Source organism: Miniopterus natalensis, chromosome 16 (assembly GCF_054644295.1).
Source record: "Miniopterus natalensis isolate mMinNat1 chromosome 16, mMinNat1.hap1, whole genome shotgun sequence".
Lineage (NCBI taxonomy): Eukaryota > Metazoa > Chordata > Mammalia > Chiroptera > Miniopteridae > Miniopterus > Miniopterus natalensis.
Genome location: NC_142096.1, coordinates 43,621,004 through 43,756,435, shown reverse-complemented (window position 1 = coordinate 43,756,435; position 135,432 = coordinate 43,621,004). Strand labels below are relative to the sequence as shown.

The 135,432-nt window shown below is 58.0% G+C and overlaps 7 protein-coding genes across 13 annotated transcripts; 5 read left to right on the top strand and 2 right to left on the bottom strand.

Annotated features, from left to right (window-relative positions):
• Positions 1 to 36,054: 36,054 nt before the first annotated feature.
• EPPK1 (epiplakin 1) lies at positions 36,055 to 53,049 on the top strand. Its single transcript, XM_087825538.1, has one exon. It carries the CDS (start codon positions 36,210 to 36,212, stop codon positions 52,689 to 52,691), a length of 16,482 nt encoding a protein of 5,493 aa, XP_087681664.1. The 5' UTR covers positions 36,055 to 36,209; the 3' UTR covers positions 52,692 to 53,049.
• Positions 53,050 to 54,832: 1,783 nt separating this feature from the next.
• Positions 54,833 to 62,184, top strand: NRBP2 (nuclear receptor binding protein 2). Its single transcript, XM_087825537.1, has 18 exons — positions 54,833 to 54,976; positions 55,353 to 55,475; positions 55,551 to 55,652; positions 55,750 to 55,839; positions 56,036 to 56,076; positions 56,157 to 56,251; positions 56,361 to 56,384; positions 56,455 to 56,538; positions 56,607 to 56,662; positions 56,758 to 56,853; positions 58,073 to 58,205; positions 58,319 to 58,421; positions 58,540 to 58,590; positions 58,665 to 58,800; positions 59,715 to 59,768; positions 59,863 to 59,926; positions 60,034 to 60,089; positions 60,172 to 62,184. Exons 1-18 carry the CDS (start codon positions 54,848 to 54,850, stop codon positions 60,235 to 60,237), a joined length of 1,503 nt encoding a protein of 500 aa, XP_087681663.1. The 5' UTR covers positions 54,833 to 54,847; the 3' UTR covers positions 60,238 to 62,184.
• Positions 62,185 to 64,841: 2,657 nt separating this feature from the next.
• PUF60 (poly(U) binding splicing factor 60) lies at positions 64,842 to 77,309 on the top strand. Of its 4 annotated transcripts, XM_016222035.2 has the most exons (12): positions 64,842 to 65,025; positions 69,721 to 69,804; positions 71,993 to 72,088; positions 72,194 to 72,283; positions 73,100 to 73,150; positions 75,150 to 75,311; positions 75,384 to 75,476; positions 75,619 to 75,832; positions 75,918 to 76,108; positions 76,247 to 76,382; positions 76,561 to 76,796; positions 76,882 to 77,309. In XM_016222035.2, exons 1-12 carry the CDS (start codon positions 65,002 to 65,004, stop codon positions 77,179 to 77,181), a joined length of 1,677 nt encoding a protein of 558 aa, XP_016077521.1. In that variant the 5' UTR covers positions 64,842 to 65,001; the 3' UTR covers positions 77,182 to 77,309. The 4 variants fall into 4 exon arrangements, with proteins under 4 accessions (XP_016077521.1, XP_016077522.1, XP_016077523.1 ...); XM_016222036.2 differs by lacking the exon at positions 73,100 to 73,150 and having other exon boundaries at positions 64,843 to 65,025; XM_016222037.2 differs by lacking the exon at positions 69,721 to 69,804 and having other exon boundaries at positions 64,908 to 65,025.
• A 681-nt stretch (positions 77,310 to 77,990) lies between these two features.
• Positions 77,991 to 96,456, top strand: SCRIB (scribble planar cell polarity protein). The gene is made up of 37 exons (XM_087825536.1): positions 77,991 to 78,190; positions 79,359 to 79,476; positions 79,583 to 79,661; positions 79,753 to 79,842; positions 79,943 to 79,999; positions 80,097 to 80,160; positions 80,256 to 80,330; positions 80,403 to 80,547; positions 80,829 to 80,947; positions 81,221 to 81,420; positions 81,513 to 81,679; positions 81,763 to 81,893; positions 81,986 to 82,108; positions 82,915 to 83,082; positions 83,468 to 83,830; positions 84,540 to 84,602; positions 85,047 to 85,136; positions 85,587 to 85,664; positions 86,326 to 86,643; positions 86,732 to 86,812; positions 86,896 to 87,150; positions 87,440 to 87,550; positions 87,641 to 87,934; positions 88,020 to 88,208; positions 91,684 to 91,794; positions 91,867 to 91,914; positions 93,627 to 93,689; positions 94,064 to 94,147; positions 94,281 to 94,388; positions 94,489 to 94,648; positions 94,726 to 94,858; positions 94,968 to 95,153; positions 95,245 to 95,387; positions 95,465 to 95,502; positions 95,637 to 95,711; positions 95,940 to 95,991; positions 96,076 to 96,456. The coding sequence occupies exons 1-37, from the start codon at positions 78,032 to 78,034 to the stop codon at positions 96,219 to 96,221; spliced, it is 4,884 nt and encodes a 1,627-aa protein (XP_087681662.1). The 5' UTR covers positions 77,991 to 78,031; the 3' UTR covers positions 96,222 to 96,456.
• Positions 96,457 to 96,765: 309 nt separating this feature from the next.
• IQANK1 (IQ motif and ankyrin repeat containing 1) lies at positions 96,766 to 115,155 on the bottom strand. Of its 3 annotated transcripts, XM_087825535.1 has the most exons (13): positions 115,071 to 115,155; positions 111,604 to 111,693; positions 109,290 to 109,423; positions 109,011 to 109,175; positions 108,734 to 108,925; positions 108,328 to 108,453; positions 98,184 to 98,326; positions 98,058 to 98,118; positions 97,791 to 97,883; positions 97,539 to 97,647; positions 97,350 to 97,443; positions 97,142 to 97,276; positions 96,766 to 97,069 (listed from the first exon to the last, which is right to left on the bottom strand). In XM_087825535.1, exons 1-13 carry the CDS (start codon positions 115,153 to 115,155, stop codon positions 96,766 to 96,768), a joined length of 1,731 nt encoding a protein of 576 aa, XP_087681661.1. The 3 variants fall into 3 exon arrangements, 1 of the variants encoding a protein (XP_087681661.1); XR_015715807.1 differs by lacking the exons at positions 96,766 to 97,069; positions 97,142 to 97,276; positions 97,350 to 97,443; ... (7 more) ...; positions 111,604 to 111,693; positions 115,071 to 115,155 and adding exons at positions 107,059 to 107,245; positions 108,526 to 108,553; XR_015715806.1 differs by lacking the exons at positions 96,766 to 97,069; positions 97,142 to 97,276; positions 97,350 to 97,443; ... (7 more) ...; positions 111,604 to 111,693; positions 115,071 to 115,155 and adding exons at positions 107,059 to 107,245; positions 107,317 to 107,395 and having other exon boundaries at positions 108,328 to 108,486.
• Positions 113,170 to 126,921, top strand: SACK1H (scaffolding CK1 anchoring protein H). 2 transcript variants are annotated; one of them, XM_087825534.1, is made up of 5 exons: positions 113,170 to 113,763; positions 120,625 to 121,086; positions 121,858 to 122,022; positions 122,095 to 122,219; positions 122,401 to 126,921. In XM_087825534.1, exons 1-5 carry the CDS (start codon positions 113,170 to 113,172, stop codon positions 125,189 to 125,191), a joined length of 4,137 nt encoding a protein of 1,378 aa, XP_087681660.1. In that variant the 3' UTR covers positions 125,192 to 126,921. The 2 variants fall into 2 exon arrangements, with proteins under 2 accessions (XP_087681660.1, XP_087681659.1); XM_087825533.1 differs by lacking the exon at positions 113,170 to 113,763 and adding an exon at positions 117,401 to 117,453.
• A 1,414-nt stretch (positions 126,922 to 128,335) lies between these two features.
• Positions 128,336 to 133,912, bottom strand: MAPK15 (mitogen-activated protein kinase 15). The gene is made up of 14 exons (XM_087825201.1): positions 133,829 to 133,912; positions 132,524 to 132,622; positions 132,286 to 132,315; positions 132,091 to 132,181; positions 131,416 to 131,546; positions 131,162 to 131,325; positions 130,857 to 130,996; positions 130,084 to 130,141; positions 129,588 to 129,725; positions 129,390 to 129,495; positions 129,060 to 129,261; positions 128,829 to 128,962; positions 128,583 to 128,720; positions 128,336 to 128,479 (listed from the first exon to the last, which is right to left on the bottom strand). The coding sequence occupies exons 1-14, from the start codon at positions 133,895 to 133,897 to the stop codon at positions 128,336 to 128,338; spliced, it is 1,644 nt and encodes a 547-aa protein (XP_087681327.1). The 5' UTR covers positions 133,898 to 133,912.
• Between the last annotated feature and the right edge of the window lie 1,520 nt (positions 133,913 to 135,432).

The following is a 135,432-nucleotide window of genomic DNA, read 5'->3' as shown; positions in this document are numbered from 1 at the left end:
GAATGGTCATCAGTTTGAAAACAAGTGTTTTGACACACACAAAAAATTATTCATTTCTGTAGATACTTTTATTTTATTTTTTTAATTAAATTTATTGGGGTTACAATGGTTAATATGAACATAGAGGTTTCAGGTGTGGGTTTTCGTGTTACAAGATCTGTATATTGCTCTGTGTGCCCTCCACCCAAAGCCATATCTTCTCCCATCACCATATATTAAGACCCCTTCACCCCCCACCCCCTTCCCTCTGGCAGCCACCACACTGCTCTTTGTGTCCACCATTTTCAGTTTTATATCCCACATATGAGTGCAATCGTATGGTTCTTAGCTTTTTCTGTCCGACGTATTTCCCTGAGCATAATATTCTCGAGGTCCATCCATGTTGTGGCAAATGGCAGCATCTCACCCTTTCCACGGCTGAGTAGTGTCCATCGTGTGCATGCCCCACATCTTCTTTGTCCCGTCCTCTATGGCAGGACACTTTGGTTGTCTCCACGTCTTGGCCACCATGAATAATACTGCAGTGAAAGTGGGGGTGCATATATCTTCGCGAAACCGTGTTTTCGTTTTTCCAGTATACACCCAGGAGAGGGATGGCTGGGTCGTATGGTGGCTCTATTCTTAACTTGTTGAGGAATCGCCAGGCTGCTGTCCACAGAGGCTGTGCCAGTCTGCATTCCCACGAGCAGTGAGGGAGGGCTCCCTTCTCTCCACAACCCCTCCAGCACGTGATTGCTCGTCTTGTTGATAACAGCAACTCTAACAGTGCGAGGTGGTATCTCACGGCAGTTTTTGTATTTCCCTAATAGCTAGTGAGGTTGCACATCTTTTCATATCTGTTGGCTGTTCGTATGTCTTCCTGGGAGAGGTGTCTGCTCAGGTCCTCTGCCCACTGTTTGGGTTGTTTGGTGTTGAGTTTTATGAGTTCTTTATGTATTTTAGAAAGTAAACCTTTGTGGGAGCTACTGTTTGAAAACACCATCTCCCATCTGGTTGGCTGCCTCTCTGTTTTGTTGTTGGTTTCTTTTGCTGGCCGCTTTTTAGTTTGCCACAGTCCCACTCACTTACTTTTGCCTTTACTTCCCTCGCCTTTGGGGTCAAGTTCATAAAATGTTCTCTATGACGAAGGTCCGTAAGTTTTGTACCTATGTTTTCTTCTATGTAACTTATTGTTTCAGGCCTCACATTTAGGTCTTTGATCCTTTTTGAGTTAATTCTTGTACACGTGGACAAACTAATCCAGTCTCATTCTTTTGCATGGGGCTTTCCAGTTTCCCAGCACCATTTATTGAAGAGACCATCTTTACTCCATTGTGTTTCTGGCTCCTTTGTCGAAAATTACCTGCCCATGTACATGTGGTTTTATACCTGGCCTCTCTATTCTGTCCCACTGATCCTCGTGTCTGTTTCTGTGCTGATACCATGCTGTTTTGATTACCGTAGCTCTGTAGTGTAATTTGAAGTCAGGTAGTGTGATTCTTCTAGCTTCCTTCTTTTTTCTCAGGGTTGCTTTGGCTATTTGGGATTTTTTGTGGTTCCACACAAATCTGATGACTTCTAGTTCTATTTCTTTAAAAAGTGACATTAGCATTTGATGGGGATGCGTTAAATCTGTGTATTGCTTTGGGTAATATGGTCATTTTAGCCATGTTGATTCTTCCAATCCATGAGTACAGGATATTTTCCCATTTTGCTGTGTCTGTTTCAATTTCTTTCAATAATGCTTTGTGATTTTCAGCATATAGCTCTTTCACATTCTTCGCTAAGTTTATTCCTAGGTAATTTTTGTTGTTGTTGCAATTGGAAAAGGAATTATTTTTTTCACTTATTTTTCTGAAGTTTTGTTGTTAGTATACAGGAAGGCAATGGGTTTTTGTACATTGATTTTGTATCCTCAACTTCACTGTATTTGTTTATTGTTTCTAAAGCCTTTTGGTGGAGTCTTTAGGGTTTTCCATATACAGAATCATGTCATCTGCAAAAAGTGACAGTTTTAGTTCTTCCTTCCCTATTGGGTGCCTTTTATTTCTTTCTCTTGCCTGATTGCTCTGGCTGGGACTTCCAGAACTATGTTGGATAAGTGGCGGAGTGGGCATCCTTGTCTTGTTTCTGATCTTAGAGGAAAAGCTGTCAGTTTTTCACCATTGAGTATGATATTGGCTGAGGGTTCATCATATATGGCCTTTACTTTGTTAAGATACTTTCCTTCTATTCCTATTTTATTGAGTGTGTTCATCATAAATGGATGTTGTGTCTTATCAAATGCTTTTTCTGCATGTATTGATAAGATCATAGGATTTTTACCCTTTCTTTTGTTAGTGTGATATATTACATTGGCCGATTTATATATGCTGAACCATCCTTGTGCACCGGGGATGACCCCCACTTGATCATGATGTATTATTTTTGATGTACTGCTGCATTCGATTTGCTAGTATTTTGTTTAGGATTTTTGCATCTGGATTCATCAGAGATATTGGTCTGTAGTTTTGTTTTTTTGTGGTGTCCTTGTCAGGTTTTGGTATCAGGGTTATATTGGCCTCATAAAATGTGTTAGGAAGTATCTATCGCCTCTTCAATCTTTTGGAAGAATTTGAGATGGATAGGTATCAAATCTTCTTTGAACCTTTGGTAGAATTCACTGGTGAAGCCATGTGGTCCTAGACTTTTCTTTTTTGGGAGGTTTTTGATGGTTTCAATTTCCTCGCTGCTGATCAGTCTATTTAGATTTTCCAATTCTTCATGATTTAGTCTAGGAAGGTAAATATTTCTAGGAACTTATCCATTTCTTCTAGGTTATTGAAGTTGGTAGCATATAGTCTTTCATGATATTCTAGTATGATCCTTTGTGTATTTGTGACTTCCGTGGTGACTTCTCTCTCATTTCTGATTTTGTTTATATGAGTCTTTCCCCCTTTCCCCTTAGTGAGTCTAGCCAGGGGGTTGTCAATGTTGTTCATCTTTTCAAAGAACCAGCTCTTTGTTTTATTAATTTTTGTATAGTCGTTTTGTTCTCTGTTTCATTCAATGCTACTCTAATTTTTATGACTTCCTTTCTTCCACTGACTTTGGGCTGCTTTTGTTCTTCCTTTTCTAGTTAAGATGTGATGTTAGGTTGTTTACTTGGGATTTCTCTCATTTTTTGAGATAGGCCTGTGATGATATAAACTTCCCTCTTAGTACTGCTTTTGCTGCCTCCCAGAAGTTTCAATATGTTGCACTGTCATTCTCATTTGTCTCTATATATCTTTTGATCTCTTCTTTTATTTCTTCTTTGACCCAGACATTTTTTAGGAGTATGTTGTTTAATCTCCATGTATGTGTGGGTTTCTTTACTTCCTTTTTGCAGTTGATTTCTAATTTCAAGGCATCGTGGTCAGAGAATATGCTCGGTACAATTTCAATCTTGAATTTGTTGACACTAGTTCTGTGACCTAGCATATAGCCTGTCCTTGAGAAGGTTCCATGTGCCCTGGGGAAGAGTGTATAACCTGATGTTCTGGGATGAAAGGCTCTGTGAATGTCAGTTATGTCCATTTGGTCTAGTGTTTCATTTAAGGCCTATATTTCTTCATTGATTTTCTGTTTGGTTGATCTGTGTAGAGCCATCAATGGAGTATTAAGGTCCCCAACTATGATTGTGTTTTGATCTGTTTCTCCCTTTAGTTCTTTAAGTTGTTTTTTATATATTTCAGTGCTCCCTGATTGGGTGCATATATATTGAGAAGTGTTATGTCTTCTTGATGTACTGTCCCCTTTATAAAGTGTCCATCTTTGTCTCTTCTTATCTTTGTTGTCTTGAAATCTATTGTGTCAGATATAAGTGTGGCTACACCTGCTTTTTGGTGGATGCTATTTGCTTGGAGATTAATTTTCCACCCTTTTACTTTGAATCTATCTTTGTCTTTGCAGCTTAGATGTGTCTCTTGTGGGCAGCATATGGTTGGGTTTTGTTTTTTGATCCACTTTACTACTCTGTGCCTCTCTATTGGTGAATTCAGACCATTTTCATTTGGGGTAATTAGTGATGCATGAGGATTTCCTGTAGCCATTTTATCTCTTGTTTTCTGGTAGCTCTGTGCCTCCACTGGTTCTTTTCCTTTGTCTTCTGTCTGCTGTTTTTGTTTGGTGGTGTTTCACACTTCTTTCCTCTGTGTCCTCTTGTTTTAAGCTATGTGTCCTGATTTGGGGATTTTTGTGTGTGATTACCATTAGGTTTATAAAAAATAAAGTTGCATGTATACAATATTTTTTTTTGTTTCTGATGTTCACCCTTCTTTGCCAGTTCAGACCTTCACCCCTCCCCTTTTATGATTTGTTGTCACAAATTATCCCTGCTTATGCTGTATGTCTGTTGGTGATCTTATGTGTAGTGTTGTGACCTTATGTTCTTTGTTTCAGATAGAACAACTCTCTTGAGTGTTTCCTGCAATGGAGGTCTTCTGGTGATAAAATCTCTCAGCTGCTGTATGTCTGGGAACCTCTTTATTTCTCCTTCATATTTAAAGGATAATTTTGTTGGATATATTATTCATGGCTGGTAATTTCTCTCTTTCAGATGTTTGAATATTTGGTTCTACTCTCTCTGGCTTGTAAAGTTTCTGCTGAGAAGTCGGATGAAATTCTGATAGGTATTCCTTTGTAGGTCACTTCCTTCTTTTCCCTGGCTGCTTTAAGAATTTTTTCTGTCATTGATTTTTGACAGTTTTAATACAGTGTGCCTTGGAGAGGGCCTCTTTGGATTGAGGCAACTAGGTGTTCTGTTTGCTTCTTGGATTCAAGGATCTAGTTCTTTCCATAGGTTTAGGAAGTTCTCATCCACTATCTGTTGGAATAGACTCTCTGTTCCATTCTCCCTCTCTTCTTCTTCTGGAATGCCTATTATTCTAATATTGCCTTTTTGATGAAGTCAGATATTCTTATAGAGCTCTTCCATTTTTTTTATGCTGAAGTCTCTCTCTTATTCCCTCTGTGGCATTTCTAGATTCTTATTTTCAATATCACTAATCCTTTCCTCCATCTGGTTGGCTCTGTTTTCTATGCTTCATAGCTCATTCAGAATCTCCTTAATTTCATGCTTCATTTCTAGGATTTCTGATTGATTCTCTTTTAAAGTTTCAATCTCTTTGGTAAAGTCTTCATTTTGTTCATTGATTTTTTTTTCTGAGTGCACTGAATTGCCTGTCTGTATTTCTCACATCTTGTTAAGTATTTTCAGAACTGCAATCTTGAAATCTCTGTCATTTATACCACATTTCTGGGGATTTTTTATTTTCTTTCTGCTCATCCACATTACAGTGGTTATTCATGGCATTTGCTCCTTTCCTTCATCTAGGCATAAATTTCTTCTATAGCAGCGTTCTCTGAAGAGGTCTTTCTACCAGTTTCCAGTAGATGGCCCTGAATTGCAAGATTTTTTTTACTCTGTGATCTCCCAGACTTGACCGCCCATGGGCTTCCTTAAGACAGTACAGCTGCCCAGCCGGGCATGGCTCAGCGCTTGAGCATCGACTTAGGATCCAGGTGATCGGGGTTCGATTCCCAGTCAGGGCACATGCCCGGGTTGTGGGCTCGATCAGTGACTCTCTCATCATTGATGTTTCTAGCTCTCTCTCTCCCTCTCCTTTGCTCTCCCTGAAATCAATAAAGATATATTAAAAAAAAAAAAAAGACAGTACAGCCATGCTGCATGAGGGTGGGGTTTGTTTTGCCCTCACCATAATGAAAACCTCAGACCCTGGACCTCCATGAGGTCCAACCCCAAATACCAAACCTGGGGATCAGTCACAGAGGGAAACAGTGGCTCCACTGCAATAGCTCTTGGTTTACAGATAGATTGATCCTCAACCCAACACCGAGGGCAACAGGAGGCAAGTTATGGGAGCCCAAGGAGCGGCAGGGCTCTGTGGTTCCATTTCTTTGTCAGAAATATCCCCTTCCTAGAGTGGACAGCCATGTGGAAGAACACAGTGCTCTGTCAGGAGTCTCCTGGCTCAGTCACTGTTCTCTCTGCTTGCCCTGCTGGGCTGCCTCCTGCAGCACTCTGTTCCTCCCGGCCAGCTGAAGGAAGCACCTGCTGCCACAGGCTTCCTCCTCTCTCCAGGCTGTGCCATGCTGAGAGCTCCAGTTGTAGGGCTGCATCTGAGGGCCGTCTGAGCTTTCCTCCCTTCTCATCTCCCCATTTATTCTGTTGCCCACCTTTAGATGTTTCAATGCTTGGATCTCTCAGGTGTGTCTCTGTATTGAATAGAGAATTCTTTGTTGAATTATAGTTAGTTAATATGTTGAAATTTCAGGGGGAGAGGCCAAGGGTATCTCTCATGTCAGCATTGCTCTGATGTTACTCCTTTGTAGATTCTTTTAAATTTCGAAAATTTAAAAGAATGTTGATAATCATTCAAAGTGTGTGTATATTTTTGGGACACCCTGTATAAACATATATGTACCTAACAAAGAGCCTCAAAATGCACAAAGTGAAAACTGACAGAATTAAAGGGTGGGAGGAACACTTTAGCAGCAATAGTTGGAAATCACAACAACCCAGTCTCAGTAATGGAAAAACAGCCACAGAGATTGGCAAGGAAAGTGAGGGCTTGGAACATTCCACCACCACCAAATAATACAGTCTTCTCAGACACAAGAAACATTCTCCAGGACTGACCATCTGTCAAGCCATAAAACAAATCTCAACACATTTAAAAGCATTGAAATCATGTGAGGATGTTGCCTGAGCACAATAGAATGAAATTACACAACCCTGAAAATCAGAGAATTTGGAAAATTCACAAATATGTAGAAATTAAACAACAGACCTTTGAATTGCCAATGGGTCAAAGAGGAAAATTAGAAAATACTTTGAAATGAACAAAAATAAAAACACAACAAACCAGAATGTATAGAATGCAGTGAAGCAGTGCTCAGAGGAATTTATAACTGTAAACACTGAACTGAAAAGAAGAAAGATCTCAAATCAGTGACCTTACCTTTCACCTTGAGAAACTAGAAGAGTAAACTAAACCCCAAACAAGCAGAACACAGAGATAATGAAGATGTGAGCAGAAACAGAAACAGGGAAACAGTGGGGAAAATCAATGAATCCAAAAGTAGGTTCTTTGGAAAGATTAAAAAACAAAACAAAACACCTTTAGCTAGACTGACCAAGGGAAAAAGAGAGAAGACTAAAATTATTAAAATCCTGTATGAAACAGGGGACATGACTACTGACCTTACGGAAATTAAAATGATCATAGCTGAATACTGTGAACAAACGCACTCCAACAAATTAGGTAACATACTTGAGATGGAGTAACTACTACAGAGATGCTAAACTAACTCAAGAAGAGACAGAAGTGGGGTGGAGGGGTCAATGGGAGAAAAAAGGGGACACCTGTAAAACACTCAACAATAAAGATAAATTTTAAAAAACAAGACAGAAGATCTGAGTAAACCTATAACAAGCAAAGAGATACAGTAATCGCAACTCCCTTGAAATGAAGCCCAGGCAGATGGCTTCCCTGCTGAATTCTACCAAAAGGTTAAAGAAGAGCCCAGCCGGTGTGGCTCAGTGGCTGAGTGTCAACCATGCACCAGGAGGTCACAGTTCAGTTCCCAGGCAAGGCATATGTCTGGGTTGTGGGCTCAGTCCCCAGTGGGGGGCATGCAGGAGGCAGCTGATCAATGTTGATGTTTCTTTCTCATTGGTGTTTCTATCTCTCTATTTCCCTTCCTCTCTCTCTAAAATCAATAAAAATATATTTAAAAAAATATATATTAAAAGTTTAAAGAAGTATAACACCAATTTGTCATAAACCCTTCCAAAAGGGGGAGACTTCCTACCTCATTTGAAGAGAGTATCACCCAAATCAGATACAGATATCACAAGGAAACTACAGGCAATATCCTTTATGAACACAGATGCAAAAAGTCCTCAACCAAATATTAGCTGAGTGTATCTACCAGCAAAGTGACTGGGATTTATCCAGGGAGTGTAAGCTTAGTTCAACATATGAAACTTAATCAACGTAACACAACACATTTAGTAAATAAAGGGAGGAAAGAAAGCCATGTGATTATCAGTAGATGCAGCCAACACAATCGACAACATCCAACACCATTTGTGACAAAAACACTTAGGAAGAGAAGGGACTTTTCTCAGCCTGAAAATGGGCATCTAAGAAAAAAACCACAGCCAACATCTTACTTAGTGGTGAAGGGGTGGTGGCTTCCCCTTAAGATCAGAGCAAGACAAAAGCTGCAGCTTTCACTTCTATCCCTGATCGTATGGGGGTTCCAGCTGGGTAACCAGGCAGGAAAATAAACACTAAGTACCCTGATGGGAAAGAAAGAGGTAAAACTGTCTCTATTTGCAGATGATATGATTTTATATACAAAAAGGCCTAGAAAATGCACTGAAAAACTATCAGAGCTGATAAGTGAGTTCAGCAAGATTGCTGAATATAATAAGATCAGTACACAAAAGTCAGTGATATTTCATACCAACAATGAGCAATCCAAAAATGAAATTAAAAAAATCATTCCATAAACATAACATTAAAAAGAATAAACTACTGCCCTGGCCTCTGTGGTTCAGTTGGTGGGAGTGTCGTCCAGTGCACTGAGGGTCACAGGTTTGATTCCCAGTGAGGCACATAACCAAGTTGAGGGTTCAATCCCCTGTCAGGGTGTGTGCAGGAGGCAGCTAATCGGTATATCACTCTCACACTGATGTTTCTCTCTCTCCCTTCCTTCCTCTCTAAAATCAATTTTTAAAAATTACATTGAGCCCGGCTGGGCGTGGCTCAGTGGTTGAGCGTCGGCCGAGGATCCAGGAGATCGCGGTTCGATTCCTGGTCAGGGCACAGGCTTAGGGGGCAGCCGATCAATGACTCTCTCATCATTGATGTTTCTATCTCTCTCTCCCTCTCCTTTCCTCTCTTTGAAATCAATAAAGACATATTTTTTTAAAAATTACATTGAGAATTAGAAAGAGAGTTGCTTAGATGAGAGTGGGCTGGTTTGCAAGCAGGATGCAGGATGAAGGGAAAGGGAGACAGCCCATAATTTCAGAGACTTATAAAGTTAGAAGAGATGACTGTTTCTCAACCCTGCACAGGAATACTTTGAATGACGGGGGCTTGGTATGTCTCAGCCTTAAATCAAGGATTAAGCCAAGGATGGTAAATCCCCAATGAATTAAGCAGGCACCTGGTAGACCCTTGAAGTAACAACATGGCTCAAGGAAAAGACTAAAGGTTCTGGATGGGACTGAAATGTTCCAGTTCCATCAAGAAAAGGAGAACTGGCCCTGATGGTGTCGTTCAGTGGTTGAGCATCAATCCAGGAGCCAAGAGGTCACAGGTTCGATTCATGGTAAGGTCACATGCCTGAGTTGCTGACTTGACCTTCAGTGGGGGGCGTGCAGGAGGCAGCAGATCAATGTTGATGTTTCTCTCTCATCTATGTTTCTATCACTCTCTCTCTCTGAAATCAATAAAAACATATTTAAAAAAAAAAAAAAAGAGAAGAAAAGGATATCTGTATTTGAGAAGAGAAGTATCTCAAACCTTCCCAGTCTTATCTAGAAAACATCCAAGGGCACAATGAGGTAACTGGGATCAGGTAGACAAAAAACCAGTTCGGCCCTGGCTGGTTTGGCTCAGTGGTTAGAGCCTCGGCCCGCAGACTGAAGGGTCCTGGGTTCCATTCCGACCAAGGACACATACCTTGGTTGCAGGCTCCTTCCCCAGCCCCAGGTCAGGACACGTGTAGGAGGCAACAGTCAGTGTCTCTCTCGCATCCCTGTCTCTCTCTCTCTCTCTCTCGCTCTCGCTCGTTCTCCCCCTTTCCCTTCCACATTCTGAAAAACAGTGGAAAAAATATGCTTTGGTGAGGATTTAAAAAAAATACAAATGAAGCCAATTAGTTTTATTTTAAACAGTTTTTTTTAAAAAACATATCTTTATTGATTTCAGAGAGAGGAAGGGAGAGGGAGAGATAGAAACATCAATGATGAATCATTGATCAGCTGCCTCTTGCATGCTCCAAACTAGGGATCCAGACCACACCCCGGGCATGTGCCCTGACTGGGAATGGAACCGCCATCTCCTAGATCCTAGTTCAATGCTCAACAGCTGAGCCATGCCCAGCTGGGCGATTTTAAACAATTTTTATAGAGGAGAATTCAAAAACATACTAAAGTAAAAAAGTAGAATAAAGAGGTCCCACTTAGTCTGGCTGGCATGGCTCAGCAGTTGAGCTTCAACCCATGACCCAGGAAGTCACAGTTAGATTCCCATTCAGGGCACATGCCAGGGTTTTGGGCTCGATCCCTAGTAGGGGGAGTGCAGAAGGCAGCCGATCAACGACCCTCTCATCATTGATGTTTCTGTCTCTCTCCTTTCCTCTCTCTGAAATCAATAAAAACAAAACAAATTTAAAAACAACAACAACAAAAAATCCCTCCCACTTACCTACTTCACAGTTCAGAACTCAGGTCCAACCTTTGGTCTCTAGACGGCCCATCTTTCTCCCACACCCATCATCAGTGCACATCTATCAAAAACAAGGGCTCTTACAAAATACTCGTCACAACACCTCACTGTGCCTAAATAGCAATCGTTTTCAATATCATCAAATAATCATTACCCTTACATTTTAAGTACCCTACCCTGCAAGCAATACACAAATGGAAGCCCCAGACCATATATGAAAATATGACACGCTATGAAGCAAACCAAGCTCATGGCCCTGGACTGCCCCCATGTCAGTCCTGCCTGTGCAAACTGGATTAAAGGTGCTAGGACAGGGGTGCAGACCCCAGGCAGGGACCCAGAGCAGGTGAGCTCCCCTCCCCAACACGGGCTTCTGACACAGGATTCTCAGGGTTTCCGAGCATCTCCCCAAATTGCCACCAGCTGAAGGCAGGAAGGGGGACAGTCTCTGAGGAATCTAGAGATCTGGGGAAGATCCCACAAGTTGGAGGATACCCGCCAACTTGAATCCTAGGGTGGGGTGAATGGGGCCCGTGTTCAGCTAGGATAGCCCTCTCTTTCTCAGTATTAGAGAGTAGAGCCATTTGTTTCTAAGAGTTTGTTGCTTTTTTTAAAGGTACAAATAATATCATTTGCCAATATAGACAATTTTTTATTTTTTCTCCCAATCCTTTTACCCCTTCATTCCTTTTATTTCCTTGTAGAATTGGCCAAGATCTTCAATACTGTACAAACTGTGGGTGGTTATGAACATCCCTGTCCTTTCCCATTCTCCAAGGGTGAGTTTTTCTATTAGGCAAAATCAAAAGGACACTTAAAAAGTTATGCTTTCAGTGCTAATTTGCTAAAGGCTTTTGTTTTTGTTTCATACATAATCATAAATAGGTATTGAACTTTATCAAATTCTGTCCTGTATCTATTGAGATCATCATTTTCCCCTAAAGTTGACAAATGAAGTGAATAGAATTGAGTTTCTGAGGTTGAGCCTTCTTTGCATTCCAGATCCTCATGTGCTGTTACTTTCTGAAATATGGTTCATTCACAGGTAACACTTATTGTTTTTTAATCCTCACCTGAGGATATTTTTTCCATTGCTTTTCAGAGAGAGTGGGGGAGAGAGTGAGAGAAACATGGATGTGAGAGAGACACATTGATTGGTTGCCTCCTGCACGAGCCCTGACTGGGGCCAGGGAAGCGTCCTGCAACCCAGGTACATGCCCTTTGGCCAGAATTGAACCCAGGGCCCTTCAGTCCACAGGCTGATGCTCTAACCACTGAGCTACATGGGCTAGGGCCACAGGTAACATTTTATTTAGCATGTTTGCATCTGTGCGCACAGTTGGATGAGCCAGGACTTTTGTGTCCTGCGTTGTCCTTTTCTGGTTTTGGAAACAGCAATACACTAGCCTTACAAAATGAGCTTGGTAGATTTTCTTTTTCTCAATCTCTCTCTCTCTCTCTCTCTCAACAACTGGCATGAGTTGGTAAAACTTTTTTTTTTTTTTTTTTTTGGCAAGTTTGGTACAATTTACCAGTAAAGTCCTGGAGTTTCTACAGTGGCAATTGCTTTAACCACCATTTTATTTTCTGGTTACTGAATGTATCTAGCTCTTATGTCCATTCTTGGTATTTTGTGTCTCTCTAGGAATGTGTCCATTGTGATAGGCACTCAAATGCCTTGATTTCTCAGACATATTATTTCCCTTTTTATTGTTATTATTTTAATTTTTATATCTTTCCTCTCTCTTTTTTTTTTTTCTCATTTTCATCAGTCTTGTTAAAAGTTTGTTTATCTTATTAATCTTAAAAAAACCCCACAACTTTTGGGTTTGTTACATGCTACTTATTTGAACTTTTGTTTCATTAATTCCCTCTCTTATTAATTTTTTTTATTTTGTGTTTCTTAGATTTGCTCCCTTCTTCATTTTGCCAAATTTTGGGGCTTAACTCTTAACTGTTTTGAAATTTTTAAAAATATGTTTTTATTTATTTCAGAGAGAGGAAGGGAGAGGGAGAGGGAGAGAGAGAGAAACATCAGTGATGAGGGAGTCATTGAATGGCTGCCTCCTGCAAGCCCCCTGCTGGGGATCAGGCCGGCAACCTGGGCATATGCCCTGAGTGGGAATCGAACCCTGACCTCCTGTTTCGTGGGTCGACACTCAACCACTGAGCCTTGCCGGCCGAGCTTCACTCTTTTGATTTTAACCTTTAATATTTCCTGATAAAGGTATTTAAAACAGGTACATTTCCTGGTAAAGACTGCTTTATTTGTACCCCACAAAATGTAGGTGATTTTTAAAATTTGTTTTATTGATTTGAGAGAGAGACAGAGACAGAGAGACAGAGATTTGTTGTTCCACTTATTTATGCATTCACTGGTTGATTATTGTATGTGCCCTGCCCGGGAATCAAATCTGTCACCTTGGACGACGCTCTAACCAACTGAACCACCCGGCCAGGGCCTGTAGGTGATATTTTCATAATCATTTGTTTCTTGGTATTTTTTAATTTGCTTTACAATTTCCATTTTAACTCAAGGGTTACCTGGTCACATACCGTTTAGTTTCTGACCATGCGGTATGTATTTGTTAGGCCATGAACCAGGCTGATGTGGTCCAAACAGACCCAAGGAGACAGTGGCTTAAATAAGATAGAAGCTTATTTCCCCATCACAGAGAAAGTCCAGCAGGGGGTATGCATGCTGGTAGAGGCTCCTGTGGGGCTCCTGAGGACCCAGCTGCCTTCCTTACCTGCTCCTGGCTTTGGGGAAGGGAAAGAGGACCTGTCACATGGCCACAGCTTGCCACCCGGTCACTGGGTGATGCTGTTCACCATGGGGCTGCTGCGTCCCATCGTAAACTCAGGCTGGGAAGTCCTGTTAGTAAAAGGAAGAGAGGACAAATGGTGCAACCATTGCCTCATGGGATATTTATTTGTTTGGTTAGAGATTGGTTAATTAATTAGTTTATTTAAAATGAATTAATATTAATCCTTTTTGGTCAGAAGACCACCCATGGGCTAGTATAGTGGTCCTTGGGATGTTCCAAGATTCGTTTGTGATTAATGGTCAGAAACATCCCCTGTGGACTCAAAACACCACATGTGCCCTAAGCGAGGATCTAGTGTCTAGCAAGCAAAATTCACAGTCTTCTCGCTGGATCTTCATTCTTGTCCATCTGACTTCCGGTGTGTGTGGTGGGGTGCTATGGGTGGACCTATGTGGCCTGCATTTCCTTAGACGGTGAGCAGCTGGGTGCTCTGTCCTGTCGCCCCTCTGTCAGCATATGTGATGCCCCCCTCTCCTGCGTGGTCATAGATTGCGGTGGCTTTCTTCTGGTTCCTGTGGCTTTTTGTTCTAAGGTTGTCCCTTTCAGAGGAGGGGAAGCAGAGTTTGCCACCCGAAAATACGGGATATTGATTATTTTAAGCTACTTTTTTTAACCTCACCAGAGGATATTTTTTTTAGAGAGAATGGAAGGGGGTGGGGAGAGAGAGAGAGAAATATCGATGTGAGAGAGACACATCAATTGGTTGCCTCCTGCACGCACCCCAATCAGGACCAGGGATCAAACCTGCAACCTAGGTACCTGCCCTTGACCTGGAATCCAACCCTTGACCCTTCAGGGCATGGGCCGATGCTCTAACCACTGAGGAACACCGGCCAGGGCCTGAGCTTCTTATTTTTAAGAAACAAGAGAGTCAGAAAGAACCTTTGAACCTCCCCCTTTACCTGCCTAAAGGAGTTTAGATAGAAGGACCTGCTTCAGGCCGCCCCCCCCCCCCCCCCCCGGCGGCTCAGGGGTTGAGCACAGGAGGTTATAGTTCGATTCCCGTGCAGGTTGCAGACTCAATCCCAATGAATGGCTCTCTCATCATTGATGTTTCTCTCTCTCTCTCCCTCTCCTTTCCTCTCTCTCAAATCAATAAAAATATTTTAAAAACAAAAGAAAAACCTACTTCAGGAAGGGAACCTTACTCACCTTAGCAGAGAGAGGGTCCCCGTTTGAGAAGGGGGGTTCAGCACAGGTCTCCCCAGGATGCAAATTATTTTGAGCTGAAGGCAATTGAAACCCTTGTGGGCTCACCTTCATCTCTCCTTTGGAGAATTTAAATTAGGGACCTTGCCCATAGCAACAGTTATCATCAGAGATAACTTTTATGACCTATCCCTAGGGCAGGGCAAACTCCTAATTGCAGAGGTTTGCTATCATTGCCCCCCACCCTGGTGTCTGGGCCCCTCACTTACGAATCCCTCAGTTCTCTGTCTCGGACTCTGTCCCATGTGTGGGGCTCCTGTGTGTACATAAGTAATTTAACTTGGTCATTTTCTCCTCTTTGGCTGTCTCGTGTCTGTTGACTGTCCATTTGGAGAGGAAGAGGGAAAGTTATGTTCTGCCCACACAGCCAACATGATGCTGGATCTGTGCTTTTTCAAATCCAATCTGAGGATCCCTTTCACAAGCTCACACCACATAGCTGCTGTTAGATTTGCACAGTTTTCTGCCATCTTATTGCATAGAGTCTATTGGCTGTGCTTTATTTTTATCTTTTGCTTTTCTGCTTCCTATTGCATAAATGAAATTTTCTTTGGCCTATTTATTTATTTTTTATTTATTTATTTATTGTTAATCCTCACTCAAGGATATTTTTACCATTGCTTTTCAGAGAGAATGGAAGGGAGGGGGGAAGGAGGGGGGGGAGAGAAGCATTGATGTGAGAGAGACATATCGACTGGTTGCCTCCTGCACACACCCTGACAGAGGCTGGGGATTGAACCTGCAACACAGGTATGTGCCCATGACTGGGAATTGAATCTGCGACCCTTCTGTGCGAGGGACTGATGCTCTAACCACAGAGCCACACCGGCCAGGACTCTTTTGCTGATTTTAAGAGGAAGGCACATTTTTGTCTTGTTTTGGCTGTTCTTATGGCTGATCCTCGTGCTGAGTCCCCCTCACTTATCTCAGTGTCTGTATCTGTGACCACGTGTGTCTTTGGCCCCTCCCTCCCACCTGTGTCTGCACCTGTGGCTTTATGGATGCTTGTTGCCAGTTCTCCTGGCTGCACCTTCTCCTGTAGTCCTGTGGCTGGGACACCTGCTCCATGCGCATCTCTGACAGCATCTCTCTGACCTATCTCTTGTCTCGTCTCATTTTCTCCTTCCTGTTATCTCCAAAATGCTCTCAGTACAGAGACTTAGAGGTCTGAGGACACTGTTATTAGTATGACCTCATTTGAAGGTATTTGAATAGGTATGAAAATCTAAGGTCCAAAATTCTGTCCTTCAGGGAGTGAGAACAACACACCATTGTCTCGTGTCCAGCATGGCTGCTGAGAAATCTGACACTGCCACTGTGTCCCCTTGTCCTTGAGCCTGTTCAGTGTCACCACTTTGTGTCAGGGCTGGGCTTCCTTATGTCTCTCCTAGAACCCTCCCGACCCTTCATTCAAGGTCTCTCCTTTCCCCTGATTCTGGGGAATCAAGTCCCAGTGTTTCTCCAAAGGCCCTGGTCGGTCTGTTCGCGGGCCTGGCGCTCTCCAGCTCAAGCAGCAGGTCAGGCCCTGCCTCCCCTGCTGTGGCCGCCGCGGCCTGGGCCTCCCCATCCCGGATGCAGAGCGCTTGCTTTCGGTTCTTTTCCTAAAATGAATTCTCCTTCTCACTTTATTACTGGTAACCCCCCTGACTTTCCCAAGTATATTTAATTTATTGGCACATCTGTCTTGGTGATTCTGCTTTAGGTTCAATGGGACTGCGGTTCGACTTCTCAGGTGGTGGTCGTCTTGCCTGCGGGCGGGTCTCCGGGAGGTGTGGTGGGAAGCATGCAGGCCAGGCCTGAGCACGCCTGCCTGGGCACGGATGGGGCCTGCCCCAGGAAGGGGACCACCACCCACCACTCCTGTGTGGGTGAACTCTTATTTGTGGAAGAAGCACATTTGGGGAGGCGGCCCCTCCCAGGTTGGAGGGAAAGGGATGGCGGAAGGAAGGTGAGGGGCTGTTGGCCAGCCCTCACATGCTGTCACATCTCAGTATGGGTGGGGTTAGGACTTGAGTCAAAGCCACCCCTGCCCTTGGTGGCAGCTGCTGTCACAGAGGCAGAGGGGCCAGGCCAGGGAGTGGGAGAACAGAGCCTGGAGGAGCCCGTGATCCTCTCGTGGGCCCTCCTGCTCAAGCTGCGGCTGCCCCCACAGCCTCCAGGTCTCATAGGTGGTTCCTGGAGTCCACACTTGCCTTCTTGCTCTGGGAGTTTCCCAGGGCTGATTGTGAGGAATGGTCAGCAGCCCCTTGGCTAACAGGTGTGAGCACCCCGAATGTGAGGGTGCACAGGAAATTTGGGCAGCTGGAAGGGTCCAGAGCGCTCAGCGGGGTCTTGTGGATGGAGAGGTGCAAAGATCAGTCGGGACCTGGGGTGGGTTCACCACTGGGGCCCCGCCATGCTTCACGGCCGCCTGCCTCATCGTCTTTGCTGTGTATATGATGGGACCCTACCTGTCGGAAACAGAGGTGTCAGAGGCCACAGGGCCCACCAGGGTCCCTATGGTTGGCTCAGCAGCCATAAGCCCCAGAACCAAAATAGATGGGCAGTCCTGGGGTCTCTCTACCTTGATTTGCACAAGAACTAAAGACTGCCTCCAAATCCAGTCACTCAGAGCCTGGCCCATCGAGTTCAGGGGTCCTAGATCTCCCCAAGGAGGTCTTCTAAGTCCTCTGCTCACCCTCTCAGAGGTCTGGGACAGGCAGATGCCCACACCTCGGGCAGGGGTTGTGCACTGGTTTGAACTAACACTGATTCCTGGGACTGGGTGCTGTGGTCACTGGGGTGGAAGGCCAACAGGATCGGGTGGTGCAGTCGTGTCTCAGGGCTGTCAAAATGCCACAGATTGGGAGCTTATAACATCAGAAACTCATGCTTTCACAGTCTGGAGACCACAAGTTCAAGATAAGGGGCCAACTGGGCTGGTTCATTCTGGAGGCCGTGAGGGACACTATCCCACGTGCAGACAACTGGCTTGTAAACACATCGCTCCAACCCCTGCCTCCCTGGTCTCCGTCTTCTTATAAGGACACCAGTCCTACCAGATGAGGGCCCACCCTGCTCCAGGTTATTTCACCTTAAGTAATTATATCCGCAAAAGCCCTATTTGTAAATAAGATCACATCCTGAGGTCTTGGGGGTTAGGACTTCAACACATCTCTTTTGGGGACACAATTCAACCCATTGTCACAAACATGTATTTCCTCCTTATAGCAGCTACATTGTGGTCCCCAAGTGATGTGTCCCCACCCTCACCCCATTACCTGTGAGTGTGGCCTTATTTGGGAAAAGGGTCTTGGCGGGTGTAAGTAGATAAGGGTCTGGAGGTGAGACCATCCTGGGTTATCCCAGTGGGCCCTAAATCCAATGGTGAGAAGGGAAGTCACATGAAGGGGCCGAGACAGTGATGCAGTCACAAGTCAAGGAGTGTCTGGAGCCACCAGAAGCTGAAGAAGCAGGGGCATCCTGCCGAGAACCTCCGAGGGAGCCCTGCCACCACACTGACTTTGGACCTCTGCTGCAGGACTGTGAGAGGAGAGGCTCTGATGCTTGGGTCACATGTTCCAGCAGCCCCGGGAGTGTGCTGTCAGACTGCTCTGCCCCCTCCCTGTGGCTCCCACAGCCCAGAGCTCCCTGCTCAGCGTCCTGGAGGGCGGCGTCCCCCCTCTTCCACAGCTGCCTGCACTTGGTGGTGAGGGTAAACTGCGGTCAGCAAGGGCTGGCATCTGAAACATGTCCAATCTCCTGCCGCTGCCCTCTGGGCAGCCCTGAATAACCTGTATATGGTCTCGGGTTAAGAGTGCAGGTGTGTGCAGGGAAATCCCCAGAATCCGCAGGATCACAGCGGGAAGGACTCAGGACTTCAGTCAATACTGCAGAGTTGTCCCTCATGGGGTTACTTCAGTTCACACCTTGGAAGAGACATAGCAGGAGAGAGGTCTCCTTTTGCGCCAGGCCATTCCCTGCTTCTAGCCAGTGTGCAGATGTCAGCCAGAGCCCTGACAGCATTCTTCTGAGCATGAGGGTTGAAGCTGAGGCTAAGAATGGTCAGAAACAGACAGAGCCTGGGTCTCAGGCGACTTTGAGGAGCTGCATGCCAGCCTCAAATGGCCCCCTGTTGACTCGTTTTAGGGGAGAGGATGGACCCTACTGTATATACAGTAGCCAAGCCTAGGAGGCCCGAGCCTGGTGACTTTCTCTGAGGTCTCTCAGGCAGGCCCCCTTAGCACAGGTGGTCACCAGGAGTCGCGTGCGCAGGGTAATGAGGGGACTGGGGCTGTGGAGGGATGTTGACAGCAGCTGCTACAGTCCACCCTGCGCCACTCAGACCCACCTATTCTTCACGTTAGGTCCCCCATGTTAGGTCCACCCACTGACTCCACAAACGTGGTTGCTGTGACTTCTAGAAAAATAACAGACTTACCAGAGGAGGGTTAGTGGGATGTGGCCCCTCCCCCACTGCTGCAATTGGTCCCAAAGCCTCCACTGAGCACCCTCCTTCGTTCCAGAGCCTGCCTTCTCATCCAGGCCTGGTGGCCTGCCTGGCGGGTGACCTAGCCCCTGAGGAGTCTGAGCCGCAGGCTGCACACTGGGGCCAGGCCTGGTAGTATGCTCTGACAGCTGCATTGGCTGCGTGAGCTCGGAACACCCTCCTTGTCCCCCCCCTTCGCCCCCCACCAGCAGCTGTGACTCTCAGTCCGCCTGAGGGTCAGGGTCAGCTCCTCCTGACACAATGCTAACTCCTCTCCGTGCCTGCTGGTGGGTCAGCACATGGACCCCAAAACAACCAGGTGGCACCTGTAGCTTTAGGCCAGCGGGCCCCTGACTGTGTCCCCTGGTGGAAGTGAGCTGTCCCTGGAGCCAGGACCTCTGCATATGCAGAGCCTCAAGTGTAGTGTAAAGAGCAGATCTCCAGTGGGGCCACTGGGAGTGGCAGTGTGGGGCCACCCCTCACGCCCAGACCCAGTGGCCTCCCTACGTACACAGCATTTCTGAGCTCAAGATCCATTCTCGCCTCTAAGGGCAGTGGGGACGGCCAAGCTACACCTCAGCTGTGCCTCAGAGGCGGCAGCGTGTGGAGCAGGACGTGTGGGTCCTGTGTCGAGTGCCTGTCACGTTGCCTCCTTTGCCATGAAGGGGCCCTCAGTGTGCGGTGACCAATGCAGCGTCCCGTGGAGGCGATTCTCTCTCTGAACCAGGAATGCACCCTTTTCTGTCCCATTGAGAAAGGGCCACAAGCAATTTGCATTTTCTCAGGAAGAATCACGGTGCACATTACGTCCTGACACAGGACAATTTACTGTCCTGCCTCTGTCCTCATGTGACCCACAGGACGCCTGTGGTCTGGGGGTCCACAGAGCATCACACCAGTCCTCTCGTGGGCACCTTGTGCTCAGGGGCCAGCTGGTGCTGTGGCTGGGCGATCAGACACCTCCAGTGCAGAGGTGGATGCAGGCCAGCCGTGGTGAATGAGGGAGGCACAGAAATGAAGGCCCGTGGCAACGGCGTTCGGAGAGCATAGCAAGAGAGGTCTGCAGGCCCAGAAAAGCACAGGGAAGACATTGGTCTCAATCCAGGGCAACGAGAAGCCCGGGGGCTCTGACCATGCTGGGGCTGGGGCATCGTTACATCGGCTGTGTTCGTTGTCAGCTTTCACCCACTTGGATTAGGAACGCGGAGAAGTCTGCCCAGTGTTGCCCTCTGCTTTCTGCAGCCTCACAAAGTCTCTTAGATTCTGTAACTTCAGTCAGATAACTAAGACCACAGGCACAGGTGTGCAAGAGGTATAGCTGCTGGTTTTGTAAGGCAGGCTATTTCTATTGGAGCCCTCACTCCCCAGACTCGGGCTCAGGCAGCTGGCTCAGGCGTGCTGGGGGTGGGAGCCGGGAGCCAGCCCAAACTCCCTCTCCTGGTATTGGTGGAGGTTTGGTCACCCCTTCCCAGGGACCAACCCTTGAGGGCACTGCTTACCTCCTCCAACTCTCAGCACACTCGGCCCAGGCCCAGCTGTCAGCTATCTGCCCTTCAGCCCATTGGCATCCATGCCCCCTTTTCCTCAGCAGCTGTCCAGACATTTCCTCGAATCCACCCTCCCCACCTTCAGGCTACGTGCTAACCATCCTCACTCCAAGGATGCAGGGACTTCAATGAGGCCACTTTGATCTGTCCCAAATGTTCAGGTGCATCATCTCCTGGGGCCACAGTGGGTGGCCTGGCATCACAGGGAGTCAGCCTCTCTCAGTTCTGGGGCCAGAAATTGAGATCAAGGTGTCGCAGGGCTGTGCTCCCTCTGAACCCCGAGGTCAAGTCCATCTCACCTAGTCCAGCACCTGTGGTGCCCCTTGGCCCCCCGCTGGCACTTGGTGAGTTCACATAGTTATCTTATAAGGACATCAGTCACAGTGGCTTAGAGCCCAACCCAGTGACCTCATCTTGACTTGATTATATCATCTGCAAAAACTCCATTTCCAGACAAGTTCAAATTTACGTGTACAGGGCTAGGATTTCAACACAGCTTTTGGGGTAGGGAGCACAATTCCACCCATAACAGCAAGTGCCCCAATGAGAGCTAGAGTGATTTTTCTAGAACTTATGGGAGTGAGGCAAGTGAGTTCCTTTTTCCTTCTGTGATGATGTTTCTAGGCTGCCCCATTGCCACCTCTAACCTGAGACTGTGGCCAAACAGCAGAAAATAAACCCAAGAGAGCGAGAAAAAATAAGTAATGTGACTGACCTGCTGGATCAACCCATTCCTGAAGGTGTCCTGCCCATGGGCTTCTCACATGTGAGTGCTAACCAATCCTGTTTCCGCCTAAACCATCTCTTATGAAGTTCTCTGTCATCAATGCAGGTCCTCGCAACTGATGAGAAATTGGTTCAAAGAATGGGTTTTTACTAGCTGTGGCCTGAGAGACCAACCAGACGGAGGGCACGAAGGCCTTGCTCTGCTCAGGGAAGATGGTGATAGACTTGGCCAGGCCAAGGGATCAACGCCTGGGCCTCTCAGCCCTGCTTGTGTTTCAAGTCGTTCCTCAGCTGGGCCGGTGAGGGCTGGGTTGACGGTCAGAGGTTCTAACTCTGCTTGTCGCCCTGGAGTGACAGGTTACAAGCAGACCCGTGTCCACAGATCTCAAAGGTGTTGCACTGGCAATGAGGCCTGCAGCAGGCAGAGATTCTGGATGCTGTTCCAGCCCTGGGTACTGCCAGGACACTTGCTGAAGACCTTTCCAGGTCTGCTGGGAGACAAACACCTGGTTTTCCTTTTCTCCTGGTTTCCCCTGCAGCTGCCGGAGCAGGCAGGTTGAGTCTGAGAGTGGAGCCAACGCACACAGCAGCCAGCCCAGGGACGGCGTCCAAGCCCCCGTCAGCCAGGCCTCCCTCACAGTTTCCCTGTGTTTTGAGCCAACAATGTCTCTCTCTTTTTTAAAAAAAAGCCAGTTTGACTTGGGTTCTGGTGATTGAGAGTAGCCGAGAGTCTGCCTGGACCTGCCTCCTGGCCATGTCTCCTCCACCTGGGACAGGGGCGCGGGTCCCTGGGATTTCAGGTCTCCCAGACTCTCTGGGCTTCTCAGTCGCACAGACAAACACACCAGTGACTTACAAACTATTACTCTTGCTGTATCTTCTGCCTGGTAAATCTCTATCTTGTAAAGAAAAGCCTCTTCTTACCTCCATGTGCATCTCCTGCCAATCTAGAAAGCGACAATTCTCTGCCTGAATCAGAGTCCCCAGCCCCTTCTTCCAGGGCTTGGAGCCTCCACATGTGTGAAAAGCTCAGGCATGAGAACTGCTGTGCCCTCGGTTCTGATGTCTTCAGCCCAGGCCTGGTGACAGCAGGTTCTATCCCGGCTCCCTCCTGACCCTCCTGGGCCATCTCAGCTTTCTCCCCCACAGGATCGCCCCACCCAAACCTTGGCTCTGCTCCTGGTTCTAGGCCACATCGGGCTGCCCTGCCAAAGCCATCTCGTCCACACCAGCTCAAGCCAGCCCGACCATGGCCACCCAGGTCCCACTTGGGCCCATTGCCACGGTTAGACATGCCGCAGCTTGTTCACCGGTTAGATTCACCCCTAAGAGGGCTGGGGAGTCACTGCTGTTGGGGGTGAGTGGGACTGATTTGGACTTCATCTGCAGACCTGGTTCTGACTGCATTCTGTCTGGCTCAGCCCCTGCCATGCATGTTAGTGGTGCCTGCAGCACTTGCCACCTGAAGGGTGAGAGTGGTGCGGGAAGAGCTGGGCCTGTGCTTAGCCCAGATGGGGGTGAGAGAGAGGATGGGGGGAGGGGGCACTAGGTCATGCGGGGCCTTGGGAAAAAATGCCCAGGTGGCACCAGCTTGATGTGCAAGGGGAGGGCACCGTGAAGGAAGATCCTGGCCAGGGACATGACCTGTGCAAAGGCCCAGGACCGAGGACAGGCCCTCGGAGTTACAGTGCACAGGGCCATGGGCTGCAGCAAACCAGCTTCAGCTGTGTGAGTGAGCAGGAGTATGAGGCAGCTGGGGTCAGGGCCTCTGCTTTCTCCTCTCCTCCCTCATGGGCCACATCAGTCAGTTGCTGCGATATGAGAGCCCCAGGGTGGAAAGTGGGCCACGTGGCCAGCCTGAGCTGCCAAGGAAAGCAAGGCCATCTCAGGATCCTATTGGGTGGGTGTTGCCGTCCCTGTCCAGGAGGACCCTGGCTCAGCCTAGGACCCTGGTCCCAGGTGCCTGATGGGAAAGGCCAGAGGCAGCTCCAAGTCAGCCCTGTGGCCTTCCAGGGCCCCCTGGCCTCCTGCTTCTCAGTCACAGGCCCTCGCCAGTCTTGTCCAGCCCTGTCTTGGGTGGGGAGTTGAACACGTGGACCGAGTGTCAGGAGCCTGGGGGGCGGGGCACATGTATGCCCCTCCCCCGTGGGAGGCCTGAGGAAGAATGGGGAGCGTGGGGGAGGGGCACGCAGCCCCAGGGCAGAGGCTCTGAGGCCAGATGGGGTGGCTGCTCCAGGAAACTGCCTGGCACTGTGAGGACAAGCTGGCAGGTAGGTGGGCACGAGGCAGTCTGTGTGCTAGGTGGGGAAGGCCTATGTTGGAATGCACCTCTTCTAGCCCAATGAGGCTCCATAAGGGCCCACACGCTAGGTGTTCCCTGGGCCAGGAGGTGGGGGCTGAGAACACAGTGGGAAGGGCAGGGTGGGCCCTGCTAAAGTGTGAGCCCCTCCCAAGAGAGGCACCGCCCACCTATCCACCCACAGAGTCTGCCTGCCTGCCTGCCCTGGCCTGCCCGCCCACCGCACCCAACATTTTCCAATGAAACATTCCCAAGGCAACAGCATCACAAACCTGGGGAGAAATACGAGCCTAGGCAGGAGCAGGCCTGAGTGGTCACAGGCTGGGGGAGGGGGAGGCAAAGGGAGAGGGAGAGGCTCAGAGCCTCCCAGGACACTCTACTGTCAGGCACGGAGGGGCCAGTCCATGCCTCTGGCTCCCTCAAAGGCAGGGCACCCCCTCCTTAAGCAGGGTAGGCTCCTGGGAGGGTCTGGGACCCAGCGTGGCTTGTCTGCTGCACACAGCATCCACTATGAAGGAATCAACAGATGAATGAATGAACTTATAAATGGGTCCACATGGGTGCCCACCTGGCCACAAAAACACATTAGAAAACCATGATTCTGCAGGGACCTGGGAGCCCTCCACCTGCAGGGCCTCACCGCATAGTCCAGCAGGCCTGGGAGGAGGGGCTTCTGGCTGGAGGAGGGGGTTCATCCTAAGCAGGGTGGGGAAGGGTGTGGACAAAGTATGCTGACAAGTCTGGGGTGCCAGGAAGCCTTGGGTGGGGTGTCTAGGCCCCAAGGGTGGAGGAGGGAGAGGCCAGTGAGCGCCACGTGGAGGTGTGGGCTGCAGCCCAGGGTCTCAGGGTCTGGCTGAGCAGGGGTTTATGTGGCTGCAGAGAAGGAGGTGGGTGAACCCAGGGGTGGTTCTGCAACCCCTAGCTCAGCCTTCCAGGCACAAGGGCCCCCCCAAATGTGTGCACTGCTTCCCATTCCTCCGACCCCAGGTCTGCATCAAGGCAGGCTTGGAACCCATCGCCAGCAGCCACCACTCTGAGCCCCAAAGCAGTGTGGATGGGCTGGATGGGGCCTGGGTGGGAGTGAGAGCACCGTGCCCTCCTTCACTGTGCTGGGAACTGAGGAGAAGGGGTCAGGAGCTCCAACCCTGCAGCCCTTGACCCACCCTCATGGCTGAGGCTGCTGGGAGACAAGGCCAAGAAGAGAGTGCTGGGACTGGCAGCTAGACCATTGTCAGTCCCAAGAGGGAAGGCCAGGGGCAGAGGTGGCCTGGCTCCAGGGGCTCCTGGCTCCTCCCTGCTGTGGGTTCCCTGGCCCAGCCACTGCAGACCACCCTGTGTCCCTGTCATCGCAGGTTGCACGGTGTCCTGCACAGGGGAAACCAGGCCTCAGCGCTGGGCTGCCTGGGAAGGTGCTGCACCAGGGTCAGCCCGAGGGCCCAAGGGGGCCCCTCCTCACCAACAACTCCTCAAGGCCCACTCCCATCAGGGGTCTCCTGGGACGGGTGGGGCCCCAGGCGTTGAAGTGACTGAGGTGACAGAGGTGACAGTGGTGACAAAAGCTGTGCAGGAGGGGCCTGGCCGGCCAGTGCTGGTGAGGCAGGGCAGCTCCGAGGTGGGATGCAGGTCAGGCTCAGCCCAGGGGGACTTCAGTGAACCCCTCTGCAGGTGTCCCCAGGGCCCCTGGATACCCTTAACAGCTGGCTGGATGTCAGAGAGTAGCTGCAGGCCTTGCAGGCACCCTTGGCCCCTGATGTCACGGTGGCTGCTGCCCAGTTGCTGGAGCAGGAGGTACATGGTGGAGAGGACAGGGCCAGGTGGGGACACTTTGGGACCCCAAGTCCTCACTGAGCCACAGGCCAAAGCAGCTCCTGGTGGACTGCAGGCTCTGGGCCCCAGACACTACCAGAGGAGCAGTGATGAAAGGGCTGGGCAGAGGTGTCACCCTTACCCAGCCCTGTCCCATGTCCCATGCCCTTTCCCTGTGTCTCCTGTCCTGTGCTGCAGCTGCTCTGGTGCCTGCTGTGGGAGCGGGCGCTGTAGGTGAAGCTCGGGCTGCAGGAGGTTCAGAGCCCTGTGGAGCTGCCGGCCCACCGGTGCAGTGGGCAGAGGCCAGGTGAGGCCCTGGGGGACCTGGGCAGAGAGTGCTGGCTCAGGGAGGGTACCATTGACCACCTTGTCTTGGTCCCCAGGTGGGGGCTCCTGGAGCAGCTTGTGCCAGTAGCTCAGAGCTTCAAGAAGGCCCATGGTGCTTTCCTGGCATTGCTGACCCCGGGCAAGCGGCTCCTGACTCAGCTGGGGCAGGGCCAGCTGGGGCCTGAGGGCTGAGAGGGGGCCATAAGGCACCTGCAGTTGCAGCCCAGGGTCCGGGGTGGGGCAAAGGGAGCTAGCACCAGACTCAGTGGGGGTGTGTTCACAGGGTGTCTCCGAGGGGTCTGTGGACCCCAGGCTGAGGGCATGGAGAGGGCCCTAGAGGCTGTCTGGATGCTGCTGGAGCTGCTCACAGGTAAGTGGTGAGTGGGACAGGCCAGGGAGGCCAGCCAAGGTGTTCTCAGTGCTCATATTTGGGGATCCAGTCCCTCCTCCCCTGCCTCAGAGCATGGTCCAGGTGCTAGAGTCCAAGAACTCTCCCAGTGCCCCGGTCTCTGACCCCAGCCCTTCCCTCTGGCTTGGTTACAGAGGACAAAGCGAGGCTGGTGCGGGAGCAGCTGCAGCAGCACCAGGAGTGGGCACAGCTGAACGGGGATGCTGTCTGCACTCAGCGGAAACTGCTGTGTGACCTGGGCCTGGTTCCACTGAGCCCTCACCTCCAGCAAGCCCAAGGGCTCAGCTGGAACTGGCTGTGGCAGCCTAGGGATATCAAGAGCTCAAGAACCAAGAGCAGATGTTTGCACCACGTTGGCTGCCCCAGGGTGGGCCAGGAGGGCTAGGGGCTGGCAGCTGAAGGAGGGGTCTCCACCTGCCCCATTTCCTCAGGCTGTGGGCAGGGATGGCTGGGAGAGGTGCAGAGGGCTTTCCGACCCCAGGCAGGATTGCCTGGGACAACGCTGCTCTCCTCCTCCAGCTGAGGGCCCAGCTGGTCCAGCTGGCAGAGAGGCTAGAGCAGCTGGTTGAGTGGGCAAAGGCCCCCAGTCAGGTGGTGGCACATATAGCATCTGTCCAGTAACTGTACCAACCACTGGTACCCCAGGGACCAGAGGGCTCGCAGTAGACAGGATTCACGGCCAGGCCCAGACGGTGGGCTCAGGGTCTCCAGGTTCACAGGAAGCTGGGCCAGGTGGGTTGGGGGCAGGATACTGTGCCCAAGACTGAGCTCCAAGGTAGTCCTTTCTCCCCCAGTTGTGTTCTGGGCAGAAATAGAGCCTCTGGAGGGTCACTGAAGGAGGGGGACATGGGGCTGAGGGCCACATGGGGGCCGGCAGTGCTGATCTGGTGGGGTCTAGGGGCTGGTGAGAAGGGACTGCAGCCTGAGAGCAGCTGAGCCCAAGCCCTACAGGTGCTCTGGAAGACTGGGGGGCTTGGGAAGAGTTCTGTGGGAGAAGAGGGGTGACCATAGGGAAGCTGGGCAACTTGAGGGCTCTGGGGCTGGCCCTTGTCTGCCAGTGGGAGGGGCCTACAGGGGAGACCTGCCCTCTAGGGAGGAGAGCTGGGCAGACAGGATGGACCAGAGGACTTCTGTGGCACTTTCCAGACTTGCCTCCCATCCCTTGAACAACCTCAGGTCCCCACAACAAGACTGGCCTGCTCTCCCAGCAGGGTCAGGGTCAGAGGTAGGTCTGGCCAGCCAAGGATAGTATCTGTGGGGACAGCACTGCCCAGCCTCTGAACTGTCTTAGGGTGGGACAGAGAGGGCCAAAGTACTTGGGCTCACCTTCTACCTTTTCTGTTGAGTAGAGTCCCTGACTAAGGTCACAGTTATGCTACTTATGACTTCCATTGATGAACTGGAAAAGAAATATATATTTGGAGCAAACTATTAAAAAAAAATTTAATTCTGAAGTAAAGATTGGGCATCTCTCCTGGGTTGATGCAAACTTGTGGCCCAGTCTGGAATCCCTAGAATGGGTTCCACCCTGGTTCTGCTCCTCTCCCCGTCCCTCCCCCTTCCCTTCTCCCTGCTGTAACAGGGGGAAACCGGGGCTCTCTTGAGGCAGCTTCCAGGTTTTCCTCCTGCCCTGAAGTCCCACATCCCTTTCCTCACTCTGCCCACCAGGTTTAGCTCTCAGATTTGGGACTGAGTTCACACGGGCTTTTCGAGCAACATGAGCTGGACAGCTCAAACAACAGAAACCATTGACTCTGGAGGCACGCAGGGCTGGTTCCTTAGGAGGGCTGTGAGGGAGAGTCGGCCCCAGGCCTCTGTCCTCTGCTGATAGACAGTGTGCCTGTGTCCTAATCCTCCCCCACCTTTTCTGTTAGTGCTCACCCGAGGCTATTTTTTTTCATTGATTTTTAGAGAGAGTGGAAGGGATGGGGGTGGAGAGGGAGAGAGAGAGAAAAACATCAATTGGTTGCCTCCCACATGCACCCTGACCAGGACCAGGGATAGAAGCTGCAATCCAGGTATGTGCCCTTGGCTGAAATCAAACCCACCATCCTCTGGTGCTGAGGCTGATGCTCTAACCACTGAGCCACCTTGGCCAGGGCCTAATCTCCCCTTTTTATAAGGACACTTAGGACCACATACTCTCATACTTTAGTAGGACTTCACCTTAACTGATTTTATCTCAAATGACCTTATTTCCAAATAATGGCACATTTCAAGGGGATTGGGAGTTAGGATTTCAACATGTGAATATAGGGGGACACAGGTCAACCCATAACAGAGAGTAACGCTGTTGGCTCTGCTGGCCTTTCTCGCCCCAACTCTGAGGGCCCAGCACAGTGGTGCCAGCTGGACAGAGGCTGTGGTCCCCCTGTGCTGAGTGGGTCAACCTGTGTTATGTCCCCCTTGCTGATGGAGGAAGTAGGCCTCTCAGAGGCAGGCAAGTTGTGAGGCTTCTCTGATGGCAGGGTTCTTGTGGGAGCTGTGGGGAGCACAGGGGTCTTTGACGTGGAGCACTGCTCTGAGAAGAATAACCCCTTGCAAGGGCACCCAACATTTGGGCCTGCTGCAGAAGCCACTGGGCTGCTGGGCTGTAGCGTCCAGGCCCTTGACAGAGATGCTCTGCTCTGTGCCCACCCCTCTTCCACTCAGCCCTGCATCCTGCCAACTTCTGCCACACTGCCACTCTAGGTTGTGTGTCCTGGAGAAGATGGTGATGCTCAATGAGGGCCACTTTGTGGAGAAGCTGTTTGCACTACCCCATAGGCTGAGCCAGGCCAAGCCTTGTGGGACCAAGAAGGGACCTATGGCTGGGGGCCAAAGCCCACACAGCAACCTCCTGGACCAGGTTGGGCTCAGCACAGTAACACTGCTCTCGGGTGCCCTGAGACCATGCCTTCTGAGTGACCCCTGATCCTCAGATGCCCTGGGGGAAGTGGGTGGCCTGCAGAGCTGTGCACAGCTCCTGGGGTGGGGGTGGGGGTGGGGAGGTCTGGGTGCCCAGTGGCCAGCTCTGATCAGGGCACCAGCTTCAGGAGGCGGCAGTGGCAGGGAGAGCAGAAGGCAGGATTGGGCATGGGGCTCACCTTGCTAGCCTCCTGACACTCCTCCCTGCTGTGTGGGTGGCTCAAGCCCAGAGTTCCAGGGAAGGTTGTGGCTCTGAGGGACCCCAACTAGGGACAGCCCATGGGCCTGGGGAGTAAGACAATGGCCAGGTCCGAGAGTTGGGGGCATCTTGGAAGAGCTGAGTTGGAGGCCAAGGGAGCTGGAGTCACAGGGAGAAGAGTCATAGGAACAAAGACCAGTGGAAAAGGTTGGGGCAGGGCCAGCCACCAACAGCCTGCTCAACCCTGGACACACGACAGAGACCCAGGACTGGTCAGCCTCACACCTCCTTCCACAGCAAGGGGCTGGCACACACCTGGATTTTGCACCCAGGCAGCACCGCCTGCAATGGTTTGGCCACAATAAGAAGTGGCTCAGAGGTGCACTCCAGGCCACGAGCCATGCTTCCCCGCAGGACATCGTGGACAATATCCTGACATCTGGTGAGCAGGGCTGGGGATGGATGAGGTTGGCCCACACACCTTGGGGGCATGTGGGCTCACTCCAGAGCTCACTGTTCTGTCCAGGTCAGGTCTCTCCAGAGGCCAGCAGCAGCCACACAGCATGGCCAGTGCGGGGGACATGGACAGAGAGGAGCACACAGGTGGCCAGAGGCCGGCCCAGGGTCCTAGGAGCCTCCGTGAGCAGGTGTGAACATGGGCCTGGCGGGTGGAGGTGAGGGCAGAGCCATGGGAATTGACCCCAGCACTCTTTCCCGGAAGCCCGGACCCCCAGCCCCTGTGCCTGTGCTGGCGTCTCAAGGTACCCTCATGGTGTGCGGTGGAGGTGGCTGGGTAGCCCTGGATAAATACCTGGTTAAAAATGACCTGGGCAGAGGTGAGGGTTGGGGGAGGGCAGCCTGGACCCTCAGGGCCAGACAGAGGAGAGGCCTTGGGTCCTGCCCTGGGGTTTGAAGGACACCTGCTCTGCCTCTGTCCATCTGGCATCTCTAGGCAACAAAGAGGAGGACCAGCCAGAAGATCCATGAGAGGTTCCTGTCCTGGGCCGTGGTCCCCAGCAGGCCAGCCCCCAAGGTCCTGTCCTCAAGGCTTTGGGCCTCCATCCCTAGTGCCTCCAGCAGCCCCCTGCCCAGGAAGGTGGGTCCTGGAATGGGCATCTGAGAGGGAGCCTAGGGACTCCAGGGTGGACAGGGGATCTCTTCTGAGCCCAGGTCCAGGGGCTAGACGCTTTGGGTGAGGCCTAGACATCCCTTCCAGACAGGACTGGGACCCTACTGAGAGTACAGAGACTCCAGATCTTCAAAGTCAAGGCTAAGGAGGAACACACGAAGGGGAACCGCTGAGGCCACCCTGGCTCAGGGGGCTCAGCATTAAGCAGCAGCTGGGGAGGCCAGCCTCCAGGGAGTGAGCAGGGCCACTCTGAGTACAGCCACCGGCGGGGGAGTGGGGTGGGCGACACTGGCACCTGCACCCGCCTTCCAGCCCTGCTTGGGCAATAAAGCCGCATTTTGGAAAGTACACCCGGGCGCCCTGGCGGGCCGCACTTCCCATGCAAACTCCATTCAAATGCGTCCGGCCGTGCGTGGAACGCACCCGCCTCCCTGCCTCTGCGCGCTCCGCATTCCTCCGCGGCGACTCCGGGAGGGGTGGGGGTGGGGGCGCTGATCCTCCGCCCCAGAGTCGGCCCGGAAATCAGACTGCAAACGCCCCCACACCGTCCCCTGCCCTGCGAGGGGGAGCGAGGAGGAACCCGACCTCCACCGCCGCGCCGCCTCGGGGGCCCCTCTTCGCCTCGGGGTGGTCACAGGCGGACGGCCAAAGGTCGCGTGTGGGGCGTCGGTCCGGCCCGCTCGGGGTTCCCAGTACCTGCCCGCCCCACCCGGCTTCGGGGCGCCCCCACCCGGCCCCCGCCCTCAGACGGGGCAGGGCCGCCGAGGGGAGGGGCCCCGGCAGGTTTAAATCCTTGTGGGGCAGGGCGCGGGCTGCGGAGCGAGCGGAGGGCTGCGTGCGGAGCCGGGGCGCGCAGGTGGGACGTCCGAGCCGGAGGGGGGAGGCGCGCGGAGCCGGGTCGGGCAGGTGGGACGTCCGAGCCGGAGGGGGGAGGCGCGCGGAGCCGGGTCGGGCAGGTGGGACGTCCGAGCCGGAGGGGGGAGGCGCGCGGCCGGGGCGCGCAGGTGGGACGTCCGAGCCGGAGGGGGGAGGCGCGCGGCCGGGGCGCGCAGGTCGGGGCGGCGGGGCTGCGGGCTGGGGCTCGGTTGCTGTCCCCCCGGCCGGTCTCACTCCGGGCCGACTCGGGGCAGGGGCAGAGCGGGGCGCTGCGGCCCGGTCCCTGCCCTTCCAGCTGCCGTGGGCGCGGCCGCTGGCAGTAGCCCCGAGCCGGGGTGTGGGTGGAAAGCCCCAGGGTCCGCGTGTGGACTCGGGAGACGCGGCGGCTGGGGCGGGGGTCTAGCCCCCGCGGCTTCCCAGCAGGATGGGTGCGCCTCCCTAGGCGGGCCCCGCAGGTCGCGCTCCGCCCCGTCCCCCGTCGGGCGGGGGGCGGGGAGGGAGCGTTCGCGACTGGAGCCTGCCGGGGCCCCTAGGGGCGGGCACGCGGGCTGACGGCTGAGGGCGGCGTGGCTCCTGCGCGAGGGGCTGTGCTGACCCACTGCGGGACCTGCCTCCTGTCCAGGTTGGCGGGGCAGGGACACCTAGGCGAGGTCCTCGCAGGACCTCGGGAGGCAGACGTGAGAGGGGCTCTGCTCATCCCGGGCCCCACCCTCAAGACCCTGCTGCCCCACCCACCGCCCTTGCTGCCAAGATTTCGTCCGAGTATTGATATCTGTTCCTCTGCACCCGCGGGTGTTCCAGCAGCTGCCCGCACCAGGGCGAAGGTTGTTGCCTTCCTGCGGGAGGCAGCCTGGCCACCTGGCTCTGCTGTGCCCTGGCTTCCAGTGGACAGCCAGCTAGCTTCCAGTCCCCACCCCGTAGGTGACCGGCTGTAGGTGCCGACTGCGCCGTGCCTCCCCTCCCCCAGGAATTCCCGTGGGTCTTCCCGAATTGCCTCCCACCCCTCCTCCCCTGGGGCCCTGGAGGTGGGGCCCTTCTGGGGAAGCCACAGGAGGCCCACCCTCCTCAGATTCCCTTTGCCTTTTTTTTTTTTTTTTTTGGTGAGAGGGAGGGGTGAATCTTCTCAGCCTCCCTCTTCCAACCCCACAGCCACCAACCCCTTCCCACACGGAGTCGACTTCTGCTGGTGGCCACCCCTCTGGGACACCCATTTTTATTTTTTTAATTCCCACCCAAGGATGTTTTTTCCATTGCTTTTCAGAGAGGGGGTAGGGGGGAGAGAGGGACACATTGTTTGGTTGCCTCCCCCTGGAGCACTGACCAGGGCTGGGGATCGAGCCTTCAACAGAGGTACATGTCCTTGGTACAAACCAAGGAGCACCCTGCTCCAGGGTGACCTCGTCTTAATTTAATTACATCTACAAAGACCTTATTTCCAAACAAGGCCACAGTCACAGGGCCTGGAGGTGAGGACTTAGCCTATCTCTTTGGGGAACACAATTTAACCAGCATGAAAGAAACAGGCCTGGGCAAGAGGTTGGGCATCTGGAACCCTGTCACCAGGACCCTTTAGTCCGCGGGCCAACGCTCTAACCACTGAACCAAACCAGCTAGGGCTGGGACACCCATTTTTTAATTTCTGTAACACTGGGCTGCCTGGGTGACCCACTACCCAGACTCTGGACACCCCTCACAGGCCCTGGTCTGTCTCTTTCAAATCCAAGACCCCTAGATCCCCACTACAGACTCCAGGCACCTGCTCCTAGGTTACTGCCCACTCACTGACTGGGGCCTGGCCCTGCTGCAGCTCCCTCACTTCCTGCTATCTGTCTCCCAGCCCCTCCCTCCCACCAGGACTCCACTTTGTGTCCAGAACTTGAACCTGTTTGGGCCCCTCTGGGTTTCCTGTCCTGATGCCGCCCTTCCTCACTGCAGCACAGCCTGTCCGGGCTCTGGGCTGGCTGCGGGTATCCAGGCCAAGGGCCACACTCAGCTGTGACCAACTGGCAGCCCTACCTCCAAGGTGACTGGAAAGCCCTTCACTGGGTAGAGCGGTGCCTCTCTTCTCTCCCAACCTTTGTCCCTTCCAGACACTGGGGACAGGTGCGCTGCTCCAGCTGCCCTGATAGCCTTGTTATCTGGTGCTCCTGCTGAGACAGGGCAGGGCTGGATGCCAGCCTGCATGGCACACATTTGAAAGGAAACATGTCGTCACTGATGCTGGTGGGCAACGAAGCACTTGTCCAGGTCAGTCCCGGGCGCAGAATCTGACACAGAGAGCATTAGGGCATGCCTCAGGATGGCCCCTATGGATGGGAAGAGAGAAAGCAGATGCACAAAGAGACAAGCTGGCCTGTAATACAGTCTCACTGACCCCTAGAAGGATGTCAGGGCAGCCTTGTGTCCACCATGATCACACCAAGCCCACTCCCAGGTGCCGATGGGCATCTCCCTAGGGAAACACATAAGGAGAAGGTGAGTACGATGGACCCCAACTCCTACCGCCATGATGGGTCTTGGCCACACAGGGCACTCAGTCTGTAGACCCTCATCCCTGAGGTCCTCTCTCAGGCCAGGGAAGTTGCACTTGTCCATTTGCTGACAGAACCAGGTGGGCAACCAGGGCACACTCCCTGCTCCTACCCTGTCACAGGCCCTCCCCCTCCTGGTGGTCAAGTCAGCTCCCCTGCTGGTCAATCACTCCTCTTCTGGCCTGCCCTGGCACCAGCCCTCTGATCAGCAGGGTGTCCCCAGGAGCCTCTGGCCCAGCATCTGTGCAAGAGAAGGAAGGGGAGGGAGCAGAATTTCACACATGGGGGTGAGGAGAGGGTAGGCTTGATGGGGATCTCAGCAGGCAGCCCCCAGAGGGATGCCTGTGCAGCCTCCGGAAGGGGTTGATTCCAAGAGGCAGCTGTAGGAATATCTGCCCACAGCCCTCCCTGTGATGGGATCTGGGCAAGGCCTTGGTCTATATCAAAGCCCTGGCTTCTTACTGCTGACAGCAGGAGCCCAGCCTCCCACTCCACCACACTGCCCCCTGCACAGCCCTGGCTTCTGCAAAGGTCTTCCCCACAAGGCCTCAGCCCCACAAGGTCTCAGCCCCCGCTCAGGTGTTCACTTGCTGACCGTTCCTGCTCTGGGCTGCAGGACAGCCATGGGCACGGACGTGACATGGGCCAGGGTGGAAGGGTACCTTTCATGGGGCCAGCTGGGGGGTTCAGGGCTCAGGATCTCGGAGTGGGCCAGCAGCTGTGGGCACCATGGTGTTCAAGGCTACTGTGAAGCCACAGGGCACAGATGTCCAGGAGGCAGCTGCGCTCATGGTTCTGGGACAGGCTGGGCTCGATGTGTGATTTGGGAGACTGAAGCAGTCTTGAGGAACTCTCTGAGTTAATGGGTAAGTGGAGATGGAGCAGAATCCTGTCACCAGGGGCAAGGGTCCCTACACTCCATGACCCGGAGGTCAGGGGCAGCCAGACCCAAAATAGGTTTGTCAGATTTGGCAGCCAGAGTCCACGGTCACCTCAACAAAGGCTGGGGGGTGGGGGGCGAGGGGCAGACATGGGCCTGAGCTTCTCCCCGGACTCTGTGTGGGGTGTGGGAGTTTGAAGTGTCTGGGGAGCTGTCTGGGAGTCAAGGACAGGTGTGGGCGGGGTGATCAGGACAGCAGGGAATGAGGGTGTGGACCAGGGCAGGGGCTGCAGGTGTGGTTCTGGGGAAAGGAGAGTGGACGGTTCACGGGCAGAGAAGGAGGGAGGCCGCCTTTCCCAGGCTGTTGCAACAGTTACCGCAACCTGGGTGGCTTAAAACAACAGAAACAAATTCTTACCATGCAGACGCTAGAATCTGAAATCTGTGCTTCTGGAATTTGGTGGCAACCCTTGGTGTTTTGGGGCTGCATCACACCAATCTGCCTCCAGCATCACAGGCATGGTCCCTGTGTCTGTCTTCCTAAGGACACCAGGCCTGTCAGATCAGGGCCCTCCCTGCTCCAGGGTGACCTTGTCTTAATTTAATTACATCTGCAAAGACCTTATATCCAAACAAAGCCACAGTCACAGGGCCTGGAGGTGAGGACTTAGCCATATCTCTTTGGGGAACACAATTTAACCAGCACAAAAGAAACAGGCCTGGGCAAGAGGTAGGCATCTGTCACTGCTGCTCAGAGAATCGTGCACACAGCTATCTGTGAGAGGGATAGCCATGGGGGTGCTGGGCTTTGAGCCAGCTGACGAGCACCTGCAAGGCTGGAGACTATACCTGGCCCTGCCCACAGCCTGTCAGGACCAACACGCGGGCACTGAATATTTGGTGTCCCAGGCCCCCCAGGTGTGCACAGGTGTGGGTGCAGAGAGGACATACCGAGAGAGGACTGGTTGGGGTGGCCAGAGTAGGACACAGAGCCAGGCTAAGGGGGAGGATCTTGAGGAGACACAGCGTGGAGTCAGAGGGTGGAGGAGGGGAATGTGGGGGGATGGCTGCAGCCCAGCAGGGAGCTGGAGGGAGGGCATGAGTTTGAAGGAGGTCACTGGGAGAAGGACAAGGTGGGAGCTGGTGTCCATGAACACAGAGTGATGAGGTGAAGCCTTGGGAAGCAAGAGGAAGGCCATACTGTTGGAGGTGTGGGTGCTGCAGGGGTACAGGGCTGAGGCCAGATGCAAGCATGCAGCCCCCTCGCCCAGGGTGGGTGGTGAGGGTGTTGGGCTGGGCTGGAGGCCTGAGGATGGCCTACAGGAGAAAACAGAGGCTTCTGTGACCGGCCTGGGGTCCCTGTGCTCACTGGTCCCTCCTGGGGCCCGGTGAGGAGAGTGGAGAGACCTCACCTAGATACTGATCCTAGTCCTCTTGGAGGGGGACCCAGAATCTGGAATTGACCCCTGACTGCCCACCTGGGCCATCCCAGGGCCCCTAACGGACCCTTTTCATCCTCTGCAGGGAGCAGACACAGCAGATCTCGGGCAAGTGAGTCCTGCACAACCAGTGGGCACCATGAATGGCTATACCTCTCCTCGTGATGTCCTGGTCACCAATGGCACTGAGCCTGCCATCGTCCCCAAGAACATGAAGGCTGTGCTGGAAGCTAGCACTCCCTCTGGGCCCCAGGCCAAGAGCATTGCTGGGGTATATGTGGAGGCTTCAGGCCAGGCCCTGAGTATCTATGCCGCCATGAAGCAGGGCCTCCTGCCGGATGGGCTCGGGCTGGCGCTACTGGAGGCTCAGGCAGCCACTGGGGGCCTTGTAGATCCTGCCGGGGGCCAGCTGCTTCCCGTGTCCAAGGCCTTGCAGCAGGGTCTGGTGGGCCTGGAGCTGAAGGAGAAGCTGCTGGCTGCAGAGCGTGCTGTCACTGGGTACCCTGACCCTTATGGGGGTGAGAAGCTGGCCCTTTTCCAAGCCATTGGGAAGGAGGTTGTGGACAGGGCACTGGGGTGGAGCTGGCTAGAGGCCCAGCTGGCCACGGGGGGCCTGGTGGACCCCATCCAGGGCCTGCGAGTGGCCCCAGAGCTGGCTTGCCAGCAGGGCCTTCTGGACCAGGAGACGCGGCGTGGCCTGTTGGAGCGCAAACCAGACTTCCAGGATCCCAACACGCTGGAGCAGCTGTCTTACAGTGAGCTGCTGGGCAGGTGTATGCAGGCCTCCAGCACAGGGCTGGCTCTGCTGCCCCTCAAGACCACCTTTCCCACCCTGAGTGGGGCAGCAAGCTCATCTGAGTTGCTGGAGGCAGGAGTCCTGGACGAGGAGACAGTCCAGGCCCTGCAGGAGGGCAGGCTGGTGGTGCAGGATGTGAGTGTGCGCCCCCAGGTTCAGCGCTACCTGCAGGGCACTGGTGGTGTGGCAGGGGTCGTCCTGCTTCCTGCTGGCCACAAGAAGAGCTTCTTCCAGGCTGTTGCTGAGCATCTGCTCCCGATGGGTGCCGCACTTCCGCTGCTCGAGGCTCAGGCTTCCATCCGTGCTCTGGTGGACCCAGCCACTGGCCGCAGGCTGAGCGTGGACGAAGCAGTCAGGGCAGGCCTGGTAGGCCCAGAGCTGCATGGGCAGCTCTTGGAGGCGGAACAGGCGGTGACGGGGTTCCATGACCCCTTCAGTGGCACCCACATCCCCCTCTTCCAGGCTATGAAGAAGGAGCTGGTGGACAAGTCTCTGGCACTACGGCTCCTGGATGTGCAGCTGGCCACGGGAGGGCTACTGTGTCCGGCCCGCAGGTTCCGGCTGCCCCTGGAGGCTGCCTTGCGCTTCGCCTGCCTGGATGAGGCAACACAGCAGCATCTTTCACAGGCTGCTGGCTTCTCGGACCCACGTACGCAGGAGAGCCTTAGCTATGGGCAGCTGTTGACCCGCTGTGTCACCGACCCTGACACGGGGCTGGCCTTCCTGCCCCTACCCCAGGAGGCCCTTGGAGAGGAGCCACAGGCAGTGCCATTCATTGAGCACAGCACTCGGCAGGCTTTGAGTACAGCCACGGCCACCATCTCCGTGGGTAAGTTCCAGGGCCGACCTATGTCGCTGTGGGAGCTGCTCTTCTCTGAAGCCATCCCTGTGGAGCAGAGGGCAGCACTGGCACAGCAGCACAAGGCAGGGGCCCTGTCGATGGAGGAGTTGACAGCTGTGCTGAGGGCCACCCTGGAGCAGGCTGCAGCCACTGCCAGGACCACTTTCTCTGGGCTGAGGGTCCCTGTGACACCAGGAGAACTGCTGAAAGCAGAGATCATCGGCCAGGATGTGTATGAGCAGCTGGCACGAGGACAGACCACTGCCCAGCACGTGGGCAGCCTGGACTCCGTGCAAAGGTACTTGCAGGGCACAGGCTGCATTGCCGGCCTGCTGCTGCCTGGCTCCCAGGAGCGGCTTAGCATCTACGAGGCTCACAGGAAGGGGCTGCTCAGGCCTGGCACAGCCCTCATCCTTCTGGAGGCACAGGCAGCCACCGGCTTTATCATCGACCCAAAAGAAAACAAGAGATACTCTGTGCAGGAGGCACTGAGGGCTGGCGTCATCGGGCCCAATGTGTTTGCTAAGCTGCTTTCAGCAGAGCGCGCGGTCACCGGCTACACCGACCCCTACACCGGGGAGCAGATCTCCCTCTTCCAGGCCATGAAGAAGGACCTGATCGTCAGGGACCACGGCATCCGCCTGCTGGAGGCCCAGATCGCCACGGGCGGCATCATCGACCCCGTGCACAGCCACCGCGTGCCCGTGCACGTGGCCTACCAGCGTGGCTACTTTGACCAGACCCTGAACTTGATCCTGGCGGACCCAAACGACGACACCAAGGGCTTTTTTGACCCCAACACTCATGAGAACCTCACCTATATGCAGCTACTGGAGCGCTGTGTGCGTGACCCCGAGACAGGCCTCTACTTACTACCGCTCAGCAGTGCACAGCCCCAGCTGGTGGATGGCACCACCCGACGGGCCTTCCAGAGCCTGCTGCTGTCCGTAAAGTGCGGGCGGTTCCGGGGGCGGCAGGTGTCTGCGTGGGAACTGCTCAACTCTGAATGCTTCAGCGAGGCCTGGCGGAGGCAGCTCCTGCACAACTACCGGCTGCGCAAGGTCTCCCTGGAACAGATCGCAAAGCTGCTGGAGAGGGAGACGGCAAGGTGCACAGACATCATGCTGCCTGTGCTGCGGGGCCAGGTCACCGCCTACCAGCTCCTAGAGGCCCAAATCATCGACCAGAAACTCCTGGACCAGCTGCTGGCAGGGGCCATCAGCCCCGAGGCTCTGCTCCACATGGGTGATGTCCAAAGGTACCTGAGTGGCTCGGGTGCCGTGGGCGGTGTGTTGCTGCAGTCCTCCAACCAGAGGCTCAGCCTCTACCAGGCCATGAAGCAGAAGCTGCTGGGGCCAGGAGTTGTCCTGGCGCTGCTGGAGGCCCAGGCAGCCACTGGAGCCCTGACTGACCCCCACAGTCTGGAGACCCTGTCGGTGGAAGAGGCTGTACGCAGGGAGCTGGTGGGGCCAGAACTGTATGCCCGGCTGAGACGGGCTGAAGACGCTGTGACTGGCTTCAGAGACCCCTTTTCTGGGGAGCGGGTGTCCCTGTTCCAGGCCATGAAGAAGGGCCTTGTACGTGAGGAGCAGGCTGCCCGCCTCCTAGAGGCCCAGGTGGCCACAGGAGGTGTCATTGACCCCACAGGCCACTACCACCTCCCTATGCCTGTGGCCACCCAGCGCGGCTACATTGATCAGGAGATGGAGACATCCTTGTCCAGTTCCATTGCAACCTTCCCCACGCCGGATGGCCGGGGGCACACCAGCTACACCCAGCTTCTGGGACAATGTCTGAAGGATGAAGCCTCCGGCCTTTACCTCTTGCCCTTGCAAGAAAGTGCTCCTGCTGTCCCCACAGACCAGCAAGTTCAGGAGACCCTGCAGGCCACGCAAGGGGCAGAAGACGGCATGTCCCTCTGGGAGCTGCTGGTCTCCTGCCACTTCACCAAGGAGCAGCGGGAGGCCTTCTTAGAGGACTTCCAGATGGGGAAAACCACTGTGCAGCAGCTGCAGGCGGCTGTGCAGAGCTGGGTGCAGGGGGTGAAGCTCCTAGCACAGGCCCGTGTCACAGTGCCTGGCCCTAGGGGTGAGGTTCCCGCTGTCTGGCTGCTGGACACTGGCATCATCACCCAGGAGACCCTGGTGGCACTGGCTCAGGGCACACAATCGCCCGCCGAAGTCGCTGAGGAGCCTACAGTGAAGGCCTGCCTGTGGGGCACGGGCTGTGTGGCTGGCGTGCTCCTGCAACCCTCGGGGACCACGGCCAGCATCACCCAGGCCATGAAGGATGGCCTCCTGCCCATGGGCCTGGGGCAGAGTCTGCTTGAGGCCCAGGTGGCATCTGGCTCACTCATTAACCCTCTGACCAACCAGAGACTATCTGTGGAAGGTGCTGTCAAGGCTGGACTGGTGAGCGGGACGCTGAGCGAGCAGCTCCTGCAGGCCCAGAGGGCAGTGGCTGGGTACACAGACCCCTACTCAGGGGGCTCCCTCTCACTATGGCAGGCCATGGAGAAGGGGCTTGTGCCCCAGAGCGAGGGCCTCCCTCTCTTGCAGGCACAGCTGGCTACAGGGGGTGCAGTGGACCCCATATACGGGGTACACCTTCCCCAAGTGGCCGCCTGCAGGCTTGGCCTCTTGGATGAGCAGATGAGCCAGGTGCTAACTGGGACAGACAAAGACAGCAAGTTCTTCTTCGACCCTAGCACGCGGGAGAAGGTGACATACCAGCAGCTCAAAGAGCGCTGTGTTCTTGACACTGACACCGGCCTATGGCTGCTGCCTCTTCCCCAGGATGTAGCACTTGAGGTGGACAACCACACAGCAGTGGCCCTGAGGGCAATGAAGGTGCCTGTGGGTGCTGGGAGATTCAAAGGGCTCACCGTGTCACTCTGGGACCTGCTGCACTCAGAGTATGTCAGCATTCATAAGCGGCGGGAGCTAGCAGTTCTCTGCCAGTCTGGGAGGGCCACAGCCCTAAGGCAGGTGGTCAGCGCAGTCACCGCCCTGGTCGAGGCCTCGGAGAGGAAGCCCTCACAGGCCGTCTTTAGGGGGCTCCGGAAGCAGGTGTCAGCCAGTGAACTGTTCAGGTCCCAGGTAATCAATAAGAAGACACTGGATGAGCTGAATCAGGGGACAAAGACCGTGCAGGAGGTGACAGAGATGGACAGTGTGAAGCGTTTCTTGGAAGGAAGGAACTTCATTGCCGGGGTCATTGTCCAGGCCACAAAGGAGAAGATGAGTATCTCAGAGGCCCTTAGGAGGGATATCCTGCGGCCGGGCACGGCCCTGGTGCTATTGGAGGCCCAGGCAGCCACCGGCTTCCTCATCGATCCTGTAGAGAACCGGAAGCTGACCGTGGAGGAGGCATTCGCAGCAGGGATGTTTGGCAAAGAAACCTACCAGAAGCTGCTTTCAGCAGAGCGCGCAGTCACCGGCTACACCGACCCCTACACCGGGGAGCAGATCTCCCTCTTCCAGGCCATGAAGAAGGACCTGATCGTCAGGGACCACGGCATCCGCCTGCTGGAGGCCCAGATCGCCACGGGCGGCATCATCGACCCCGTGCACAGCCACCGCGTGCCCGTGCCCGTGGCCTACCAGCGCGGCTACTTCGACGAGGAGATGAACCGCGTCCTGGAGGACCCGAGCGACGACACCAAGGGCTTTTTCGACCCTAATACGCACGAGAACCTCACGTACCTGCAGCTGCTGGAGCGCTGTGTGCAAGACCCTGAGACCAGCCTGTACATGTTACAAATCGTAGAGAAAGGAGAAATGTACATGTATATCGATGAGGCCACGAGACAAGTCCTGCGATCTCAGACCACGACCATGCGCGTGGGGAGGTTTGCAGGTCAGAGCATCTCCATCTGGGACCTGCTCTCTTCTCAGTACTTCTCAGAGGAGAGGCGGCAGGAGCTGGTCCAGCAGTACCGAGCCCAGACCCTGAGTCTGCAGCAGTTGCTGGGGATCGTCACCGCCATAGTCGAAGAGACAGAGAAGCAACACCAGGTCATCCGGGTAGCAGGTATTGGTGGGGAGGTGACAGCCTCAGAGTTGTTCAACGCTGGAATCATTGATAAAAAGACCCTGGACACGCTGCACGGGGCACAGGCCCTCCACAGGCTGCAGCACGTGAGGACCTCCCTGGAAGGCAGTGGCTGCATTGCGGGGGTGATCATACCGTCTACACAGGAGGTGATGAGCCTCTATGAGGCCAGCACGAGGAGACTCATCCCCACAGGGTTTGCAGCCCTGCTGCTGGAGGCCCAAGCGGCCACAGGGTTCATGCTGGACCCCCGCAGCCACCGGAGGTTCTCCGTGGACGAGGCTGTAGCTGCTGGCCTGGTGGGCGAGGAGCTTCGGGAAAGACTGCTGAATGCCGAGAAGGCCGCCAAAGGCTACACTGACCCTGACACGAAGGACACAGTATCGCTGTTCCAGGCCATGGAAAGGAAGTTAGTCAAACGGGAGGAGGGGCTCAGGCTGCTTGAGGTGCAGGTGGCCACAGGGGGCGCCATCGACCCGTTGCACCACCACCGGCTCCCACTAGACACGGCCTACAAGCGTGGATGTCTGCACAGAGACACGTACCCACTGGTGTCTGATCAGAAGCATATGAATAAGAGGTTCGTGGATCCCAACACACATGAGAAGGTGACATACCAGGAGCTGCAGGAGAGAAGCCACTGGGAAGACAGGGCAGGCTGGGCTCTGTTCCCTGTGAACCGAAACGGAAAGGACTCCACATACATTGATGAAGCCACAAGAAGGGCCCTCAAGAGCGAGCGGGTAGAAGTCACAGTTGGCAGGTATATGGGACAGAGGCCATCAGTGTGGGAGCTGCTGAACTCCGAATATGTGACAGAGGAGAAAAAGCTTGAGTTAGTTGAAAAATACAAAAGAGAAACTGCAAATGCACTAGACAAGGTGGTGAAATTAATCTTTGTGCTGATCGATGAGAAAGAAAAGAAAAGTAAGCAGTTCTGGTTCAGGGGTATCAGGAGACAAATCACGGCCTCCGAACTCTTTGAATCAGCCATCATCACCAAGGAAATACTGGAGCAGCTCGAGGAGGGACATACCACCACGGAGGATGTCAAGAAGGACGAGGGTGTCAGGCTCTACCTGGAGGGCACGAGCTGCATCGCGGGTGTGCTGGTGCCCGCCAGGGACGAGCCCGGGAGGCAGGAGAAGATGAGCGTCTACCAGGCCATGTGGAAGGGCCTCTTGCGGCCGGGCACGGCCCTGGTGCTGCTGGAGGCCCAGGCGGCCACCGGCTTCGTCATCGACCCCGTGCGCAACCAGCGGCTGTCCGTGGACGAGGCGGTGGCTGCGGGCGTGGTGGGCGGCGAGATCCGGGACAAGCTGCTGTCGGCGGAGCGCGCGGTCACCGGCTACACCGACCCCTACACCGGGGAGCAGATCTCCCTCTTCCAGGCCATGAAGAAGGACCTGATCGTCAGGGACCACGGCATCCGCCTGCTGGAGGCCCAGATCGCCACGGGCGGCATCATCGACCCCGTGCACAGCCACCGCGTGCCCGTGCCCGTGGCCTACCAGCGCGGCTACTTCGACGAGGAGATGAACCGCGTCCTGGAGGACCCGAGCGACGACACCAAGGGCTTCTTCGACCCCAACACGCACGAGAACCTCACCTACATGCAGCTGCTGCGCCGCTGCGTGCGTGACCCCGACACGGGGCTGTACATGTTGCAGCTGGCCGGCCAGGGCTCCGCTGTGCTCCAGCTCAGTGAGGAGCAGCGCCGCGCCCTGCATGACCTGCGCGTGACGCCGCCGCCGGGAGCGGGGGTCACCCAGGGCCAGGATGTCTCCGTCTGGGAGCTCCTCTTCTACCGGGAGGTGTCCGAGAGCCTGCGGCAGGACCTGCTGGTCCAGTACCGGGCGGGCACCCTGAGCGCGCAGGACTTGGGCGCCTCGCTCACCTCGCTGCTGGCGCGGGCCGAGGAAGGGAGCCCGAACCGGACCCCTGCAGACCCTCAGCGGGCCCTGCGGGCCGCCACCATGGAGGTCAAGGTGGGCCGCCTGCAGGGGCCGGCGGTGCCCGTGTGGGACGTGCTGGCGTCCAGCTACGTGAGCGCCGTCAGCAGGGAGCAGCTGCTGGCCCAGTTCCGCTCGGGGAGGCTGGGCCTGCCCGCGCTGACCCGCCGGCTGACCACCATCATCGAGGAGGCTGAGGTGGCCCAGGGGACCGAGCACGCGCAGGGGGACGCCGCCTCCGGCCAGCGCGAGTCCAGTCCACTCGGGCGTGGTGATGGCGAGGCCGACCCCCAGGCCGCCAGGCGCCTCCAGGAGCAGGACCTGCGTGCCGCCACCATGGAGGTGCGAGCCGGACGATTCCGAGGCCAGCCGGTCTCCGTGTGGGACGTCCTCTCCTCCTCCTACCTGAGCAAGGCCCGCCGGGAGGAGCTCCTGGCCCAGCACGCGGCCGGCGACCTGGCCCTGCCCGGCCTGGTGGCCACCCTCACCCAGGTCATCGAGGAGACGGAGGAGCGCCTCAGCAAGGTGTCCTTCCGGGGCCTGAGGCACCAGGTATCTGCATCCCAGCTGGGCGTATCTGGGATCCTGGACCCGGAGACCCTGCGGGGCCTGGCCCAGGGCACCAAGAGCCCGCAGGAGGTGATGAAGATGGACTCGGTCAGGCTCTACCTGGAGGGCACGAGCTGCATCGCGGGTGTGCTGGTGCCCGCCAGGGACGAGCCCGGGAGGCAGGAGAAGATGAGCGTCTACCAGGCCATGTGGAAGGGCCTCTTGCGGCCGGGCACGGCCCTGGTGCTGCTGGAGGCCCAGGCGGCCACCGGCTTCGTCATCGACCCCGTGCGCAACCAGCGGCTGTCCGTGGACGAGGCGGTGGCCGCGGGCGTGGTGGGCGGCGAGATCCGGGACAAGCTGCTGTCGGCGGAGCGCGCGGTCACCGGCTACACCGACCCCTACACCGGGGAGCAGATCTCCCTCTTCCAGGCCATGAAGAAGGACCTGATCGTCAGGGACCACGGCATCCGCCTGCTGGAGGCCCAGATCGCCACGGGCGGCATCATCGACCCCGTGCACAGCCACCGCGTGCCCGTGCCCGTGGCCTACCAGCGCGGCTACTTCGACGAGGAGATGAACCGCGTCCTGGAGGACCCGAGCGACGACACCAAGGGCTTCTTCGACCCCAACACGCACGAGAACCTCACCTACATGCAGCTGCTGCGCCGCTGCGTGCGTGACCCCGACACGGGGCTGTACATGTTGCAGCTGGCCGGCCAGGGCTCCGCTGTGCTCCAGCTCAGTGAGGAGCAGCGCTGCGCCCTGCATGACCTGCGCGTGACGCCGCCGCCGGGAGCGGGGGTCACCCGGGGCCAGGATGTCTCCGTCTGGGAGCTCCTCTTCTACCGGGAGGTGTCCGAGAGCCTGCGGCAGGACCTGCTGGTCCAGTACCGGGCGGGCACCCTGAGCGCGCAGGACTTGGGCGCCTCGCTCACCTCGCTGCTGGCGCGGGCCGAGGAAGGGAGCCCGAACCGGACCCCTGCAGACCCTCAGCGGGCCCTGCGGGCCGCCACCATGGAGGTCAAGGTGGGCCGCCTGCAGGGGCCGGCGGTGCCCGTGTGGGACGTGCTGGCGTCCAGCTACGTGAGCGCCGTCAGCAGGGAGCAGCTGCTGGCCCAGTTCCGCTCGGGGAGGCTGGGCCTGCCCGCGCTGACCCGCCGGCTGACCACCATCATCGAGGAGGCTGAGGTGGCCCAGGGGACCGAGCACGCGCAGGGGGACGCCGCCTCCGGCCAGCGCGAGTCCAGTCCACTCGGGCGTGGTGATGGCGAGGCCGACCCCCAGGCCGCCAGGCGCCTCCAGGAGCAGGACCTGCGTGCCGCCACCATGGAGGTGCGAGCCGGACGATTCCGAGGCCAGCCGGTCTCCGTGTGGGACGTCCTCTCCTCCTCCTACCTGAGCAAGGCCCGCCGGGAGGAGCTCCTGGCCCAGCACGCGGCCGGCGACCTGGCCCTGCCCGGCCTGGTGGCCACCCTCACCCAGGTCATCGAGGAGACGGAGGAGCGCCTCAGCAAGGTGTCCTTCCGGGGCCTGAGGCACCAGGTATCTGCATCCCAGCTGGGCGTATCTGGGATCCTGGACCCGGAGACCCTGCGGGGCCTGGCCCAGGGCACCAAGAGCCCGCAGGAGGTGATGAAGATGGACTCGGTCAGGCTCTACCTGGAGGGCACGAGCTGCATCGCGGGTGTGCTGGTGCCCGCCAGGGACGAGCCCGGGAGGCAGGAGAAGATGAGCGTCTACCAGGCCATGTGGAAGGGCCTCTTGCGGCCGGGCACGGCCCTGGTGCTGCTGGAGGCCCAGGCGGCCACCGGCTTCGTCATCGACCCCGTGCGCAACCAGCGGCTGTCCGTGGACGAGGCGGTGGCCGCGGGCGTGGTGGGCGGCGAGATCCGGGACAAGCTGCTGTCGGCGGAGCGCGCGGTCACCGGCTACACCGACCCCTACACCGGGGAGCAGATCTCCCTCTTCCAGGCCATGAAGAAGGACCTGATCGTCAGGGACCACGGCATCCGCCTGCTGGAGGCCCAGATCGCCACGGGCGGCATCATCGACCCCGTGCACAGCCACCGCGTGCCCGTGCCCGTGGCCTACCAGCGCGGCTACTTCGACGAGGAGATGAACCGCGTCCTGGAGGACCCGAGCGACGACACCAAGGGCTTCTTCGACCCCAACACGCACGAGAACCTCACCTACATGCAGCTGCTGCGCCGCTGCGTGCGTGACCCCGACACGGGGCTGTACATGTTGCAGCTGGCCGGCCAGGGCTCCGCTGTGCTCCAGCTCAGTGAGGAGCAGCGCCGCGCCCTGCATGACCTGCGCGTGACGCCGCCGCCGGGAGCGGGGGTCACCCGGGGCCAGGATGTCTCCGTCTGGGAGCTCCTCTTCTACCGGGAGGTGTCCGAGAGCCTGCGGCAGGACCTGCTGGTCCAGTACCGGGCGGGCACCCTGAGCGCGCAGGACTTGGGCGCCTCGCTCACCTCGCTGCTGGCGCGGGCCGAGGAAGGGAGCCCGAACCGGACCCCTGCAGACCCTCAGCGGGCCCTGCGGGCCGCCACCATGGAGGTCAAGGTGGGCCGCCTGCAGGGGCCGGCGGTGCCCGTGTGGGACGTGCTGGCGTCCAGCTACGTGAGCGCCGTCAGCAGGGAGCAGCTGCTGGCCCAGTTCCGCTCGGGGAGGCTGGGCCTGCCCGCGCTGACCCGCCGGCTGACCACCATCATCGAGGAGGCTGAGGTGGCCCAGGGGACCGAGCACGCGCAGGGGGACGCCGCCTCCGGCCAGCGCGAGTCCAGTCCACTCGGGCGTGGTGATGGCGAGGCCGACCCCCAGGCCGCCAGGCGCCTCCAGGAGCAGGACCTGCGTGCCGCCACCATGGAGGTGCGAGCCGGACGATTCCGAGGCCAGCCGGTCTCCGTGTGGGACGTCCTCTCCTCCTCCTACCTGAGCAAGGCCCGCCGGGAGGAGCTCCTGGCCCAGCACGCGGCCGGCGACCTGGCCCTGCCCGGCCTGGTGGCCACCCTCACCCAGGTCATCGAGGAGACGGAGGAGCGCCTCAGCAAGGTGTCCTTCCGGGGCCTGAGGCACCAGGTATCTGCATCCCAGCTGGGCGTATCTGGGATCCTGGACCCGGAGACCCTGCGGGGCCTGGCCCAGGGCACCAAGAGCCCGCAGGAGGTGATGAAGATGGACTCGGTCAGGCTCTACCTGGAGGGCACGAGCTGCATCGCGGGTGTGCTGGTGCCCGCCAGGGACGAGCCCGGGAGGCAGGAGAAGATGAGCGTCTACCAGGCCATGTGGAAGGGCCTCTTGCGGCCGGGCACGGCCCTGGTGCTGCTGGAGGCCCAGGCGGCCACCGGCTTCGTCATCGACCCCGTGCGCAACCAGCGGCTGTCCGTGGACGAGGCGGTGGCCGCGGGCGTGGTGGGCGGCGAGATCCGGGACAAGCTGCTGTCGGCGGAGCGCGCGGTCACCGGCTACACCGACCCCTACACCGGGGAGCAGATCTCCCTCTTCCAGGCCATGAAGAAGGACCTGATCGTCAGGGACCACGGCATCCGCCTGCTGGAGGCCCAGATCGCCACGGGCGGCATCATCGACCCCGTGCACAGCCACCGCGTGCCCGTGCCCGTGGCCTACCAGCGCGGCTACTTCGACGAGGAGATGAACCGCGTCCTGGAGGACCCGAGCGACGACACCAAGGGCTTCTTCGACCCCAACACGCACGAGAACCTCACCTACATGCAGCTGCTGCGCCGCTGCGTGCGTGACCCCGACACGGGGCTGTACATGTTGCAGCTGGCCGGCCAGGGCTCCGCTGTGCTCCAGCTCAGTGAGGAGCAGCGCCGCGCCCTGCATGACCTGCGCGTGACGCCGCCGCCGGGAGCGGGGGTCACCCGGGGCCAGGATGTCTCCGTCTGGGAGCTCCTCTTCTACCGGGAGGTGTCCGAGAGCCTGCGGCAGGACCTGCTGGTCCAGTACCGGGCGGGCACCCTGAGCGCGCAGGACTTGGGCGCCTCGCTCACCTCGCTGCTGGCGCGGGCCGAGGAAGGGAGCCCGAACCGGACCCCTGCAGACCCTCAGCGGGCCCTGCGGGCCGCCACCATGGAGGTCAAGGTGGGCCGCCTGCAGGGGCCGGCGGTGCCCGTGTGGGACGTGCTGGCGTCCAGCTACGTGAGCGCCGTCAGCAGGGAGCAGCTGCTGGCCCAGTTCCGCTCGGGGAGGCTGGGCCTGCCCGCGCTGACCCGCCGGCTGACCACCATCATCGAGGAGGCTGAGGTGGCCCAGGGGACCGAGCACGCGCAGGGGGACGCCGCCTCCGGCCAGCGCGAGTCCAGTCCACTCGGGCGTGGTGATGGCGAGGCCGACCCCCAGGCCGCCAGGCGCCTCCAGGAGCAGGACCTGCGTGCCGCCACCATGGAGGTGCGAGCCGGACGATTCCGAGGCCAGCCGGTCTCCGTGTGGGACGTCCTCTCCTCCTCCTACCTGAGCAAGGCCCGCCGGGAGGAGCTCCTGGCCCAGCACGCGGCCGGCGACCTGGCCCTGCCCGGCCTGGTGGCCACCCTCACCCAGGTCATCGAGGAGACGGAGGAGCGCCTCAGCAAGGTGTCCTTCCGGGGCCTGAGGCACCAGGTATCTGCATCCCAGCTGGGCGTATCTGGGATCCTGGACCCGGAGACCCTGCGGGGCCTGGCCCAGGGCACCAAGAGCCCGCAGGAGGTGATGAAGATGGACTCGGTCAGGCTCTACCTGGAGGGCACGAGCTGCATCGCGGGTGTGCTGGTGCCCGCCAGGGACGAGCCCGGGAGGCAGGAGAAGATGAGCGTCTACCAGGCCATGTGGAAGGGCCTCTTGCGGCCGGGCACGGCCCTGGTGCTGCTGGAGGCCCAGGCGGCCACCGGCTTCGTCATCGACCCCGTGCGCAACCAGCGGCTGTCCGTGGACGAGGCGGTGGCCGCGGGCGTGGTGGGCGGCGAGATCCGGGACAAGCTGCTGTCGGCGGAGCGCGCGGTCACCGGCTACACCGACCCCTACACCGGGGAGCAGATCTCCCTCTTCCAGGCCATGAAGAAGGACCTGATCGTCAGGGACCACGGCATCCGCCTGCTGGAGGCCCAGATCGCCACGGGCGGCATCATCGACCCCGTGCACAGCCACCGCGTGCCCGTGCCCGTGGCCTACCAGCGCGGCTACTTCGACGAGGAGATGAACCGCGTCCTGGAGGACCCGAGCGACGACACCAAGGGCTTCTTCGACCCCAACACGCACGAGAACCTCACCTACATGCAGCTGCTGCGCCGCTGCGTGCGTGACCCCGACACGGGGCTGTACATGTTGCAGCTGGCCGGCCAGGGCTCCGCTGTGCTCCAGCTCAGTGAGGAGCAGCGCCGCGCCCTGCATGACCTGCGCGTGACGCCGCCGCCGGGAGCGGGGGTCACCCGGGGCCAGGATGTCTCCGTCTGGGAGCTCCTCTTCTACCGGGAGGTGTCCGAGAGCCTGCGGCAGGACCTGCTGGTCCAGTACCGGGCGGGCACCCTGAGCGCGCAGGACTTGGGCGCCTCGCTCACCTCGCTGCTGGCGCGGGCCGAGGAAGGGAGCCCGAACCGGACCCCTGCAGACCCTCAGCGGGCCCTGCGGGCCGCCACCATGGAGGTCAAGGTGGGCCGCCTGCAGGGGCCGGCGGTGCCCGTGTGGGACGTGCTGGCGTCCAGCTACGTGAGCGCCGTCAGCAGGGAGCAGCTGCTGGCCCAGTTCCGCTCGGGGAGGCTGGGCCTGCCCGCGCTGACCCGCCGGCTGACCACCATCATCGAGGAGGCTGAGGTGGCCCAGGGGACCGAGCACGCGCAGGGGGACGCCGCCTCCGGCCAGCGCGAGTCCAGTCCACTCGGGCGTGGTGATGGCGAGGCCGACCCCCAGGCCGCCAGGCGCCTCCAGGAGCAGGACCTGCGTGCCGCCACCATGGAGGTGCGAGCCGGACGATTCCGAGGCCAGCCGGTCTCCGTGTGGGACGTCCTCTCCTCCTCCTACCTGAGCAAGGCCCGCCGGGAGGAGCTCCTGGCCCAGCACGCGGCCGGCGACCTGGCCCTGCCCGGCCTGGTGGCCACCCTCACCCAGGTCATCGAGGAGACGGAGGAGCGCCTCAGCAAGGTGTCCTTCCGGGGCCTGAGGCACCAGGTATCTGCATCCCAGCTGGGCGTATCTGGGATCCTGGACCCGGAGACCCTGCGGGGCCTGGCCCAGGGCACCAAGAGCCCGCAGGAGGTGATGAAGATGGACTCGGTCAGGCTCTACCTGGAGGGCACGAGCTGCATCGCGGGTGTGCTGGTGCCCGCCAGGGACGAGCCCGGGAGGCAGGAGAAGATGAGCGTCTACCAGGCCATGTGGAAGGGCCTCTTGCGGCCGGGCACGGCCCTGGTGCTGCTGGAGGCCCAGGCGGCCACCGGCTTCGTCATCGACCCCGTGCGCAACCAGCGGCTGTCCGTGGACGAGGCGGTGGCCGCGGGCGTGGTGGGCGGCGAGATCCGGGACAAGCTGCTGTCGGCGGAGCGCGCGGTCACCGGCTACACCGACCCCTACACCGGGGAGCAGATCTCCCTCTTCCAGGCCATGAAGAAGGACCTGATCGTCAGGGACCACGGCATCCGCCTGCTGGAGGCCCAGATCGCCACGGGCGGCATCATCGACCCCGTGCACAGCCACCGCGTGCCCGTGCCCGTGGCCTACCAGCGCGGCTACTTCGACGAGGAGATGAACCGCGTCCTGGAGGACCCGAGCGACGACACCAAGGGCTTCTTCGACCCCAACACGCACGAGAACCTCACCTACATGCAGCTGCTGCGCCGCTGCGTGCGTGACCCCGACACGGGGCTGTACATGTTGCAGCTGGCCGGCCAGGGCTCCGCTGTGCTCCAGCTCAGTGAGGAGCAGCGCCGCGCCCTGCATGACCTGCGCGTGACGCCGCCGCCGGGAGCGGGGGTCACCCGGGGCCAGGATGTCTCCGTCTGGGAGCTCCTCTTCTACCGGGAGGTGTCCGAGAGCCTGCGGCAGGACCTGCTGGTCCAGTACCGGGCGGGCACCCTGAGCGCGCAGGACTTGGGCGCCTCGCTCACCTCGCTGCTGGCGCGGGCCGAGGAAGGGAGCCCGAACCGGACCCCTGCAGACCCTCAGCGGGCCCTGCGGGCCGCCACCATGGAGGTCAAGGTGGGCCGCCTGCAGGGGCCGGCGGTGCCCGTGTGGGACGTGCTGGCGTCCAGCTACGTGAGCGCCGTCAGCAGGGAGCAGCTGCTGGCCCAGTTCCGCTCGGGGAGGCTGGGCCTGCCCGCGCTGACCCGCCGGCTGACCACCATCATCGAGGAGGCTGAGGTGGCCCAGGGGACCGAGCACGCGCAGGGGGACGCCGCCTCCGGCCAGCGCGAGTCCAGTCCACTCGGGCGTGGTGATGGCGAGGCCGACCCCCAGGCCGCCAGGCGCCTCCAGGAGCAGGACCTGCGTGCCGCCACCATGGAGGTGCGAGCCGGACGATTCCGAGGCCAGCCGGTCTCCGTGTGGGACGTCCTCTCCTCCTCCTACCTGAGCAAGGCCCGCCGGGAGGAGCTCCTGGCCCAGCACGCGGCCGGCGACCTGGCCCTGCCCGGCCTGGTGGCCACCCTCACCCAGGTCATCGAGGAGACGGAGGAGCGCCTCAGCAAGGTGTCCTTCCGGGGCCTGAGGCACCAGGTATCTGCATCCCAGCTGGGCGTATCTGGGATCCTGGACCCGGAGACCCTGCGGGGCCTGGCCCAGGGCACCAAGAGCCCGCAGGAGGTGATGAAGATGGACTCGGTCAGGCTCTACCTGGAGGGCACGAGCTGCATCGCGGGTGTGCTGGTGCCCGCCAGGGACGAGCCCGGGAGGCAGGAGAAGATGAGCGTCTACCAGGCCATGTGGAAGGGCCTCTTGCGGCCGGGCACGGCCCTGGTGCTGCTGGAGGCCCAGGCGGCCACCGGCTTCGTCATCGACCCCGTGCGCAACCAGCGGCTGTCCGTGGACGAGGCGGTGGCCGCGGGCGTGGTGGGCGGCGAGATCCGGGACAAGCTGCTGTCGGCGGAGCGCGCGGTCACCGGCTACACCGACCCCTACACCGGGGAGCAGATCTCCCTCTTCCAGGCCATGAAGAAGGACCTGATCGTCAGGGACCACGGCATCCGCCTGCTGGAGGCCCAGATCGCCACGGGCGGCATCATCGACCCCGTGCACAGCCACCGCGTGCCCGTGCCCGTGGCCTACCAGCGCGGCTACTTCGACGAGGAGATGAACCGCGTCCTGGAGGACCCGAGCGACGACACCAAGGGCTTCTTCGACCCCAACACGCACGAGAACCTCACCTACATGCAGCTGCTCCAGAAGGCTACTCTTGACCCTGATACTGGCCTGTTACTTCTTTCTGTCTCCTGAGAGTGAATGAACCTTTATATGGTGTTATTTCATCTCTTAAAAATATCTCACTCTATTCTCAATGTTCTAAAATTTTCTTTAATGAGATTTTAGTTACCTTTTTTATTAGTCAGGTAACATTATATCTTTCACTGTCCTTCCAGTTGTTTTTATTTTTTCTATGCTGACTTATCCTGGCGTTCTCTCCCGTGATTTCCTGTTTTTATTTCTCGGGATTTTGGCAGTGACCATCCCTGGCAATCTCTCCTGCACTTAGATCAAGGAACTCTTTTTGTTGGCTCCTCAGCCTATGACATTGAGGTGTACACATTACTTTGTGTATTATGATTTTTATTAAATGCATTTCTTTCATTTATGATGTCATTGTGCCTTTTGTGTACTGATTCGTTCCTGTTCAACTGTGTTACTTACCTCGCTTATTGCTCAGCATTTAGTGTCCACCCTTGGTGGCCCTCCATCGCAGTCCTTTGCCAGGTGAATGTGCAGCATGATTTTGTCTCATGGTGCAGCTCTTTCCTGGCCGGAACTATGGCTTTTGCAGTTTGTAAAGAAATGTTTAGAATGAAGCTCTCTTCTTCGATTTCAGAATTTTGAAGGTTTATCCACAAAAGTTTATATCCTCATTGTAGCCATGAGGTTAATCAAGGAAAATAATCATGGAAAACGTAGGACAACATAAAACCATATTGCAGAAGATCCCTGGACGAGGACAAAACTTCAGTCATCAATTGCACAGTGTGTGGTTTGGGCAGGTGAAAGGTCCATACCTGGCAGCAGGTGAGCGACGTTTCATAGGATTGCCAGGTGCTGGGTGGAAACCTGGAGCAGAGGGAGCAGGCTGCTGCAGTGGCCGGTGACCATGCTCGTCCTGAAAGGAGGCAGATGTTGTGATGCTGCAGGCCAGGAAAAAGAGAGGTGTCCCCAGAGAGGTGTCCCACCTAATGCTGAGAGACCATTAGGGCTGAAGGCGGCTGAACCGCGACGGAGAAGCAGCGGCTGAGGGCTGAGGCTGCGTTTAGAGGAGGCAGGCCCGTGCGCCCACTACTCTCTCCCCAGGAAGAGAAGTCGGCAGGTGTAGCAAGGAGACGCGAAGGCGCGCGGGGGTTGCAGGGTGGGGCGGTTTCGGACGGAATCCTGGAGCGCGCCTCCTGGGGCGCTAGGGGCGGTGGCGAGGAGCCGCCCGGCGAGGGCGCGAGTGCGGTGGGCTCCCGGCTGCGCTGTCCCAGCGAAAGGGAAGCCCGGAGGGAGGGGCCGGTGGGGGCTGGGGTCGTGAGTGAAAGTCAGCGGGCAGCCTGTTTGTGTAGCGCTTTGTCGCCTTCACTGACTCTCCCACACGCGCTCGCGGGAGGCGGCACCGCTGGAGCGCCGCCGACCGGGGCCGCGGGGGCGGGGCCCTGCGGGCGGGGCGGGGCGGGGCGGCCCGGGTGGCCCGCGGGCGCCGACAGGTGCGGCCGAGGCGGGCGGGGCTGGGCGCTGGCCTCCGAGGGGCGGAGCACCCGCAGGAGAGAGGCCGGCGGGATTTTTTTTAATGTGAGAGAGACGCATGGATCGGTTGCCTCCAGCAGGCGCGGGACTGGGGCTGGGGCCGCGGTACGTGCCCTTGGCCGGAATCGCACCCTTCGGTCCCGGGCCAGCCGGCGGAAGGGGGCGGGGGCTTACGGGGACCGGGCCTCGGGCGGTGTCGGGCAGGGGAGGATTGCGGGGGGCAAGCGCTGATAGGTGCTGCCTGACCGGGGCGGGGCCTTGCTCGCCGGGGCGGGGCCTAAGGCGGGGCGGAGCTGCCGCGGGCGGGGCTGGAGGACTGGGGCTCCCGGGACGCGCGTCGCGGGGCGGGCCTTAACCGGGACGGACGGGACGCGGGCAGGGCGGCGCCCGGGGCGGGCGTGGCTGGGGGTGGGGGCTCGCCGGGGCGGGGCCTCCTCGGGCCAGTGCGTGGGCCGGCCCTTGGCTGGGAAGCGGCGCTCGGGCTCCAGTCCCGGGAGGCGGCTCCGAGGGGCGGCGAGCTCCACCTCTCCGGCCGCGCGCCCGAGCCGCCCAGTTCCCGGAGCCTGAGTCGTGGCTGCGGGCGGCGGCCGCTCGGCTCCCTGCTGGGCTTCTGTGCGCGGGGCCGCGGCGGCGGGGATCGCCGTTGGGCGGTGGCCTGGGCGCGCCGAGCCATGGCGGCCCCCGAGCCGGCGCCCAGGCGGGGCCGGGAGCGGGAGCGGGAGCGGGAGGAGGAGAGCGAAGACGAGAGCGACATCCTGGAAGAAAGCCCGTGCGGCCGCTGGCAGAAACGGCGGGAGCAGGTGGGCACGATGGGGGGCGGCCGCTGGGCGAGCAGGAGACCCGAAACCTCTCCACGGCCTCGAGTGGGCGACCCCCTTCTTGCATCCCCTTAGCCTGGCCCCCATGCCCTGGTGAGGAACTCTGGTTCCCTCAAGGCCAGTCTGGCAAGACCACGTCCCCGTGCCTCTGGAACCAGCCACTAGCCCCTGGGGACCATCCTCCGCCCCTGAAACAGCCCCGAATCCCCTCAGCCCAGCCTCTGGATGCGCTCAGCTTCCCCGCAGCGGGCCGGGGCCTCCATCGCAGGTTGGCGCCCGCGGGAGGGGAACGCGCAGAGATTAAGCCCCCACTGCCTCCCGTGACGCCTCTGCACAGTCACATCCCCACCACCGCCAGGTGAACCAGGGGAACATGCCCGGGGTCCAGAGCACCTTCCTGGCCATGGACACGGAGGAGGGAGTGGAGGTGGTGTGGAACGAGTTGCACTTCAGCGACAGAAAGGCCTTCTCTGCGCACGAGGTGAGGCCCGCCGGGCCCCTGCCACCCTACCTCCCGTGACCGCCTCGTGACCGCGCTCCCCCCACACACTCCCAGGAGAAGATCCAGACCATGTTTGAGCAGCTGGTGCTGGTTGACCACCCCAACATCGTGAAGCTGCACAAGTACTGGCTGGACGCCTCCGAGGCCCGCGCGCGGGTGAGCCCAGGCTCAGCGGGGCTGGCGGGCACCAGCAGGTGGGCGTCCTGGGCACCCGCCCGCGGGGGTGGGGCCTGAGAGCCTGTCTGCCCCGTAGGTCATCTTCATCACAGAGTACGTGTCCTCGGGCAGCCTCAAGCAGTTCCTCAAAAAGACCAAGAAGAACCACAAGGCCATGAACGCCCGGGTATGGGGAGTGGGCAGGGGCGGCGTCGAGGACAGGACGGGGTCGGGGTGCCATCCGGGACAGACGGTGCGAGGCGTTGGGCGGCTTCGGGGACGGGACCCGGGTTGAGACTGGGGGGCCGGGGGCGGGGCGGGGGACACCACAGGCCCAGCCGCCTCTCCCTGCCGGTCCCACGACGGAGCGCGTCCGCCTCCAGGCCTGGAAGCGCTGGTGCACGCAGATCCTGTCCGCGCTCAGGTGAGCGCCCGCCGGCCGCACGCCCGCCCCGCTGGCCCGGCGCCTCCCGACCCCTCCGCCCTCTCCCCCCTCGCCCACAGTTTCCTGCACGCCTGCAGCCCCCCCATCATACACGGGAACCTGACTAGCGACACCATCTTCATACAGCACAACGGCCTCATCAAGATCGGCTCCGGTGCGCGCGGGCGGGGCGGGGGCGGAGCTGGGGACCCGCGGACCCGGGCAGAGGACGCCCGACGCCCCATCCCGTTGACCCCGCTCTTCCTCCCCCGTTTTCTGTGCAGTGTGGCACCGCATCTTTTCCAACGGTGCGTGGGGACCCTGGGGAATGGAGGGCGGTGGAGAGGCCCGCCCGGCTCATCCCCGCGCTCGCCCTAGCGCTCCCGGACGACCTTCGAAGCCCCATCCGCGCAGAGCGGGAGGAACTGCGGAACCTGCACTTCTTCCCCCCGGAGTATGGCGGTGAGTCCAGGAGGCCCGGCCCCGGCCCCGCGCCCGCGCCGCGCCCTGAGTCGCTGTCCCTCTTTCAGAGGTTGCTGACCGCACTGCCGTGGACATCTTCTCCTTCGGGATGTGTGCGCTGGAGGTACTGGCCCCATGGCCTCCTGGCCTCCTTCCAGGTACCTGCTCTGTCTCACCTGTGCTACCCTTTCCTGGCACCTGACCTGGCCCTGCCCCCAGATGGCTGTGCTGGAGATCCAGGCCAATGGAGACACTCGGGTCACAGAGGAGGCCATCGCTGGTGCCAGGCACTCGCTGAGTGACCCCAACATGCGGGTAAGCAGCTTCCAGGTAGGGCTCCTGAAATGTTCCAGGCAGGCCTGGAGGTGCAGTGAGCCAGTGCTACTGAGGCATGTGAAGTCCCTGTCACACAAGTGCCCGCCTACCAGGAGGGCCTTACCTGGAGTGCATGTTGAGTTTTAGGTCTAAAGGCTCTAAGGCAGGGGTGGAGAACCTTTTTTCTGCCAAGGGCCATTTGAATATTTATAACATCATTCTAGGGCCATACAAAATTGTCAACTTAAAAATTAGCTATGAGAAAAGCTCTTAGGTTTATTGAATTTCGAGTCCTGCCTGCAGTTGCCTTGGCAGGGCCAGACCAAAAGATTTCTCGGCCTTATAATGATGTTCCCCACCCCTGCTCTGTGGACACATCTTAATGTCAGGGAAACCAGAGACATAGAGGGAGGGCACTATTGTGATGACCATTTTATAGGTAAAGAAACTGAAGCTCAGAGAGGCTAAGTACTTTACCCAAGGCTCTAGAGTAAGTAGTAGAGCCAGTGCTTGCACCAGGTTTGCCTGACTCTATGTCCTTGCCTTTAGGCGACAGGCTAGAGGTGATGTGGCCCCAACTTGTGGGGCAGAGGGGAGGCATGGTGGGCAGCAGGGGGGGTTGTCAAAGGGTGTATGTAGAAGCTTCATCCACAACCTCTCTGGCCAGAGTCTGGGAACTATCTGGCTTAACCACATGGCCTCTGGGGATGGGAGAGGGAAGTGATGGGGCCTGGATGGGGCTGGTGGGGAGGTGGAGCCAAAATAGACAGGAGAGGCAGACTGGTGCAAGGCATGGATAGGGGTGGGGGGCAGGGACCCATCAAGGTCATCTCCAGAGCTGGGCCCACAGCTGAGGCAACCAGAAGAGGGGTGGGCTGTGGTAGGTGGGTTCCTGCAAGGTCACATGACCTCTGGGGGCCTGGGCTGACCTGCTGGCACTCTGTGCAGACTTCCTCTTTGAATTGGGATGACAGTGCCTCCCCCGCCACCCTGATATTTGTGAGGATTGAGGGAAGTTCTGGCCCCAGGGCCTGACTGTCCTATTTGTAGGATCATGTCCTGGCTGCTGGCAGGATGCCTTTCCCTATGCACATTCCTGCACGAAAGTTCCACGGGGGTTGGACCCCTGTGGTCTGGGGACTTCAGGGCCTCCTCTCCTCACACTGGGGCCAGAGCAGAGAGACTCCATGAACCTCGGCCTCTTCTCTCCACCCCCCAGGAGTTCATCCTCTCCTGCCTGGCCCGAGACCCGGCCCACAGGCCCTCTGCCCACAACCTCCTCTTCCACCGCGTGCTCTTCGAGGTGCACTCGCTGAAGCTCTTGGCAGCTCACTGCTTCATTCAGCACCAGTGTGAGGGGCAGGTGGCCTGGGGGTGGGTCAAGGGCCTGGGGTTGGGATGAGAAGGAGCACTGCAGGACCTGTGGCTCAGGGTCCACCACCCTGAGTGATCCTGTGGCCTACAGACCTCATGCCTGAGAACGTGGTGGAGGAGAAGACCAAGTCAATGGACATGCACGCAGTCCTGGCAGAGATCGCCCGGCCCCCCCGGCCCCCCCTGCAGTGGCGGTGAGCAACTACGACCCTGAAGCCTCCCTTTTCCACCTGGCCAGCCCCCACTTAGTCCTGCCCCACTGGCAGGGCAGGCTGGCCACCCACCCTCATGTGCTTCTCATGCCCTTGCCAGGTACTCAGAGGTCTCCTGCATGGAGCTGGACAAATTCCTAGAGGATGTCAGGTGAGAGCTGGCATGAGGTTGGGGAACAGGCACCTGCCAGGCTTGAGCCCCCAGCCATCCTGATGTGTCCCCAGAAACGGGATCTACCCACTGATGAACTTTGCTGCTGCTCGGCCCCTGGGGCTGCCCCGAGTGTTAGCCCCACCCCCAGAGGAGGCCCAGAAGGCCAAGACCCCCACGCCAGAACCCTTTGACTCTGAGACCAGAAAGGTGAGCCCCCCCATCCTGCTTTCCACTGCCCAGCAGGGTGCCCTTCACATGCCTGGGCTTTGAGGACCCCCGGCCCAGCTCTCCTCAAGGCTGCCAGAAACCAGGTCCTGCCTCTTCCCTCTGTGGAGGTTGGGAGGTGTTAAGAGAAGCTGGGATACCCCTTTCCCAGAGACTCCTTGCTCCCTACAAATACCCCTTGCTGCCTATCTCCATACAAGCTGCCCACTGATCCCACCTGTTCCAAGAGCCTTTGTCTGTGAATCTCATCTCCCCCGACCCTCTCTGATCCTCCCTCTTGGCTTGTTAACTCCCTGACATTTGTGTCCTTGTGTCTCCTCCAAGCCCTGCCTCCCCTGCCCCCTCCACATTGTTTTCCCAACCCCTCCTCCTGCAAATCTCCCTCCTGGCCAGGGCCCTCCCTGCCTCTCTTTCCATGTCCACACCCAGAGGTTCCAGAGGCCTTGGCTTTGCCCTTGTGTGTATCTTCATGGTCACTCCCTGATCTGGGCCACCTCTGTTCCCTGCCTGGATACTTCTCCAGCCCCCCTGCCTGGCGTCCTTCCTCTTGGCTTCCCTCTACACTGCAGCCAGAATTCATGTCCTAACAGCCAAAGCTGCCCACAGAGATCCTGGGGGTCCTCACCCCACCCCCCCGGGAACTCTGAGGCCTGGTTCTGCTGGCATCCTGTGCTTCTGCTGACCTCTGCCTTCCCCTGCTTCCCACAGCTCCCTCTTTGTTCAGGTGCTCTCTCCACGGTGAAAACTCCTACTCATCCTTCAGTGAGAGGTGCCTTCTAGGCTCCCCTTTTCCAATCCTAACTGTCCCTCTGGGCACTTTGAGGTGCATCTGCTCTTACTCCTCAGTTGCTGAGTATGAGCCTTTTTGGGTGACCTTGAGCTCCCACCACCCCTAGGTGATCCAGATGCAGTGTAACCTGGAGAGAAGCGAGGACAAGGCTCGCTGGCATGTGAGCAGGGCCCCAGGCTGGCGAACGGAGCAGGGGTGGGGGAGGGGCGGGGCAGGGGCAGGGCAGAGCTGACCTTGCCCTCCCGCCTCCCCAGCTCACTCTGCTTCTGGTGTTGGAGGACCGGCTGCACCGGCAGCTCACTTACGACCTGCTCCCAAGTAGGCTGGGCAGGGACCTGGATGGGGACCCTGGGCCGGGGTGGGCACAGGGGGCGTGGTGGCCTCACGCCTTGCCCCCCACGTCCCCGCCCGTGCCCCTGCCATAGCTGACAGCGCCCAGGACCTCGCAGCGGAGCTCGTGCACTATGGCTTTGTCCACGAGGTGTGCAGGCAGGGCCTAGCCTGGTTGGGAGGGGGAAGGGTGGGCCGTGGCCCATCCCCCATGTCAACCTCCCACCCTGCAGGAGGACCGAACTAAGCTGGCTGCCTTCCTGGAGAGCGCCTTCCTCAAGTACCGGGGAGCTCAGTGACAGGGCACCTGGTGGACCACATGTGAAAGCCAGGCACCGAGGGTCTGGAGACCAGGGGCTGCCTTCTGCCTGTGTGCCTGGGGGCTGAGGACCACAGCCTGCTAGTGAGGAACCTCCTTCTGCCTTGCACAGCTGCTGAGAGGCCCTGGCTGGGGTGAGGGCATTGGGATTGGGCCCACAAGGGAGTCCACCAATGGGGGGCTGTGACTAGGCCATACACATGCTTAGGACCAGGATTGCCTCACCCAGCCTGCCTCCACAACTCACCATTCTTTCCCATATCCTCCATTTGCTGTCCAAGATCCTTACCCCACCCTCCAAGCTGTCTGGTCAGTGCCTGAGCCCACCAAATGGGGGAGGTTCCCCTTCAGGGAGCCATCGTTTGGGAGTACCACAGACTCACACAAGGAACCCTCACCTTAAGTCAATGGTCAAGCACCTGCAGGCATCAGGCAGGGTGCTGGGTGCTAAGGAGGACTGTGACCTGGTGGGAAAAGAACACGGCAGAGACACTCCAAGACACCCCAGTTCCCAGCACCATGTGGTTCTTGCACCTCCATCCAATGTCCAATGAAGACCTGCGCTAGAGTCCCTCTCTGATTTTGCACTGCTCTGAGGTTGGGACCGCCCCGCCACCCCTTCTGCTGACATTTTTCTGGCTCCTGCACCCCCCTCCAAAGGGCTCTTTTTTCTCCCACCTTCCCTGGCCCGGAGGGGTCATGTCAGATTTCCTCCCTGCACCTCACTGCGCTTCCTCCAAACTCACCATCTCCCAGTGACTGCCCTCACCTCCTCCCATGGCAGCTGCCTCCCTGGGTTCTGCCTACCACCCCCTATTACCCTGGGCTCTTGGTTCTCTTGGACCACCTCCCCTCCCTTTTCAAATGTAAACACTCTTGAACATTTTTAAATGCATGTGTAAATTTAGTGTATTTGGTATTCTTTAAAGCATTTCAAATGCCAAACCACGGAAGCTCACCACTATATCAGTTGCTTATTACTGCTACAAGAATTTACCACAAACTTAGTCTCTCAAAACCACCCAATTTATTATGGTTCTATAGGTGAGAAGTCTGGCCCAGGTCTCGCCAGACTAAAATCAGGGTGTTAGCCAGCCGCATTTCTTTCTGGAGGTTCTAGGGGAGGATCCAGTTCCTGCTCCTTTAGGTTGGTGTTTGGCTTGTGGTGTCAGGCATGGCATGGCCCTGGGCGCTGGGCAGGAATTCATTTACTTGCAGTGGTAGGGCCGAGGTCCCCATTTTTGGCCTGCTGTAAACTGAAAGCCATTCTCAGTTTCTAGAGGCTGCCACATTCCTTGGCTCATGGCCCCATCCTCCATCTTGAAAGCCAGTAACATCAGGTTAAGTCTTTCTCATGAACCACCTGTCTGGTTTTCTGCAGCCAGAAGAGCTTCAGATAATTAGGTTGAGTCCACCTGGGCAATCCATGATAGTCTCCCCATCTCAAGGTCCTTTTGCCATGGACAGTAACCTTCACAGGTTCTGGGGATTAGGGCATGGACATCTTTGGGGGGTGGAGTGTCAGTATTTCACCTACCGCATGACCCTAAACAAATCCCAAGACAAAAATTTACCAAGGCATAGGAAATAAATTAAATGCAAATAGTGAATCTTAAGTTATCTTAAACATTTCAACACTCTACAATATTATTCAAATTCTCATACCTTTCAGCCTAAAATTACAAATTTAAAATAATTTACATGCCTAGTTGGAAATCCTGATGCTAAGCTGTCTGATTCACATTGTCTTACACAGTTTGATGTCAAATGAGTAACAGTTTGTACCAGCGATTAAACTGGACTCAGAACTCTCCATACTACCATTGCTTCATTTATGTTGAGGTTTTCATTTTAAATTTTATCAAATGCATATTATTTTAAAAAGTAGAATTTTTTTTAGGCAAATAATAAATAAACAACAAATGTAGTCTCTAACCCTGATCCTTTCCAAATTCACTCTTAGCTGTTTCTTCAGTCATTTAAAACCCATGTTTCACAAGGCCACACATGCTTTCATTGCTTTTTATTGTATGTTTTACATTAGGTGTCCCCTGCTGGTATCCTCTCGGTAAGGGAGGTGGGTCACTGGCCTCAATCCTCTGACCCAGTATCATCTCAGAGTGATGAGTATTATTACAGCTTCGTTACCACAGGTCTTAGCAAAGAACAAAGTGTCCAAGGATTATATTTGCTTTCTTGCACAACTTTCTATTTTCCCTGGAGTTAATAATTGTCCTTTTTGTTTGTTTACTTAGTTTTCTATACATGTCTCAATTCATCCTTACATTCTTCTGCAGAAGGGAGAAACTTCTCAATTTGGGGGATTCATTGCATAAATGACTGCTCAGTTTCATCTTCTGCTGGTCTCTGGATCTCATGCTTTCCCCTTCTCTTGTTGGCCCTGTTAGAGGAAGAACATACTCCAAGTTTCTTGGGAGAGGATGCATGGAAAGTCGTGGGAACTTTGCATGTTTGTTCTTATTGAACTCACATCTGCTTGTCAGTGTGCCCAGATACAATAGTTTAGCTAAGTTGAGAGCCATTACTTCCCAAGAAATGGTCTACTCATTCTCCCCCGCCCCCAGCTCTCACTCTCTGGATTTTCTCTTTGCCCCAGTGCTTTGAAAATTCTCAGCAACATGTCTTGATGTAGACCTCTTCCATCTGTTGTCCAGAGATCCCAACCCTTTGGTTCTAAATTTTTTTTTTTACTTGTTTATTTGTGGATTTACCCCTCTCCTTAGTTTCTGTAACTTGTCATTTAGATGTTGGACTTGTCTTTTGAGAGGCACAATGTGTGATGGTCAAGGGCCCAGGCTCTGGAGCCATTCTGCTGCTTCCTGCTATGTGATACTGGTCTGTGCCTCCATTTTGTCATCTGTGAAAATGGGGATAATAGCACCCACTCCATGGTGTGTTGTGAGGATCACACGAGGTGAGGTGTGTCATGAGAACAGTGTTCAGCCATGACCACACTGAGTGCCATATTACATACCAGTTTCACAGGGGAAGCTGCCACTAGAGCATGGGTGTGGCTGCTTATGTCCCCCGCCCCCCATGGTGGAGGCGAACGAACCTCAGCCACCCACCCCTTCAGCCATCCCCTCCATTACGGAGGCCTGAGATGTCTGGCTTAGTCTAAGCTCTGGACAGTACTGACTAGCATGATGATTACAATTTCTGTTTTCTAGCTATCTAGTTTTGTTGTTATACATTCTGGAAGGTTTCAGCTTTATCTTTCAACCCTTCTATTGAATTGTTTTCCTCTCATATTTTTCATTTGTAAGCTCTTTCGTTTGCTGAATGTTCTTTCTTTAGAGCCTCTTGTTTTTGAATGCAACACCCTCTTCAGTGTCTCTGAGGCTCTAATTGTAGTTTTCCTTCTTGCCTTACTGTCTCTGTTCCTTCGGAGACACTTTTCCTTTGTCTTTTTCCTCTTTCCATTTAAGAGTGAGACGTTCTTAGCAGTGGGGCTTGTTGCCCGAGACCACGGATCTAGCCAATCTAGGCCAATCTCTTGAGCACCCCCCCACACACAGCTGTCTGTCTTCTTCCGAGCTAGGAGCTGATGCAGAGGAACTCTCCTCTCTGAGGATCCTAGTGGCACATGGTGGAAAGGGCAGGAGTCTCACTCCCCAACTTTCACAGCAGGACCTGCCCCAATGGCCAGTCCTCAGAGCTCTGCCAGAGCTCACCTCCCTGCCACTGTCCAGAGGGAGAGAGGTCTGGGGTCTGGGGTCTCCTCCTTTACCAACTGCACTTTCATGCATGACACAGCTATAGTCTGCTAAAACCACTTTCACTGTCCACCTTCCTCCAGCCCTGCAATATTCCACCTCCCTGTCATCATGGGTTTTTGCGTTTATAGAATCCTTTCCCCATCATTTTAGAGGGGAGGAAAATGAGGAAAATATTCTGCCATGTTTAACTAGCCATGTGTATATTTCATTTTAAGCTCTCCCGGGGTTGAGAAGAGACCTGCCTAGTTGGGGAAGACACTTGGTTGCTTCAGGAAGGCTGAAGCTGCGGGGCTGACAACCTCGGGGCCCGAGCTTACTGGGTGCCCCAAGTGGCAAAAGTCCAGGACAGCTCCAAGCCAGGGAAAGGCACCTTGAGCCTTTAAGAATTCGTTGAGGGACTAAGGGAGTCTGGGGACATACCCTTCCGGTGGGTTGCACTTCTCCCGCCTGTGCGTCACTGGGCTTACAACGCCACCGTTTATGAGTCACTAGGAAAGAGAAAACCTTTTCCATTAAATGAGGACATACCACCCACTGGTAGGCGCACCCTGACTTCAGAAATGTTAGGATGCATTAGGACGAAATACGGCGACTTTGTCACCTCTCTCGACCGTCTGGGCGGATGCGACTCCTTCAGACCTGGAGGGAGCCAGGCCGACCTCCGTCCCGCTCTCGGGTGCGACGGGGAGACAGCACCTAAGTGCTGCCAAGGAGGCAGAGAAACGCAGCAGCGGGCTCTGATTGGACAGACGGAGAGGCCTCGGCCCGCGGCGCGCGCCCGCCCCTCCGGCCCTGGCCCCGCCCCGTCTATCGGGCCCGCCCCTTCCGTCCGGCCTGTCCTGCTCCGGAAGCGCGCTCCTTTCTCCTTCCACTTCTCTGTTGAAAGGGCCTTTTATCGCGATAGTTCCGTCTTCCCTCGGAGGCCTCCGCCAGCACCTATATCGCGCGAGACCGCGCAGGGAGCCGGAGCGTGTGGCGCGCGCGGCGGCCGCGACGGACGCAAGATGGCGACGGCGACTATAGCTCTCGTAAGTTAGCTCCTGGTTGACCGCAGGACTCAGCTCATGTGACGGGAGCGGCTCGTCCGTCTGGCCGAGGCGCCGAGGGCCCCCCTGGGGACGCGGCGGTTGCTCGCGGGCCCGCGTGGCCCTAGGTCGCCTGAGGCGGGGGCGGAGCGGGCGCGAGGCGGGGGCCGGGCCGAGGCCGCAGCTTCCTGCCCGCGGACTGTTGCTTCCGGCGGCGGGCGCGTAAGGGCCCACCGGGCGAAGGTCCGGAGCGTGTAGTGGGAGCCGCACCGAGCCCGGCCCCTTCGCCAGGCGCCCGCCAGGCCTTGGCGAGCTGCAGCCGCGGGGCAGAGTTAGGCCGCCGGTGTTTCCCTCTGCCGATGGCGTGCGCCTGTGGCCCCGACTGGAAGGCGGGGTACCTGGAATTGGTGGCGTTTCTCCTCCCGCCTGCGTGAAGGGGACTGCCGGGCGGGATCAGGCCCCGTGGGAAGGGTGGCCTTGGCTCCTTGCATCCAGAGCTGTGAACCTGCTCTCCGCTGATGCTCTGCGGGGAACTGGGCACATGCTAACAGACATTTTGTCCTGTCATTCCCACTCAGGAAGGGAAGGACGTGTTCTTTCGTAATCACTTTGTCCCAAACGTTGTGCGAGGATTTGGGGGCACAGTGGGTCAGTGTTGGGGGTCTGGTGGGCACCAGAGACCAGTTCCCACCCAGCATGCAAGGGAGCCATGCTCGAGGTGGTGTGAGTGCCTGGTGGAAGAAACCCTTCCTTGCCCTGCTCAGTGCTCACCTCCCTTTCAACCTCATGGAACGATTAGCGTAGACAGGAATTATATGCACACAACACCTATGATGAGGTCCCCTTTGACCCTTTCTCTTCCCCACTTGGCTTATGTATCTGACTCCCCTCTTCCACCCTTCGAAGTGGCACTTCGTTTCTTTATTTACCTGCCACCCTTCCCCCATTCCACACCCAGGATGATGCGGTGAGGTCTGTTTGAGAAGGCATCTTTTGCAGGTGGCTAGAGGCTGAGCTGACAGGGGAGACATTTGAGGGTCAGGAAGTGTACTTAGGCTGCCAGTGAGGGAGCTGGACCTGTCTCTCACTGGCGCAGAGACTGACTCCCGGAGGGGGGGGCGGGGCAGCTAACTGTAGTCCTCCCTTTAACCTGTCCTGCTTCATGTTGAAGCCACAGGAATAAATGACATTCGTGAAAGGAAAGTTAGAAAAGCAGTGAGGGTTAAGGACTTGATGACTATCCTAGGCAGCAGTCAGAGTTGGATGGTGAAGGAGAGGGAGGCTGAGGCAAGGCCGGAGACTCTTGGGAAGGTGTAGGAGAAGACCAGTGAGAGTGGGTGCCTGTCTCCCTGACCATCCACAGAGCAGTGTAACCACTAAGCCCCAGCCATGTTGGGCCCTATAAGCTGGAGTCAGCAGCACCCTGTGCTCATGGGGACTGAAGTGTGAATTGGGCCTTAGCTCAGCTGTGGCATGGCACAGTGCCAGACAGTTGGTATCATTGTTGAGGTGGACATGAGCAATAAGTGAACCCTGTACACTGGGCTTTTCCACAGGAGTGTTCATTGCCCATCCAAATCCTCTCAAGAGGTTAGCATATGTTAATAGGTGTACATAAACTGTAAAGGCCCAGGCTTACTGCCTCAGACTCTGGGAGTGAGGTCCAGCCTGTGGTCTAACATGTTCCTCTTCTAGTCTTTTGAATGGACAGATTTCTAGAAAGGTTGCCTGTTTCCCTGCTGTCCTGTTCTTTGTCTTGTGGTTTGTGCAGGCTGAGCCACTGTGGTTGCTGTCCTAAGCTGTGGCTTTGGCCCTCGTGTGAGGCATTGGAGAGTGGCACTGAACTTGCCAAACAGCGATCTGGTGAGGGAAGAGTACAGGAAGATGTAGAAGTGCCTCTTCTTACACGGGTGTGCCTTCTCCCTGGTGGCTGCAGAAGCAGGCCACAGCCCCTTTCCAGCTGGGGACTGGGTCTTCCAGATGCATTGTGCCCCTTTGACTCAGTACTCTCTCTTCCCTTCCTCCAACAGCAACAGCCAAGGGCACTCCACTTGGAGCCATTATCCTTGGGTTCTGTCTGGCAGTTGCTTTCTCCCATAGGTCCTGGCCTGCATATCACCACACAGAGTGCCTTACCATCCCTCTCCACCCTGCCCTTGGTTTTCTTCTCAGTGCTCCTTAACTGCTGCAGTTATGCTCTGTGGCGCTGGTTGGCATGCCTCCTGTCTGTTTTTGCTGCATCTGCAGTGCCCAGCTTGGCACTGGTGAGGGACTGAACAGGGGAAGTCAGCGGTGCTGTCTGAGCTTCAACACTGGACCAGGGACTCCCTTAAGTACTTCACATGTAGAGACAGGCCTGAATTCAGAGCCTGAGGCCTGGAAACGTTAAGTAATTACTTCACTTTCCTGGTTTTCCAGTGGAAATATTCCTCTTTAACCTGGGCTGTTGACCAATGGCAGGGCTGGAGTTTGGGTTCCATAATCCTGGCGCTGCACTGCACTGCCTTCCCGAGGGGCCTTCTCACTCCTCGCAGCACTACTGTCTGGTAATGGGGGGCTATGACTTCATAGCCCTCCATTTTATTGCCAGAGGAGAACAGTATGTGACTAGCTGTGACAATACAGGGGTTTCCTCCAGGCTCTCAGTGTCTGCTTATACCAGAACCCTAGGCTCAGTTTCTGCGCTAGATAGGGTAAGATATCCTAGTAGAGTCCCTGGTGGTCTGACTACTTCTGGGAAATCTTTTCTTTCATCTTCCCCCCGCCTCATTGACACTCAAGTTTATTTGTAAGATACCTAGTTGTGTGTGTTTTTTAAATTGATTTTGGGGGGGGGGGGGTAGGGGGAAGAGAGAGAGGGAAGGAGGGAGAGAGAAAGAGAGAACCATCAACTTGTTCCACTTATTTATGCATCATTGGTTGCTTCTTGTATGTGCCCTGACCGGAAATGAAACCTACAACCTTGGTGCATTGGGACAACGCTCTAACCAACTGAGCTGCCCAGCCAGGCCTAAGATACATAGTTTTAACAAACCTATACAATGATGAAATAATTCATATATTATTTGTTAAACTATAATCACAAGGACTACATTCATTAATTTGTGATTACTAAAAATATATTTATACTGGTACAGAGATGCTTTGTTTTTGTTCTATTTTTTTATTTTAAATTTCATGTTTCAATCAGTGTACATTCAACACTTACTTTGTATTAGTTTCAGATGTACAGCATAGTGGCCCTGGGAAAGGCTCTTCTGAGACTCTTCTGCTCTTAGCCCTGTCCTGGTTCCTGTGTCAGTTGTTACAGTAATTTGGGAAAGCAGGAAGTTATTTATAAATGTGCCCTCCAGTTGGCCCTGTTGACAAGGGTCTAGGGGCTGGATTGCTTCCACAGAGCTGAAGTGAGCTCTTGCTATGGGCCTTTAGAGGTAGCCTCTGCTCTGGGAGCTGTCAAGGGACTTGGGCCAAGGTCCAACTCTGACCTTATGTCCAGCTCCTGTGCACCCACTGGGTGGGCTTATGTCAGAGGGACTTCCCTCTCCTTTGAGACTCCTTAGGGCACCATTTTGCAGTAGCAGTGGTGCCAAGTTCAGATTGGCTTCAGGCAAGGTGCAAGGCTGGGTTAGCCACAGGTTCAGTGCCTGCTGGCCATGTCTTCAGTGCAGCCAGGCTTGTGTTGCTGTCCCTCCTTTGAGGCTAGAGTGCCTGAGACGTGCTCTGGCTGAGTCATTCCAGCCTCTGGTGTTGTCTGTGCATAGGGCTCGAAAGGGTGAGCGGGGCTATCCCTGTGGGTCTTGTCCTTGAGCTGGGAGCTGGGTGCATTCTCACCCAGCTGGTTCTCGCTGTGTGGCTTCAGAGAAGGGGGTGTAGGTCTCAGGGCCCTCCCACCAAGGCCCCCACCCCTATGACGTTGCCTGTGTTCTGACTTTGGCCTTTGTCCCACCATCTGCTAAGCCATGTGGGGAGCTGCTCCGTCCATCACTCTGCATGGCAGTGCTGCTGCATGACCCCTCTGGGTGTAGGTTAGGGATATGACCAAGCTCTCAGCTGCCCTCTTTGGAGTTAGACAGCCCTGGATAGTTTGACTGCTGGGGGAACTCTTGCATGTGCAGACCACCTGTTTGGCTCTGCCATTCAGAGGGCAGCCTTCCTTGGAGATGTCTTCAAGAGGGGCCTGTGCCCTAGGCTTAGCCAGAGCCTGTGGAAGGCATTGGGACTGATGCTGAACTATGGGCCAGCCCAGGCATGAGTGCAGGGTGCTAGAGAGGTATATCCTTGTTCTGCTGGGAAGAAAAGAACTGATCTTTAGAACCCAAGCTTCGTGGCCAGAGGGCCACTCTAGACCCTCAGGTCTAGAGAGGTTGCATTTCCTTGGCTCTCTACCCTGTCTGTCCCCTCCTGGGGACTTGCTGCCAACTGGGGGCTGCCCCAGATTCGGCTGTGGTTTCTATCAGGCCAGCCCCTTGTGCCAGGGCCCTGGGCAGCTGTACGTGTGCTGGAGGAATGGACAGGGTGGAATGGAGTAGTGTCAGAAATATTCAGGGGCCAGGCCAGAGCCAGTCCCTTTCTGTGTCCCTGCCCAGCCTCCCTTGCTAGTTGTGGGGAGCTCAGCCCTTACTTAGCTAAGGAAGACAAGAGGGCCTGGGTGGGTGGGTCTTGTGACTGTTCGTTACAACATCTCCTTCCTGCCTGCAGCAGGTCAATGGCCAGCAAGGAGGGGGGTCCGAGCCGGCAGCGGCGGCAGTGGTGGCAGCGGGAGACAAATGGAAACCGCCACAGGTACTGACCTTAAGCATCCTCGTCCTCAGGCCCGCCTGTCCACCTGCCTGCCTGCCTGCCCGTCCCTGGGCCCAGAAAGAACTGGCCAAGGGCCAGGCAGGAGAAGCCCCAGGCACTCTTCTCTGCCTTCTGAGCAGAGGCGCCTGTCTTGCTCCCTTGCCACCTAGCCTCAGGCCAGACTACACCTTCCTTGTCCCTGTCTCTCCCCTTAGCATCCACCCTGCTCCTGTGGTGGGTTGCAGCTTTGCGTGTCTCCAGACACCAGGCTCGTAGTGACAGCAGTCAGGTGGGAGCTGAACCTTAGCCGGGCAAGCTCTGAGCCATTGGTGTTGTGCAGAAGAGCTGGTGTGCTGTTCCAGAGCTTGCAGGGTATTGTTAAGAGCCAGAAGTACATATTTCCATTTTGGATCTCTAAATAAACAACAAAGCAGAATAACATGCAAGTCAAAGCACAGGTCTAGGCGGACTCTGGGCTTCAGGGTGGGTGTGGGCAGATCTTTTCCTGCTCCGGCGCCTGGCCCTTGGCAGTGTCCTGTGGGAGGTGGAGTGGGCCTGTTGTCGCTGGGTAATAGGGTTCTTTGTGCTTCGCCATGGTAGTGCCTGCCTCCAGGGGGTTTCAGTGGGGCCTCAACTAGGAAGCCTTGGGTAACTCGTGGGGCTAGGCCCTCCTCTGCCCCTCCCCGCCCCCACACTCGGAGAAGGGCTGAGGTATACAGCCTGGATCCTGGGAAGTTGTGGGGGCTGCAACTGATGGGCAAGGGGGTCAGGAGTCCCTCTAACCAGCCCTCCCCAGCCCTGGCTGGCTGTAGAGCCAGCCATTGGTTGTGGGAGAAGGGCCTTTTGTTTACCAAGACAAAGAGGAGATTGAAAGGTTTCTAAGGGGCTGAAAGGGGGTTGGCATTGATGACCATGGTGACAGCCTGCCCTAGCATGCAGCCCCTGGCTTTTGGGGCTTCTCTCCCACTGGGGAGGACAAGCCTCCCAGGGGCCAGACTGAGTTGCCAGGGGAGGAACCTCCTGCCCTTTCACCCTGTGCTGGTCAGGATGGTAGTTCTGGGGTTTGGCTCAGTTGGCCCCTTCCTGACTCCTTTATACCTCTGTCCTTGATCGTCACTCCTGTGCTGGGGACCTGCCTCTCTTCTCTGCCGTCTCTCCCAAGGCTGCATGCTGGGGGTTACAGAACGTGCCCCTCTGGAGGAGCCAGCAGTGGTCTCTCCTTGCAGTTGCTGGGTAGCCCCAGGCCCCCGAGTTGGTGGGCAGGCAGGCGTGCTCTAAGACACCCACACTCTCCTTGATCTGGTGGCTGTACTCCTGCTTACATGGCTGTGTTCTCTTTGCAAACAGCTTAGAAATTAATTTTGATAGAGGAATATAAAAATAATCCTAGTATGATTTGCTCTGGTCTGCAGTGGGCTATGCCTGCCTTCTTCCGAAGCATCTCCTGGGTCCTGTGTTCACCTGGCAAGGGTGCTATTGGGTATCTCATCCTTCTGTCCCTCCATGGCTGGTCTGCTCCTGGCTTCTCACAGCGGTCTAAACACAGGGAGGAGTTTGGCAGAGGGGCTAGAGCCCTGCTCGGGGCTGTGTGGCCTGGGAGAACATCTGGCCCTCTGGGCAGTGTGCATAGCATGCAGGAGTGGGGGGTGGAGCACTGCACAAGGGTGGTGGCCCTTCCCATACATGCTCCTTCAGTGGTCCCTAGAACTCCTACCCAGCAGGGGAGCTGAGTCTGACCAAGTGGCAGTTGTTGTGAGGAGCCATGGACCATCCAGAGCCCTGACCCCTCCCCTTGCCTTGGAGTACAGCCAGGGCCACGCTCTTCTTGCATGGCATGGGATGGAAGTTCTGGAGTCAGGCTGGCCACAAGGGCTGGGCTCCTCCCACTATTTGCCACCTGTCTTGATGGCTCCTAAGAAGGCCATTGTGACCTGGGTTTGGCAGCTGCTCCAGGTTGGTCCAGGGCCCCCAAGGGACCAGCCTGCCTCAGTGTATGTCCTGACGGTGGGTCCTGGGAGAGACCTGCGTCTAGGCCATACAGGCAAATCTGTGCTGTGACCTGTCTATCCTGGGAATGGGCTAGAGGCCATATGTAGTTGTTGGGGGAGACAGGTGGGTGGGCTTCCTGGCTCCACTTGAAGGAAGGAGGTCTTGAGCTTGTTCTTAATGATTTCCTGCTCCCCGCCACTAGGGGACAGACTCCATCAAGATGGAGAATGGGCAGAGCACAGCCACAAAGCTGGGACTGCCTCCCCTGACGCCTGAGCAGCAGGAGGCCCTCCAGAAGGTGAGAGTGTACCTCCCAGGGCACTGTGGGCATGGGGAGCCAGTTGGTGTGGAAGAAGGCCCATTTCCCCACAGGCCAGTCCCCCCAGTGCTCCTTCTCTCGCAGGCCAAGAAGTACGCCATGGAACAGAGCATCAAGAGTGTGCTAGTGAAGCAGACCATCGCACACCAGCAGCAGCAGCTTACCAACCTGCAGGTGAGCCGCCGGCCTGCCCTCGACACCTCTCCCCACCACCTCTTCCTTCTTTTCCTCCTCCTGCGCCTGCGGCCATCCCCACCAGGTGTTGTGGTTCTCGGTTTCTCAAGGACTCCTTCTTGGGACGCCTGGGTTCCTCCCTGAGGCACGAGTAACCCAGCCTTATCTGCCTGTTGAGCACCCACGGCCCCTCCCCACCCCTTCTCTGTAGCTCTGCCCGCTCCCAAGCCAGCTCCTCTTCTTGGACTTCAGACTGTTGCCTCAGGTGGCCCCTGCGCCTGTGTCCCTGGCTGCACAGCTGATGGTGCAGCATGCAGGGGCGTTCCTCCCAGCCCCCGTGGCCTCGGATAAGAGCGGTCAGGTTCCCACCCCTGCAGTGAGTCCAGACCACCTGGGCTGGGGCCCAGGACTAAGAGGACCGGCGGGGGGCGCCTCCATAGGGCCCTGTTTTAGACCTGTGGCCAGAAGTTTCAGTGAGGCCAGGCAAGGCTGACAGGTGCCTGGGCCTTGAGCCCCTGCCCAGCCCCAGACATTCACACTGCCAAGTGATGCCCCGGCTGTTCCCTGTGCTCATGTGTGCCCCTCCTCTCGCTCCCCTCTCCCTTCTGCCCCTGCCAGCCAGGCTGAGGGGCGGGGCACCTGGGGCTCTGAGCCCCCCTCTGGGCAGGTGCCGCCACTGGCCAGCCATGTGGGAAGGCAGGCGGGCCTCTTGGCAGGGCGGGGACTCCGGGCCTTGCTGCTGTCTGCGTGAGGTGTGACAAGAGCGGGAGACTGCTCGGCTCCAACAGACTGAACTCTGTCTTTACTGTCTTTCAGATGGCAGCAGTGACAATGGGCTTTGGAGATCCTCTCTCACCTTTGCAATCGGTCAATAGAAATGCTCACTTCTTCCGGGGCTCATGTCCTTAGTCAGGGCTAGAGGGGGGCAGTGCAGCCGCGTGCTGGGGACCTTGCTCCCCGAGCCGGCCCTGCCCGCCAGCTCGGAGGAGCGCAGCAGAGCGCCAGGCGTGGCGGGGCCAGTGGTGTGGGCGGGCACCCACCCGGGACCGCCCCGGGGAGGCCTCCATCTGCTCTGAGGGTCAGGTAACTGCGGAGGGCAGCCGGCCAGGAGGGTAGCTGCCCTTGCCTGGCCCACCTGTACCCGTGTCACCTGCACACACGGGGCTCACCACCCAGGCCTCCAGTTCCGCCAGTCTCCAGGCTGCCTGGGCTCCTGGATTGGGGTCAGGCCCTGAGGAGAGAAGGGTCCTAACTCATGGCCCCATCAGACCCTGGAGGGAGGATGGATGGACAGGGTGGGGGCTGGGGGGACCCGAGCAAGCGAGAGAGGGAAGGGCAAGAACTTGGGCCTTGGGCCTAGCTGTGAGCAAGGGGTAGAGGCCATGCAGACAGGGAGGAGGTGGTAGCCATGGCCTTGGCTGCCATGGGCAGAGGAGTCTGGGAAGGGGATACCCCTTCATTCCCCAGAGACAGGCTGAAGAGGCCAGGGACCCCTCTGGGAACATGGCCCTTTCTCTGGGGGCCATCCCTGGGCATGCTGCTCTCACAGAGTAGACAAGGTCCTGTCCTCAGGGGCCAGACAGACCGAGTATCCTCTCTGGGAAGCATCTCTGTGGGGAAACGTCAGGGAGAGAGCTCTTTCAGCCCACCTGCTGTTGGGGAGCTCCCACTGAAGAGGAGACGTGCTTGTATCTTGGGAAACTTTGACCTGAGTGACAGTTGGTTTCATGTCTCAGGTGCCTAGTGTGAGAGGGGACATGGTTCCACCTTTGGGGTCCTTGGTCTCAACAGGGAACCTGAGGCTTATTTGTTGGGAGCCTAGTTTGAGGAGGGTGTCCCATTTTGGGGGAATTCCTACTTTGGGGGAACTGCCGACCTTTATTTAGGTCCCTCTTTTAGGGAGGGGAGGCTCGGCCTATACCAAGCTACCTGGTCTCTAAAGGAAATGGTCCTCTGGTTGTGGGGACTTTTGTGAGGGTGAGGGGAGCCCCTGTTGGTGGAGAAGGTAGAACCAGAACCCCATCATCTTTGCCTGCCCTTGGCCATGGTCTCTTACTCAGGGCCCAGCTCCTCCCGGTGGCCCACCCTGTGTGGCTCTGGGCATCCCCCCCTACCTGGCACATTGCGTGTGAGGTGGCAGGGATGGGAACCCCTTCCCTGAGGGCATGGGGTGGTCGCTAAGCAAAATGGCCAAACTTGCCCCAGTGCAGAGGTAGTGTCTGCCCTGGGCCTGTCGGGCCTGTCACCTCCTGATGCTCCTGGGGCCAGGCCTTCTGGGTTGCGGGTGTGGGTTCCAGGCAGCTCTTTTTTTGTGAGGGGTTCAAGGCATGGGGATCTTGTAGATCACTGAGCCCCCACTTGAGCTGGCCCTCACAAGTAGCTATTCTTCATTTTCTCCCCATCTGGGCTCCTGACCTCCCTGGGGGTCTCTTCTGGGCGCCCTGTCTTCTCTCCTCCTCTTGCCTCCACACCAGTGGGTCCCTCCAGCTTGGATGGCACCCCCTTCCCTCTTCTGTCAGAACACTTGGTCAGGACCCTTGGAGGATAGCCCAGCCCAGGATTCCTGGCCTCCAGATTGGAGGGGTGGGCTTGGTGGGAGGGCACACAGCCCTGCCTCCTGACCACCTGTCAGCTTTGCTGCTGGTCTGCCCAGGACCTGGGTGGGCCAGGGTGCGCCTGTGTCCTGCCTTTGGGCCTGGTCTTCCTTCCTGGGGGTAGGGTCCTGCTGACCCTCACCACCCTGTCTGCAGGGGCTGAGCCTGCACCATGCTGCTGAGTGGGTGGGCAAGGAGGGGTGTGGGCTGCCTAGCCTCTTGCCACCCCGTCACAAGCCAGTGGCACTCTCTCCCCTTGTGTCCTGCTCCAGATGGCAGCTCAGCGGCAGCGGGCACTGGCCATCATGTGCCGGGTCTACGTGGGTTCTATCTACTATGAGCTGGGTGAGGACACCATTCGCCAGGCCTTTGCCCCCTTTGGGCCCATAAAGAGCATTGACATGTCCTGGGACTCTGTCACTATGAAGCACAAGGTGAGATTTGTTCTGTTCCTCCCCACGCCCCACCCTGGGCTCTCTGGGCCTAATGGCACATCCTGTGTCCAGGGCTTTGCCTTTGTGGAGTACGAGGTCCCAGAAGCTGCGCAGCTGGCCTTGGAGCAGATGAACTCCGTGATGTTGGGTGGCAGGAACATCAAGGTGAGGGCCAGGGAGGTGGGCCCTGGGGCTGGTGCATGAAGTGCTCTGTCCAGTCACCCAGGAGATGCAATTACCCTCCAGAAGCCTGAAGTGGCCAAGCCTGGGCTGACGGGGGGTTCTTCGTCCCCTGCCTTTCCCCTAGGTGGGCAGGCCCAGCAACATAGGGCAGGCCCAGCCCATCATAGACCAGCTGGCAGAAGAGGCACGTGCTTTCAACCGAATCTATGTGGCTTCTGTGCACCAGGACCTCTCAGATGATGACATCAAGAGCGTGTTTGAGGCCTTTGGCAAGATCAAATCTTGCACACTGGCCCGGGACCCTACGACTGGCAAGCACAAGGGCTATGGTTTCATTGGTGAGCTTGGGGAGGCTGAGGCAGGGCCTGGGCTGGGGCCCACCCCACACTGTGGCTGGCCCTCATTGCTGCTCCTGCCCTGCAGAGTATGAGAAGGCCCAGTCGTCTCAAGATGCCGTGTCTTCCATGAACCTCTTTGACCTGGGTGGCCAGTATTTACGGGTGGGCAAGGCTGTCACACCCCCCATGCCCCTGCTTACACCTGCCACACCTGGAGGCCTCCCGCCAGCTGCTGCTGTAGCCGCAGCTGCAGCCACAGCCAAGATTACGGCTCAGGTGAGGGTTAGTGCAGTTGTATGGGTTCAGTCCTGGGCAATAGGCCCCCAGTGCTTTGCGGACTGACTGGCTGGCTGGGTGGTATTGAGTGGAGGCAGCCAGACTGGGGACTAAGTATGGTTGCCTTTTGGGTTGCAGGAAGCAGTGGCCGGAGCAGCGGTGCTGGGTACCCTTGCCACGCCTGGACTGGTGTCCCCTGCACTGACTCTGGCCCAGCCCCTGGGGGCTTTGCCCCAGGCTGTCATGGCTGCTCAGGCCCCTGGAGTCATCACAGGTGAGCCTGGGTGGGTCAAGGCTTCCCTCCTTCCCTTGCCCCTCCTCTGTGCTCACTGCTTCCAGGCATAACCCTCTGCACCCAGGGCCGGCAAGCCATGGTTGAGTGGTGCCGTGCTCCTTTCTGAGAAGGACAGAGGTAGGGGGAGTGACTACTGGACCTGGTGTGTTTGCTGCAGGTGTGACCCCAGCCCGGCCTCCCATTCCAGTCACCATCCCCTCTGTGGGAGTGGTGAACCCCATCCTCGCCAGCCCTCCGACGCTGGGTCTCCTGGAGCCCAAGAAGGAGAAGGAGGAGGAGGAACTGTTTCCCGAGTCCGAGCGGCCAGAGATGCTGAGTGAGCAGGAGCACATGAGCATCTCAGGCAGCAGCGCCCGCCACATGGTCATGCAGAAGCTGCTCCGCAAGCAGGAGGTGGGTGGCCAGGTGGATGGGGTGGATGGGGGTGGGGTGGTTCAGCAGCCACAGCACTCAGCTGTCATCCCCCCAACACACACAGTCCACAGTGATGGTTCTGCGCAACATGGTGGACCCCAAGGACATCGACGACGATTTGGAGGGGGAGGTGACCGAGGAGTGTGGCAAGTTTGGTGCTGTCAACCGTGTCATCATCTACCAGGAGAAGCAGGGCGAGGAGGAGGATGCAGAGATTATCGTCAAGATCTTTGTGGAGTTTTCCATGGCCTCCGAGACTCACAAGGCCATCCAGGCCCTCAATGGGCGCTGGTTCGCTGGCCGCAAGGTTGTGGCTGAAGTGTATGACCAGGAGCGTTTTGATAACAGTGACCTCTCCGCGTGACCTTGGCCCCGCTCCCCGGACTTGCACTTGCTCTTGTTTCCTCTGGGTTTTATAGTGTCTTGGGCCCAGCTGCCCCGTGCCCATAAATGTGCAGATGCTGCTGGCCCTGAAGGCCCTGTGTGACAGTGGTCCTGTGCTTACTGGCTCCCAGGCCCAGCCTGGGTTGATGGGGGACGGGAGAGGGCAGGGCAAGCCCCATTGGGCTGCCCCATAAATGAGGGGGAGGAGGGCGGTAACTGAGCTCATGAAAAGAGGGGCGGTGGGCTGGATCGCGTGGTCACCGGGCCAACGCCGGGGGAGGGTCCAGGTGAGAGGGGAGCTCAGGCCCGCAGGCGGCGGATGCGGTGGACCTCCGACCAAGGCTGACTTCAGCTCCCACTGTTGGTTTCGCCGAAGAGCGGAGCCGCGCTTCCCAGCAGGCTGTGCGCGGAATTGCTATGGGTCCTCGGAGGCGCCAGCGCCGTACGGCCTTGTGGGTTTTGCAGTTCCTGCGGCGATGGGCGGGCCTCGGCTTCCCGGCGGGCTGCGCGGCGGCCGGCGGTAGTCGGCGGGGCAGTCCGGCGGGCAGCGGCGGCGCTTCCGGCTGCGGCACGGCTGCGGACGATCGGTTGGGGCGGGCCAGGCGAGATGCGGGGCCGCAGCCACATTCGTGGTCCCCTGAGAGTCTGAGCGCTGGCAGGGCCTCGCCCCCTGCGCGGGCCGAGTGTTCCGGAGCACGGGCCAGGCCCAACGCCGTTGCAGCCGGGCCGCCCCCGCCCCTCTCTCCCGCGGCCGCTCCGGCGCTCATGCGGGCCGAGCCCCGCCCCCCGCCGGAGCCCGCGCCCTCGCCGCGCGCCCTCTTGCCTGCACCATGCTCAAGTGCATCCCACTTTGGCGCTGCAACCGGCACGTGGAATCGGTGGACAAGCGGCACTGCTCACTGCAGGCCGTGCCCGAGGAGATCTACCGCTACAGCCGCAGTCTGGAGGAGCTGCTTCTCGACGCCAACCAGCTGCGTGAGCTGCCCAAGGTGAGCCGCCGCCCGCTAGTCCGAGCCCTCCACAAGCCTGACCTGGGCAGGGCACCTCCAGCCGGTCCTTCTGGTTTTTACTGGTCAGAGCCCCACCCCAGCCAGCCTCACCCTCCTTACCCACCGCGGGCGCTGGCACCAGGTGGCAGTGATCATCAGGTGCCTGCCTGGGAGCGGGATGGTCACTGAGCCAGAGTGAAAGCCCTGGGGGAAGTGAACCAATAAGGTAGATAAGAGTGGAAGGTGAACCTGCCCTGTGCATAGGCACTCACTTGCTGGGCTGCTCAGGAGTGGGGCCGCCGCCGCCGCCCCCCGTCCTCCCCCCGCCTCCGTATAATCTCGGTACTACTTTTCTCCTCTGTCCTGGGGTGGGGGCAGGGCAGCCCTTTTAAGGTGCCAGTTCTGCCCACTATCGACCTCCTACTACTGTTGTTCCTTCGGGTCAGCTGTGTTTCTTCCCGTAAGGCCATTCTGGAGAGGAGGCTTAAGGAAGCAAATCAAAAGGATTTCCTTTTTGGAAACAGGGTGCTAAGTGGACTGGTGCCTGGGGTCTGCGTGCCACAAAGGATGTGGCTCCATTCTGGACTTGGGTGCCAGGGCTCTGTCCCTCAGGTCTTGTCCAGGTCCCCCATGCTTTCTGCAGCCCCTATACACAGCACCACACACATGTGGTGCTCTAGTTTTCATGCCTTTTTCTGATGATTGTCATGTCAAGTTCTTGCCTGGGCCTGGCTGGTTGCCAGAGTGCAGCAGCAGAAGCCACTCAAGGGCTCACCTGCTGGGTGGGGGGAATAGGTCATTCAGGTGGTAGGTGGAGTCCTCAGGAAACACATGGGGTAGAAAGCAGAGACTTGCCAAGTCAGGAGGAGGTGAGTGCTCCAATGAGAGTTGAACATGTGAGGCAGGATGGCAGCAGGGGAGTGGGGAACACGTCTGAGGTGACAGAAGGGGACCCAGTGTCAATAGTCGGGTGCAGCAAAGTGTGTGTTCGCATTTTCCTCTCCTTGCTTTTCATGCTGCAGGTTGGGGCAAGGTGGCAGGACCCTGGGTTCCTGTGTGGCCTGGAGCAGGCAGAGGCCCAGGGGACACATGATCTGGGAACTTGCATCTACTCTGGAGGGGCCTCTGCTACAGAGCTTGTCTCCCTGACCTCACCCCTTGCCCATAGCCCTTCTTTCGACTGCTGAACCTGCGCAAGCTGGGCCTGAGTGACAACGAGATCCAGCGTTTGCCTCCTGAGGTGGCCAACTTCATGCAGCTGGTGGAGCTGGATGTGTCCCGGAACGGTGTGGAGCCCTTAGCGGGTCTGGGGTGGAGCCTGCAGGTGGCGGGAAGTGCCTTGGGCTCCTGGATGCTGTGGGTGACTCTGGTAACCTCCCACTCCTGTCACAGACATTCCAGAGATCCCTGAGAGTATCAAGTTCTGCAAGGCCCTGGAGATTGCAGATTTCAGCGGGAATCCCTTGTCCAGGTGAGTGATGACCATGGTGGGGGTGGTAGTGGGGGTGGGAGGTCCCACCGCCCCGGCCTGGATGTTTGAAGTCCCCCCTTCTCCGGTGTAGACTCCCTGAGGGCTTCACTCAGCTGCGCAGTCTGGCTCACTTGGCTCTGAATGATGTATCCTTGCAGGCACTGCCAGGGGACGTGGGCAAGTGAGTGTCCTTTTGGGTGGGGGAGGTTTGGCTTAGCGCTGCTCTTTCCCCTCTTCCGCCATCCTTGCCTTGCTCACACCCACCCCGGTCTCTCTTTCAGCCTCGCCAACCTGGTGACTCTGGAGCTCCGAGAGAACCTGCTTAAGTCCCTGCCTGCGTGAGTGGCCAGGCACCCCACCAGTGGCAGCTTAGGCTGCAACCCTCGGGGCTTGGGCCATGCATCTAAAATGAAACTTGTTCTGTTTCCTGTGCAGGTCTTTGTCTTTCCTAGTTAAGCTGGAACAGCTGGATCTGGGAGGCAACGATCTGGAAGTGCTGGTGCGGAGAAGACCATGCCATCGTGGGTGGGGTGGGGTGGAGTGGGCCAGGCTTGCAGGTGAGCCTTGGTCACTTCTTCCTCTCTGTTCTTGCAGCCTGACACCCTGGGGGCTCTGCCCAACCTTCGGGAGCTGTGGCTGGACCGGAACCAGCTCTCAGCACTGCCGCCGGTGAGTGAGGGTGTAGCCACCCCCACCTCTCACCCAGTTGGCCGTGCCCTGACCCTCTGCACCCACCCTCAGGAGCTTGGGAACCTGCGGCGCCTCGTGTGCCTGGATGTATCGGAGAACCGGCTAGAAGCACTGCCTGCAGAGTTGGGGGGGCTAGCACTGCTCACAGACCTGCTGCTGTCCCAGAACCTTCTGCAGCGTCTTCCTGACGGCATTGGTCAGTACCACCTGGGCACCAGAAGGTATCCCTGAGGAAAGGTGTCAGGCTGAGGTCGGGATGGGGTGACTGCTAGGAGCACCTGAGGCGCTCTTGGAGCTAAGCAGGGACAATAGCCAGAAAGGATGTACGGGCAGAGCTGGCAGCTCATTTCAAAGGCTGAGGCGTGAAGGAAGCAGGGAGTGTGGGGAGAGGCAGGATGAGGGGCAAGCTATTTCCACTGAGTGGGCAACTGGCCCTCCACCCCACTCAGCCCTGTTGCCACGACACCCCAACACCAGGTCAGCTGAAGCAGCTGTCCATCCTGAAGGTGGACCAGAACCGCCTGTGTGAGGTGACTGAGGCCATCGGGGACTGTGAGAACCTGTCAGAGCTGATCCTCACAGAGAACCTGCTGACGGTAGGCCGAGCCCTGTGGGCTTTGTCCCTGGCAGTGTCGGTTTTAGAGTTAGCATGGGAGGTAGAGAACAGGAGAAGCCTTGAGGTTTGCAGAGCAAGAGTGGGTGCCAGTATGGGGTGGGAGCTGGACATTAGCTTGGACAATGGGAAGAAGAGGAGAGGCCAGAACCAGTTAGAGATTGCCCCAGGGGCTGTCATCTCCCTCCTTACCCCCAATGTGTTTCTCCCGACCTCTGAACCTTTTCCCCAAATCCTCACCTCCACCCCTGGCCAGGCTTTGCCCCATTCCCTCGGGAAGCTGACCAAGCTGACCAACCTCAATGTGGACCGGAACCACCTGGAGGTGTTGCCACCTGAGATTGGGGGCTGTGTGGCACTCAGTGTCTTGTCTTTGAGGGACAACCGCCTGGCCATGCTGCCACCTGAGCTTGCCCACACAGCTGAACTGCATGTGCTGGACGTGGCTGGGAACCGGTAAGTGCCCCCCTGCCCTTCCCTGCCCCCCTGAGCTGATCATGCCCTGCCCCCCCACCTCATCCTGAGCTGACCATGCCGTGGGCCCCCAGGTTGCAGAGTCTGCCATTTGCGCTCACTCACCTCAACCTCAAGGCCCTGTGGCTGGCTGAGAACCAGGCTCAGCCCATGCTCAGGTTCCAGACAGAGGACGATGCCCAGACTGGCGAGAAGGTGCTCACCTGCTACTTGCTGCCCCAGCAGCCCTTGCCCAGCCTCGGTAGGTTGCTGCCAGCTGGCGGTGGAGAACCAGGGGTGGGCGAGGCCTCAGGCAAGGCTGAGCCCTAACGCTCCCTCCTGCAGAGGACCCTGGGCAGCGGAGCAGCCTCTCCGAGAGCTGGAGCGATGCCCCACTCAGCCGTGTCAGTGTCATCAAGTTTTTGGGAGCCCCCATGAGCGATGAGGATGCTGAGGAGGCCGCCTCTGAGAAGCGGGTATGGGGGGATGGGGTCCCTGGGCAAATGGCCTGCTCCCCATCCCCACCTGACACTGCCCTGCCCACCCCTCACTCCTGTGCCCACTGCAGGGCCTGCAGCGTCGGGCCACACCACACCCCAGCGAGCTCAAGGTGATGAAGAAGGGTGTGGAGGAGCGACGTAGTGAAGCCTCCTGCAGGCCTGACCCCGGGCTGTCCTCACCCCTGGAGGAGGTGCCTATGGGACACACGGTGCAAGAGGGACCCCAGCCCACAGTCATTGCCCTCTTGGAGCCCTGGGTCTTTCATCCGTCCTGGGTGTGGGGCTGAGGGCCCAGGGTGGGCAGGAGGCACATGGGAGGGGTGAGCCTGGTATGGGGGTAGGAAATGCAGGGGTGCTGGAGTGGAAACGGGGGAACACATGGTATAGGCATCAGGGCAGGAGTGTGGGACAACTCAGCTGCCCTTTCCTTGGTGGCACTGGGGACAGGGATCTGGGCCTGTGGGTGGGTGCCCACCTAGTTGGTACAGGTGTTATCAGTTTCTGTGAAGGGGATTGAGTCCAGAGCCAGGCAGGCCCAGCTCTGCTCATTCAGAAGCTTCTAGCAACAGGACTCGGAGGAGCTGCAGGCCCCTGAGGTGCAGCCAGGCATCTGTGCCTCCTGGAGGATACTTAGCAGGGCCTGTTTGCAGTGTTCGGCTGCTGGCCCTGTGAAGCTACCACAGCCCACTTGGGGAGCTGTGTTCATGCTTGGGCACCTGGCCTTTCTCAGGCTGTCCTCCTGGGAACTAATTTTCTCTCTGCTCTTTTCGTTTTTGGGAAGACTTTTGAGGGGCTGTGTCAAAGAACTGTGTTTCTGTGTGCCCAAAGTTCCATTTGGTGGCAGTGTGGCTTCCCTGGGACACAGAGTGGCTGAGAGCTAAGCCCACCCCTTTCTGCAGGACTTGGGTGGCTTCGAGGGGGCAGCAAGAAGACCAGGGGCAGGTAGACTGGACTGCCTGACCCTCAAAGCCTGACTAGCCACCTGACCCTCCTTCAGGAGAAGAGGCTGAGCAGTGGGTCTGGCCTGAGTGAGGACTCGCATCTGTCTACCAGCACAGCCTCCCAGGGTGAGCCCGAGAGCCTGCTAGCTGAGGCTGAGGGGCCACGTCAGCAAGAAGCCATGCCAGCCGCCCAGGAGGAGGCTGAAGAGGAGACCTATGAGGAGGTTAGGCTGCCTTGGAGGCCACTTGCCTGGGAGCCAAGGCTGTTTGCCCCTGCCTCTTCCCCTCCCTCCTAAGCAGGTATGCCCACAGGACTAGTCAGGGAGCAGTTGGGACGCACAGGAGGGCTCTATGAGCAGACCTTTTACTGGTCCTGACAGTGCTGTCCAGCATCCGACTGCTCTGAGCCATGTGTGTGGAATGAGAAGAGCCTCCTGGCTCCCTGGCCTTCCCTGGGCTGTTGTGTGTTCCTTGCCTGGCAGTCTCCCATTCTTGGTCTTTAAGTAACAGGGAGCCCCTCAAGCTCCTGTCTGCTGCCGCCTGCTCATGGGCTTCTCTGGACCCTAGGGGTGGGGTGAGCTAAGCTTCCCTCACACTTGCCCCTTGCAGCCCACAGTGCGATTTGCAGAAGACACCCTGCTGCCACCTGGGGAAGATGGCGAGAATGAGGAGGGGCCTCTGGAGGCCCCCTGGGCCCTGCCTGGGAGGCAGCGGCTCACCCGCAAGGACACGCCTCACTACAAGAAGCAGTTCAAGGTCTCCAAGCTGCCCCAGCCTGAGGCCGTCGTGGCCCTGCTGCAGGGGACGCAGCCAGATAGCGAGGGCCCCGTGGGGCTTGGCTGGCACAACGGCCTGCACACTCCCTGGGCTCCTCAGGCCAAGGACGAGGGGGACGAGGGGGACGAGGAGGACGAGGCGGCGGCAGCGGCTGAGGAGAAGGACGAGGCCGTGGCCCCTGTCCCCTCTGTCAAGGTGGGTCTCTTCCCGCTCACCCACCTAACCCTGGCTGCCCGGCCTCTGGGCCATGTTGTCACTGTTCCTTGACAAGCCCCAGGTCTGCGGGCATCAGTCTCAGGAGATGCTCGTGCAGCTCTGAGTTCGATGGAGGGACCCCTCTCCAAGGGCTGCTGACTCCACCATTCTCCCTGGGCTGGGCCCAGAGGCCTCTGCTAGCCTTGCAGCCCCATCCTGGACACCTGGTGGCCACCCTCTCGCTGCCTTAGCTGTTTTGCCTTTTCAGGCTCTCCTTCGAGCTGAGCTTTCCCTGACGCCCTTCTTCTGGCCCTCAGGTGGCTCTCACGGGCCCATATAGGGTCCTGCCTGCTCCCTGGGGGTGCCCTGTTCCCCATGGCATTCCTGTTTCTGACACTTCGGTCACTCTGCCCTGAGCACAAACATAACATCATGGTAGCATCATAACATCAGGGGTCCAGGAAGGTCAAATTTGGGACAGCAGGCCAGGCCCAGCCCACAGTGGGGCCTAACCCACCTGCCAACCCTGCCCTGTTTGGTGGGTCAGCAGCAGCAGCCACACATGCCAGGGGACAAGGGGCTGGTGCTCAGGCTTTGGGAGCTTGGTGTGGTCTTTTCTTTCCTTTCTGCTGGCAGCGGGGCCGGGCAAGGTGGTGGCGGGGCCAAGCGGTGGCTCACCTGCATGCCCTCGCTGGTCCTGTCCTAACAGGGGGTGTCGTTTGACCAGGCCAATAACCTGCTGATAGAGCCCGCTCGCATTGAGGAAGAAGAGGTCTGTACTCGCTCACTGCTCTGTGCTCCACACCCTGGGCTGCTGCCGGCTCGCTTCCTGGGCTGCGGGCTCTCGTCTCCCTTCCCCTCACTCCTGCACAGCCCCCTCCCACAGGAGCCCTGCCCTCCACCATGTCCCTGAGGGGCCCGCTGGCCCTCTGGCCCAGAGGAGCGGGGTGGGAATAGAGTGCTAGCCTCCCGGCAGGGGCTACCAATCTTTGGCAGGAGTAGTGGGGCATTTCCCACCACACCACCCTGTCTGCAGGGCCTTTGGCCTCATCACCCACAGGCAGGCTGCCCATCGAGCCCTGGGCTGCCACACTGCCCAGTAATGCCCTCCTCTTCCAGCTTCTCATGCCTGAGGGGCCCTGACAGAAGTGTCAGTGCAGAGGCCTGGCCCACCTCCCAGCCCTCCCTGAACACTGCGTGTCTGTTCTGTTTCTAGCTGGTGCTCACCATCGTGCGGCAGACGGGGGGCCTGGGCATCAGCATTGCAGGTGGCAAGGGCTCCACCCCCTATAAGGGAGATGATGAGGTGAGGAGCTACCTCTGCCACCACCCTCTTTGTCCCACTGTCCCTGGGAGCACTTTCTAACCTCACAGGTTGTTTTCTGCTGGGTGCTGCCCTCACGCTTGCTTCCTTGGCCTCAGGAGACTTGGTCTCTTGCCTGTCAGGTCCTGGGTCACACCTTCCCTGAGAGCTGACTGCTGACCCAGGACTGAACTTGGACTCAGGTGGGATCTTAGAGTTGAGGACTCCTCAGAGGGCAGCTCTACCCACAGGCTGGTTGCCTCTGAGTCTGGTTTAGATCAAAAACTTTTCTGGAGTTCCACCTTCATCATGTGGGGGACTGCAGTGTCAGCTTGAGCCTAGCCTCTCTGATGTCCAGGGCTGCTGCTCCTCTCAGTGTGCCCTGGGCCTTGGGGGCTGCCCTGGGCCTTGGCTGTGTGATGCCCTCAGGCTCAGCTCCTGTTCATCCTCCAGGGCATATTCATCTCTCGGGTGTCTGAGGAGGGCCCTGCCGCCCGGGCAGGAGTCCGAGTGGGTGACAAACTCCTTGAGGTGAGTCAGTGGCCCTTAGGGTCCACACCATCCCCACACAGGCTACCACCCTGCAGGAGATAGGGGACTCCAAGCATTAGGCCCTAGGCGAGGAGAGGTTCAGGAGACCCCTGAGGCAGAGACACCCCCCCTCCCATCTGGGCTGGCGCTGGCTGCACCTGGCACAGACGCCTCCAGGGGGTGATGCTCCTGGGCGCTGACAGGGAGGCAGTCATACCTCTAGTGGATATAGGTTGATTCCTGCCCTAGAGCCCCTGCCTGGGCACTTGGCCTCCCAGCCCCTATAGGTGTGTCAGGAAGCTCATGGGTGTTTGTCCAGGTGGGGCTGATGCCATCCTAGATGGCAGGGAAAGCTGAGGATGGAAGATCCTCACCAGGTCAGAGTTGGAAACCTAGTTACCCCAGGGGCCCCGGGTGGTGGAACTACTCTAGTGACAGACAAGTGGCAGGGAGTCTCTTGGACTGGGGACACAGGTGTGGAGCAGCAGGAGGGGCTTTCACCTGCTCTCTTAAGCCAATTCATGTTCTGGTTTTGGGGTTGCAGATGGGAGTGGGACTCACCAGGAGCCCTGTGACTTGACCCCTGCTCTCCCATTGTGGAGGGCATGCCCAGAGTCGAGGTATAGCTGTGGCCCGCTCTGACGTGTGTTGCGGTCTGCAGGTGAATGGCGTGGCCTTGCACAATGCGGAGCACCACCAGGCTGTGGAGGCGCTGCGGGGGGCGGGCACCACCGTGCAGATGCGTCTGTGGCGGGAGCGCATGGTGGAACCTGAAAATGCTGTCACCGTCACACCCCTGCGACCTGAGGACGACTACAGCCCCCGGGAGCGGCGGTGTGGTGGTCTGCGCCTGCCCCAGCCTGAGACCCCTGGGCCCCTCCGGCAGCGCCATGTGGCCTGCCTGGTGCGCAGTGAGAAGGGACTAGGCTTCAGCATCGCTGGTGGGAAAGGCTCTACACCCTACCGGGCTGGCGACGGGGTGAGCCTGGCAGCAGGGGCGGAGGGGCAGGGCTGGGACCAGGACCAACTGCAGTCTTTGCCGCATGGCTCACGTCCCTTCCCCACAGGGCATCTTCATTTCTCGAATAGCCGAGGGAGGTGCTGCCCATCGGGCAGGCACTCTACAGGTTGGCGACCGTGTCCTCTCAGTGAGTGAGGGTAGTGGGCGCACCCCCCCAGCTCCTTCCACCCTTCACCCCACTAGGCCTCCTCACCAGCCACGCTCTTACAGATCAACGGGATGGACATGACGGAGGCCAGGCACGACCACGCTGTCTCTCTGCTGACTGCTGCCTCCCCCACCATCGCCCTGCTACTGGAGCGGGAGGCTGGGGGTCCCCTTTCTCCCAGCTCCCCGCCACACTCCCCCCCACCCCCTACTGCTGCCACCACCACCATGGTCACTGCCACTCCTGGGGACCCCGGGCCGCTGAGGCTAGCCTCCAGCCTGCTTGCCGCTGCCCTGGAGGGGCCGTACCCAGTGGAGGTGAGACCTCAGCCCTCCCCACCTACAGCCCCTCCATGTCCACATAGCTCCTGATGGGAAAGTGGATTCTCAGGCCCCAAGATACTGGGGCTTTGTTCCTAGTATAGCATCCTCTCCCTGTGGTCCCCACACACCCAACATGGTTTCCAGCCAGCACAGACACCCCCACACGCAGCACTCTGGTTGCAGCTGCCCTGGGGCCTGCACGCCGTTGGGGCTGGAGAAGCAGCCTTTTGCTGCTCTGACAGGCTTGTTCGGGCCAGCCCCTCACACCCCTTGGTATCCCCAGGAGATCTGCCTGCCGAGAGCCGGGGGCCCGCTAGGGCTCAGCATCGTTGGGGGCTCTGATCACTCTAGCCATCCATTTGGAGTCCAGGAGCCTGGTGTGTTCATCTCCAAGGTAGAGTGTGCCCTGGGTGCCTCTGTGCAAGGCGGGCACCCAGTTGTGGGCACTGAGGCCCCACCCACTGGACCCTGCCCTCCCTCACAGGTGCTCCCTCGGGGCCTGGCCTCAAGAAGTGGCCTGCGGGTTGGGGACCGCATCCTTGCAGTAAACGGGCAAGATGTGAGGGAGGCCACACACCAAGAAGCAGTCAGTGCTCTGCTGCGGCCCTGCCTGGAGCTGGTCCTGCTGGTGCGAAGGGACCCGCCACCCCCGGGCCTGCGGGAGCTCTGTATCCATAAGGCCCCCGGGGAGAAGCTGGGCATCAGCATCCGTGGGGGTGCCAAGGGCCATGCGGGGAATCCCTGCGACCCTACAGATGAGGGCATCTTCATCTCCAAGGTGAGGGCCTGCCCGCCGGGTCCCTGGGGCAGACAAGGGACCTAGGGCGGCCAGTTCTGAGGTGCAGGGCCTGGTATCCCTGCAGGTGAGCCCCACGGGAGCAGCCGGGCGTGATGGCCGCCTGCGAGTGGGGCTGCGGCTGCTGGAGGTGAACCAGCAGAGCCTGCTCGGGCTCACACACGCAGAGGCCGTGCAGCTGCTGCGCAACGCGGGTGATACCCTCACCGTGCTTGTGTGTGACGGCTTCGACACCAGCACCACCACCTCCTCTGAGGTCAGTGCCCCAGTGCAGCCTGGAGGTGTCACGATGAGCTGACGCCGTGTGGGCCAGACAGCTGATACTTTGGCCCCCAGCTTGGGGCAGGAGCTGTGGGACACAGGCAAGCGCCAGGCCACAGTTTAGGCCACCTGCTCATGATGTGTCAGCTTTAGCCCAGGTAGGATGGGGGCCGTGGCATGGCCAATCCTAGAAGAAAAGGTTGGACCACCTACCTCTAGGTGGCCATTAGGCCAGGACAGGATGACTCAGAGTCGGGCCCCTCCAGATGGTGCTATACACACATGGCAACCCTATCCAGCTTGCCTAGGTGCTGTTCTCCTCTGGGCAGCCCCTCGAGGAGTAGAGAGCTTGCTGCCCAGGCCTTTCCTAGAGCAGCACCAGGGTGAGGCATGCAGGGGCTGCCAGCTGGGCTCCTGAGGCCTGTCACCTGACCTGGCCCGTATCCTGGACAAACCAGGCCTCTGACCTCAGTGTCCCCTCCACTCAAAAGGGAGAGGGTCTTGCTGTCTTCCTCTTCCACTGCTGTCCCTGGCCCCTTGGCATAAGCTGATGTGGCTTCATCCCCACACAGACATGGATGACCCTTCACCCACAGTGGCCACCAGCTCCACCCTGAGGGTGTCTCTGCTGGCAGGACCTTTGGGATGAGGTGTTCACTGAGGATTGTCCTGTCTGCAGTGGATCTTCAGGATATGACTTTTCTGCCAGCCTCCTTGCAGAGCAGAGGGTGGGAAAGGGGTTTGCAGCCATGCCCTTTGCTAACGGGCTGGGCCCTGGGCTGGAGGCTGTGCCTCCCGGGCTCTGGGCCCTGGTGCCAACCTCTGCCTTCATCTTCACAGGAATCCTGGAGGCTTCTAGGGAGGAATTGCTCGTGGGACTTAGGTCCTGTCCTGTGTTTTCCCCAGAAGGGGTTTTGCCTTTGTGTATTTGAAGCACATGTGGAAGTGTTTTGGTCAGCACACTACATTTCCAAGCCTTTTGTGTAGAATAAATCCAGCTTTGTGATGTTGAGTTCACATAACCCGTGTGCCAGGGGCCACGGTTGACGTTACTGTCTGACAGTGTTCTTATGCTGACAGCCCTGGAGATCTCTCCCAGCATGGCATGTGTGCTGTCCCCACGAGTGCAGGAGCTGTTTGTGCCCATGGGGAGTTTCTGCATGGCACATACTTGTGCATCCAGGCTCTGGCAGGGAGTGCTGTCTCGTCTCTGTGTCCTTTTGCTTCAGGAAGTGTCTTTCGTCACGTGACATGCAGTGGCTGTCATAAATATCTTCTTTATGTGGATGCAAGTGTTCTTGTCATTTTCTCTTTTTAAGAATGGTATCTTTGGGGTTACAGAGGTCTGTAAACTTTTCATGAATTAAATCTTCAGATTCTTCCCTTTATGACTCCTGGTTCCTGCTCAGAAACATCTCCCCATGCAGGACTGAAGACACTGTCCTGTGTTTTTCTCTAGTGATCCTTTAGTTTAAAGCACAGCTCTGTCACCCATGTTACCCCCAGGGTGACATGGGGACTGATACCCTCAGTCCCAGGCTGTGCTCTGGACATGGTCCTGCAGAGCAGGACCGTCTCTGTCTCACTTACTGTTACTGTGTGGTATGTTTAGATACCTAATCGGTTAAGTTGCCTACTTTTTTCTCCTTTTGAAAATTTTCTCTTTTCGTGTATTTTGTTCCAAGTGAACCTGCAGAGTTTCATAACGAAAGCTGGTTGGGATCAGCCTTCACCTCAGAGCTATTGCCGTGTGTTCCCAGCACATTCAGAGGCTGCTGTCATCTCCTTGTTAATTTGTTTCTTTGGCAGGAGCCCAGCAGCCTGAACAATGTTGTGGCTCTCCTTCCCTGTCAGGCCCCTGGTGCTGTGGGGACAGTGGTGGCACCGGTAGCCTTGCCTTATGCGGTTAAGAGGCTGTTTCATCTTGTAGTTTGATGTTTGTTGTAACCTTTTCTGTCATAACACTTTTTAAGTTTGGGGGCAAGGGGTTGCTATTTATAACCTGTAAGAATTGTTACAAATGGGTTTTGAATTTTTTGAAGTCTTGCCCTCAGTGGTCTTTACAGGCCTATGACGGGTAGCATTAGGGTTCAGCCCACAGGCTTCCTTCCACTGCTCAGCTTGTGAGGGAGCAGGGGCCACACGTCAGGCCCCGTTCATTGCCACATGGAGTCCTGGTTCCCACAGGGCATCAGCAGGGTGCCCACTCAACTCACCTGTTAACTTGGCTGACCCTGCAGGAGTCAGGGTTGCTGCAGTCGTCCTGACTTCATTTGGCTCTGAACCTGTCTTCATGTCATCTGCGCACTGGCCGCTTTTCCCCACAGTGCTCAGCTGCGGGTGGTGCCAGACTGCACTTAGGCCTTGCGTCCTGTCGCACTTGCTATGGGGCTGCAGTGCCTCCTCTGAGCAGCAGGGTCATGGCTTCTTAGGGTGACTAGGAGGATTGAGTAGAAGGCATGGCACACACCTGCCTCCCTAGCCACTTGTCCACCCTAAAGGCCTGACACCTGCCCCAAAGTTGTCTGAGATGAGGTGAACACTCCTGCTAGTGTTCTTCCATGGTCACGTACCCTCTTGTTCCCCCATCACACTTGCCAGTTTTGTGTGTGTGAGCAGCCTCATATGAAAACCAGTTTGGCATTTTGGTCCCACTTTCCTTTCCCACTCCAGCTCCAGGGAGAACCTGGTAGTTATCCCTTCTGCAGCCGTTTGCAGGTCCATCTGGGGGAAGAGCTTTTACCAGCTGCTCTCTCACTCTGAAGGCATTGTAAATGCTCGGTTCTTTCATTTGTTACCTTCTTGAATGACAAGCAGATGCTTTGGAAACCCCCCAGGACAGCAGTGAGGTGTTTCGGGTTTTGTTTACTGTGGTTAGGAACTCAGGGTCCTGTGGTCCGTGCTCACATGGAAGGGTCTTCTGAGCCCCTCTGCCACCTGCCTCCCTGCCTCCTCTGATTCCTGTTGTGAGTGGAGGCTCAATGGCCCCTTTTGTCCCTCATGGGGTTGGAAGCGAGCTGTGTTTGCCCTTAGTGCTCGTGACCACGCTCTCCGGCCCACCCGGCTTCCACTTCCCAGTTGGGACAGCACTGAGCTCCTCTTGGTTCAGGCCCTTTAGGTTTTCCTTTGTGGTCACCTGTGTTTGAGAACCTTACTGGGTGCTCACCTTAGAGATTACAGACGTGCCTGTGGGTGGCGCCCTGTGTCACCAGGCGTCTCGCAGTCCCTGCTTGAGGCTTGCTGCTGTTCTTTGCTGGGGATGAGGCGTACAGCACCAGCCTGCTCTGTCCCTGCACCAAGCAACCAGCCAGCCCTGTGCTGCTGCCTTGGCACCCACCATGTATCCCCCATGACCTGCAGCCATCCTGTGGTACAGATCGTGGCACAATGTCCTGGGCAGCCAGCAGTGCTGTTTACAGAGCCACCTCCAGAGACTGCCTCACACATGAGTGTGCTCACTGCCCCCTCAGGTATCCCCGGGCATCATCACCAACCCCTTTGCAGCAGGCATCGGCCGCAGAAACAGCCTGGAAAGCATCTCTTCCATTGACCGGGAGCTGAGCCCTGAGGGCCCTGCTAAGGTCAGAACTGCCTGCCCCAGGGCTGGGAGCCTGAGGCCTCAGGTCTCTGACTGCTGTCTGCTTTGCACACAGGAGAAGGAGCTGTCTGGACAGACGCCACAGTGGGGACCAGAGGCCACAGTAAGTGTCGGGCCATCACTGCCCTGCACACTAGCCCCTGGCTCTGATCTCCAGTGGGCCCTCCCTGCTGCGCACTGCAGGAGTGGACACAGCCCAAGAGGTAGTGGGTAGCCATGCCCCAGACCCTGCTCCACGGCTCTCAAAGCTGCCTACCCCACACTCCGTCACAGACACCCCTTTTACCACTGTGTCCACTCTGCTCCCAGGGCTGAAGCCCAGAGAGCCTGAAGCTGGCCGGCCGTGCCCTGGCCGTCATGTGCAGCACTGGCGGCGTACACAGGGTCAATGTCCCTCAGTTACGCTCGTGGTCTGGCCTCTGCTCACCTGTTTGTTGGTCTTGTTCCTGCGTTAGCTCCCTCCCTTCACCTGAGATCCTGTAGGACAGAGCACCACAGGGTTCCTGTCCCCAGGGCCAGGGCTGAGACTGAGGTGGAGGCCCCTTGCTGGAACAGGGTAGGGACTGAGGAACCCGAGTCAGGGCCTGCAGGGCTAGACTGGTCAGAGGTACCCAGACTGGAGCTCTGCCTCTAAGCCTGGCATGGGTTGTGTCTCCTTCAATCATTGAGTCAAGCAGTGTGGCTGGTGCTGCTGTCGCCTCCATATGCCTGGGGACCGAAGGTGGGGGCTCCTGTGAAGGCCCACAGCCCCTGCTCCCTTGCCCTCAGACTCACAGAGCAGGTTGGGTATGGGAGAACCCAAGCCCCCTGCAGACAGGGGGTTCAGGGTGGGGCAGAGGTCCCTGGAGGCCCCAGAGCTATCAGGGTCCTGGTGGGACGGGGCACAAGCTGCCATGGGGAGGACAGGCTGGAGCAGCTGCCAGGAGCCATGAAGACGAGGGCTGGGGGGGAGGCCTAGTGCCGACAGCTGGGCTGGGGGCAGGCGCTGGGCATTCAGTCCTCACTCCTCCCCAGGAGGTATAAATAACCTCCCAGAGGCTGTGTCCAGAAAGCGCCACTAGGACACCCCATAGGAATGTGAGTGGTGGGTGGGTGGGCACCAGGGGCTGCTGGATGAGGACCTCAGAAGGGCAGGGAGGTGTGAGGGGCTGAGGGAGCCTGCTCAGGAGCTTCACTTGGCACTGACTCTCCCTTAGCCAGGAACAGCAGCCAAGAGCAAGAAGCCCCCCCCCCGGGGGGGGGGGGGGCAGTGTCCTCTGACCAAAAGGGCACAGCTGTGAGGTAGCTGGCCAAAATCGGGCATCCCTGACTCAAATGCCTTTGGGACTCATGGGGAGGGCAGCTGTGGGATAGTTGCACACTGAGCCTCAGCCTGGGGCCTCAAGAGCTTTCACCACCATCTGCTCCCACCCCCACCCTAGCTCTTACTCTGTCCTGTCTCATCTTGGTCTTGGTTTGTCTGCCTGTCCCCATTTATCTTGTGAAGCTCTAGACTGCCCATTGCCACAGATGGATACCTGGGGTTGGGGGGCAGAGGCCAAGCACTCTCCAGGCCGCCCTCTTCCCCCAGCATTGTGCAGGGAAGGGGAGAACCTGGTGGACTCCAGGACATGGTCTTCTGGGGAGAACCCCTTAGTGCTGGCTGAGCAGTAGTCCAGGCCCATCTGGGGACATCCCTGGGGCTACGGTCAGGTCAGGGAGCTGAGGACCAGCCTGTGTGTCACCAAGGCAAGCAGCCCACCCCACAACTCCTTGAGGGCCCCCAGCCCTGCCTGACCCTCACCCCACCCACCACCTGGCTCCTGGCTCCTCCAGGTACCAACTGGTGCAGCTGGAGGGAAGATAGCCAAGGCCCCTTGCTCTCCCGGCCACCAACAGGTGAGTGCCCACCACGTAGAGGTGAAGGACAGTGCAGAGGGATGCTTGTGTGCAGTGCCTTCTTCTCTGGGAAAGTGATCCAGGGGCCAGCACTCCCCACCGGGTGCCACCTATCACTCTGGGAGGGTACAGCCTATGAGCACCTTCCTGGCCAGACCTGACAGGCAACAGAGACAGCCCCCTGGGCAAATGGGGCTGGTTGGTCAAGGTCTCCTCCCCAGTACCTTGGGGCCAACCTGGCCCTGCCCCTCCTCCCTTGCCTGCCAAGGCTCCCTGGTTCTGCTGTATGGCTCCACCTCTGTCTTTCCTCCTCCACCCCACCCTTATCTGAATCCATGGTCCCTCTCTCTGGCCTCTGCCCCTGTCCTTTGCAGACAAAACCCAGGGTGATCCAGCCACTGGCTCAGGCCTGGCCAAGGGGTTCCCCAGCCCCCAGGGGCAGAGGCAGTTCCCACTCTGTGAGTGCCCCGACCCATGGCAAGTGGGGGTCAGATGCTGTCAGTGTGAACAGCTGTGGGCTGGGTGGGTGGTGGCTGCAGCCTCCAGGGCTGTCTCAGCACATCTCAGGAAAGCCTTGACCCCCTTCCCCAGCCCTCTTCCCCACCCTCCCCGGATGAGCTGCCCTCTGATGTGAAGCGGGCCTACAGGACCTTCGCTGCTGTGCCGGGCCTGCACACCCTGCAGGATGCAGCTGCCCAAGTAAGTGTGGTGGCCACCCCTCCCCAGCTGCATGCACCTGCAGGGTGAGGTGCAAGCCAGAGGAGGAAGCCACCCTGGTCTCAGATCCCACTTCCCACAGCCCTTCACGCCTGGGCCCACAGCCTCCCCAGAGCAGCTGTCCTTCCGAGAGCGGCAGAAGTACTTTGAGTTGGAGGTGCGGGCGCCCCATTCTGAGGGCCCCCCCAAGCGTGTGTCACTGGTGGGTGCTGATGACCTGCGGAAGATGCAGGAGGAAGAAGGTGAGGTGGCAGTTAGCACTGGGGAGGGAGGCGCACCCCTACTACTACCTGCCTGACCTGCATCACCCACCCACCAGCCCGAAAGCTACAGCAGAAGAGGGTGCAGATGCTGCGGGAGGCTGCAGACACAGGGCTCACCCTGGACGGGGAGGCCCAGGACTGCGAAGAGCCAGAGGAGGAACCTGTCTGGGCCAGCAGCCCTGCCGGAGGGTGAGGGGCAAGAGGGGCCGACACCTACTGTTCCCACAGGAGCGCCCCTCCCGCCGACGCCCCACCCACTTGCGCCCCACCTGGTCCTCTTGTCCTGTCTCTTCCCCAGGCTCTTCCCAGTGTCCTCTCCACCCATGGCAAGCAGTGCTCCAGTGCGGACCGCCAAAGCTGAGCGGCGCCATCAAGAGCGGCTGCGGGTACAGAGCCCAGAGCTGCCTGTACCTGAACGGGCCCTGTCCCCTGCCGAGCGCCGTGCTCTGGAGGCAGAGAAGCGAGCATTGTGGAGGGCCGCCAGGTGAGGCTCTGCCACCTGGCCCACTGGCCTCTGTCTCCCCGCCCAGTGGCCCCTTGTACCCCACTCAGCCCTGCCTCCGGCCCCTTGGCAGGATGAAGTCCCTGGAGCAGGATGCCCTGCGTGCTCAGATGGTTCTCAGCAAGTCCCAGGATGGCCGGAGCAAGCGGGGTCCCCTGGAGCGGCTGGCTGAGGCCCCCTCGCCCGCCCCCACCCCATCACCCACCCCCTTGGAAGGTCTGTGTGTCCGAGGGGAGTCGGGGGTGTGACCTGCAGCGCAGACCTCTCCCAACGCCCATTTCTTGTCTCCCCAGACCTCGGCCCCCAGGCTAACACCTCCCCTGGACGTCTGGTGAGAACCAGCTACCACTGCCCTTCCCGACACATCACAGTGGCATGGGGGCGGGGATCCAGGCTCCACCCCACCCCCACTCCTCTTCTCAGCTCTGTGCCTCTGCCTCTTTCCCCTCACGCTGTCCTCTCAAGGCCTTGTCTGGGAGGAAGTTCGACTACAGGGTGTTCGCCGCCCTCCCTTCTTCCAGACCTGTCTATGACATGCAGGTACCGGGCCCTCCGGGCCCTCCTGGCCCTTGTGCGGACAGCCCGGCGCAGCTGCTGCCACCTTTCCACCTGGGCCTCACCCAGCCCTGTCCCCATCTCCAGCACCTTACCTGTTTCTCTTTCTGGGGCCAGACCTATTTCTTGGGTGTGGGGCCTCCCCACCCAGGTTCATGTGGGTGGTTTCGGAAAGGTCTGGGCAGAGTCCTGACCCAGCCCTTCTCTTCACAGTCCCCAGATTTTGCTGAAGAGTTGAGGTCCTTGGAACCATCTCCCAGCCCTGGTGAGTTGCTGGGCCAGGCCCAGGGGTGTATCCAGGGTGCCTGACCCCCATTGCCTCATTGCCTGCCCTGCTTCTGCCTGCCAGGCCTGCAGGGGGACGATGGACCAGTGGCTGTGGTGCTCCTGGGCAGGCCCTCGCCAGACGCCGCAGGCCCTGAGGAAGTGGCACTGTGCAGTAGCCGCCGCCCGATGCGGCCAGGGCGCCGTGGCCTGGGCCCAGTGCCCTCCTAGAGGGTCTTGGTCCCTCCCCCGGACTTGGGGTGGGGCCCTGCCAGCTCCAACACCACCCTTGCCCCAAGTCTTTTAACCTGGGTGTTAGCGTTTTAGAGACCCCTCAGGAGTTCTGGCCACCGACTAACTTCCCCCTCCCCAGCTGGAACCTCTAAGCAAGACTGTAACTAGTGATGTTTGTACAACCAAAGACTCTATTTTGTGGTTTAAGGAGAATAAAATTGACTACGTTTTACCTTTTGTCGGCCTGTGTCTACCCACCCACACCCACCCCTTCTGCCCCTTCATGACTGGAGCCCCTGGGGCAGGTCTCCCCCACACTCAGTGCTGCTCCATGTCAAGGGGGACTGGTTGGCCCATCTACCTCCAGGCAGTGGACATCCACCCCAAGTCCAGCAAACCAGTGTCCTCCAGCTGGAGCTCCCACCTGGTCTGGAACGTGGATGAGCACACTCTGCCCCCTCCCTGCACAGGTGCATGCACTCACGTGGACAGGCAGGCACACAGTGGTGGACCCAGAGCTCTGCTTTATTGGTGCCAATCGCTAAAGGCCTCCACTGGGCAGCTGTACCTGCACAGGGAGCAGAACCTGCAGCTGTTCAGCAGGGGGCCACCGAACTTTGGTGACAAAGAAGAGGCGGAATTGCCCCACGCGGGCCTCCTGGAACTGGGTAGGGTCGTACTCAGGACCATCGGTGGGCCGCAGCAGTGACAGGTACCTGTCCTGTTCCAGCAGCCGGTGGCTCAGCAGATCCTGCGCTAGGCCCTGCTGCACCGCCTCCAGCTGCCGCTGGACCACCGGGAACAAGTCCACTTCACGCAGATCGAACACCAGCGGCTTCCCGTACCTGCAGGGCAGGGCGAGCAATAAGGGGCTGGGTTGGGCAGGGGCGGGCGAGTCCCATCTTCCACCACCTCACCTGAGTGCTCCCAGAAGCGCCAACCGAATCCTCTCAGGCTGGAGGTGGTCTGGGTTCACGGTATCCATGTAGTTGGTATCCTGGTAGCGCAGGAAGGTGGCCGCCTGGCCTGAAGGGTCGATGACAAGAGGCCACCTAGGGGCGGCCACTAGGTCACTGCCGTTGTGGGAACCCTCTGCTTGGCCCTTTCCCACCCCAGAGCACTGACCGGCCATCCCGGCGGATGCGATCGCCCACATCTTTCATTAGCACGTCATGCAGCTCGGTGACCTGGCACTTGAGCCCAAGCACCTCCTCGTCACCTGTGGGGCATAAGGGTGGGGCCGACCAGAGCTCCCAACGCCCGTGCCCCTCCCTGGGCTTGGCCTCACCAGCCCCCAGCCCCAGCCCCACACACCCTCCTGCGTGTGCTCCCGCAGTTCCAGCCTCGCCACGGCCAGCATCTCCTCCACCTTCTGGGCCTCTTGCCGAAGCCGGTCCACTTGAGCCTCTGCGTCTTTGATGGCCTGGAGGAGGGGCCCCACTCTACCCTCGGAGCACGGCTTTATCCCTCCACCCCGCTCCCAGGAGCTGCTCTTGGAAGGTGCTGCCCATGTTTGGGACGGGAGGACAGGCCCCAGAACCCCAGGCCTGGAGGGAGAGACCCCACCTGCAGCGTGAGCTCCACCTTGTCCACGCGCCTCTGCCGGCACTTGTCATGCTCGGTGACCCTCCGGTTGAGCTCGCAGTAGGCCTGCTGCAGCTGCAGGGAGGGCTGGAGGTGGGCAAGGCTGGCCTGGGCCCTTCAGATCAGGTCAGTTCTGCCAGTGTTCTACCTCCCCACTCGGGGGCCCTTCCTAACCCAGCTCTTCCTCCCCTCCCCTCTCCCACCTCCCCCTCAGCGCTCCCTCCCTAGCTTCTCCAGGTAGCTGCTCGCCTCTTTGTGACACTGTTGCTGTTCCTTAGCCAGCTGTTGCACTTTGAGGTTCATGCTGGAGTGGGAGGGAACAGCCCTGTCAGAGGATCTCCTTGGGGGGCGTTGGGGAGCATCCTCCCTCTGACGCACCGCTGGGCCTCTGCCTCCTCCTGCTGCTCCGCCTCCTGGGCCCGGCGCCGCCGCTCCGCCTCCATGTTCTGGAGCATGGCCTCCGTGAGGCTCAGGTCCCAGGACTGCAGCACGCTGACCACAGTGTCCAGTGAGGCCACCTAGTGACAGGATCCTGGTCAGGGTCTGTGTTGCATGGAGCCTGGGGAGGACATGCTGTACTGTCCCTTTTAGAGGAAAGGCAGCGGCTGCAGAGATGGGGCTCCTGCTGCTCGCCTGGAATCCTTGACCGTCACGGTGCAGCTCTTCCCAAAACTGAGATGCCCTAGGGTCCTGTCAGTCTCCCTGTGGGGACCAGGCTGGGCCTCCACGTTCCCCTCCTCCCTCTACAGCCAGCCCCAGGTCCCTGCTTGTGTCACTGCCTAACCTCCCGGTTCCCACACACAGGGTCCCCTGCAGTTCCCTCTTTTGCTGACCCCCTCAGACCTCGCCCTAGAGGACACAGCTCTTTGGGGTCACCCTTGCCCAAACCTCCCCAGCAGCAGCCCCTCACCACTTGGCTCCTCCCAAGTCCCACCCACCCACCCAGCAGTGATAAAGGGACCAGACCTTGTTCTCTGGGGAAGAGGGTGTGGTTCTAGTCTCAGGTGCTAACTCCATGAGTATTTCCCTGGTGGTCAGTTGAGCCACTCTCTTTGATTTGTATTTTACAAAAGAAAGTTCAAAATGTATAAAATCAAGACACAAATGAATGGATGGCAGGTCAGAGGGGGAAAGGGAGAACAAGTCAGATAAGTGTATGGAAGCTGGCCTGGCCGGTGTGGCTCAGCGGTTGAGTGTCGACCCAGGAACCAGGAGACTCCGGTTCGATTCCCAGTCAGGGCGATGGGCTCAATCCCCAGTGGGGGGCGTGCAGGAGGCAGCCAATCAATACGTATCTCTCATCATTGATGTTTCCATCTCTCTCTCTCTCTTCCTCTCTCTGAAATCAATAAAGACTTTTTTTTTTTAAATGTACGGAAGCATGAACAGATGAGCCAAGGAATCAGTAACTTAAGGAAATTGTGAATTCTTACTTAAAAGAGTAATAGCTGTCATTTATTGAGCTCCACTTCTGTGCCAACACTTTTAATAAGGAATTTCATTCATTATCTCATTAATCTTCAAATAGCCCTGTTTATGAATATATGGAAATGGAGATTCAAATAAGTTTAAGAATTTGCCAAAGGTTAGTTTGTAAATAGAACTGGAATAAATAGAAAACAAAATGAATGAACAGATGAAATCAAAACCAGTGTAACGTGTCAGGCTGGCGGGGCTCAGCAGTGGGCCATTGACCTCTGATCCAGGAGATCGCGGCTCGATTCCCAGTCAGGGCACATGCCTGGGTTTCTGGCTGGATCCCCAATGGGGGGCGTGCAGGAGGCAGCCCATCAATGACTCTCATCATTGATGTTGCTCTCTCTCTCCTGCTCCCTTCCTCTCTATTAAATCAATAAAATTTTAAAAAGCAAGAAAAATAGTGTAATGAGTGAATTTATGAGTAAGATGAGTGGATGAAAATATTAATAGAGGCAAATGATATCCTGAGGAAAAACAAGCTGGAGGCGTAACAGCTGCTCCCACCGCCTCCTGCAACCACATCAAAATTACAACTAAAATACAGAACCACCATCACTCAGAGCCTCCTGAGATCTGGCTGAACAGAAGCCCCACAACCAGGGAACTGAGGAAGCACTGAGACCGGTAGGAGGGGCGGAGACGCGGGCGGATCAGGGCTGAATTGGAGATGCGCCGGGGCCCACACCGGGTGCCTCGGGTTAACCCACAAGGGAATCTCCGAAGGGGAGGTTTCCCAGAGGAGTGAGGGGTCCCAGCCCCACATCGGGCCCTCAGTCCAGGGCTCCAGGGCCAGGAAGAGATGTCCCACACCTTCGGGCTGTGAAACCAGCGGGGACTGTCCCTGAGAGTCGCGGAGGCTGCGGGAGCCCCAGCAGCTCCTCTCAAAGGGCCGCGCACGGACTCATCCAGATGCGCTCCCTCGGAGCCCAGCGCCGGGCAGCAGCTTGAAAGGACCTGGGACACTTGGGGAGGAACTAACCTGCCTGAAGTTGGGGCGAGAGCTGGAGGGGCAGCTTCCTCCCAGGCAGAAGGGCTGGCAGAGGCCGTGGCTCCTTTGGCGAGTCCTCCCCCCACACAGCCGGCAGGCAGGCGCCATATTTGAATCGCCAGCACCTCACTCACACCTTTGGCCCCGCCCTGTGATTCCCGGAGGCCCCGCCCCTCCCCACCTGCAGCTCATCCAGGCCATTTCCAGGGGCTTTTCTGTGCAAGTGGCCTCTCCAGCCTCATGATTAGGACTTTCTTAACATCTCTCAAACAAGCAACAACTGCCCCATATGGCTTGATAAGCGGCCCCAGGCCTGGCACTAGCGGCAGCCTGCCCTGGCTCATGGCTTGGCCTCTCCTGGACACCCCAAAGCCCAGCACAAGTAGCAGCCAACTACGGTTTGCTGTGTAGCTCATGCTGGGTGGCCCTGGGCAAGGCACTGGCACAGGCTGACTCTGCACCTCCCCGGAGGCCCCTGAGACAGTACATCTGGTGGTCAGACTCGACCACTCTGGATTACAACCCTACCACATCCACGAGTGACACACTCAAGGGGCACACTTGGTGAACACCAAAGCTCCACTGAAGTAAATCCTGATCCATAGGGGAGTCTCCAGCACAGCAGCTCTTTGGCTGTAGTTGCAGCTGGTCCTCACAGCCGATTGGCTTGGGGGTCAATTCCTCCCAGGGACCCAACAGCAACCAAGGCTCAACTACAACAGGACAGTGCACACAGCCCACACACGGGAGCACCTAGAAGGCCCAGCTCAGGTGACTGGGGAGGTTGAGCCACTGGACCCTACAGGACACTTACTATACAAAGCCACTCTACAAATTCCAGGAGACACAGCAGCTCTACCTAACACATAGAAACAAACACCTGGAAGCAGCCAAAATGTGGAGGCAAAGAAACATGTCACAAAGGAAAGAACAGAAGAAATCTCTAGAAGAGGAACTAAATGAAATAGATCCAAGCAAACTAACAGATAGAGAGTTCAGAATTTTGGTTATAAGGATGTTTAAGCAGACTGTTAGGGAAATAACTGAGAAAATCAATAACATAATAAAGTACCAATTTGAAATGAAGGCTAAATGAATTGAAATGAAGAATAATTTACAGGGAATCAACAGCAGAGTAGAGGACGCTGCGGATCAAATCAGCAATTTGGAACATGAGGAAACAAAAAACACCCAACCAGAAGAGCAAAAAGAAAAAAGAATACAGAAATATGAAGATAGTATAAGGAGCCTCTGGGACAACTTCAGGAGGCCCAACACTCATATCATTAGGGTGCCAGAAGGGGAAGAAAGAGACCAAGAAATTGAAAACCTATTTGAAAAAATAATTACAGAAAACTTCCCCTACCTAGGGAAAGAAATAGACTTACAAGTCCAGGAAGCACAGAGGGTCCCAAACAAGAGGAACCCAAAGAGGCCCACACCAAGACACATCATCATTAAAATGCCAAAGGTTAAAGACAAAGAGAGAATCTTAAAATCAGCAAGAGAAAAGCAATTAGTTACCTACAAGGGGTCACCCATACGACTGTCAGCTGATTTCTCAACAGAAACTTTACAGGCCAGAAGGGAGTGGCAAGAAATATTCAAAGTGATGAAAAACATGGAACTACAACCAAGATTGCTCTACCCAGCAAAGCTATCAACTAGAATTGAAGGTCAGATAAAGAGCTTCCCCGATAAGAAAAAGCTAAAGGAGTTCATCACCCCCAGACCAGCACTACAGGAAAAGTTGAAGGGTCTTCTTTAAGAAGAAGCTAATGAGCAAAAAAATCTGACGAACTAAATAGATCCAGAGACATTGACGCAGGCAACAGACGATCATATTTCAGAGGGAAGAGGGAAGGGGGTGGAGAGTGGGAAGAGATTAACCAAAGAAGTTATATGCATATATGCATAACCCATGGACATAGTCAATAATGGGATGAAGACCTGGGAGGGGGTGGGAGTGAAGTGGAGGGGGTCAATTGGGGGGAAAAATGGGACACACCTGTAATACTCTCAACAGTAAAGATAAATTTTTTTTAAAAAATAAAATATTGATGGATTGAATAATACAAGAATGATTATTGAATTAATGGAGTGAATAAATAGATGAAATAGTAAATAGATAAATTTTAAAAATCAATAGATGAAGGGATATCATGGATGACGGTTGAGCAAATGCGTACATGGACTGATGGATTAGTTCAGTTGTTCAACACAATTTTTGAGTACCTTTCCTGTGACAACCAAGATGTATGACACTGAGAACAGAGCTGTGGACTAAACATGGTGCCTGCCTTTTCAGAATCGTCTGTCAAATAAACAGTATAAATGTGTGTATAAATGGAGAGATGGATGTTTGAATTAATAGTCAATAAATTAATAAATAAAGGATGGTTTAAGATGTGAGGGTAAAACAGATTTAGTGATGAGTGGATAGACTGATACATTTATGAACAAATGACTCAATGAGAGAATAAATGGATAAAAAAGTAAATCAGCTACTGGGCATAGGCTGGACCAAATGGGCACATCTATGAAGACGAGGACAGTGGAGAGATGAATGATACAGGGATGGTTACTCGTTACTTGTTTCACCAATTACTGAGGTGGGGTGTTGAAATCTGCTACTATATAGTGGATTTTTTCTTCTTGTAGCTCTACTGGGTTTTGCTCCATGTGTTTGGTCTTGGTTAGTAGCTGCATAAACACTTAGGATCCTTATGTCCTGGTGAGGAATTGATCCCTTTGTCATTATGAAATGATTCTTTGTTTTGAAGTCTGCTTTTTCTGATGTTAATATAGTCACTTCAGCTCTCTTATGTTTAGCATTATCGTGGCATATTTATTTCCATAATTTTTCACCTATATATGTCTATATTTAAAGTTTGTGCCCGGCTGGGTGTGGCTCAGCGGTTGAGCGTCGACCTAGTATCCAGGAGATCGCAATACAATTCCCAGTCAGGGCACATGGCCAGGTTTCGGGCTCGATCCCCAGTTGGGGGCATGCAGGAGGCAGCCAATCAATGATGACTCTCTCATCATTAATGTTTCTCTCTCTTTCCCTCTCCCTTCCTCTCTCTGAAATCAATAAAGATATATTTTTTAAAAAAAGAATTGATTTTAAATAAATAAATAAATAAATAAATAAATAAATAAATAAATAAATAAAATAAAGTTTGTTTCTTATGAACAGAATATAACTGGATTCTATCTGTAAGATTCTGTCTGTAAATCCAAAATGACAATCTCTGCCTCTTTGTTATTATTGCTTTTTAGAGAGAGGAAGGAAGGAGAAAGAAACAGTGATGTAAGAGAGAAACACTGATTGGTTGCCCCCCACACCCCACATGGGCCCTGACCAGGGATCAAACCTGCAACCTGGGTATGTGCTCTGGCTGGGAATGGAAACCACCACCCTTTGGTGCACAGGATGATACTCCAACCAACTCAGCCACACCAGCTGGGGCCAATCTCTGCCTTTTAATTGGGGTGTTTGGACCAGGTACATTTAATGAGATTACTGATGCAGCTGAGTTTAAAACCCACTGCTTTCTACGGGTCCCATCTGTTCTTTATTTCCCTTTTCATCTTCTTCTGCCTCCTTTGATTGCTTTTGTGTGTTTTTTAAATCTCCTTTGTTGTCTTATTAGCTACAACTCTTGATATTCTAGTAGTTACTTTAGGGTTTACAGTACATATTGTAACTTACCACAATCAACCTTCCAGTGAGGCTATACCACTTCACATATAAGAACCTGAAACAATATATTTCCAGTTCCCCCTCCCAGACTTCATATTTTGTCACACAGCTGAGCCAAACAACTATAATTTGTGCAATTTTCAGTGTGTACATCTTCATATGTTATAAAACTCCATAACACATTGCTATTACTTTTGTTTCTTCAATTATCTTTTCAATAAATTTAAACAATGAGAGCATATCTTATATATGTGCCTGTGTAGACACCCTTTTTAGTGTCTCTAATTCCTCTGTGTGGAAACATCTTTAACTGGTGTGCCTTCCATCTACCTGTGGGACTTGCATTAACATGTCTTATAGTCTGAGTCTGTTTGTGATTGGTTCTTTCAGCTTTTGTATGTTCACAGAGGTCTTTTATTTTTCTTTCAAATATGTTTTTATTGATTTCAGAGAGAGGAAGGGAGAGGGAGAGAGAGAGTTGAAGCATCAATGATGAGAGAGAATCATTGATCAGCTGCCTCCTGCACGCCCCCCTCTGGGGATCAAGCCCACAACCCGGGCATGTGTCGTGACCAGGAATTGAACCGCGATCTCCTGGATCCTAGGCCAGTGCTCAACTGCTGAGCCACACCAGCCAGGCCACAGAGGTCTTTATTCTGCCTTCAGTTTTGAAGATGTTTGCACACCTCTACAGCTCTCTTCCTCTGTACAGGTCTCTTCTCATGGATGCCTGCAGTCACAAGCTGCCTTGGGAACCCTGACTCTGAACCCTGTCTCCTTAACTCAGGAAATGGCCAGGCTCTGCCTGGACGCTGCCTGCCTCACCCAGCCTGGGATTCTCTCACATGGTAAGCTGGGCAATCACCTGGCTCATGTCCAGCCTCTTGGGGACCACTGATTTATTATTCCCTGATGTCCAGGTTCTTGAAGATCATGTTTCATAGGTTCCACCTCCGTTCTGTTGTACCAGGTGGAAGGGTCAGTCAGGGCCCTGTCACTCTATCCTGGAAGCAGAAATTGCTGTTCATATTTTCCCCCAACCTTCTTGCTCTCTGTTTCATTTTGCATAGTTTCTGTTGCATCTTCAAATAAACTAATATACTTTTTCAATGTCTATCCTGCCATTAATCCCATCTGGCGTATTTCTCATCTCAGGCATAGTTTTCATCTCTAGAAGTTTAGGAGTGTGTAGAAATAGAGATGGGGGTGTTTGTGGATGGTAGTTGTAAGTTTCAATGTGACTGTCCACTAATTCTGTCACCTGTGTCATCTCTGAGTCACTTGATTGGTTGAGTTCATGCTTCACTGTGAGTATATTTCCTGTTTCCTTGCATACCTGGTAACTATTACATTTTTATTTGGAAACAATGATAGATTTACAGGAAGTCGCAACAACAGAAGGGTTCCCGTGTACCCTTAGCCAGTTTCCCCCAACGATGGTGTCTTACTGGTACAATACATGTACCAGGACACGGACATCACACAAACCCTGCTTGTTCCATTGCAACAATTTTACACACGTTCCTTTGTGTGTGGATGTAGTCACATGTCAATTTGTGTAACCACCAGCACGGCCCCAATACAGAGCTCCTTCGTGTCACCCCTCTGGCCACAGCCACCTCTCCCCCTTTTTCTTCCCTGCTCCGTCCTCAACCCCATAAACCACTTGCTGGTCCCATCGCCATAATCCTGTCATTTTGTAACCTGTGAGGTTGGATTTCTTACTCAGTGTGGTGCCTTCCAGGTGCTGTTTCGTTACAGACACACCTCCTTGCCGAGGAGCAAGTAACCCTGCTGCGGACAGACTCAGTTTGTTAACCTGCCACCCACAGGTGGCTTCGGTTTGGGGCGACTGCACAGAAAGCTGTGGCTACACCTTGCTGTGCAGACAGTTTTCACTTCACTGGAATGAATGCCCAGAAGCACGATCACTCAGTCACACAGTAAATGTTCGTTTTCTTAAGAAATGTTTTCCAGAACATGTAGCTGCCCCATCTCACTTTCCCTCTGGGTTCCCTGCATCCTCACCAGCAGGTGCTGCCTCCTGCTTTTAACTCCAGCTCTTCTGCCGGGTGTGTGATGCTGTTGAATGTGACATGTCTGTTTCCGTCACTGCACCCTCCTAAGTGAAATTTCCCTTCATGTCCTTTGCTCACTTTATAACCAGACTGTAGATCCATTAGCTGTCAAGTTTTGGGAATTCTTTGTGTATCCCAGGTGTGGGCCCTCTTTCAGATGTGCGGTTGGCAGTGTTTCATGTCTGTGGCTTGTCTTTCCATCTTCCTTTTAACATTGATGTGAAAGAGAAACATCAGTCAGTCGCCTCCAGTGGGGAATGCACTGCATGACCCCCAACCGAGAATCAACCCTAAAACCCAGGCGTGTGCCCTGCCTGGGAACTGAACCCACCACATTTCGGGGTATGGACGGTGCTCCAACCAACCGAACCACCCAGCCAGGCCTTTTTTCTTCTTAACGGAGTGAAAGTCCTACATTTTGATGAAGTCCATTGTTGATCTAAGAACTCTTTACCGAGCCATAAGTCCTGAAGATGTTCTTGGGTCCTGTGTTCTCCTAACCTGTGTTCTTCTAAAGGTATTATCACTCTACATTTAAATACATGATCCATTTTGAGTCAGTTTTGGTACAAGGCGGGAGGTCAGGTTCATCTCTTTGCCTGTGGATGTCCTGATGCTCCAGCACCATCTGTTGAGAAGACTGTCCTTTCTGGTGCCGTGTCCCCCAGGAGCCTCTGGCCCACCCCTCCCCCACCCCGTGTGCTGCTCTCCTCTGAGCTCTGTCCCCACGACCCACCCTCGCTTCCCTGGCCCACCGTGCCCCTCATCCCTCAGGCACCGGCTGGGTGCGAACATCGACACCCTTCAGGCAGAGGCTGGGTACCATCTTGACCCGCAGGCGCAGTGGGCAGGCCGCCCTGAGGCAGCAGCCAGGCCCTTGTCTTCCTGGCCTCACTCCCTTTGTGAGACCAGAAGCGTTCAGCTGTCTCCCACCTCCTGGGTATTAAAGAGAGGAAGTCGAGGGCCCTGGGGGGCAGGCGGGGAGAGGGGACCCCAGAGCAGCATCCTGAGAGGCAGTCGAGGAACGGAGGTGCTAGGGGCAGTGATGTTGATCGTGCTCTGTTGAGTGTGACCGTTAGCTATAGTTTTAAAAAATATTAAGCACGCCCAGCCAGGAGGTCAAGGTTTGATTCTCAGTCGAGGCAGATGCCAGGGTTTCAAGCAGGCTCCATCCCCGGTGGGGGGCCTGCAGGAAGGAGCTGATCAGTGACTCTCTCTCTCCCTCTCCTTCACTCTCTCTGAAAATAACATTCTCACCTGGCTGAGGGCTGAACCCCGGGCAGTCGGGACGAGGTCCATTGTCCTCACCTGCCGTCATCATGGGAAGATTAACCACCTTGTTTCGGAAACAAAGTGGTCCCAGAGGCACCCCACCCTTTTGCAAACCCCCCAGCCCGCATTTCCCATAACCTGTAACCACTGTGTCCACCCTTACTCCTTTTGCCCACTTCCCCATGTAGCTCTGTCCTTCTGCCCCATAGGAGCAGCTGGCTCATGGCTTAAGGCAGTGCAGGGGTGGAGCGGATTTTCATGGGTGCCCTGCTGCTCTCCCATACTGCGGGCATTATTGGAATAAACGGCCTTATATGATTCAACCCCGTCTCTGCTTAATTGGCAAGTAGCAACAGGCAGCCCAGACCTATTGTGTCCAGTTTCAGAGGGGGCCCTGGGCACAGGGTCACCAGCTGAGTAAAGACCCTGGCAGCCCCCATGTGGAGGTGGGGGTCCACCAGCAGACCCCAGGCCAACCCTGGGGCTTCACAGCTGGGATGGGAAACAGAAGACTGAGATGGGACATGGCCTGTGGTTCAAGTCAGATTCACTTAAAGAAATTAAGGAAGTAGAATTTGGCCACTTGGCTTCTTGATGCTCCCACAGGCCCATAGGAACTGGCCTATAGGGGCTTGGGAGAAGCCCAGGCACCCTGTCGCCAGCAGGGCCCCACACTGGGAAAAGTGTGGCTGATGTGGTAGTTCCCCAGGAGCCCAGGGCGCTGGGATTGCAGAAACAGGATGTGCCAAGAATGAGGGGCCAGGTGAGTGGGCCCAACTCCAGAAGTAGTCGACCTCAGTTTCCCCACCCCCAAGGGGAACACTATTTCCCAAGGCAGATGCCAGGGTCCAGGGACAGCGGGAGAGCCCTAGCCGGAGGTGGCACGCAGAAACCAGAAGGAACTACGGTCTTGACTGCAGGTGACCCTGAAGGGTCAGAGCAGGGCCACCAGCTCCTGGTTCCTGTGGGGAATGATGCCCCCCCTTCTGCTCCCACCTGCACGGGGGTGCTCCCGTCCTCCGCGTACACCCGGGGGTCAGCTCCAAGCTTCAGAAGCACTTCCACAGCCTCTAGGTGGCCCCCGAAAGCTGCTCGGTACAGTGGCGACCGGCCAAAGGCACCCTGCAGGAAGGGTGCCCTGAGCCAGGCCCGCACCCAGTGCCACCCTGGGGCCCTGCCTCCCCAGGTGCCCACCTTGCAGTTGGGGCTGGCGCCCTGCTCAGCCAGCAGCTCCCCAGGTGCCCACCTTGCAGTTGGGGCTGGCGCCCTGCTCAGCCAGCAGCTCCCCAGGTGCCCACCTTGCAGTTGGGGCTGGCGCCCTGCTCAGCCAGCAGCTCCCCAGGTGCCCACCTTGCAGTTGGGGCTGGCGCCCTGCTCAGCCAGCAGCTCCCCAGGTGCCCACCTTGCAGTTGGGGCTGGCGCCCTGCTCAGCCAGCAGCTGGATGGCCAGGGGCTGCCCGCCCGCCGCCGCCTCGGACAGCGGGGTGTTCCCGCCGGCGTCCTCGCTCTCCAGCAGGGCCACGCGCCGCCGCCGCCGCCGCGCCAGGCCCGCCTCGTCGTGGCCCACGCCCTCGCTGGTCAGCAGCTCGTCCACCTGCGCCCAGGCCAGGTCAGCAGCTCGTCCACCTGCGCCCAGGCCAGGTCCCGCGCGCCCTGCGGCAGCCCCCGCGACCCCCGACCTCCCGCAGGACAGCGGCGATCTCCGCCAGGTTGCCGTCGAAGGCGGCCTCCCGCAGGCGCGCCTGCCGCCGCCGCTCCTCCCGCCGCCGCCGCTCCGCCGCCGCCGCCGCCTCCCGCCGGCGCCGCGCGGCCTCGCGCTCCCGGTGCGCCAGGGCCAGGAAGGCCTGCCAGGGACACAGCCCTAAGGTCCCGGCCCCGGTCCCGAGCTCCCACCCCTGATGTCACGGTCCGCTCCCTGGGGCGCCATCCCTGGGATCCTGGCCCTGGCCCGGCCTCACCTCCCTCTGCAGCTTCTCCATCTGCTCCAGATACTCCGCGTGCTCCTGCCGGCGGAGGGCCAGCTCCTTTCTAGCCAGGAGCTGCCGGAAGGCACACTGGATGACAGTGGCCGCTTGGTCCTCTGCAGTTGGCCCTGGGGTGGGGAGAGGATTCATGGATCCAGGACCCCCTCCAAGCTGTGGTCGGCAGCAGCTGGGCTCCCACGCACCTGTGTTAGCATAGCCGGTGCAGCAGGCCACCCCTTCTGACCTGACTAAAGGGCCAATATTCTAAATCCACAAACCCAGCCAGAACGGTCCAGCCACACAGAGAGCAAACGAGGCCGGAGGACTCAGGTCCCCATCCCAGATGGTCCCCCTCCCAGACAGCTGGGACATGATCCCAGCAGGAGGCCAAGGGAAGGTAAGAAAAATGGCCTGGGGCAGAGAAGCCACTGTGGGCCCCACTGGGCTGAGCCCCCAAAGGTGTTCAGGCACCACACCCAGAGGCCGGCTGAAAAGGCAGAGGTTGGCGAGGTCTCAGCCATGAGCCAACAGGCCCTCAGAAGAGGGAGCCCAGGGCCCTTGGGTTCCATGCTCCACCCCAGCCCCTGCTCGTCCCACAGAGCAACTGGCCTTCAAGAAGGGTCGATTGGCCTGCTGAAAGTCGGATGTCATTCTGGAGAACTTGGTGGAAGCCCACTTCCCACCACAAAAACCAAAATGGGAGGGGTTGTCTGTCCCTCATTCCCTGACAACCAGAGGGCCGCCCCAGTGCAGGCTGCAGGGACTTGCAGAGTACAGCAGTGGTGCTGGCCTCTGGTGACAGAAGGGATATCTAACCTGACTTTCTCTGGGGCCTGACCTGGCCCATGTCCCGCACCTGCTCCCAAGCCCCAATCTCGATACTGGGTGTTCTTCCAATAAATCACATTTCTACTGTCCCTGCTGTGTACTCCCAGAGCCCCAACCCGAATTGAACACTCAAGCTTCTACAAAATCAACAGTCAGGTCCTGGCCGGGTGGCTCAGTTGGTTGGAGCACCATCCCGTACATGGTAAGGTTGCAGGTGCGATTCCTGATCAGGACACATACCTGGGTTGTGGGTTCCACCCCTGGTCAGACACGTATGGGAAGGCGACCAATCAATGTTCCCTCTCACATCCATGCTTCTCTCTCCCCCCTTCCCCTTTCTCTAAAAAAACAATCAATAAGCATATCTTTGGGTTTTATAAAAAAATCAACAGTCAGGATGTCACAAATCTCTGAAGTTCACCACTGTCCTCAGACAAGGTCAGGCTCCCTATCCTGGTCCTTGGGTGGGGCAAAAGTAACAGGTGGTACCAGGGGTTCACCTGGGGGTAAGGCCACCACTAAGAAGGGTCAAATGTGCATGAGACCCAATGTTGACTCCTCTGTAGAGAACAGACTAGAAGTAAAACGGAGGTGGAAGACCAGTTTAGAGCCCACTGGGTCAGGAGGCAAGAAGACCTGCTCTAGGGCAGAAGTGGAGTGGGGGAGCCGAGAACACACTGTCTGTGGGAGTGGAGGCTTGGGCACAGTGTCACTGGGAGCAGTCTTGGGGGACCAGATAGGGAGGACAAGGGGATGATCGGTATGTGTTTGGATGCGCTGTGGGGTTTGAGGACACCCAGGAGAGGGCTGAGTAGCAGCTGAGTCTGGGTTTGGAACAAAAGGGGGAGGTTCATGTAAAAATATAGCTCTGGAGGTCACAATGGAGGCTGCACAGGAAAGACAGGGCTAAGACAGAGGCCCCAGGCAGGTGCCCAGGAAGGAGCTAGAGAAGCTTGGGGGTCACTGAGGCAGTGCCTCGGCTCCCATCGCTAGGATGCCCTCCCCGAGGTTAGCTCCTGCCACCAGAGGGCGACGGCACCCAGAGCAGACAGCACCATGTCCGGTGATCCAGGTGGAAGGAACGTGGCCCCCAAGCTCAGGGTGCTGGAGGGTGAAAGGAGGAGGCTCCCGGAGAGGCCGCACCCCTGGGAGGTACACGGTGTTACCTGCCCAGCCCAGCCCTCACCAAAAAGCAGGGGCTGGGGCCGTGGGAGGAGAAAAAACAGGGCTCCCCACTTGCTGCCGGGAGGGACATGCTCACCCCATGAGCACATGCAGTCATTCACATACATGCACATTCATACTTGATCACTTGCACAATGCACCTGCACATACAGGTACACGTACTCACACACATGCACACATGCACTCATGCATACCAGTGAGACCCAGCCCAGGACAGCCTGCTTTCTGACAGCCAGCCCTGAGTCCTCCCCATCCTCACCTGGCCAAAGAGGGGCTGCATGGGCGTGGCTCTCACCTGCAGGGGCCTCTGGGTATTCAGGGGGCGCAGGTCCCTTCGCCCGCTGGCCAGTCTTCCTCTGCAACTGGCGGTTCTCTCCTGGCTTCCCTGAGTGGGGGTGTATCAGTGAGGTTGGTGTGTGGGCCATCCCACCTCCTCAGCCTCAGGAGGCATTTATGGGTCACCTGTAGGGCAGCTGTGTCCTGGTTGTTAGGGGGCACCCACCCATGCAACAGCTTTAATGAGCGACCAGGCCGCGTCCTGCACAGCAAATACAGGCCACACACGTGCTGCAGGACTGCCCTGCACCTGGGCCCTGAAGCCCCAGGCTCTGGTGAGCCCAGGAGTGGCGATGCCCAGGTTGGCACCCCACTGCCTGCCTCCCCACCCTAACACAGCCCCACGCCAGTGCCTTTTCCCTCCAGAGGCCCTTCCTCCTTTCTGTGCATCGACCCATGTTCTGCGGCGGCAGTCTGTCGCCCCCCTGAGCCTCTGGGGCAAAGGCTGAAGGGGGGGGGTGCAGGCAGGGCTAGGCCAGGCAAACCAGTCCAGCCAGTGTGGTAGTGCTGGCTGGAATGGGGCCCTGGGCGTGGGTGTGAGTCAGCAGCCCCAGGCTGGGGAAACGCTGGGGTGGAAGCCTCTGGAGCCTCCCTCCCAACAGGAAGCGCAGGGGACGCTAGAACTCAAGCTGGCCCTGCGTCCCCCCATCCAAAGGCTGGCTGGGGCTCCTCAGGGCTCTGTTTCTGTGGGCAAAACACCTGGACCCCCAACCAGGATGGCCTCTGAGCCCCTGCCACACCTGCACCCCAGGGCAGGCTGGACCTTCCTGCTGTCCCACCTCAGTCCACAAGATGGAGCTTTCAGGGCCTAGTGAGTGCCACCAGCCACCAGGGCAACCTGGGCGCATGGGAGCCCCCCAGGCTGGGCCAAAGGGTCCATCACTCCACAGTACGCTGGCGGCTGGGGCCAAGGGCCTCTCCGCTGTGCTGGCTGGGGGGCTGGTGCTCAGTGTGGCCCGTGGCCAGTGTCTCCTGTGCTAGTTGGGTTGCACTGTCTGTGGCAAATGGGGGCCTTGTCAAGATAGTCAGCACGGTAGGGGATGCAGCTCCTGGCCCTGTGGGCTGGAGTTTGAGTCTTAAGATCAGGGGTGGAACTGGGTGGGGTGCCCGCCCTGGGCAGGACTAGACTCGCCCTATACACAGCCTGCAGTCTGGCTGTGGAGAGTCACCTCCTCCAGTTTCTCTCAGTCTCCCTCCCAGTCTGGCCAGTGAGGCCTGTGGCCCGTAAAGTCCTGCGCCCTGTGTCAGCACGTTAGTCAGACTCTGTGCCGGTTGAGCCACCGCAGCCGAGTCCCTATAAACTCCCCGGTGTGGCCTAGCCCGCCAAGTCGGCTCATGAGGCCCACAGGCAGAGCCAGGGCCGGAGCTGCAGCGCTGTGGGCCCCAGCCAAGGGGTAGGGCAGGCAGAGGGGCAGCAGTCACAGAGGGCGCACCGTGGCCTCAGGGGCTGCCCTCTGGGCCCACAGGATCCAGGCTACCTGCCAATGAGCCAGGGCCCCTGGGGAGCATACGCAGGATTGGGGCCATGTCTGGGAAACGGAACCGAGCTCGAAAACCCCGGGCCAGGAGGGCAGGCAGGGCACAACAGGCCACAGGGCAGCAGGGCCCTGAGGCCAAGCCCCCGCCCCCTGACGCAGGGGGCCCTCTGGAGGAGACAGGGGTGGCCCCTGTGGGGCACGTGACCAGCAGCAAACCAGCTCCCCAGGGACACCCCAAAGTGGCCAGGCCAGAGCACCCACAGGCAGTGGAGAGGCCAGTGCAGGCCACTGCTCTGGGGTCTGAGCTGGTGCTAGTCCCCACTCAGGAGGACATGGAAGACCACCGGCTTGTGGGCCTCACACGGAGCCTGGGCCCCGAGCTGCTAAGGCTCCACGAGGTCCAGCTGTGCCTGGCCCAGGAGCAGCTGCTGCTGGAGGACCGTCGAAGGCAGGTCCAGCTGCAGATGCAGCTGTGGCAGGAGGAGCAACTGTGGCGGGAGCAGCTGTGGCAGGAGGAACAGCTGTGGCTGCAGCAGCTCCAGGAAGAGCAGGCCTGGGTGCGCATGGAGGGGATGGAGCTGGCCATGGCCCTGGAGCAACTCCAGAGCGAGGGCCTTGAGGTGCTGCAGACACAAGGCCAGGTAAGGCCTGGGGGGGCATGGGGGTGGCAGAGGCTCTGACAATCTGGGGGGTGTGGTGACCATGTGAATAACCTATAGGTACCTGCAGAGGGCTGGGAGGCAGGCTGGCTGCGGGACATCTGTGGGCCTATTTCACATTTTCAAAGTGAGGTTGGCGCCTACTGCGCAGGACACTGCAAAGGCCACGCCAGAGCACGCTCCCTCAGGCCAATGCTTGACAGGCAGAGGGTGCCCAGGTAGTGTGCTTCTTCAGGGAGATTGAGGCACAGGTGTTCCTGCACAGGCCCTAGGTATCCTGGCCAGGTGCTGTCCAGGGCAGTGTTTGGGGTGGATAGGATGATAGGCTAGGTGGACAGGAGGCAGGTAGCAGAACTGAAGAACAGGCCCCAGCACAGCTTCCAGGTGCCCCTGCCACCCCCGTATGTATTGCAGTGTGCCGTGTTCCAGGGCTTCATCATGGAAGCAGCCAGCAGCACCTGGGCCCGTCATCCTCATTCCAGGAAGGCTGCTGTCTCAGACGCAGCTGGGGCTATTTAGGGGAACTAAGGCCTAACCCCAGCTTGGCTTGAAGAGCAGTAACCACCATCCAGCCAGGTACTATGACCTTGGAGCCCTCTGAGGTCTCGGGTCTTCAGCGGGCCCACTCCAAGTGGAAGGGCTGCTTCTGGAGAATAGGGTAGGCTCTCTCTTAGCAAGCACAGACCCCCATGCAGGCCTGGGTGCTTGAGGAACCTGGAGCAGCAGCCTGGATGGGGTTGGCATCTTAGCAAAATCTCCGATGAGTGCCGGGACAGAGAAGAAATGGAACTCAGAGAAGGGGAGTGACAACCAGTGGGGGTGGGCATGGCAGGAGGTGCCCTTCCTGACTCACAGCAGGACTGAACCCAGGACAAGCTGTCCCCATTCAGCTTGGAAGTGCTATGGAGAGGGTGGCCTGAGAGAACAGCAGCAGGCAGGGAAAAACATGGGATAGCCATGAGTCAGAGTAAAGGGTCAGAGTGGACCACATACTTAGTCTGAGACTCCCCAACACAGATTCAGACCCTGCTGTTTCAGAACCTGCTTCCCATCTCCATGTGTTCTAAAGCTGTGCTCCTCTGAATACTGCCCCTGGGCCCCCGACCCCTGACCCCACCCCCAGGGCCTGGAATGGACATCTGAGCTCTGAGTCCTCAGTCTACCACACCCACGCCTAACTCAGGGGAGAGGGTCTTCTCAGGCGGAGTGTCCCGGGTGGCTGCGTAGAGGGTCTCACAAGTTAGGGTCTGAGTGGGATGCCCTGGAGGTTGGAAGGCACGCTCACTCACCAGCAGAGGCTCTGGGCTTGGCTCCAGGGAGGGATGTCTGCCACTTTCCTGATGCTGCTTTGGGCACCCCCTTCTTACTGCTCATGCTGCTAGAGGGAAGGTAGGAAAGATCAGGAAGGGTGTGCTCAGAGTGGCAGGGGCAGTGGGAACAGCACTACACACTCCCTGGGCCCGGTGGACAGTCAGCAGGTGCCAAATGGGAAAAAAGGACTGCAGGTGCCCTAACAGAGCACCCTGCTGGCTTCCTGGCCACCTGTCTGACCCTGGTTATTGCTGTGTGTGTGCCAGCAGCTTGACTGGGAATGCTTGGCAATAGCTCATCCCCCTCACCCTCACTCACCTGCCCCCTCCACCCCTGGCTCAACCATCCTCCAGTCCCAGGACCTGACCACAACCCCCAGGGTGGGGTGTCCCGTACCCATCTCCCTGCTCCAAACCACTGGGCTGCCAGCCGGACAAGTTTTGTCTTAATGCACAAGCTGGAGCCCAGCCCCAGTCCCCTCACCCTTCCACACCCAGCCTCCTTCTAGCCTGGCCTTGGCAGGTGTTGTTAGGGACTGGAAGCCACACCCCTCTCCCTGGTCTGCTTGACTGACCCCAAAGTTTATGTCTCTGGGAGACCTGCCCTACCCCAAGCTGGGTCGGGGTCCCCTCAACCTCCCCCACTGCCAGGTAACCCACTGCAGCACTGTTGCCTGGGCACTGGTCTGACCCCATGCCCTGTGCCCACCATGTTGGCTCCGCTGGAGTGTTGCTGTGTTTGGGGACAGAATGACCCTGAAAACTGAGAAAACGGGGTCTGGCACGGAGAGGGGTGAGGAGGAAGGTGACAAGGTTGACAGGGGGGGGCTGAGGCGCTGTGACAGTGGAAAGTGCTTGGGGGGCTGGCGGGGGCCCTAAGGGAGGGTCTGATGGGAAACAGGTTGAGCAGGGTCCACAGTGTTTGGGGGTACACTGGCAGGACTGAGGCACCTAGGGGCAGCTGAGGGCTTCACTGTGTGCGTGGAGGGAAGGTGTCCATGTGGGGCTCCGTGTGAGTGGGGTCCCCTCCTGTGCGGTTGGTGCTCGCAGGGTCCCTGGTGTAGGGGGGCTTTTCAGTGTTCCCACAGGGCCTTTTATGTGTGCAGAGTTCTGGAGGGTCCCTGTGTGGAGGTCAGTGAATGTGGGTCCCCTGCTTGTGGGTGGACACCGAGTAACAGGCATGTGTTGGACTTGGTGTGCACGTACTTCCCGCCTATGTGCGGGTTCCTGTCTGCCTGTGAGGTCCCATGTTCGTGGCAGAAGGGCTGGTGTGTGCAGGGTCCCCTATATGTGTGGGCACTGGTGTGTGAGGGTCAGTGTGTGTGCGTGTCCCCTGACCATGTGGGGGGGTGCAGAACACCCTGAGCCTGTGTGTGTGGCCTGTGGGGGCCAGAAAATGTGTGTGGGGGTTGGTGTAGGTGTGGGGTCCATTTTTAAGAATAAGTTTTCACTGATTTGAAATAGAAAGGAAAGGAGAGGGAGAGAGAAACATGGACGACAAACATCGACCAGCTGCCTCCCGCACGCCCCCTGCAGGCATCAGCCTGCAGCCCAGGCACGCGCCCGACCCGAAATCAACCTGGGGACCTCTTGGTTCACGGGTGACACTCAACCACTGGGCCACACCCGCCGCAAAAGGGCCCATTTTTGTGGACTAGTGTCCCCTGTGTGTGGCTCCCTACAGGGATGGGTGTCAGCGTGGGGTCGATGCGAGCAGGGCTCCTGAGCACCCGCAGGGGCCCCGGTTCTCGCCGAAGTCAGTGTGCGCGGGAGGGGCCTCTGCGCCGGCCGGGGCGGGGGCGGCGGGGTGTTGCGGGGAGCGCCCCGCGGCCCCGGCCCGGCCACGCCCCGCAGCCTCGCCCGCCTCACCTGCCGCGGCCGCGACCAGAAGCTCCGCCCCTCGCGTCGAGCCGGCCCGTTTCCTAGCGACTGAGCCGGAACTTCCCAGTGACCTCCACTTCCGGGGCGAGGGTTAGGGGTCAAGCGTAGGGACCTCGAGCCTCCGGTGAACTGATGGGGGTCCGGGGCTCTGGCCGTGTGCGGGCGCGCCGGGCGGGGCTTCCCGGACGCGCCGCCGGGGGGCCCGACGGGGCCGGGGGGGCCCCGGGGCGCGCGGGGCGGCGGCGCGGCGGCGGGCGGGCGGAGGAATGCGGGCGCGCCGCGGGTGGGGCCGCCCCGCCTCCAGGTGCTGCCCGGGCAGGCCGGCGGCGGGAACGGGCGGGGCGGGGGCGGGCGCGTGAATCAGGCCGCGCGGCGGGCGGGCCGCGGCAGGGAGTGGCTGCCGGACCGACCGGACCGCGAAGCCGCTGGGCGGCGGTCGGCTCCTGCTGTCCTCGTCCCGAGACCCCGCGCACCTGGCCAGGTAGGGCCCTCCCCGGCGGGGCGCGGGGCGGGGCGGGGCGCGCGGGAGGGTGGGCGCGCGGGCCCCCACGTCGCGGCTCGCCGGCGGCCCCCCTCGGGGCTGCGCGGCCCAGAGCCCGTCGGCGGGCGGCGGGCGGCCTCGCGGGGGGGCGGACGGCGGGCCGGGGGCGCCCTCGCGCGAGGCCGGCCCAGGAGGAGCGGAGTGGGAAGGGGCCCGGGCGCCGGCGGCCCTGACGCCCTCCCGCCCTTGAGGCGGGCTGGGGCCTGGGGGGAGTGCTGGGCCGGCCTGGACCCTCCCCAGGGGTGCCCCGCCCAGGCGCCTCGGCGCCGGGCCCGTCGGGTTCCCTACCTGGGGTGTCGGGAGAGCGGAAGGCCCCCGCCCTCTCGTGCTCGCGTCCTGGGACTGGGGTGGGGGAGTGGGACGCTCGCCCAGGCCCCGCTAACTCCCTGGGGCCCGCCAACTCTGTGGTGAGCGCTCCTAAAAGTACAGCTCTTGGACTTCCAGTCTGTGAGCCCATCCGTTGGAATCCTTCCGGGCTCCTAATACCCCGCAGTCCTGCCTTCGGGGACCCTCCTCCTGCCCGCCCTTCCATACTTGGCACACTGTCCCCACCCGCGAGCCTTAGCCCCACACCTCCCTCCTGCCAGATGGGACAGGTCCATGGTCTTGAAGTCCCTAGTGCAAGCCCACTGGAGCCCTGAGCCCCCTGGACACCGGCTGGCTTGAGGTCAGAGGTCAGCACCGGGAAGCTGATTCTTGCTGAGTCATTGGGAAAAGAACCCTTCCCTCCCCGAAGGCAGGTGGCAGTAGGCAAATGTGTGGGGAGGCACTTGGTTGAGGTTCCACATTTCGGGCTGAGGAATGGCCACTTTACATTCCACAGTTCAGGGTGTGCAGACACCCATGAAAGGAAACCAGCAGAGGAACAGGACACTGAGGTGGTGGTGTTGCCATGTGAGGCTGAGCAGGGCCACCTTCCCAACCAGTCCTGTCTGATGAGAAGGTTCTTCACCCACCATGGGATACCTCCAACCCCCATTGCATGCAATCTGGGCAGTTTGTGTTGGACCCCCTTCCCTCTTTAGTGTGTTGCCCCAACATGGAAAGTGCCATCAAGCCCTGCATGGTCAGACTGACCCTGTGTAGCCACATACCACAGTGTCCCCCATCATATACAGTGTGAGACACTCCCCAGCACTGTGATCAGATCCAGTGCAAGAACTCCCCCACACACACACTGTGGTCAGATGTAGTTTGAGACACCCCCCCCCCACTGATCAGATACAGTGAGACCCTGCCCCCCACTGTGATCAGATGCAGTGTGAGGCACCCCACACATACTGGTCAGATATAATGTGAGGCACCCCACACATGCTAGTCAGATACAGTGTGAGGCACCTCCCCACTGTGGTCAGATACAGTGTGACATCCCCACACATTGTAATCAGCGTGAGGCACTCCCCCACACACTGTGGTCAGACACAGACCCTGGTACAGTCGGACAGGCCCACCCTTCACACCCCCATATGGTATTCCTCAATTTGGTTCTGTACAATGAGGATTGTATGGCCACCCCTGTGCAACTGTGGGCTGTCAGGACAGTATCCCCACACAAAGGAATGTCAGCAACTGTCCCTGGGACCAGGTAGCAGCTCTGCCCAATGTAAACTGAATGGCACACAGGTATCCTACACCTCCCATCCCCAGGGAAGGTGGACCAGAAAGTTTCCCCAGTTCATTGTACACAACAGAGCCCTGACCCCTCCAGGCAGCCTCAGCCAACTGCATGTGAGGAGGGGGCAGAACTGCTTCCCTCAGCCAGGATCAACATCCAGGAGCCTAGCCCGGCCAGGTGTGGCTCAGCGGTTGAGCGTTGACCTAGGATCCAGGCGATCAGGGTTCGATTCCTGGTCAGCGCACGTGCCCAGGTTGTGGGCTCAATCCATGACTCTCTCATCATTGATGTTTCTATCTCCCTCTTCTTTACTCTCTCTGAAATCAATAAAGATATATTAAAAACAAACAAACAAAAAAATACATCCAGGAGCCTAGAGCTAGGCAGGAGCAGCAGGGGTGGGGTGAGCAGTGCCTGGGGCTCTCCTCCTGGGGTAGGAGAACAGGTATCCATGTTATGGGATGTGGGTAGATGGGTTCTGGGAGCTCAGGAGAGGCCTCCACCTAGGCAGGCAGCTGTGAAGTTGATGTGAGCGGTATGGTTGGAGAGGCACATTCAGAACCCAGGACAGCCTGGTGGTCACAGCAAAGGGCTGTGACTTCATCTGGAACAAAGCAGTGAGTAGGGCAGTGATGACTAGGAAAGATCACTGCTGCCACACAGGGCTGGGCTTGGCTGGGTCAGGACTCAGCTCACCTGGAGGAGGAAGCGGCAGCCCAGGTCTGCTGGAGTGTGAAGCAGGGCTGTAGGGAGGGGCGGGTCAAAGGGCAGGGTAGGTTAGAACCTTGGGACTCTGAGTGTGAGACCTTGTAGGATGGGTGCAGGTGTGGCTATTGGCTGTGGGTGGAGCTTAACTGTTCTCTGGCTAGACTAATGTAGTGACAGGCTCTATACTGAGCTCACCTTGGGCCAGGCATGGTATCTGGTCAGCCCTGACAGCTGAATACTATGGTGGAGGTAAGGAGCCAGGAAGGCAAGGCAACTGGCCCCAAGGCCCAGCACCAGGGACAGGCAGTTGGCCACTCAGTTTGTCTAGTTCTCAGAGTGCCAGGGACCCACAAAAAAGCATTGTCATAAAATCAGAAGAAAAATAATATCATAATAAAGAACCTAGACTGAATTAGGTTTTCTTTATACCAACAGTCATAAAATATTAATATTATGGCAGGAAGGGTCCCCAAAGCAGAAGTGAGTGGGGCCGCTGAAGATATAAAGTAACCCTGAGTAGGGGTTGTGTGGAGCCCGTCTGGAACCTGGAGCGCAAGGCTCTCCCTGGGTCCTGGTGAGAGCAAGGGCCCTAGTTGCATGGCTCCTCTGATGTCTCCCAGCTAGGGTCCTAGGGTCTTGGGGTGCCCTAAAAGCCTCCAGGCCTGGGCAGAACTCCCAGCACACCCAAGGTCTCAGACAGCCCTTACACAGTGTGTCCACACTTGAGCATGAGGGCTGTGGGCTCAGTGCCCCTGCCCTGGTAATGCGTTTTCCTGCCCCTCCCCCAGGCCCCTGGCCCCATCATGGCCCGTCGCTCCCAGAGCTCCTCCCAGGGAGACAACCCACTGGCACCAGGATACCTGCCACCTCATTACAAAGAGTATTACCGCCTGGCAGTAGATGCACTGGCTGAGGGCGGGCCAGAGGCCTACAGCCGCTTCCTGGCTTCTGAGGGGGCACCTGCCTTCCTGTGTCCTGAGGAACTAGACCACGTGAGCCGCCACCTGCAGCCCCCACAACATGTTGCCCAGGAGCCCCCTGAAGGCAGCCCTCCCAACGTGGACATGGATGGCTCCTCGGGTACCTACTGGCCCGTGAACTCGGACCAGGCGGTGCCTGAGCTCGACCTGGGCTGGCCCCTGACCTTCGGCTTCCAGGGCACTGAAGTCACAACACTGGTGCAGCCACCGCCGCCCGACAGCCCCAGCATCAAGGACGAGGCTCGCAGGATGATCCGCTCTGCCCAGCAGGTGCCTGTTGTGGACTTCAGTGGGCAGGGGGAGAGGGCAGCCTGAGGAGTGAGAGAGATGAGCTTACCAGCTTAGGGGTGAGGGTGAGGCGAGCTTCAGCAAGGATTTCCTGGCAGACTCCTAGGGTCGCCAAGGGTTGGCTTATCCCAGGCTGCAGGCTGTTTTCTCTACATAGGTTTGCTTGTCTGTGGCCATGGGCAGTACTCAGGGACTCTGGGATGGTTGGGCCCTCTCCTGGCCAAGCTCTGTTGTTCATAAAATTACCTCTAGTCCTGCCCTTGACCCAACTGAGGGTTTCTTACCCCTCACCAAGCAGTTGGCAAGCAGCAAAGGGGCCTGTTAAACCACAGAGGCAGGCTGTAGGTCCAAATGCTAAAGACTCCTGCCTCTGCCCAAGGGTCAGGGGTTCAGACATCTGTGGAGCAGGTGGGGTTGCAGGAGTTTCACTCACCTTACCTTTGCCCCATCCAGGGATCTGCCCAGGAGTGAGCACCCACCCCCAGCAGGACAGCCCTTCCCCAACAGGATGCAGGCCCTGTGCCTACCTAGGGCTCCATGGGCCACCCACCTGGCCAGCAGCCCCACATCCCTTCTGATAGCCCCTCCTCCTGACCCCATTCCCTGATGGCCCTACTCTCCCCTGGGATGGGCTAGTGGTTATTTTGCTCAGTTTGTGGGTGATTCAGAGGATCACTGGGCTGAGAGGTGTGGCTAGAGAATGGTGGGGAGAGCAGAGGGTTCTTCCCTTGGTCCTTGACCCAACCCCCGCAGGTGGTGGCCGTAGTGATGGACATGTTCACAGACGTGGACCTTCTCAGCGAAGTGCTGGAGGCCGCTGCCCGCCGCATCCCAGTCTACATTCTGCTGGACGAGATGAATGCACAGCACTTTCTGGACATGGCGGACAAGTGCCGTGTCAGCCTGCACCATGTGGATGTGAGTGACCTGGGGAGGTGCAGGGAAGGCGGGAAACCCCACCGCAGAGACCTAATGCCTCTCTCCCCCTAGTTCTTGCGAGTGCGCACTGTGGCAGGCCCCACCTACTACTGCCGCACTGGGAAGTCCTTCAAGGGCCACGTGAAGGAGAAGTTCCTCTTGGTGGATTGTGCCGTGGTGATGAGTGGGAGCTACAGGTGCGCAGCCCTGAAGCCCCAACACCTCCCCGCCCCATGGCCTCCTCTCCAGAACCCCTCCTGTAGCCCATCACAGCACCGCCCAGCCTGCCCTCCCCTGCATTTCTGCAGACTTTACACCCCAGCCACAGGCTGCTGAGTCCCGCCCCCTCCCCTGACTCTAGCCCTATCCCACCCCCAGCTTCATGTGGTCCTTCGAGAAGATCCACCGCAGCCTGGCCCACGTGTTCCAGGGTGAGCTGGTCTCCAGCTTCGATGAAGAGTTCCGCATCCTCTTTGCACAGTCTGAGCCCCTGGTGCCCGCGGCTGGGGCGCTGGCCCGCATGGATGCTTATGCCCTGGCTCCGTACTCTGGGGCTGGGCCCCTGATGGGCGGCCAGGTGGCCGGGGCACCAACTCCTTTCCCCTTTCCCAAACGAGCACACCTCCTGTTCCCACCGGCTCGGGAAGAGAGCCTAGGCTTCCCCTCCTTCCTCGACCCTGACCGCCACTTCCTGTCAGCCTTCCGCCGGGAGGAGCCGCAGCGGATGCCTGGGGGTGCCCTGGAGCCTCATGCAGGGCTGCGGCCACAGTTACGACGGTGGGACACAGAGGCCGGACCAGGTGCTGAGCTCGCAGGCCCACGGGGCTTCTTCCAGGCACGGCACCTGGAGATGGACTCCTTCAAACGGCACAGCTACGCTGCCGCAGATGGCACCGGTGCGGTGGAGAACTTTGCTGCCGCTCGGCAGGTGTCAAGACAGACATTCCTCAGCCATGGTGACGACTTCCGCTTCCAGACCAGCCACTTCCACCGTGACCAGCTCTACCAGCAGCATTACCAGTGGGACCCACAGTTTGCATCGGTGCGCCCACAGGGCCTGTTCGAAAAGCTGCGCGCTGGCCGCCCTGGCTTCACAGATCCGGAGGACTTCGCCTTGGGTGCCGGGCCACGCTTCCCTGAGCTTGGCCTGGATGGACACCAGCGGCTAGACTACGTGCCATCCAGTGAGTCGCGTGAGGTACGCCACGGCTCAGAACCGGCCTTTGGTCCCGGGTTCCAGTCAGGACCCCGCTGCCTGGAACCTGGCGGGGCCCCACGCCCCAACGTGGGCCAACGTTTCCCCTGCCAGGCAGCAGGGAGGCTGGGCCCTGAGACTGGGCTGGAGGTGGAGCCTGAACGCAGGGTTGGGCCTGAGGGGCGGGCTGGGCTAAGGCACTGGCGCCTTGCCTCCTACCTTAGCGGTTGCCATGGAGAGGACACAGGTGAGGAGGGCCTGCCAGCGCCCATGGAGGCTGAGGCCTATGAAGATGATGTGCTGGTTTCTGGGGGCAGGGTGGCTGGTGGGGACCTGCTTCCCTCAGGCTTCCGTGTGCCCACGTCCTTCCCAGCAAAGGGCCCTGTGCCTGGCTCCAGCAGTGGTGGCGGCAGTGGCCCAGAGCGCGAGGGCCTGGAGGACGCAGGCTTGGCCAAGCAGGACTCTTTCCGCTCACGCCTGAACCCATTGATCCAGCGTAGCTCCCGGCTTCGCTCCTCACTCATCTTTGCTTCGCAGGCAGAGGGTGCAGGTGGGGCTACTGTGGCCACCACTGAAAAGGTGCAGCTCCTGCACAAGGAGCAGGCAGTCGACGAGATGCTGGGCCCTGGGGGTGAGGCCCTGCGCTCCAATGCCTCCACCAAGGTGGCTGAGCTTCTGGAGAAGTACAAGGGCCCCGCTCGAGATTCCAGTACAGCCATAGTCACCTCCGCCAGCCATAGCAAGGCTGTTGTGTCCCAGGCGTGCGGGGAGGAGGTGGCAGTGCCAGGGAACACAGGGAGTGAGCGACGCAGCCTCGAGAGCTGCCTGCTCGACCTCCGCGACTCCTTCACACAGCGGCTGCACCAGGAAGCTGAGCGGCAGCCAGGAGCTGCCACACTCACTGCCACTCAGCTGCTTGACACACTGGGCCGGAGTGGCACCGACAGGCTGCCTTCCCGCTTCCTCTTGGCCCAGAGCCTCTCTACCTCCCCTCAAGGGCGGGACAGCCCCCCAGTGGAAGCGCCCCACTCAGAGCCAAAAGGGAGCCCCACCCCAGCCTACCCCGAACGTAAGGGGAGTCCCACCCCCGGGTTTCCCACTCGAAGAGGCAGCCCAACCACAGGATTTACTGAGCAGAAGGGGAGCCCCACCTCAGCCTACCCTGAGCGCAGGAGCAGTCCGGTGCCCCCTGTGCCAGAGCGCAGGGGAAGCCCGGTGCCCCCCGTGCCAGAGCGCAGGGGCAGCCTCACCCTTACCTTCTCTGGAGAGTCTCCAAAGACTGGGCCAGTGGAGGAGGCGCCTACTGGCCCCATGGAGGTCCTGCGCAAGGGGTCCTTGCGCCTCAGGCAGTTGCTGAGCCCTAAGAGTGAGCGGCGCACAGAGGATGAGGGCAGCTTCTCAGCGCCACAGGAGAACGGGCAGCCTGAGAGCCCCCAGCGGCCATCACTGAGCCGGGGTGACAGCACAGAAGCTGCCACAGGAGAGGAGCGGGGCCCGCGGGCGCGCGTGACCTCAGCCACGGCCAATGCCTTGTACAGCAGCAACCTGCGAGACGACACAAAAGCTATTCTGGAGCAGATCAGTGCCCACGGCCAGAAGCACCGTGGAGTCCCCACCCCCTCCCCGGCCCACAGCAGCCCTGAGCTAGGCCGCCCACCAGCTGCCAGCGGCCTGGCCCCTGACATGTCCGACAAGGACAAGTGTTCGGCCATTTTCCGCTCTGACAGTCTGGGGACACAAGGCCGACTGAGCCGCACACTGCCAGCCAGTGCAGAGGAGCGTGACCGGCTGCTGCGCCGCATGGAGAGCATGCGCAAGGAAAAGCGTGTCTACAGCCGCTTTGAGGTCTTCTGCAAGAAGGAGGAGGCCGGGGGCCCAGGGGGAGGAGAGGGCCCAACAGAGGAAGATGCCAGGGACAGCAAAGTGGGCAAGTTCATGCCCAAGATCCTGGGTACGTTCAAAAGCAAGAAATGAGCCTCCTGGCCCTCAGGCCACAGCAGTTTGGAACCCGGATGAGCACAACCAGAGCTCGGCTCCCCTTGGGGCTCACCCCCTGGATGCCCTGGCCTCCCCTTCTTGGGCTGCAGCTGTTCACTGCCCATGCCTTATTCGCCCAACTTCTATCTCCTCCCAGCACCTGTCGCTAGGCCCCCACCTTCCCATTCTTAGGCATCTGCCTCCTCCATCTCTTTGGACTTCATGTCCTCTTTGGGCCTTCATTCACCTCAGGGACTCATGTCTTTGTGCCTTAGTTCCCAGTTTACTCAGGGCTTCGTGTCTCAGGGTTCCCCTTGCTCATGGCCTCCTGGCTACGCTGCCTCCGCTCTGCTGCCTCTGCTGTGTCCTGGCCACGCCATCCTTCCCCTGCGCCTCCCACCTCCTCAGGGCCCACGACTCCACCTCCATCTCAGGCCACTGGAGGCTCCCTTCCTGCCCTGTCCATCTCCTGCCTCCTGACCCCTTTCTTGGTAGCCCATCCTTTCACTGTAGGGAGGCAGAGATGGTTGCAGACGGGGGGGGGGGCTACTGAGGGAACCTATAAGGACTGCCCTGCCCCCAAGACCTGAAGCAGACTTGGCCACCCCTCCAGCAAGCACCAGGCCTCGGTGATGGATGATGTGTGGTCCCAGCCTCATGAATGGTCTCCACATGCCCTGACAGACACATTCACAGCCAGAAAGAGGCTGGATGCGGAGTGTTTGTATGTGAACAGGTGAGGGGCAGAGGACTTGGTCTAGTGGCACCTGAGCCCCAGCCCACTGGTCCAAGAGGTCCTGCGTCCCATGCACTGGGCATGGTCCTTGCCTTGCAGGTACCCAGCAGAGGTGTTCTGCATCCTTTCCTTTGTCACCAACTTAGTCTGTCCAACATTCCTGCTTACCTTTCTTGTATCTTTCTCACCATCAGAGAGTAACTTTGATTTGGAATGACATTTTGGCACCAAATGCTTAGAAAGTCTCCCCACTATATAGGCACTATACAAACACTCAGAAATGAGTGTTTCTGCTGTTTCTCTTTTTTTTTTAATGTGTTTTGTGTTTTTTATTTTTTGGTGGTTTTTGTGTGTTTTTAAATTTTAGAGCGAGGAAGGGAGAGGGAAAGATAGAAACATCAATGATGAGAGTCATTGGTCAGCTGTCTCCTGCACACCCCCCTATTGGGGATACTGAGGATCTAGCCTGCAACCCAGGCATGTGCCCTGACCAGGAATTGAACCAAGATCTCCTGGATCATAGGTCGATGCTCAACCACTGAGCCATACCAGCTGGGCTCTGCTATTTCTTTTCAAATAGCTTCTGGTTTTTTAAGTGTAAGAATCCCTATTACTCAGAATGGGAAAGGATTTAAGAAACAAGGGCACTGAGTGAAGGCTGCAGTTCTGACTCTAGGCCCCCTTTCATATGCTGGTAGCTCACAGTCTGGTTACCAAAGCAACTGCCCAGGTAGGGGTGACAGCAAGGACTTTCATCCAGGTGACAAAGGTCTGGGGAGCTGGATGAACTGGAGTTTGCTGACAAATGTTTCCACATGGCCTGGTGCTTAGGGAGGGCCCAAGAGGGAAGTGGAGCCTTCTGGCCGCTGGAGGCCAGTGGCTGGGGGCTCTTGGAGCCTCCTGTCTGCATTCCCCATGTCTTGCTGAGTAACACAGCTCCTCAAATGTGATTCTTAGCATTTTGATGTTAATAAAACAAGAACACAAAATATTTTAACATGTTCCCAAATATATGCAATCACCCAACTATATATTGCAAACTTTAGCCCTATGCTGTAGCACCAGACGAGCCCCAAGGTGCCCCCCGCCCCGCAGGCCGCCTTAGGAACCACTATGAGCCTAGAGGGAAAGGCTGGATGCTGGGCAGACAGGAACCTCAGGGTAACGGGTGGGACGGGGATGGGCTCCCGGAAAGGCGGTGAAGACCGAGTCCCTCACTAAGGACGAGAGACAGGCAGGTAGGCTGCGGACAGACAAGGCTTTATTGGAGGTGATTGGGGCTGGAGCGGGAACCTCACTGGACAAGCTTCCTGGGACTCCGACGTGGCCAAGCAAAGGGGGGGGGAGGAGTGGCGAGCGCCGGGACTGGGGGAAGTTAGCGGACTGAGGCGGCCGGACGTTGGGGCACCGGGGCGGCGCGGCTGCGGGCGGCGCTCAGGCGCGGTGTGCGGGGGGCGGTGGCGGGGGCGGGCGGCGCTCAGGGGCGGTGTGCGGGGGGCGGTGGCGGGGGCGGGCGGCGCTCAGGGGCGGTGTGCGGGGGGCGGTGGCGGGGGCGGGCGGCGCTCAGGCGCGGTGTGCGGGGGGCGGTGGCGGGGGCGGGCGGCGCTCAGGCGCGGTGTGCGGGGGGCGGTGGCGGGGGCGGGCGGCGCTCAGGGGCGGTGTCCGGGGGGCCGCTGCGGGCGGCGCTCAGGCGCGGTGTCCGAGGGGCGGGGGCGGGCGGCGCTCAGGCGCGGGGTCCGGGGGGCGGGGGCGGGGCGGGCGGCGCTCAGGGGCGGGGTCCCGGGGGCGGGGCGGGCGGCGCTCAGGCGCGGGGTCCGGGGGGCGGGGGCGGGGGCGGGCGGCGCTCAGGGGCGGGGTCCGGGGGGCGGGGGCGGGCGGCGCTCAGGGGCGGGGTCCGGGGGGCGGGGGCGGGGCGGGCGGCGCTCAGGGGCGGGGTCCCGGGGGCGGGGCGGGCGGCGCTCAGGCGCGGGGTCCGGGGGGCGGGGGCGGGGGCGGGCGGCGCTCAGGGGCGGGGTCCGGGGGGCGGGGGCGGGCGGCGCTCAGGGGCGGGGTCCGGGGGGCGGGGGCGGGGGCGGGCGGCGCTCAGGGGCGGGGTCCGGGGGGCGGGGGCGGGGCGGGCGGCGCTCAGGGGCGGGGTCCGGGGGGCGGGGGCGGGGCGGGCGGCGCTCAGGGGCGGGGTCCCGGGGGCGGGGCGGGCGGCGCTCAGGCGCGGGGTCCGGGGGGCGGGGGCGGGGGCGGGGGCGGGCGGCGCTCAGGGGCGGTGTCCCGGGGGCGGCTGCGGGCGGCGCTCAGGCGCGGGGGGCGGGGGGCGGGGGCGGCTGCGGGCGGCGCTCAGGCGCGGGGTCCGGGGGGCGGGCGGCGCTCAGGGCGGTGTCCCGGGGGCGGGGAGCGGGGGCGGGCGGCGCTCAGGCGGGGTGTCCTGGGGGCGGGGGCGGGCGGCGCACGGTCCCGCGGGCGTGGGAGTCGCCCCCGAGCAGGGCCCCCGGGGCGCCCTGCATCCCCCGCGAGGCCGAAGCGCCCGACGTCCTCCGGCCGGGGCCGGAGCCCGGCTGCCCCAGGACGGGAGAGAGACCCCTGCAAGCAGCGGGGGCCCTGAGCGCTGGGGCGGGCGAAGCGACCCCCGAGCGAGGCGGGGAGGGGAGGGCTGGGGGCCGGGCTCACCTGCCGAGCGCCCGCCGCCCTCGCCCCGGGCGCCGGGCCCCGGTCCTTCCGGACAAGCGCGTGGACGGCCACCCGGGCGGCGGCCTGCGCGGCCGGGGAAGGCCCCGCCCCCTGGCCCCGGGGCTGCACCTGGGAAGCGCAGTCAGGGGGTCACTGCCGGTCGCGGGTCTGGGGTGCTGTCCGCCTTCCCAAAGGCACAGCGGAGGGGTCCCCCATGCCCACCCGTGCACGACCTACCCGCGAGGGTGCTGAGGGGTATTCCAACGATGCCCCGAGGAGCCTTTCCCCTCTCCCAGGACCTCCAGGGGGTGGAGACGGGAGCAGGGGGGCGGAGTTCTGCCTGGGGACATTCTTGGCTCCCCAGGGGGCATCTGTGGGGGTAGGAGGATGAGCCCTGGGGTTAGAAGTCCTGGGCCTGAGGGTTGGTGGGCCCACACCTAAGGGCCCGAGCCCGCTCAGATCACACACCGTGAGGGAGATCGTGGCCAGGGCTGTTCTGAGGCCTGTGTCCAAGATCCTGCGCAGGCCAGAGGGAGGGTAGCTGGGGGATGGCTCTGGGTGTGAGTGCACACGCCTGGGGCAGGGGGGCGCTGGGCTCTGCCCCTGATGGGACATCCCCCAGGTCTTTCTCTCTCAGAATGCGGTTGTTGTCCCCACGCTCCAGGATCATCTGTGGGAGGGAAGGGGTGCTCAGGGGGGCGAGCCTTGGGCGTGAGAGTATTGGGAGCAACTCTTAGGCAAGGGGACACCTGGAGGGGGCAGTGGATGGGAAATGATGCGGGTCGCAGTCTGCAGCACCTGATAGAGGCGGCTCCGGTACTCAGCGGCTGTGAGCTGGACTCCTTCGTGCACTGGGAGCTGCACATCCGCCTGTAGTGTCCACTCATGGGCCGGGCAGTGGAACCTGCAGGAGCCCATGAGGCAGGTGCAGGAGAAGTGAGGCAGGCTGCGGTGAAGCCAGCCTTTCCCACGGAGCTCAGCGCCTCCCACCCCTACCTCCGCACGTAGGGGTGCTGCAGTGCCTGGGCTGCGCTAAGCCGCTTGTCCGGGGCAAACACCAAAAGTCGGCTGAGGAGGTCCAGGGCCTCTGGAGGCGTGTCCACCGGCAGGAGGGTGTCCAGCGTCTGCTGTGGCCTGCTGGTACCAGTGAATTCTCTCCTTTCCAGGTCTGGGCTCCTCCGCACATCCACATCTGTGACCCAAGCTCAACCTTTTGCCTTGCCCCACTTAACTGTCTCTGGATCCCCTCAACTCATTCACCACCCTCTGGAAGGGTCACCAGATCTCTGCCTTGCTTTCCGGTCCCCTCCTGTCCACTGTCCTCCACCCACCCACTCAAAGCAGCTCCTGTGGGTTCCACCCTACCCTGAGCTGGGCCCACACTGGGGACCTCTTTTTAGTATGACCAACGATTGCTGGTTTGGGGTCTAGACTGGTAAGCAAGGATACAGGAAGAGTGCTGGAGTCGGGCTCCCAAGCACCTGCAACTCACCAGGTCCCCAGGTGGTGCAGAATTGAGGCACTGTAGCCTGAGCCAAGAGCCAGGAGGTCTGCAGGGTGGGTGGTAGAAGGTGGTGTGATCAGGAGGGGGTGGTCTGATGGAGCAGCTCAGGGAAGTCTGGGTCCAGCCATCCCTCTGGCCCCTGGAGTGACCTCCTCTCTCCAGGTCTGGGGCTGCCTGGCAGAGCTCAGACCTTGAATATCTGGACATGGGCATGCGCACCTGTGCCTGCCCTTGCACAACTTTACACCTTCACCATATGGCCATGCTCACACACCTCCATCCTTGCCCTTTCCACCCAAGAAAGTGGAGACTTGGGGAGAGAATGGGGTTCCCATGACCTGGTCCTTGCCTCTCTTGCCCCACCCCCCTCAGAGGAAGAAGGACACCCCGTATGCTCCACTATGCCCCCACTGCTGCTTTCTCCCACCTCTTCCCCCAACCTCCCCTCCCCAGCTCCCAGAACAGTGTGGGTTCTGCCCCTACCACCACTCAGAGGACTAGCACTCTTGTCCTGACCTGGCTAGAGCCTTCATGGGCACTGCTGGACCCTCGAGGACACATGAGGCCAGGCCCTACCTGCCTTGCAGACTGTCCAGGTGCTTCCTGAAACCCCCAGTAGCTCCTCCCTGTTGCCCAGCGTTTTCCAGTCTTCCTAAGGCTTCTGGACCCAGCCTGTCATCCTCCCCATTAGTCCTGGCCTGTTGGGCACTGTCTCCCCACAGCCTTGTGCTCTTGCCCAGTGGATCCCCGCACACACACACCCTCCTCAGATGGTGGTGGGATGGTCTGGAGGATCAGCTCCATCTGGTGGAATGTGGAAGTGCCAGGGAACAGGGGCCTTCCCCGCAGCATCTCTCCCAGGATGCAGCCGAGGCTCCACATGTCCACCCCAGGGGTGTACCTGGGGCAGAGGCAGGCTTGGAAAAGGGAAAATCAAGGCGGCTGGGAAGGGGTGGGTGAGGACACGTGTGGGGGCATAGGAAGGCCTAGGGGCCCTAGCTGGGCAAGAGGACATGGGGGGCCTGAAAGGGAAGGTGGCAACAGGATAGGAGGGTGTCACTGTTACCAGCTCGAGGACAGCAGCACCTCTGGAGCACGGTACCAGCGTGTGGCCACGTACTCTGTCAGGGCCTGGCCCTCAGGCCCCTCAGGGAAGCCACTGAGGGAGCGGGCGAGGCCAAAGTCACAGAGCTTCACCAGGCAGCTGGCATCCAGGAGAACGTTAGATGGCTGGGGAAGAGGAGGTGGGCTCAGGGCTGATGGGCCAGGACAGTGGGTGCACACGGAGCTGGGGGGCAGTGGAAAGAGGTTGGGCAGCACCTTCTGGTCCCGGTGGATGACGCGTCCTGAATGGATGAACATGGTGGCCCGCAGCAGCTGGTAGAAGATGTAGCGTTTGTGGATGTCCTTCAGCAGTGTGCCCTTGCAGATGACGGCATTCAGATCCGTGTCTAAGGGGCATGCAATTTAGTAAGGGGGTCTGGGTTAACCCCGGGGTCCTGGAGAGAGCAGGTAGGCCTGTCCTACTTTGAACCCTCACAGGTGCACCTCTGTCTGCCCACTGCCTGAAGTCCCCAGGTCCCACTGGCCATCCTCAGGGCCATGTCCTGGGCGTGTACACTTCCCAGTGGTCCCACAGGGCTCTTGGACCTGCTCACTGTCTTTGTTGGTACAGCAAGAAGTTTGTGGAATTATTTTTAGTACTTTATTTTGTGCCTTTGTTTTATAAAACGAGTAGAGAAAGGAAAGGGCTGCTGTGAAGAGTGAACAAAGCAGGAGCCTCGTGGGGATGGAGTCAAGGTAGTTAGTGTCAGGGTCGGCCAAGGACTGTTTGTCCTTGGGCACAGGGACACTGCCCAAGGTGAGGGTGCTGGCCACTGCAGGGACCTGAGCAGCAGAGAGACATACAGAGGGAGCCAGGTCACTGGGGGGGGGAGGGGGGTTGTCCAAAGCTAGGACAGAGGTGAAGCTGGGGGCTGATGAGGCCTTGCTCACCCATAGACTCAAACACCAGGTATATGTCCCTGTCATTCTCCGCCTGGATCACATCCAGTAGCCTAATGATGTTTGGATGGTCCCCAAATTCCTGAGGAGAGAGCCAGGATCTGTGTTCTGGGGTGGAGGGGCCAGGTTTCCCCCAGTTTGGGAAGAATGCACCTGGGGAAGTGGGCAGATGCCTTGGCCACTTACTTGGAGCAGCATGATTTCCCGGAACGTTCTCTGGAATGAGACAGAAACACAAGTGTGTGCAAAGCCAGAAGGACCCAGAGGGGCTGGTGTTCTTCACCCACACACCCACTGAACCATGGGTACTGTTTCTCAGAGCAGTGCCAGAAACACACTGTGATTGGGCTTCCAGGTACCAAAGCATCAGGGGTGAGCCCACAGCACTGCCCTCACCCCTTCCCACACTTCCTCCCTTGATTACCTGGGCATCTGTCTTATTCCTAAAGGCATCAAAGATTTTCTTGATGGCCACAACCTCGCCAGTCCTCCGATCCACGGCCTTCCACACAATTCCATAGGCCTGGAGAGGAGTGAGGTCAGCCTCCTGCCCCACCAGCCCCCTACCAGACTGCCCTGCAGACAAGGCTCCTCCTTCCTGCTCTGGCTGCAGGGAGGGATGGGAGTATGGTAAGGGCACTGCAGGCTGCCCAGGACCCCAGCACCTTTTGGAGCAGGGTGACAGCAAGAGGAGATGGAGGCCAGGGTGGGTTGGGGTCCAGGGCAGGACCCTTCTCCAAGCACCTTAACCCCTCACTCACATACTCTATCCAGCCTGTCAGCAAATCCTGCTGGTTCCTTCAGAATGCCTCAGAATCTGGCCATTTCTACCATCACTGCTGCCCCCACCTCAGCCTGAGCCTCCTGCATGTTTCACCTGGTTAGTGGAGACTGACATCTTGATTAATCTCCCTTGCTCCCCCTCATCCCCATCCTCAACAGGCAGGGTGAGCCTGCTCTCTGCATCACTAAAAACAGAAGCCAAGCCTGGCCAGCATGGCTCAGTGGTTGAGCAGCAACCTGTGATCCAGGAGATGGTGGTTTGGTTCCTGGTCAGGGCACATGCCTGGGTTTCGGCTCAGTCCCCAACAGGGGAGGGGGTGTGCAGGAAGCAGTCCATCAATGACTCTCATCATTGATGTTTCTCTCTCTCTCCCTCTCCCTTCCCCTCTGAAAAATCAATAAAGATATCTTTTTTAAAAAGTGGAAGCCAAAGTCCCCAAAGTCCCACCTCCGATCACTTATATCCAGTCTCAACAACTCTGCGGTTCGCCCCAAAGCCAAGCAGGTTCTGACCTCAGGGCCTTTGTACTTGCTGTGTGCACTGACTGAACCGCTTTTTCCCCCTCCCCATTAACACGCAGTCACGCACCCTCACGTGCACTCAGGCACAATTCCACATGCTCATTCACAATCACGGATATGCACGGGCTTCTGGCTCCCATTCCCTGCCTACCGCGTTGACCCTCTCCGCCCCCCCGCGACTGCAGCAGGTGCGCCTCGCCGCCCAGGGCGGAACGCGGCCTCAGGGAGACAGCCGCGGGCAGGAGGGGGGCGGCGCGCTGCGCCAGCACCGGGGCCGAGCCCCTGCCGCGGGTCCCGGGAGGAGGCCGCCCAGGCCGACTGCAGGAAACCGAGGCCCCGGCTCGGCGGCGAGCCCGCGGCCGCCCCGCAGCGAGAACCCGCCGGCGGCGGCCGACGCGGCCCGCGTGCCGCGCGGGGGCCTCACCCCCTTCCCGAGCCGCCGCCTCAGCACGTATCGCCGGGCCACGCGAGGGTCCACCTCGGCCGCGCACATGCCGGGGCGCGCGCGGCCCGCCGCCGAGCCGGTCGCCTTGGGAACCCCGGCGGCGCCTCCCGGGCGCCTGCGCCAGGCCGGGGGCGGGGCCGACGAGCCCAAGCCCCGCCCAACCCGGGGCCCGGCGGAGCCCCCCGCAGGCGCCCGGCGCGCGAGACGGTGCCCTTTCCGCCCTCTGCCCGGGGACCCGCCGCGGCCGCGGCCCCCGCTGTGCGGGCCGCGGGCGGGGCCTTCCTGCGGGCTCCGGGACGGCCGCGCGGGCGGGTGGCGCGTCGCTCGCAGGAGCCCGTCCATTGCGTTGCTGATGGGGGCAGAGGCCCACGCCATCCCCAGCGGTGCCAAATTATGTTCCCTGATCCCACAGAACTGAAATAAATAGCAAAGATATTTGGACACACCCCCCCCCCCCAAATTAGGAGATTAACCAGCTCACTTCTAAATAAACAGTGTGTCGAAGTGACGAGGGAAATTATGAATTGTTTTGAACTGAAAGATAATGAAAACGAGAACACCTGAGAGTGTGTGGGATGCAGCCAAAGCAACCTGAGAGGGAAATTTATAATTTTAAATGCTTATATTAGAAAAGTTTAAGTTTCCACCTTAAGAAAACAAAGAGAACAAAGAAAATTAAACCCAAAATAGGTACAGATAATGAAATAATAAAGATAAGAGTAGGGACCACTGAAATGGACAAGGAGAAAAACCAATGAAAAGCTGGTTCTTTGAATAAACGGAATAAAATGTAGCTGGACTGATTAAAATTAAATGAGAGACAGCACATTCCTATCAAACCTTTCAAACATTGAAAAGATAATGACCCTCGTTTATTAACAACCTCACACCAACATACCTGATAACTTAGATGAAATGGCAAATTCATTGAACGAGTGGGAGTATTTCCTAAATATAAATGTGAATTGAAACGCTACATGCCCATGAGGACAAAGGGCAGAGTAGAAGGCACATCGATGGAAGTGGAGGGAGGACTGATAACTGTCTGGACAGACTGAAGGGAATAAGAGCTGGACTCATGGAGGCTCCAAGGCCAGGAGTGGGGTTGTGATTGGAGCCCACCCCAGCCCCTTCTTTCTCCCCTTCCTCCATGAACCCCAAGCCAGAGGAGATCTTGACCCTGCCATTCTGCCACTGAGAATGTGGCCAATAAGCAATTATTCCAACATCAGTGAATTTCAGAAAGAAAAAAAAAAAAAATCTGCAGAGTGAACTTCATTACACTTATTAAATCAATTATCATGTCACAAATTTAGTGGATATTTGACTCATCCATTAGTTGTTTTTAAATCTGCTATTATGTGTTTTATCTCAGGGCTATTATTTATACCAAGTCCCACTTTCTCTTGTTCAAATATTCTTGCAGATATTAATCTTGTCAAAAAGGTTTTCTCACTTGTTAGTCAACAATAAATTTGATCATATGCGTGGTAATCTTTGCCTTTCTTTTGAGTGAGCCCATTATCAACTTGGGATATTTATTATGCATTAGATAAAAAGTACACCATGTACTTAATTTTCGG

Excerpts from the sequence above, each read along its gene's own strand:
- EPPK1 (XM_087825538.1), top strand. The coding sequence starts at position 36,210 with ATGAATGGCTATACCTCTCCTCGTGATGTCCTGGTCACCAATGGCACT.
- NRBP2 (XM_087825537.1), top strand. The coding sequence starts at position 54,848 with ATGGCGGCCCCCGAGCCGGCGCCCAGGCGGGGCCGGGAGCGGGAGCGG. Across the intron at positions 56,663-56,757 it reads TCGGGATGTGTGCGCTGGAG|ATGGCTGTGCTGGAGATCCA; the intron begins GTACTGGCCCCA and ends CCCTGCCCCCAG. Across the intron at positions 58,206-58,318 it reads CTGCTTCATTCAGCACCAGT|ACCTCATGCCTGAGAACGTG; the intron begins GTGAGGGGCAGG and ends TGTGGCCTACAG.
- PUF60 (XM_016222035.2), top strand. The coding sequence starts at position 65,002 with ATGGCGACGGCGACTATAGCTCTC. Across the intron at positions 65,026-69,720 it reads CGACGGCGACTATAGCTCTC|CAGGTCAATGGCCAGCAAGG; the intron begins GTAAGTTAGCTC and ends TCCTGCCTGCAG. Across the intron at positions 76,797-76,881 it reads AGCTGCTCCGCAAGCAGGAG|TCCACAGTGATGGTTCTGCG; the intron begins GTGGGTGGCCAG and ends CAACACACACAG.
- SCRIB (XM_087825536.1), top strand. The coding sequence starts at position 78,032 with ATGCTCAAGTGCATCCCACTTTGGCGCTGCAACCGGCACGTGGAATCG. Across the intron at positions 80,331-80,402 it reads AGCTCTCAGCACTGCCGCCG|GAGCTTGGGAACCTGCGGCG; the intron begins GTGAGTGAGGGT and ends ACCCACCCTCAG. Across the intron at positions 91,795-91,866 it reads GCCCTGAGGGCCCTGCTAAG|GAGAAGGAGCTGTCTGGACA; the intron begins GTCAGAACTGCC and ends CTTTGCACACAG.
- SACK1H (XM_087825534.1), top strand. The coding sequence starts at position 113,170 with ATGTCTGGGAAACGGAACCGAGCTCGAAAACCCCGGGCCAGGAGGGCA. Across the intron at positions 121,087-121,857 it reads TGATCCGCTCTGCCCAGCAG|GTGGTGGCCGTAGTGATGGA; the intron begins GTGCCTGTTGTG and ends CAACCCCCGCAG. Across the intron at positions 122,023-122,094 it reads TCAGCCTGCACCATGTGGAT|TTCTTGCGAGTGCGCACTGT; the intron begins GTGAGTGACCTG and ends CTCTCCCCCTAG.
- IQANK1 (XM_087825535.1), bottom strand. The coding sequence starts at position 115,155 with ATGAGCAGTAAGAAGGGGGTGCCCAAAGCAGCATCAGGAAAGTGGCAG. Across the intron at positions 111,694-115,070 it reads CAAGCCCAGAGCCTCTGCTG|GGAAGCCAGGAGAGAACCGC; the intron begins GTGAGTGAGCGT and ends ACCCCCACTCAG. Across the intron at positions 97,444-97,538 it reads GCGGGAGCACACGCAGGAGG|GTGACGAGGAGGTGCTTGGG; the intron begins GTGTGTGGGGCT and ends TATGCCCCACAG.
- MAPK15 (XM_087825201.1), bottom strand. The coding sequence starts at position 133,897 with ATGTGCGCGGCCGAGGTGGACCCTCGCGTGGCCCGGCGATACGTGCTG. Across the intron at positions 131,547-132,090 it reads CCTGGTGTTTGAGTCTATGG|ACACGGATCTGAATGCCGTC; the intron begins GTGAGCAAGGCC and ends CATGCCCCTTAG. Across the intron at positions 129,726-130,083 it reads CTGCACCACCTGGGGACCTG|GCCACAGCAGACGCTGGACA; the intron begins GTGAGTTGCAGG and ends TGGTACCAGCAG.